At 31.3% G+C, this 144,179-nt stretch overlaps 1 protein-coding gene across 4 annotated transcripts; it reads right to left on the reverse strand.

The window, feature by feature from the left end:
* Positions 1–4,952: 4,952 nt before the first annotated feature.
* On the reverse strand, positions 4,953–111,374 carry LOC130893309 (uncharacterized). Of its 4 annotated transcripts, XM_057799299.1 has the most exons (6): positions 111,261–111,374; positions 95,484–95,531; positions 15,116–15,164; positions 9,575–9,725; positions 9,016–9,143; positions 4,953–8,428 (listed from the first exon to the last, which is right to left on the reverse strand). In XM_057799299.1, exons 1-6 carry the CDS (start codon positions 111,275–111,277, stop codon positions 8,105–8,107), a joined length of 717 nt encoding a protein of 238 aa, XP_057655282.1. In that variant the 5' UTR covers positions 111,278–111,374; the 3' UTR covers positions 4,953–8,104. The 4 variants fall into 4 exon arrangements, with proteins under 4 accessions (XP_057655282.1, XP_057655283.1, XP_057655285.1 ...); XM_057799300.1 differs by lacking the exon at positions 95,484–95,531 and having other exon boundaries at positions 111,261–111,364; XM_057799302.1 differs by lacking the exons at positions 95,484–95,531; positions 111,261–111,374 and adding an exon at positions 80,931–81,299.
* Positions 111,375–144,179: the final 32,805 nt, after the last annotated feature.

Consider the following 144,179-nt stretch of genomic DNA (forward strand, 5'->3'; position numbering starts at 1 on the left):
TAGAAATGATCTATGTTATTGTTTAGAACTTAACGTTTGCTTCTAAGCTCCTTCGGGGGTTTTATATGTCTATAATAAAGCTGTTAAAAAACTTTATTGGCTTACAAAGATAAGTTGAAAATATCTCGTAAATCAAGATGAACGTAGAAGAGTATTTGGTTATTTTTATAAATAGGGTTGTCTCAACAAATAAAATGCCACATTCGTTTGGTGACAAATGAGCTACAGGACCGTATAAAACTTTACTACTAATCATTGTCTATTAGTTCTACACTTTTTTCGAAAATAACAATATTTTCAGGTACCACTCTTTAATTTTTTCTTCTCCAATTAAATTTTCTACCTCTTTTGCATATTCTGGTTGTTATTTCCTCTTGAATACTTTTTATGAGATGCGGTATCTTCCAAACATTTCATCAGCATTTATTAATAATATTTCATATTTATATACGATATTAGAGAAAATATTTATAAAGCAAGGAGTAATAAAAATATGTACTTAGTATGTTATTATAAACAAAATATCAACAAGTTGCGTTGCGTATAAATACCCACCACGTTTATAAATCACTCGGAAAGTATATACCGACATAAAATGTGTTATTGTGGATTACAGTTGATGGGGATCGTATATTTGATATTTTATGTTGACTGTAACAGACAAGACCGCGCAGAAAGGGGATTGGGGGAGTGCGAAAAATCAGAAAATTATAAATGGAAGTTTCTCAACATACTTACTCACTTAGTAATCCACAACCTCTTCTACCATAGCTGTAGAGGTAATATTTCTTCTCCATTGAGCTCTTTATTTTGCTTCCTGTTAAGCACATCTCCTTTTTTCCAGTTTTTTGCTATTTCTCCATTCGATTTCCTTCTGGGCCTGCTTCTTCTCTTCTTTTTTCTTTTTGTTTCAAATCGCATTGTTCTTTTTCAATGGACCAAAACTAATAATCTCATGGTAATAAATCGGACTATATGGAGGGTATTCTATTGTTTCCCAATCTAATGGGTTCAATATTTCCAACGTAAATAGAGCTGGTAACTGGTAACTGTAATATTGCGTTCATTGAGAAAATCGGTTACTCCTCCCTTGTCCCAAAATACAGTACACAACCCCTTTCCGGATGAATCATTCTTATCCGGAATAAAGTCTCAGTCCAATAAATTTTCCATTTTCTATTCATAACACTACAGGAGACGCGTGCAAACTTCCCAGTGTGTAAATTTCTGAAAATTCGAAAGTCTTGGCAACCATTTGGCTGAAATTTTGCGACAACCAAGCTGGTCATGAACTATTTGTTCAACACTACCTATACTGATGCCCAATTCTTTAGCCATGTCGCGTAGAGTACTGCGTCGGTCTGCCAAAATAAGTTCATGTACATCGTTGATATTTTCATCAGTAATACAGTTCTGGGGCGCCACGTATTCAGCAAATTGTATGTGTAGCTTTTTAATTGCTTTTCCCTAGTCTAAATTTTGTTTCGAATGCTTGAATAAGCTAACGATCAATTCTGTTAAGCTTGTAAATATCATAATATATTTATTTAGAAATCGATCAGAAAAACAACAAACAAACTAATTTGAGACGAAATACATTTTTTAGATTAACGTTATCCCGGTACTTAGAGATAAGAAATATTATAAATTGATCATCATTTGACAGATTAATCCACCATTTCATAACGTAGGTATTCAATCTTGTTCTAATTATCACGAAAAATCTAAATATTATACAATAATTTTAGAAAGAGAAATAAATGAGGCGCCATCATTTGTTATCAAAAAATGTCATTCATAAATGACTATAAAAAAGATGATGAAATACTTTACTACACATTTTATGCAAAAAAGGAATTTCAATGATTCTTTCCATATATTTATTATTATTTGAAACTTATTTTGCTACCAAGCGTAGTTGTATGATATCCTATAAGATTTCCTTCACATAGAAACGTTGTTCTTGAGACATTTTTCTTTCAAATACTTATGGGATGAATTATATATGAAAAGAAAAGGATATTCCATTTCCACATCTCCTATTTCTTCAACTCATCCACCTCTATCGTTAGCAGAGAGCACTGGACGTGGCCCCTAGCAGCAACTCAGCAGTTATCGGCCTTGTCGGAAAGAAACGCAATTATTAAACTCATCAAAAGTACTTGCCGAGGATGCGATCAATATCTTTTTCTGCAATATTCCTCTTTTGTTTGTCCAGATGGTTGCAACAATGAGTTCCATAGACTTTGTTTGATCATCAATGTTTCATTAAGTTTTCTACAATTTTCAATGAACTGGAGTGCGTGAAGCCACACTTTAATACGATGTTTTGAGTCTCTATTATAGATGACATACTTTTAAAAGATACATTTAGAACGTCCTCTGTAGCAAAACCATTCTATGGGCTTAGATGCAAAACATTGTCCCAATGAATTTTCAAATTCTTTAGATTCAAAATTTTTCTCATGCTTGAATTTCGCCATGGAATTCAAGATAATCTATAGATTTTAAACGTGAAGAGTTAAGAGGACGAATTACGTCAAAATTTGTGGCTTTCCTGCAAAATAAAGCAAATACATTATTTTCAAATTTTTATTCCGAAAGTAACATACAGGGTAGCGCAAAAAAGCCCATGGATTTGTGTAGTATAGTGATTTACGTTTGATGATCTTGTTTGGCCAGCGCTTTCGTCAGATCTAGTACCGATCGACTTGTTCTTATGAGGTGGTTCGAAATTCGAAATTAATTGTCTTAAACTAGACGTTATTTGGGGCAATATTTATTTCAATATATATTTATACAGAAGAACCTTTTCGATAGTATTTTCAAATTGTTATTGCCCAACTAACAAATTGTCTTCTTCTCATTTAAAAAAAAAAACGTTGTCATGGTATTTTAGAATAGATGATTCACCGTGTACTCGTAACATACGATCTATATTTCACAGCAGCCCCGTTATATAAATATTATTAAATCTGTTGATATAAATCCCTTTAAAAAAAAGCTGCTCTACGTCGTTGTCAGTTTGACGATGGTAACGGATTACCGACACGACTTTCAAGAGTCACACTAGTGAACCTAAACAATAAGATGCCGTGGGGGGTCGCCTCCTGCGATCAGATTCAGCCTGTCACCTATTTCATCCTCACTCAATCCATAAAGACCTCTAGTGAAACCACGAAATATCCAGAAATTACGTTACGGCAGTATTCAGTCGGTATATACAGCTAAAACCGATGGGATTTGATAAGAGTTTATTTATATTTTATATTTATTTGCCCTTTCGTGGTATCCACATAAATCGCTGGATTTGTTCTGTATGGCGCCATCTATTTTTATGTATCATAATCCTGTACAATAGTCCCGGATTTAAAAACTATTTAGAGTACTTATCGTGACTATAAACTTATTTATTTCACTTATATTTATTCCAATATTATTTATCAACATATCTTATGATCCCATCATCAATAGATTTACCAATCGATAAAAATTTTGTAGTACAGGTTTTTTTTCAGATTGAAAAAATACCAAAATTGTTTTCAAGGCTATTATTGGAAGCTTTGTTTTATTTTTACAATGACAGTGAAACTATCAAGGAATATTTTCTAGAAATTTTGAAACTTGACATCAATGCTTGCTTGGGATAATCGGGAAATAGTAATCATTCTGGAACTTCATACTTCCAATGAAAATTCAATTCTATTCAAAATTCAATTGAGTAAAGTAGAGCGTCAATATTAAAATATAGAGAGTCCCAAAAATAATATCGGTTTCCAATGTTATTTCCCACGCAAGAAATTTCTCCATAGATGTGAATAAATAATAATCTAACGGTGCAAGGTTCAGACTAAATGCTGGATGTTGTAAGAGGTTAAAACCACCAAGTTCTTCGATCTTATTCCGCAGTAAATCTTGTTGTAATAAACGCGCTTTCGGTTAACTAAAATTTGATATTTCTCCAATAACACCCCATATATTTGCATCTGCTGTCCATTTCGAGGATGTACGATTATTAAGCTCACGCATTCTTAAATAAATTAGAGCCGCCTCACGGCTACATTTTGAAGTTATTTCGAAGATTTTTTCCTGGAATTAGTATTAATATTGGTGATTATTTAGTTTAGGTTGCATACGCCCGATTTCCTTAAAATTTTAGTATGTTGTGCAGAAAATTATGCTTATTATTTAATACTTTTTCGAGGTTGCAAATTTAGATAGATTAGGTTAGGTTAAGTTAGGTTAGGTTAGGTTAGGTTAGGTTAGGTTAGGTTAGGTTAGGTTAGGTTAGGTTAGGTTAGGTTAGGTTAGGTTAGGTTAAAAGATAGTCTAAATATTCAACATAGCCCTCTCCCGCCCCTAATCCTCTCCAACATAAAATATTCGGAAAATATCAACTATTCAAGATGTATGTGTACATTTTCCAATGTTCAAACCTTAAAAACTATGTGAAGGAATGTTTTCCGAGCCCAACATATATATATATATTCTTTTTCAGATTAAAAAACCGTATAATATACTAAAATTTCAAGGAAATCGGGCGTATGCAACCTAAACTAAATAATTACCGAAGTATTTTATACTGTATACTTTTCGAGTGATTTTTTTTCGTAAAAAATTGCTATTACTAGAGCTTAGGATTTTTGCATTTAATTCCTGTATAGCTGTGCGAAAACAAAAGATATTTTGAGCAATAGTAGGAAAGAATTAATTAGATTAACTCAAATGTAATTTTAAATACAGGTAGAAATATAATTTTACAGGTTGTCGATGTCAACATTGTGATAATGACCGCAACAGGTCGAAATGTAAAATTTTTCATAAATTGGGATTTTTGTTAATATTCACTGATTTATAACTGTAAAAAATGCACTCAAGTCTCTCGCCGTAAGAGTACAACGACTTTTTACTTGTTTATAATTATTGGAAGTAAAAAAAAAACGATACTTGAATATTTTCTTATACTTTTATTGTAAATGCATACAAGTTGGAATGTATAAATTAAAGACAATGCCTACAGATCTTATATAACAATTACGAGGCTAACATATAACAGCGGATAGACATTTATTTCAATTATCAAAATGTTTCTAAAATTCGGGGCCTCAGTTTTTATTTGGTATTCTGCAATTCTTACTTTCTTATTAGAAAACCATTAAAACATGGATCGTTTGAACAACTAAATGTGCAAAATTATGGTATTCATAAAAATAAATAATAATATACAAAAGTTAGGTATTGTTAAGGGTAAACCCCATAGGGGTCGAAATAAAAAATACTGTACATTCGACATTCATAACCTAAATGACAATAATTCACAAAATAATACAAAAATTAAATTATAGCAAAATAAATTAATATATAAAAGATTTTTAACATTTGTACATATACATACAGTATAATATAATATAGAATTTTCTAGATTAGTCAAAGCAGAATGATAATAAATTGATTAGATTCAATGCAGTGGCGGATCTTGGATTTTATTTTGCGGACAAGAGGGCTGAAACTAGATAAACGGAGCGGGCACAAAAATAAAAATACTCCATGTTGATTGTGTGCAGATAAAGTAAATTTAACTAAGACATTATAAAAAGTATTAAAATTGAAGTGGAATTACGTTATTCTTGAAAATGAATATATTCTAAAAGCTTCAGATTCATTATATTTGTAAAAAATCTTACAAAAAACATTTTAGATGTTTTTGAAGGGGGTTCAGTCCGACAGCCTCCCTTTGGATCCGCCACTGGTCAATTGGACATTGTTTGTTGTAGAAGGTATTAGATAATAATAATACTGATTCACTAGAAAAGCTCGACGTAATCATCTTTTAAGAGAACACACATCTCACTAAAACACCTGTAAATGTGTAAAAAATGTACTGTATTTTTAACTTTCATTGATAATTATTCTTCAATTTACTTTAGTTTTTCTAATAACCACTACAACAATATTTTTTCCCTCATAATTACTGCTTTAAATAATATATCAAAGCTTCCTGTTTGATTAAACTCGCTATAAAACTTTCACTCTGTCTCATATTAATACTTCTCAACCTTCCCATTTCAAACCTCCATTTCCTATATTAACATCAAACAACGATTACGTCTTGATTAAAGACAGAATAAAAGAAAAATTGAGTTGCTTCAATGCCCCCAATCAATTATGAATGTTTAAGAAGAAAGTCATATAAAGATGAGACTATTTTAATAAATACACATGTGTCTTTATTTCCAAATTATACGTAACTGGGTTCATCTCATGAATTAAACATACCTACGGAGAGAAAGTAGATTGGGATTAATTGGGGTTTTTGAAGGGTTACAAGCGATAATAAGCAGTATCGGTTGTTGATATTACGAATGAATTAAACAAGCGATACATTCTTCCAATCATTTTCTGAAAATAAATTTCTTTGGACACCAAACGAACTTCCACACGTATACCATCCGTAAAATATATTTTTTCAATAAATTTTCTTTCGAAATAGTCTGTTGTATTTTGATTAGGATTTTGCTTTCTATCAGTTTATCTCGGCACTGATCGAAAGTATACAGTTTCTGTTTTATTGGGTATTTTTTCGAATTAATATTGACTATGGAAGAGTGTGGGAATAAAAATTTAAGTTTAACAAGGGATTAAGGTTTTTCAATATACTGGAAATTAATCAGTCAACTATATCCCGGAAAGGGTTAGCTACACAGCATCAACAAGTGTCAGATGAAGCTCGAAATGTGAAATGATGGAACTTAGAGCCAAGGTAGCTCACACTGCATCTTAAATGACCAGAGATCATCGGGCAGTTAGATTAAGATTTACAAGAGAAGGGCAGCTTGTCCCTTTATAGGCGATAACTTTGTGTTAATACATAATAACGTGGTGTAATGAAGTGGCTACACGCAGCACGGGCTTAAACCTTATTGAGCATGTATGGGACAATATTTACAGAACACAGATTTGATACCATCTAAACATCAATAACTGAAAAGGGAGTTGAGGACTGAACCGAAAAATTTGGACCGAAATGAGCTCGACTAAGCAACACTTTCTATCTCATTGCATTGATTTGAATTTATAGCGACGTGATTGTTTTCTTTTTTGGCGAAGTTTACTTTCTATATTTAGAACTTTGATTGTTTTTCTGCTCGCTACCTCCATCTATTAGAGAAACATCTTAGCTAGTAACTATAATAGAATATCCTACTATTATTTCATCATTATTTCCAACAACGACATTTTGAGAAAGTTATTTGATGCAATTTCATCTTCTTTATCATGGTTCCTCGTGTTTTTTATATTTTAATTTAGACATTTAGACTACTAGTGTTTGTAAAGTTTAATAATTACAAAACAGAGTCAATATTTGTACAACGAAAATATAGATTATTAAATTCATTAACTAGAGTACTAAAATTATGAAAAATGATTGTTGAAGGGCAACAATTCGAATTTATGTCAGCAGAACATTGGAAATTAAACAGTTTGTTATTAAAAAATGTAAATATGTCAAAAAATTAATTTTATGAATATATTTAGATTTAACAAAGTTACACAATAGATTTTTGGTTAACCAAAATGAATGTGGAGTTGAATATTAGGATTTAGTACGCAATCTTTAGGTCTTTCGAGCCAGATAATAACGAAGGTATACGGTATTTTTTTTTATTTGTTTAATTATCCTATTTCCGTACTTCCAACAAATACTCTCATAAATTCAAGGACTATTTTGTTGTAATTTTTAATGATTTACCACTGTTTTTGTTATTTTTCAGCTTAACATTCCAATTTCGACATAGCAATTTATGATTGTTAGTCAAACTTTCATTTATTTACTGATCAAATAATTTTTTGGTAACTAGTTAAGATTTTATCTTTTTGGAATGGCTAAGCAAAACAATATAAGAAAAACTTTTTAACTTCACTTGCTGTTGACATTTAATAAATGTATTAGATCAAAATCTGAGCGGTTAATTAGATTTTACCTAATAAGCTGATTGATATATTACTATATATATATAAAAAAAATTCTTAATAATCCTGAATTTATAACTTATCTTTCTGCTATGACTTTTGTGTTAAAAAAAAAAACCAACTTTTCAATTTTCTACAAATCAAATGTTTCGTTACTTTGATTGCAAATATTTCCGAACACTTTCATTTTAGAAAATCTTGCCTTACAGAAATGATGCCTGGCTTCTGGACACTTACACCCGTCTTCGGAGCGTATATCTTCGTACACTTGTATTAAGAATATAGATTGTTGGGGACACTTAGTATGAGTTTTGGGTGCGCAATCATGGGAAGCGAATTTACCTTTGCGGTTAAATTTCATTTTTAAAGTGGTATTGAAAGCCGCTACCAAATTCACGTAGCCGCCCATCTCCTTTGCAACCATGTCCCGGAATTGGCAACTCTTACTGCTATGTTTCTGGAACAATAAAGAAATAACGTCAGGATGTAGGAATTAGGAATCTTCATTTGCTTTTCCAAATGAAACTTCGAAAAATAATACAAGAAGTTCAATTCTAACGACAAAAACACAAAATTTCTTTCACAAGATCCCAGGTTTTCTGAGTCAACCCACAAGAGGACACCCCCCGACTCAGTAACTCCGTACTTTACAAGCAAATATCGAGTTATAAATCAAGGATTGGACTACTAGGATTAGATCTTTTCTTGCCGAAGAAGATTGAAAAGGATTTACCCGAGACAGCGAAAACATACACACATTAAGACCCACCAAGGCCAAGAAGATAAAAGTTTATAACCAACAGGCTAACTCTTAACAAAAAGGTAAGACTTCCCAGAATCTGTGATGCGAACGAGGATGAGGACCTGTCAAAATGACAGGAGTGGTTGAATGATCAATATTATTATCAATTCTTGAAGAATTATTACATTTCGGCATCAATTTAAGATGATAACAACTGATTTTGACAGACCAAATAACCAAAAATATTTTTAGCATGTTAGCAACCTCTAATAATTTTTAAATCGAGTCAAGATTTTACTCACCTTAGCTATTAGAGACGTATGTGCCCTATGTCTTTTTTTAATTTGTGCTTTTTTCCAACAAATGAATTTTTCCGCTTTCATATCGTAGAGATAGAAATTCCTACCAGCTGAAATTTTGTATATGATACCTGAAACAAAAAAGGCGTCAATACAGTACAGTTTTTCAAATATTACAGTTAAAATGATCAAAAAATGAGCATCAAAATTTTATCTAAAGATATTCAGTCGTGTGAATCAATATGTTTTAACCAGAATTGAGAATAAAGCTTCCTCAACTTCGTTATTTCTACTATTATTGAATATTGGAACTGGCTGATAATTCAATATCATTTCTGTATAAATATTGTTGCTTCTTCTGAAGATAATACTATTTCAATTAAATTTAAACAGTTTTTTCGTTTTATATCAGAATTACTTTTTGTTTATAGTTTCTGTTGTTTTCATAGAAATTTAAAAGTGTTTCACCAAATTTTTCACCATGAAAATCGTAAATTCCCTATACTAATGACTGACTATTGGCCAGAAAATTTTTTTTAAAATATCTGGATAAAAAACTTACCGTCTTCTTCATCTGAAGTTGCTACGACATTGCTGCCATTGACGTGGAGGTACCCTTGTGATAGTTGATTGTAGATTTTAATTCTTATAACGGGTCCGAAACAATTCTGAAAACACCTATTGACTTCATGGGATTCCCTTACAATCAAAAACTGAAACAACAGAAAACGAAAGTCATTAAAAAGATATGAATTAATACAAAAATACGCATTAATTTGTTTTTTAATCAGGATACTAGTAGGTAAAAGTGACAGAAAATTATAACTCCAGGTACAGGATTCCATATAGCTTTCCAATAAAAAATAAGAATGTAGTTTAGAAGTCAAAAAAATTGGAAATAGAAAGCTGCTTCGATTGTATCCAATATGGTGGAGTTCCAATTCGTTAGACGTTAAGGTCTTGGTTATGATAAGTTTTTGTAAAGAAATTATGAAAAATCTCCGTAATCATGAAAAAACTATGTATTTCCAAAGATTTACAAACTTTAAATAAAAAAAATTGACAAAAAACTTGACTTTACTACCCCATAAATTTTGGATGGGATTTATATCAAGATTAATTATTCGCCGGCCACGGTAAAGTCTCAATATTGTTTCATCGAAACCATAGTTGAATTATGCGGGCAGGGTGGACAGGATAATGTCTAGAATTTTGAGATAAACTTCAGAGTTGAACCTTGTACCAATCCTCTAACAAACGCCAGGCTCATTCATACTTTTCCAAGCCCATACACCTCTTCAAATATGTGGTTATCTATAAACGCGAATACGTCCCTCACTTGTTTTTTCATATGTGAAGATAACTGGTTCCCAAAAGTCCAGATCACATATATAAGGGAAAAAATAATCAATACCGCATCTTATTTTCCTTCCTTCAGACTCAATCTTTTGGGCGCAAGGTCCTGTCTTACTTCCTTGGCCTGATTACGGTACTCACATTAAGACCTAGATGACTTATATTTTGATAGAACAATCATCTTAAAACTCTGATTCACGCAAAGAAAAAGCTTCTTCAGTGAAAATAGAAAGAACAATTAACTGGTCCATTCCTCACAAGCAATGTTTGGATCCAAATCGATGACCACGTCGCCTTATGCCTCCTGGCAGCTTCAGCATCGCTTCCTAGTCTAAAATGCATCATTTTTTATGTTTTCCTGATTGTATAGATCATTCTTACTTCAAATATTCGGTTAATAAAGATCTAAAATTTTAGAATAAAACGTTAGATCAGTTTCCAGCTCATCTAAAGTCTTCTATCTACTTTTAAAAGAATGTAGGGGCTGTGTAAGAGAAACAAATAAAGAAAATGATAGAAATCACACGAAAAGCAGAATTTTCCTCTCATAGTTTTTACTAAAAAGATTTTCAATGCTCGAAGAAAACGTTTATTCGGAGCCATCCACCTACGTTCTGTCAGACTTGTTCTTTGAGGTTATTTATTTCGGTTAACATACATTTGGACATTTTTTAAGATCGTAAACGCAACGTCAATTAAAAAGTCGCGCAAAAGTTACAAATCTTTAGAAGTTGGTCGTCGTAACGAGATCGGCGATTATATCTTTTGTTTATTGGGCGCCATGTTTAGAATAACCGACAAGTGACCTTATAAGTGAAACAATTATAATTACGATGGTGGAAACAGCGAATAGCAAACGGGAGAAAATGTACTCCGCCGTGGCTTACAGGTGAAAATGTATGGTTAATTGGGTGTTGCGGTCTTTGGGAGAAACTGAAAAAGGTGAGAGAGAGTCTGAAATGTTGTTGGTGGGAAGACAGAAGAATGGCGCCGACGTTATGTATCTAAAAAGACTACGGCGGTTATTATCATTAAATCATACAGAAATTGGTAACACAATAAAGATAAAGAGAAACGACAAATTTTATGTTTGCTAACATAAAGTGTAGACGATGCAATAAAAATTTGGTTTTTATTTACTAATATCACTTCTAGACAACGATGCAGTTATATTCTATGAAAACTTCATAAATAATTTATTGTTTTTTCACACAGGGTGATCCTTTTATAAAGGGTGTATCATAAATAATGTCGGTTTGCTATGTTCATTTTGTTTATTAATTAATTAGACAAAATGAAAGCCCTAAATATTGCCCATCGTATTCTATGGTTTCAGCCCAACGTTTACTTTGATATATTGGTAAAACTGTTGTTTGAATTTAGACGCAGAAAATTATCGCACTGCATTTTCAACATCTTTTGATTCAAATTTTTTCCCGCACAAGAATCTCGCCATGGATCTAAACAAATAGTAATCTGACATCGGGAGTTCTAAGCTCTTTATTAGATTAAGTAAATCTGTATATTTCTCGGATAAAACCTCATTAATAACTCGATTATCTGGAAAGATTTCGAAGTATATTAAACCTTCAAAATTCCACCACACACAACAAGACTCAGCTTTAATCGACCTCTCTTTGCTCTGGTAACTATCCATTGTCTTACCATTGATTTTTCATGTTTCGGGTTAATTAGATAAATCCATTTTTCATTATTTTATAGATCTCACCCAATGGTGGTGATGTATGATATCTTTATAAGGTCCAAAGGAGTCCGAAAATCGACAAGTGCTGGCTATAGGTTGATTTTTTACTGCTTTTGTTGTCTTGTTTTATCAATAAACAAAAAAAGAATGATTGAGGCGTTGGAGTTTTTACATATGAAAACCCTTTGTAGAAATCGCAAATTATAGACCAAAGAATTTGAATTTTTCTCATAGAAATATTAGTTTCCTCATCTACAATATAAAAATAAATCGCTAAACGTAAATATATAGAAAAAGCAGAATCGATTTCGCTATTTCTTTTTATATATTCCTTGAATTACGAGGATGGTTCTTACGAAACGAAACATTTAGAAAATTGTCCGAAAAAGTCTGTTTTGTATAATATAATCAAGTGTTAGTTAAGGATTAGGTTCAAAATTGCACGCAATTTCTTGCAAATTGCACGAAACGGTGCAAATTCTGCATTCCAACTGAAAAATTCATACATAAACTTCAATAAAGAAAGATTACTACATAGCTGTTGCATTCAAACCTAATTTCAACTAATTTTTATAGAAAAAAAGGTGTAAAAACTTCAACATCTGAATTAGATTTAAACCCAAAAATTACGAACAAGTTAAAAATGAATGAAAATTATCAATGGACTAAAGAGAAATAGCAAATGAGTAGTAGGGACTAAAATTGGCGACTACATATAACATGTGGACAAAAAAAGTCGTCAATAATAGACTTTGTAACAGAAAATGAATATCCTCTACCCACATATAACATTTAAACATGTCGGAACGAGTTTAAGTTATCATTTTTCGTCTTGACTTATAAGAATATGAGACATAGTTGAAATAGTTGCAGTGTGAATAATTGCTGCTATAAAAATTCATTCACGGTATTTTTATTACTGTTTTTCTGTAGTTTAATTTATGGTAATAACATTTTTTCCTCTATGGATTCAATAAATCATAGTTTTCGATGCTCTAGACCTAGTATTAATCAGTAATAATTTTTGTTAGATAACAGTGATAGTTTTTCGAAAACTATGAATCGAAAAATGTGAAACCAGATCTCACCCTATAAGATTTATTTCTATAAAGTCAATATCTCAAATAACAGGTCTGACAATCTCCTGACAACCTCCATGCGTCAATCTGGACAAGATCAAAACTGAGAAGTATTCTTGTAGAAAGTAATTGACAAAACATACCTTGATTATTCAAAAATTTCCATTAATGTTACAGTGCTTTTTCAAATAGTGGTTAGGTTAGATTACTGAATGAAGTAAGACTGAGTATATGGAGTTGGAAAGAAAAAAAATGGCCGACAGTATCCTATGGAAGAGAAACGATGAATGTAACCAAAGCTGATGAAAAAAAACTTAACACCTTCGAAATAAAAATGATAATAAGAACGCTGAAATCTTAATTGATGAGACTATCACCAATTATATAAAATCGCAGCGAATACGATGGCTAAGACACATAACACGGATAAAAAATAATGGTGAAGTTAGAAAAATAACATAATGGAAACCCTTAGGAAACCGGCCAAAAGGAAGACCAAAAATCCAATGGGAAAATCAAGTAACAAGTGATGTGAACAAAATTGGAATCCGAGGATGGTGGAGTAATACTGTAACATGTCTTTTGGCTTGTTACGTTTTTCTCCAAACATTTTGAATATTCTTTTGTTCACATATTACGGCACAGTCACTTCGGATTTATTTATTCTAACTTTCGAATCAGAGAAATTCAATAAAACCTCCAAATCGATTCTTCCTCTACATCTACACTTCAAACAAAAGTAAATTTTAATCTTTTTTTTATCGTGTTCACAAAAATTTCAGTTATCTTTATGGATATGAATTTGGTAAGCTCCTTTTTATTCAAATCTGCTCTACCTACTCGTTCCTTTTTTAGTAATTTCCATCTATGTTCCCGTTATATTTTTCCCCGCAGCTCTACAGCTGTCAGGTTGGGAGTTTCCACAATAACCACCAGACTAAAAACTCAACTTCAACTCCAACATCTGGGAATCCAGTTTAATATAGACAAGTCTGAGTTGTTTTTATAACTGCCTTTGTTCGTTGTGCTCTTTTGGATACGCAGAAAATGCGAATTTATTATTTTTTCAATAAATTCATTTGTTGCTGAGCTGAAACTTTTTTTTTATTATTTCTAGCAATAAATATTAATTTGGATAATCGTATCCGTGTTTAATTTTTGTTTCCAGCTTTTTCGCTTTATTTATTAATTTTTAACGTCGTTTGTTAAAAAGCTGATGGCATTCAATCTAATATTAATTGTTCACCCCTTGTGAGTACCAGTTTTTATATATTTTAACTGAGGCCGACTACCAATTCCTGAGGAGGAGTTTCCTGTCGGGAATTTAAGGTTACAAAACCTAGGACAGGAAAAAGTGGAGAGAAATAGCGGGAAAAAGCAAAACATGCAATGAATTTTACTTTAAACAAGAAAATGGTTAGAACGTGGATTGACTCACCACAATAAATGAGTCCTATTCCTATTGGAATGTATAACCGAATATATATCAGACTTTTTGGAATTTTGAACATATAATCGAGGTCAAGGTCGAGGAATTTCTTGATGCCGATGACTAATTTCACTTATTTTATAGAAATTTCTCAAATAAAGTTATCCAGCATAAAACTGTCGATAATTTTGGATATTTAATCAAATATATACATCAAAGGATTGAAAATGTAACTTAATTACCAAACTGAGAACTTTCCAATGATCATTCCAATAAAACCTTTTATCTTTTACCTTTGATTCGAGACATTGTTTCAAAAATTTGTATTAACAGGTACGTGTCCAATAATTATTAATTAATATTGATGAATTTTCCATTTTAGATATATCAAAGTACATTGAAACATTATGAAATTCCTTCAAAAATATGACAAGTGACAGACAGGTCACCGGAATTTAATAATTAACCAAAAAACATGATAATTGGAATTACTATAATGTGATAAATAAATAAATTAATGAATATTCTACTCACCATGATAGTTAATAAATAAAAAATTGCCTTTCCTGGTTGTTTTAATATCCTGCAACAAATAAAAACACATGTTAGTAATTGAAATGTAATATATTTATCATTTAAACACATGCGAGTTTGTTAAGTAGAGCAGTATTATGAAATTTATATAGACCAGTCATTGGGTGTTATAACTGTGCCTCGACAACAATGGTCAATTGCACAAAAACAAAAATGTACAAATTAAAATGATTTAAAACTATAAAAACACATAAATGTATTTTGTGGTAAAAACTATTAGCCGTGGGAAACTCTAAAATTGTAATCCTCATTATTGGGCGGTTCAAACCGTTCTCTAACAACACAATCGGAAGAAACGGAAGAAAACTTCAAAGAATACCATTTTTTGTACACCGACGCCTCCAAAACATATCGCTAGAGCAGATCAATACAATAGAACAGCCATTATTACAGATTCCATGATCTCAATACAAACCATTCAACAACTTTTTCCCAAACGCCCTATAGGTAGGTATCCTTATTAAAACCCAATTACACCTTATCCACCAATCTAAGGCAAACATATCAATCATCACATACAAGCATCGCAGGAAACGAAAAAGCAGACAAATGAGTTAAAGAAGTAACAGATAACAACGAAGCAATAATTGTACGGGAAGTGATAACAAACGACTTTAAAGAGACAATCAAAACAAAAAGTTCAGTGCTAGTGGCAAATCTATAAAACCATCCGTCCAACCATGAAAAAACAGTTTTAAAAATCGTATTTATTTAACCGAGAAAACTCACCAATATGTGAAACTTGTAACGTTAATATAAACGTGAAAAATTTATTGTAGAACTGTCAAAAGTACAAAAACTAGCAACTTTCCGTAATTTAGTCAATATCTAAAAGACACTCAATTACATCATAAATTGTGAACAACCGACATGTCGCTAATAACCTTTGAAGTTGATACGACAATAAACATAAAAAATAATTATTGGGCAGTTGATTGTTTTTTCCTTTCAGATAAAATCGTTGGTACGTGGTGAAATATTTTCTGGAATCGGTAAATATGACTATTTGTAGCTTCTTTCCTTTTTGAAAAATTCATGGAGAAGATGGATGTTATATCATAGATCGTTGATATGAAATTTGTAATCATTTACGAGATGGACTGTTTTCTCAAGTGTTGTTAGAAACTTCTCTGGTATAATGATCTAAAGTTTCGCATACAGTTCTAATATTAAGAAAAAATCAGATAAAAGAGACTTGGTAGATGTTTGGTTCCAATGGACTAAATGGAGGAGAATCAGTATATAAGGATGGTTCCTCAAGTTTCTGGTCCAACCAAGAAAGCAAAAGAATTTTTGGGAAAATAGTATCTTTATCCATTTAGCCATTATAACAAGTCTGGTACCAAAAAATAATCCGATGAGGCTAAATCTGGCAAATAGGGTGCATGAGGTAGCAATTCAAAATTAATTTTGGCCATTGCAATAACGGATGTGAGAGCTGGTGCATTGTTTTGATACAACAACACTTTCTTCTTAACCAAATGCGGCCGTTTTGGCATGATTCGTTGATAGTTTCTCTTTTTTCAAGAAAATTATCCCACGCGCATCCCAAAAAACCGACCTCATGGCCTTTCCTGCAGATGGAACGATCTCTGGAGCCGGTTCTCCCGTTTCAGTCCATTGTTTTGTTTGATCTTTTGTTTCGGGTGTGAAGTAATGGACCCACGTTTCATTCATGGTTATGAAACAGCACAAAAAGTCATTAGTATGGAGGATTACGTCAAATATTCATTTCAACATAAGCGAGGTTACAAAGAAAAGCACCAAGTCAGAGGCGAGAAACGATATTGTGAACGTGAGACATGGAAGTATATTAAGCAACCCAGAATCCCAATAAAAAAGTATTAGATTTAGCTTCATCACAGAGTTGCCTTTGGGTTTATATTGTTTCCAAAAGTTAAAGTGATAGTCATAGGTAAAAAGATCCATCTTGTAGCGTTTCACAATTCACAGGAAGGATTTGGTTTGATTCCTATACAAAGTCAAATCAAAAATTACAGTGGTGACAAATTAATTACAAATATTGGCTTTTCAATGTAAGTGTCTTTAGGTCTTACACTCTTTTCCAGCACCATGATGCATACTGTGATAATATTGATACTTGTAATTTGAATTTAGAAGAACTATGTTTTAAAATTGATTCAACTTTTAGAGTCTGTGTTATATGCTATCATAACTACGTACAACGTTTCCTATAAACATATTTTGATTAAGAAATATCGTTCTGGTCTATAAACTACGTTTGTCGGTGTCTATTTCCTAAATATCGAATATCAAAACAATTTTTAACCACACATCTCAAATTAACTTCTATTGGTGTAAGATAAAACTAGAAGGTTTCAGATAAAACTAATTGGAGATGGTGCTAATTTACACATTTGATACTAATTTAAATATTTGAAAACTAAAATCATTTTTTTTCTCGAACATTGAATATATTTGTTTATAATTGCTTTAACAGCCATTCAGAGATAAATTATAGCGTTTATCAGTAGTTCAATAAAATAAATGTATGACTATTAATATTTAAAATGGTATCTGATGTTTTTATAATGTATACAACATACTTCAACTATTCGTGCTTTCTGTTGTACATTTTTAATATTATACATATTATATATCATTAGATTAAACGTTGTAATGACCTGGTATTACAACTAATTATATACAAGGAGATCATTTAATGATATCGATATGTTTTTGATTAGTTTGAGACCGTTCGATCAACTCAAATTTTCTCATAATTTTTTATAATTACAGTAGAAACTTGATAAGATAAGGACAAAGAAAAACGTTAAATAATTTGAGTTATTTGACTGATCTGACCAAGAGACTTTACTCTTAATCTACAGGCATGTCAGAAGATCTAGGATCGATTATGGGTCCTCCATTAAAAAACAGATACTAAAATGTTTAGGTACCATAGATAATCCAGCATTCTAGCTAAAAATAGACAATACCTAACAATGTCATAAGCCAGAATTTTCACGCCACTAAGAAGGTTTTGAAAGATCATGAAAACGCGACGTACAGTTGGCGAGTGAAAAGCTTTCTTGGACTAAAACGTGAAAAAATATGCATCCACCAGGAGCTTTGGCGATAAAAACCTATTTCAAGACTTCAAAATGAAAAAATAGACTAGAGAACATAAAAATTGGACGCATGAAGAGTGGGAAAGAGTGATGAGTAAAACTTTGAGGTTAATGGATCTAAGAAAACACGGAGGAGGCTCGTCAATCATTCGAGGATTGTTTGGAGGCAGGGCAACTGGAAACCAGGTAAAAACGCTTACATTTCGGAAAAGAGTAAAGAAAAATGTAGTGAGTCTTGGCTAGCGTTTGATTTATTTTCCATCATGATAACGATCCCAAGTATTCCTTGAATAGAATGGAATTGAGTAGGAAGAATGAACCGAAAGTAGTTTCCCTAAAAAACGACTGAATAATAAAAGTTGAAGGAGGTTACATCTATGAATAAAAAATTTAAATATATAACAATTATACACTGTATTTTCTTAATTCTTATTTTTATTTGTTGTCTATAACGCAAACTATAGTATGGGCAAAAACTATTGATGTATAGTGTGTTTACAACAATTCCCAACGCCAGACAGTTAGACAAGTGGATTTGAATTGTTTATTTTTACGTTGAACAATGGTACAAATGGTTATATAGTATATGAAATAAATCAAATTATGACATATTTAAGAACAAACAAGTTTATGCATTGAACTTCTCATGTCTCATGGAAAAATCGATTCAAAATGAAAAAATAACACAGCAGTAAAACTTGTAATGGCACTTTTATGCTAATAAAAACTTATATAGTCAACAAATATACGCAAGCGATGAGTGTTAACAATTTATTTTAACGTCTAAGTGATGTGGGAAGGATTTTTGATAAGAAGCTTGTAACAGAAATTTTATATTTCATATTTAACATTCTTATACAATATTACGAAACTGTTTCCAAATAACCGCTGTTTAAATTTATACTCATCACGAATAGGTACCGAAAAATTACAATGATTACTTCTTATATCATCACTTTATTAAATACATATTTTGTTTTATGACTGATACTGTATGTTTGTTTTTTTTTATAATAAATGCTTGAAAATGATACTCGAGATGTGGAAATGGGCAATAAATTCATGATAACGCAGATATTATTCCAATTTCTGAAAAGTTCTAAGACACTTTGTGTGCTAAACTGTGAGATAACTGCTCAAAAAAATACTACAACTTACTTTTACACCATTATATTCCAAAATTAGAATAAAAATATAAGAGGGAATGAAAATAACAAAAGATACTGTAAAATATTTTAGTTGGAGATTTACTTGATGGAAAAGAAAGCTACGGCTGTACTGATTGGTTTACTAGAGGCACTGTATTCGTAAGAGAAGATTTAGTGCATTTAAGAGAACAGTTAAGTTGATGATATTCATACTGGACATGGTGTTTACACTAAAACTCACAATCACTCTATTTGTCGCGACCAAGTTATTGTCTTCAGTCTTCCGTCTCTAAAAGGTGATATCCTCTTACGAAATACAGTTTCCTTTGACAATTTTCATGTCTATCATTAAGTCTAATAGTAAATTCAAATTTTGTAGCTACCAGAGCTTTATCAGCTTCTTAAATTTATACTGCAAACGAAACTGTGCAGCGGTGGAAATCGCAATGGATGCAATAGGTTCCAATTATTTGTTTGTGGCTAATTAACGGTTTCGGAATTTTGATTTTGTTGCATAATGACCAGAAGAAACGTCCTCCGACTTGTCAATTGATTATTTATAAAAAAGAACTCACCAATGATAGGAACTAGTTGTCATTCCAAATATTCCACAGCACTGAAAAATTATCAAACACCTTTTCGATTTTGTCTAAAACCGCATGTCGATCGCTACGAGCTTTTGCAAAACTATGACCGATTAAAGACATTTTGAAATAAATAAGTACTCCGAAAAACGATACGCAAAGTACGTACAGACGCCAATGATATTCGAAGTCATCTATGGACCGCTGAAAAAAATTGTATAGACCTGACGCCGCCGGTATCGTTCAGGCGTCTCTTTCGCATATTTCAGGCGAGAGCGTCACGTTTCCAGAAGTATTTGAATCATACGATATTTCAACATTCAGATGGTAGATAATAATTTGTCTATAGTGTACGCGACAAAAACAACTTGCCGTCACTTCAAGTGCGGTTAGGCGACAATGGTACTCGCATTTTTTCATAGTCAATTTATAATTTAAATTGTTCCAAATTAAAATATTTCATCAGAAAAAAACATAACGGAAATACCATATCTTTCGCACGAATGATAATCTATTTATACAAGATATGAATTGTACCGAATAGCAATGATACGTGGGTGAGTTAGAGACATCATTAATTAAGAAACCAAGATCACATAATTAATTTTTTCTCCTACTCAGTACTACACGCAATATTGTAAATGTACATATACATTTTCAAAAGTACTACTAGCAAATCGGTTGTTATCTAGTATGAGAATGTTTGGGATTGATGTCCAGCGACATCATTCATAATAATTTGAAATTCCATGAATTAATAAGACCTCTAGCGATCAAATTAATAATATATAGTTATTTACTCTTCAATTAACTTCTTTATCATTATTTTTCTAAAATTTATTCGCTAACCAAACGGAACAATTGAAGAAATTGCTGGTTCTATTATACACATAGAGAACAAATTTTGAGTTTAAGGTTACAAAATTTGTCAAAACCTTAATGTTTATCAGGACATTCGTATGTTTGCTATTGAAAAATCAGGGTTTCTTGAGAAAACTGCAAGTTTTTCTTTTCTTTTTTATTTTAGTTGGGATATTTACTGATATAGACCTACTAATCTAGATCTTGCTGATCTAATCCTAATCGAATCTTTCGTTACCAAGGACTACTGTGCTTTGGTACGTTATATTTATTAAGTAGATCAAGGGAACAAAAGTAAAAGGACCTTGGTGGTGCGCGAAGGTTTTCAAAAGACATATGTTAATGAAAAAATTGTTTGTCCGGTAGGAAAATATTGAAAAGCATATAGATTCGAAAATAAAAGGTTTTATTATTGTTACGAACCTGTCCGGCACTGTCCAGCTTCAATGGAATTTTAAAATTAGGCATATTCGCGATGCGCCTTTCATCTGTTTTTTTATAAATGGCAGACGCGCCTTTTTATTATAGAAGGCGGTTATTCCTTTTGATTCTTTTTGTTCTAGATCTTTATTTAGGTATATAAATGATTTGTGTACACGCAATAAGTTAAGTTTTAAATAAACTAACTTTTACCCGCGGCTTCGTTCGCATCGAATCCATTAAATAAGTATCAGAAATCATTATAATAGAAAAGAACGAAGTCTGTAGCTATATTAGAACCTGAGATATAGATCTTTGAATGTAGAAAAATTGCCAAAAACCTACAAAAATCCACAACTCCACATTGAATGTCCGCGCCTAGCTCCTCTCCAACTCAACCGATTCAAGTGTTCAAAAACTCAAAAGAAAGAAGGTGTTTCAGCGAGTGTTCTTAAACCAAAACGAAGTCTCTATCTTGAATAGAACCTGAGATATTGAGGATAGAACGTATGTATGTGAAAAACCATAAGTAATGTACAGGGGGAAATCGCATTTGAGTACAACTTGAGAATGGTGAAAATTAGATGAAATCCGATGGTTGATGGCTGCTCTGTGCATCAATACCTTTCATTGAAAAAAAAAATTAAGCAAATCGGTTGGGTAGAACGCCTGAACGGACTCTGAATGGAAATCATCAATTTTTTCCATATATAAGATAGTCGTAGTGAAAAGATTAAATTTGCAAAAGTAATCGCAGAAATTATTTAAGTGATATTTATAAATTTTTATAAATAAATAAATCAAGAACTAAGAGACAATGTTTATTAATTCACCCCATGAATATAAAGAGTTTAAATAAATACGAAAAACGTTATACTATGTTGTTTTAATGATTAATTATTTCACAAAACCAATATTCGGCTTCATCTTCCATTAGGAGTATTGCTAATACAAATAGTCGTTCCTTGATATTGTTTCTTATTGTAAATTTGTGTGTTTTGGTCCGTTTAAGTACTGGACAAAGTACAACGGCTCGAAAGTAGCGTGGAGATATCATCAACACAACTTTTCTAGCCCTCTAATGGAACGATGGGGCATGTTGAGTGAAGGTAATGGTAAGAGAAGAATGATCGAAAACGCGTTTTTCTTTAGATAGAGATGTGAGAAAATCCGTCAAGACCCTGCGGATGCGATTACACAGATTAAAAAATCGGGTTTACTGCAATTTATATATGTTCAATTTAATTTTTTATATAATATTGCTTAAAGTAACACCAATATTCATTATACGCTAAAAATTATAGCAGATCTATTTGTTTAACTTGAAATATTACAAGCATACCAAACGGCGTTGTTAATAACGTAAATTTGTTATTCAAATTTCGTTAAAATCAATACTGACTACATTATAGTTGAAAATCAATATTTGTATGGGTTGGGGATAGTGTGAACATTTCAAAATTATTAATAATACATTGTTTCCAAATCAATAAGTCGGTTCCTACTTCTTAACATCACTTCCTTATTTAAACGGAAATTACAAACCATCCGAAATAATCATAGATGGAATATTTCGTAAATGATTAATTCAAATCGCAAATAGACAAAACTAAATACTGAAGGAATGAAAAAAAAAAACAGAAAAGAATAATTTTGCTGTGATGCGATAATTTTCGAGAGTGTGGTTTCTAAATTGTAATTTTGCTACTAAAATATCTAAAGCGCCGCTTTAAAAGCACCGCAAGTCGGATAAGCTAAATAATCAATCGCAAAATCATATCCCACGTCTTAATCACAAGAGTTATTGTAATTGGTGAAGAAATAGGATTCACAAATTTCAATGGACGCCCTATAGTGATAAATTATTTGTGATATATATTCTTTCAGATCCATACGTTTCAATATATACTTCTTACAACATTCCATACGAATCTTTCGGAGTTTGCAACCGTATTGAAAGCATTCTTCACATAGCTCATTTGGAAAACATGCAATTTAATGTTTTAGAGCCTCAAATTTTATTTTTTTTTATAGTTATCACTTTATAAAACAGATACGCTGAATGAACCTATGGAGAACCACGTCTTGTTGTCCTTTCAGAGTCGATGTTTTTGTTTTTCGTTACTTTTTATGTTTATAATTCCATTTGGAAGCTGATTTATATCAACTAAAACAATTTTATATTGATTTTTGATGATCCCCGTATACAACACGTAGTATATTAAACCAGTATTTATTGTATTTCGCAAGAGATAAATTTCTTTATTATAAGTGTGTTCGAATTATTAAAAGCGCAATTTTTAACGATGAAATCCAAAACCACCCATGCAGTCTTTTAAACTTTTACCCTATAATTATATTTGCCATTTATTCCCAACGTTAATAACCATAATTTAGGCTACCGCAATTAAATGTTGTGTTTTAGCACATAATGTGAGGTCGGTGGTTTTTCGAAATGGCTTTATTTAGGGATGAACAACCCAAATAACATAAAATTAATTAATACCTTCCAATTTTTCAAATTTCTTAATAAAGATTAATGGAAACATTTAACAAATTTTTACTAAATTAAGCTCAAAAAATGGTACGAGTCGAGAGACGTAAAATTTGAAAAACTTTGTGAATCCAACCGGGATGAAATAATATATTTCAAGAAGATTTATGATAAAACTCCTAGAAATTTCTATACTGCATAAAAAATTTACTTTAGACTGTTTAGACTGAATTTATTTAAACGCAAATTCCGAGTCCCGAGTCAATATTTTCTTTATCATATATATAATTTAAGGTTATGTAGTAGATACACAAGAAAATTTCATGTCATTCCAGTACATTTTCGTGTTTTTATACCATTTTTTTTATTACCAACCATAAGTTTATGATTCATTAAATTGATCTTTAGTTTCTGTATGCACACGCGAGAACATTTTCGAAACCTCATGCTGTGCTGTAAATATCATTTACTAATCTGTACTCTTCCATATAGGGTGCATCATTTTCGTCATATTTGATCCGGAGCAAAATGATAGACGAGCCAATTTTTAATCGCAAGTTGTGTCGAATTATGCAGAATAATTTTTAGAATAAAACCCTTTTTCGCAACTAGGCTCGTTATTCAATAGCCAGACCTCGTACATCTAAATGTCACAACCTGATGTTGTATTTTTCGATTCACGTGAATTTTCTTGTACGCTCACGTGTCAAAAAAAATTTTGACACAATTTCATTATTATTATTATTAATATCAACAGTTTCTATAGAAAAATATATACAAGGACTCGTAATTCAAAAGATAAATACATTACATATAAATTAATATATTTGTTTATAAAAATACTGCAAAAATTTTAATACGACTGGTAACCAAATCTGTCTTGAATCATATTATTCAAAACAAATCGCTGTCAATTATAGAACCGTGGATGAACCCAACAAAAAAATTGGTCTATCAACATTTTTGTTAAGACTCATCATTTCATTCACCGAATTTAAACAGTACATCTAAGGAGGTATTTGATTAACCTCGTAAATTTGACTAATGAGCGTGTGACAGGTCTAAATGCTGTTAAACCCGTATGTAATCAAGATTTGAGAAAGAGCAGGACCGGATAAATCTATTATTCAATTGAGGAAATATACAAAAAAAAACCATTAAATAAATAAATCAGCAGGTATATCAACATAGAAAATGTTGTTTGGTCACCTTCAACAACAAAAACTTGTCTTTAAAATGAATGTTTCTATTATCAAATTACAGTATTAAAAAAACTATTTTCAGTATGAAATCGCATGTATGAATATGAGCGAAAACTGTTCTTGGTGGGCTGAACCAATCCTGGTAAAGGTTGATCAATTTCAAACACTTCGTCATCTACTTTAAGTTGATGGGTGATGAACCACTGTGATGGCTTACCGCCAGCTGAGTGACAACAGAAATAAACGGCTATTGAGATTTGTATCATATCTTTTATTGATGATAATTAGAACTTCATTTATACCTCGTAACCACAATGAAAATAAGTCATCATTTGATATTGATATTGCGTTTTAAAATTTGAGCTCATAGTTTCTTTAATTATTTTGATCAACATCATTTGAATACCTTTATTTAGTTCGTTGTGCTAACTTCAGAAAATTAGTCTTCATCTGATATAAATTGGCGACCAGCACCGGTTAGTAATAATAGAAAACTTTCATAACATACTTTTGAGTAATAAAACATATTAAAATCATCGATTTGAAAACTGCAGTCGACTCAATAGATGTAAGAATGGTATGGAATAGTATGAGGAATAGATATCCTTGGAAAAATAGCAGAAATAACAAAAGGAATAAATGACAACTGAGGGAAAGTTCAAGAAAATGATCGACCGAGTTGAGGATAGAGATTGGAGTAAAACAAGGAGATAAACTTAGTCCTCTTGGAGACAATAATTGGTTACAGAAACCTAGAAAAGGTAAAAATAGACTTAGGATTAGTATATGCAGACGATATATTAATTGTAGCAGATACATTTAAGTGCATGAAAGAAATAGTAGACACGTGGATGAAGATAATAGACAATGAAAACAAAAGTTAAATGAGGAAGTGAAACAAAAAGGTACATAATAAGAAGTTGTCTTAGAGAAGGTCGAAAAGGAACGAAATAAAATATATTTAAACTGAAACGGGCACAGAAAAACAAGAACATCGCAAGATTAACAAGGAAAGTAACAGAAACAACGATATAAGAAACGAAGGAAAGGCAGACTCAGAAAAACTTCGGATGCAACAAGTAACACAGGAAGTGGGAAGACAAGAGAAAACAATACGGCAGATGAATGAAGCAGAAAACGATTAAGAGTGGATTAAAGTAAAATGAAAACTAAAATCTCAATATTCCAACGCTCGAAATGATATAAAGAGTTCTAGAGACGAAGATAAAGAAGAGGCTTGATCTTAAGCACTTGGTATATCATTTTTACTTGGATATTTATTTTTTTCAGTATCTTGATACAATCAGAATCTAGTTTGTGTATATTTTCGATATTCCTTGTTATAACTTTGACAAGAATCTCGTGAAACGAACAGGTTTTGATCCTCTCCAACCAAATTTGATTGAAATGGGACAGTTTCAAAAATATTTATTCCTTTGTTTAAGTATCTAAAATATTCTTTACAAATTTCTTTCTTTATAAATATTTTTGTCAAATTCAATTCAATTTATATAATTATGAAGAAGAAATTTCTGGGAAAAACCCTTCAAACCCTTTCTATATTCACGTCCATACAGAAACATTTGACAGATAACTGGAATTGTATCAAAGCTCAGACGTTTTTTCAATAATCTTATTATTGTCAGTTAGAAACTTTGATCCTTAAGCGTATAAAAGGATAAGGTAAATCATCATTATGTGAAGAACCTTTTGGTACGTCATTCACACGACCATTACTGTCGGACGATAAAAGGATTATACTTACTTTGTTTATTTAATGGATATTGAAGTGTCAGTACGGATATAGTAAACTATAATAGTTAAATAGGACTAATAGGATATTTCTTGATACACTAAATCATTTTTATAATAAAATATCGAGGTGTAAACATTGGGGTGGGTCTCTGAGAAGATTATATTTCATTCATAGTTTTGATTTCGTGATAATGCGCTTAAGAATTTAATATAAAAAAGGTTAAAATTGTTGTTTACTTTAGACTAAATTTAAAGTTAATAGTAACGACGAAAATATTCGAATTGACAGCAACAACTAACAAAATTTTTGCCAGTCAAAATTTAATATCTAAGGATGCAAAAGAATTGATTTCAGGGTTCAAAAATATTCATTTTCGCGTTGAAATGGTTAATTGATTTGGGTCGAAATCACTTTTTATAATCAAAATTGAGTAATAAACACAAACCGTATATCAATTTCAAACATTATTTTTTAAAAAATAGAAAAAAATACATTGGATTCACTCCCCCAGAAGTTTATATAAAAATAATAAAAGATAATGCCGAAAATATTTTCAAAAACATTTTCGGCAGCTTACTTAACATGAACTGTTGAAAATTTGAAACTCCATGGTGTATAATGATGAATATTTCCAGTAGTAATAACTTAAAGACATTGATAATTATTCGGAAAAATTTTTAAACAGATTTCGAAAGCTTATTGCCTGAAAACAGACCGAAGCCGTCGGCGGATGTCTGTTGCCTATAAACTACAAGCTCAACAAAGTTATTCGGATGGAAAATTTGCTAATTATAGAAAAAAACAATTTATTTAAAGGTGCAATTAACAAAATAACGATTAGAAAAGTTAAATAAAGATCCTGACGTGTCAGTTTCTATAACACCACTTTTGGTCAATCGACTAATCGCAGTCGATCTATTGAAGTCATTAGTAATTTTTTCCTTGGTATTCAAGCCAATCACTAACGAGGAATAATCTGTTGATTTTAATATTTGGACATCTTTTTGACATCAATTTTTTAAATAATCTGACAGGAAAAACTTTGCTGTCGTTGTTTTCTATTAAAAATTTTCTTTCAGTACACATTCTTGAACTACCTTGGCAAGTCTTGCTGAATACAGCGGAAACTTTTGAATAGATCGATAATAACTTTCATTCCATTATAATATTTTTCCACAGATTACATGGTTTTCACAGTAGTTTTCCTCAACCCTGTACCATATTTCCTTCTCATGTTCACTGCCCAATCCTTAAAATTATCGCCTAATCTTCCGCTGCCCGATTTCCATCTAATTGATACTTTATATCAATGCAAAAATCCATAAATGCTTTCCATACAATTTATTCACTGTAAACGGTTTTTTGTATGTTTTTTTTCTATAACTTCATTAATATTTTCGTCAGTATGACATGACATTTTGAAAGATTGAATATTTGAAACGTGGAAATCGAAATTAATCAATATGGTAACGTGATAAAGAAAAATTAGTTTATGGGATCTGTTTGGTGGTCTTTAATCAAATGACTTAAAATTAATTGAATCCATTCTACTGAAACGAAAAATTTTCTAAGCAACAATATGATTTCTATCTATTTCATCATTTCATTTCAATCTATTTCGTCGGATGATTAGAGGTTGAAAGTATATAGGAAAACGGAAAAATTCAATATCTATTTGAGTATATTCAAGTAATTCGTTGATGTTTTCAATCGTGACTAGTTTTTGATGATAAAAACCGCGGTTTCAAAACCTATGGAATAAAGTATATTATAGGATTGTAATTTTAGTCAATCATTGTCAAACGGTAAACTAGATTCAACTATCTATCAGTTTGAAAAACTATGATAATCCTGGAAATATTTTTTTGTCGATTATGACGTTACTAACGAGGATGAAACAACGTTTAAGTATATAAAATTTGGCAGGCTGTGAAAAGTAGAAATACTTAGTTTTTGATGTTAAAAATATTATGATTGTTGAGGAATCAATCAAATTAATATTTGTTAAAAACACTATCATTGTTATCAGTTTAAACCGAGCTAATCTTTGATAGACGGGGATTATGATATAAGTATTAATTTTTGTTTATTCTGTAGACGGTGTTGGACAAGTTCCAATTTTTTTTCGAGTACTTATTGTTTTCACATTAATAGTTTTAGAATTAAATGTTATCGTGATAAGGTGTGCAAACGATTATTTCTATTTTGAAAAGGATTTCAGTTAATATCTTGATGAAACATAACATTTTCATATACATAAAATAACTACAATAAAATATATTGATGGTCATGGTGAAACCTCTACATGTAAACACCAATCGTGTAATGTTTTGGGTATTGAAATTATTTTATATTAGAAATAGAACGAAATAATTTGTATTATAATCTATCAACGGTGTTCTCGATAGTTTTTTATTTGTTTTAGCTTCCCATTTCCTTGGTGAAATTCCAAGAAGTAGGCGTATTGAGGATTTGGAATCACTCAAATAGAGGGATGATTTGTTGCTTGTTGAGACCACGGAATCGGATCAAATCTTATCAATAAACGAATAACTATTTTATCTCCACTCTTCTCGTGATAATGGCTTCAAATTGGGAGCAGAAACATCGAAAATTTTCAAAATTCCAACTCTTGAACCTTCTTTTGTTCATAATCCAAACATTTCATTCCCAAATTATATATCGCTCAGATAGGGGTGGTTTTAAGCTTCGTAATCCCTGTTCTCATATTATCAGCATGCAAATCATGTGCATAAATCTAACAAATTTTCATATTTTGCTCTTAAAATGAAAAGTTTTTGATAAACTATCAATGGGAACGAAATAACCCACCTTCCTCTTCTTTGTAGTCATTAGAGATACCAACCATATCGGACTATTAATAACTTTGTATTCAATTTAAATCAAATCTAGAGTAACTCGAATTTAACTCAATCTAATCTTGTGAAGTCAAGTACAGATTACCACAAATAAATCCAGTTCTCTATATAAAACGTTAAATTTGGTCTGGTGCATGGATTTTATGGAAAAGATTTCAATATCTTATCGGAAATAGAAAATTTACCCTCGTAATACCAACAATAAGACAAATTTTACTGAAATTATTCATGCATGATATTTTTCGAATATAAATTGTTCTGGAATGTTATGAACGAAGACAGTTGTGACTCATTTAACTGTAACCACAATTTCATTCTTAAAAATCTGAATAAAATTCCGAGTATCAATAAATAACTTAGTTGGACTTACTCATCGTTTTATCACGTTCACGAATTACTCAAAATAGATTTGGCTTCAACGTGTTTTTGTCTCATAAGATATATTAAAGAATGATAAACACAATAATATTATATAATATCTAGTAAATGAAATATTGAACATTCCTTTTGTCCTCTTATTATAATATTTCTTCTAAACCTTTTTCACCTCAAGAACATGTCTTAGAAAGAAGAAAACCTAACCCAAGCTCTTTCGACCGCAGTACGATACGCGATTAGCTTGGAGCCGTTTTCAGAAGAAATTTTTTTTTTGCGTGGTGTCTTTGTAAATATATCTGATAATCGTGCGATGACTTTCGACTTGGATTAAACCAACAACAGAGTGCCAATCAACTCGCTGATGAAGCACCATCCCGAGTCACCGGATTCCGATGGTTTTCCGAATTCAATCGTAGCCGCTCTTCACTACAGGTCGTCCAAAATCGGCTGTTGTGCCAGAATGCATCCATGGATACCGCATAATTTGAATTTGAATTGGTGGAAAGAAATGCTGAAAAAATTTAATCGCGATTCTTCAAAAGACGTCTCTAAGATTGTGCTATGAATCATAGATCCATGCATATGAGCCTGAACCTAAACAACAATCGACTGTACGGGTCTTTCAAGACGAGCCAAATACAATAAAAGTTTTTCGCGCACGAAGCACTCCGAAGCAAATGGTCGCCTGTTTTTTCGAAATAACTCTCCCCAACGTACCATTAGAGCAACGTGGAACGGCCAATTTTGAATTCTACACCAGCATTTGTTTGCCAGAAGTGTTTGAAAAAATCAAGGACACCAATAGCAGAAGACGAATCATTTTTCACCACGACAATTCCAGCTCTCAAACAAAAACGTTTGTGCAGTCATAACATCGAATTAATAAGTCATCCGCCGCAAAAATCTGGAAATATATCAAAGGAAAGTTTTATTAGACTGGTGGGGTGAATGTTTTTTAAGTGTTAGTAAACGGCAACCAATCAATTCCTTCTTTCTTCAGTGGTTTCATGCATTCATTTCATACGCTGAATTTTTTGACTTAGTACCGGGTCGGGATCCACAAAGTTTTCAGTGGAAATGTCACAGTTTACGAACTCATTCTGGTAATAAGAAAAACTATATTAAATCTTAAAGGTTTTTAGGAACAATTTTCATATAAATGATAGAAAATTCAGTAGATTTAAGAGACCGAGATATGGTTACAAATAAATTGAAAAATCTGCTATAAGAAAGTAGAAAATCACTTTAAGCAACTGTGTTTGAAGTATTTAAGATGAAATGACGTCTTTAAACAATTGTATATGGAATAATCAAATTGAAATAACAGTTCAAACAACTGTATTTGAAACGAGTTTTGATGATTTTGATAATTGAATCTGTATATATCGAATTATTTCTTATTGAATCATATAATTCAATATTTTCATATTATTTTCGCTTATAAATTGTTAGAATGAGTTTTAACAACGTCGATACATAAATTAATTACCAAACTTGAACAAAAACATGTTTAAAAATGGAAATTTCAACTAGTTTCTCCGACATAACTTTCCATTATCAAATTACCTGAAAAAATTTTAATTAAATTCCACTACTTTAAATACCGTATCGGATTGGTTGTGTGTGTGTCCTCCATTCTAAAATTTATTCGTCTAATAATAAAAAACCGTTGAAAGCATTAATTGCTGTGATTTGAAAACAGAATGCTGTCTGGCGCCATCTAACACGATATGAGTATGTTTATGTAGTAATGGGGCTTATTGCTTAAAATAAAGCCGTAAGATTTCATAATTTGAATTTGATTCTCGTGAAATATTTGAAAATTCAACAAAAATATACTGATTCTTCGTTAGTTTCATTCAATATTTCTTTAGGAGATACTGTGAAATCTAAAATGGAAATTGTGTGTCCCCAACTGTTCCTGTTGATCCGAAGTTGGATAAAAAAAGTTATTTGTGAAAAGTATGGACAAATATAAGCACAACACATGTCACAAGGCCTTAATATTCTATAGTTATTTCTAGGTTATATTTACAGTTAAGTAACTGAAAGTGTCTAAAAAAATCAGGGCTGTAAATATCGTAAAATTCTTTTTTACAAATCAAAACAGATGCATTTCATGTAGGGGGGTTATAATCGTAATTTTTTAAAAAAATTGAGTACAGAAGATAATTGATATAAAGAAAATTAAAACAGCTAAAAAATTATAGTAAATAATTTCCTCTTATTTTAGAACAAAAATTGTACGGGGCGGTATATTCGAGATACCAGAATGATTTCAATTTCGCTGAGAAAAGGGGGTGGTTATATTCGAGGGAGGGGCTATTTTCGGGATTTTACGGTAGTTCGATTGATGGCGGAGGGCTCGTTGACGATCCAGCGAATAAACACGGTTCAACTTTCACGTACATCCTACTTAAACTTATATTCACCACTCATAAAGATATAAATAGTTATATACGAAAAAACTAATGACACGGAAGCTACTTACTGATGAAATTTTGAACAGATTATGTCTTTTTATATTTACTAAGAGTCTCACAGGGATGAGAATCCGTTGAGGCAAGTACGTGCTTTTACATGGACCTACAGAGCTAACGCGTTTAGGTTTTCTCAATTAATATGTATGTAAAATAGTTTTTTTGAAGCAAGAAAAGTTTTGGTGTACTGCATTTCTATTTTTATTAAATTACTTTCATATCAGTCGTCTTCTTGGTGTGAATAATAAAATAAAAAAATTGCCGCTCCTTGAAATAACCCGCCCTGGTGAATCCACAACTATTGTCATATTTTCCAAAGTAATATCTTGGATTATCAAAACTAATTTATCATTCTTTTGTTAAAAACTATACCTACGACCTATTATCTGGTATTATAAATAGCATACAAGCTGAAATTATCACAATTTCTCAAATACTTGGGATAACATAGAACTTGTTGCGTGGATAACCCGTTTGACACCCAATTTTTCCTTAATGACAATCTTAATTAATTAGAAACGCACCCATTGTCGTTAGTTTTCTAGTCGTCCTACCGCTTCCTTCTTCATTATTCAAATCGACTACTAAGAACATATACCATAAACATATAAATTCTAATGTTGTCACTTGCCGTTTAATAAGTGTTCCTACTGACTTTTATTTTAATTTGGTAACTTATAACCCAATCAAAATTGTTGGATATGCAGCGTAATGACTCCTCTTACATTCTAATAGATCGAAGAATTTGATAACTTCGAATATTTTTAGGTGTCAGAGAAACACTTGATGTTATAGAAAATAAGAAAAAATCCTCAACGCAATGAAAATGTGGAATCGAATTTATGTGCTGCCCCATTCATATTGATTTAAATTGAATATCTAATTGTTTTCTTTGAATTACAGCATTTGGCATTATAACCTAATGTTTTGAATAACTTTAGTCTTATTAATTGCAGAAAACTTGTTTCAATCTAATAAACTTTGTTGTTTTAACTATCAGAACGAAGTTTCAGAAGGTTATAGACATTTTTTTGTATTCATTCCATATAAAATCTTTTTCATATAGGCATTAAAATATAATTGACCAAAAATAAGCAGCTGAATTGGTTTATTATCACGAATCTAATACTGGTCCAGTTAACTCGATTGTTTATTAAGTTACTATAATTCAAAGCAAATTTCTTCCTTTAGTCTTTTCTGTGTTGCAATAACCTGCGTTTCTTGTTATTCCCAGCACACTTTGGGTCAACCTCTTGGCTGGTTTCCATTTTATTACCTTCCATATCAGGGGTTCTTCATATATGTCCAAATCATTTAAACATCAGGATCTTTATTACTGTCGGTGTATAACCTCTTAATCTCTAGAGTCATTATCCTTTTTAGGTATCCTCCATCGATTTCCTACTGGTTCCAGTATCTTTCTCAAGATGTTTCTTACCAAGAACTTCTTCGTCCTTCTCCTGCACATGGTTTCAATTTCATGAATGCTGTTCTGTATATTCTTAACGTTGCGTTCTTTACTTCTCAGCAATTTCTTTTGCTGCCAATAAGTACTATTGAGGGGTTACGAAATGTTAAACTCGGTCTAAAGTAACTTGGAAGAGTGTTTACAAGTCGTATGACCGTTTTGAGCGTGAATGGGCCTTTGAAAAGTTCTTCGACTTCATAAGCAGATGAAAATGGATATGTTGAGAAAGGAACCTGAAAAATGAGTTAATGTCTTTCTTCTTAATCAAAATTTTTTATTTAAAAAGCTTTCTCCTTATTTTCATTAACTTTTCTTACCAGATTTAGAGCTATGGATCTTCTGACGCTTCGGAGTAACGAAAAATTTGCTAAAAATAAATTACGTTGACAGTATTTGTGATATTGAGAAAGCAATAGCCGAAAATTATTATAAAAATGCTCCAAATCGTGAAATATTATGTAAAAAATGATTTTCGATTGCAACTTTTCCTTTTAAATCGGCCAAACATTTTCTATACACAGTTAGATCTCTTTTAAATATTATTCTATTCTAGACAGAATAGATGATATCTGAATTTGGGATACTTGCAATAAGTTTCTTACCTTAGTTGTGATAAATTGTTTTGATTTTCTTTGTTTAAGGTTGATTATTATCCTTGATTTTTTCTCAAGTATCAGTCGAGAGTTACTTTTAAATAATAAGTCATTTACATTCAATTTAGTACGAGGTAAAATTTGCATTGTATATTATTTTATTAATAAATTTTTTGTTGTTTACTTTGGATTTATCAATGAATTGCGTCCTTTATTCAATAAACGACAGACGGAAAAATAATTGCAACAATTCATATTTACTTTTAATATTTGCTTTCGTTACATAAGTTAAAGTGTAATACCAATTAAATGAATGATAAATTCTTGAAAGGTATACTATTTTTGTTCGTTGGCGACAAATATTTGATTTACTAAAAATGATAAAAAGTACAAATTACAAGTGGGTATTTAATTTCTGCTAGACTTTGATTAACATAAGTTTGTTCATTTATAGAAAAATTGTCAGTTTTCTAAGATAATCATTCAATTAGATTCTCGAAAATAAATATCGAAAACTAATAAGAAAAATCAGTTTTTAGTAAGTTTTATATGAAGCGAATTAGTAAAATTTTCATTTAGTTATTAAAAAATGAAGTCGCGAATAACGAAATAATCTGAAAAAAATCAGGAGGAGGAGCTAGCATAGGAAATAACGAAAATGTGGAAGTTATTATAAAGAAAGAACTAGTAGTAGAAGTTATTAGAAAGGGCGAGGATGAGAAAACACCCGGGAAAAATGAAATACAGAGGGTGTTTCACGAGTAAAGTCGATTTTCATGTATAAAAATTTCTATACATCAACTTAGAGATAGATATTTCCAAAGATACCAAACGTGGTCATTGAAAATCATTCGGTAAGATCTATGAAAGTTGTCGAAAACTGCTACAAGGATTCACTTAGAGTCAGCGCAATGTCAAGTTATAACATGGATCTATCTAATCAACAAATATGGAAAACTAGTGGACAATTACCAGAGCCCATGGCAAAGAGGGTCGGTCCGAAAGGAATATTGTTGTGCTTGCGATAGGTATATAGTGAACAGCTCGAAAATCGAAGAAATTAAGAAATTAACGGTATTTAACTCCTACCATATCCAGAATTTAGTCCTGAACTTGCACCATCACATTATAATTTTTACGTGAGGAAAATATTTAATTAAAGAAAAATGTTTTAAAAGCATTGATTCAATTTTTTGTATCTAATCACAACGAATAGAATACGATGAGCCTTACTTCGAATATGAAATCTTTCTTTGGACTTGATCGACGAGAAGATAGGATAGAGGAATGCTAGAAAAATTGACAGATTACTACATTACAGAAAAAAGAATATCAATAACAGTCCTAAAACTACAGAGAAATTACGGTTCCAAATATATCTTTCAAAATAATGTCATCTATAATACAAAGACGATTTTTAGCGAGTGAAGGCGACAGTAGTGCTAGCTATCCACACTCTCGATTTATCCTTACGTTCACTACATAATATATGTGATCCAAGTGACTTTATGTCAAAACGGAGAAGGTGGTGGATTGAATTCTACCAAAAAAAGTGTAAAGATTGTTTGAATGCACAGATCCTTAGTCCATTAGATTAAAAGTTCAAACACTTATGTAACATTCAATAGACAAATGAACCTCACTACGTCGCGTCTTTTGACTCATACCTGAAAACCGATACGAAACGTAGCGAGAGGTCACGACCTCACAATCCACACTCTCACACTCGCGTTCTCTCAAGTAGCTTCGTGTAGAATCTACAATGGCAAGAATGGAATAAAGATTATAAATGTTCTGAAAAACAGATCGAAGATTTTATTCAACAAAAATCACTGTTTACAACACGTGTTGTAAACAGTGAAGAAATTTTTTAAGTAAGCATTTTGAAGCTGATTTTCATGCATAGAAATTCGTGGTAATTTGAGATGATTTTCTCAGAAATTTCCCCATATTTCACGTTCTTCTATATATTTAATATGATATAAAAGAATCAGTTTTATATACGAAAACGTTTTTCCATATATTTTGATGAAGAATTCCAAATAAATATACCCGATTATGAGATCATATTTACATAACTGACTCACAGCGAAACACGAACAATATCCAACATTGTACTTCACAAAATTGCATTTCAACTGCACCAATCTTTATTTTTTGTATAGTCAATAATATGCGTTGAACTGTCTTAACTGTCATTCACCTTTCTTATCACTTTTGATATAACTCTCAAAAAAGTAGAACGGCGCGCATAGTTTCACATAACATTGCTTCTCATGCTGTTATCAAACGATAAACATAATCCGTTTATCTGTAAAGAAGAAAAAGATTTTATGATGAATTGTTGATAGGATTCGTTATACTTCGCAATACCTGAGCAGATAGGAAATTGCTCTCGTAGAATTATAAATTACTTTCAAACTAATAAAATCCAAAAGTATCGATATTACAATTATCAAACTAAACTTTAAAGATAATGATAAATACCATGCAGTACATCTAATTGAATTATCTTTTGTACGATGCAAGATATTATTAGTATTAAGTGAAACATAAAAGTTTTATTTACTTGGTAAATTTAACAAACAAATTATTAATAATAATGTAAAATAGTAGATCTCGCAAATACAGCTCTATGTTGGATTATGTTGGACGCTTGGAAAAGAATTCATCATTGACAGGGTCAATTCAGCGACCTTTCTTCTATTCTCTAAGTTTCTGGTCAACTCCGAATCGCCTATAAGTTGAATTGCTTTCTTCTATATTGAGTCGAGCATCCTCAGGGTATTACTCTAAATATAGACAAATCTGGACTTCGTTCGTATACAACTATTTGGTTTTTTGGTGAACAGCACTCAGCACCCAACAATCCTGATCTGCGGTGCTAGCCTTGTTTGTAAAAACGGCATCCTGGGTCTTTGCTGCGTTACACTCAATCAGCTTGATTCCACTTCACTTTAGAATGTTTTCAATATCGGTATTGATGGTAGTGTTGTCGAGTAGATCGTTGATGTGCATAAGAGAGGAAGTAAGTGACATAGTGCACACCTGTGCAGCACCAGCATTGACTTCAAACCTTTCTAAGGTGTGTCCATGGATACCGAGGTCTTTGAATCAGTCGATAAGTGAGGACGACAAACCTGCTTCTCCTTTTCTTCCGTGTATTAGTCGCCTGTTTTATCTTCGACATCCTTGCCTCCTATCCTGCTTCAAGGTTGTCGCTCCACCTGGTATTCCTTCAGCCCAATGAGGATTTAACACGCGCTATCTTGACCAGTCTGTTGTTATTCAAACGACTTATGTTTTCTTTCTGTCTTGATAGAACCCATTCGTTGACGTCATCCATTTTTCACAGTGTTCTGGCTATCCTACGCAGCAATTTCATCTCTGCTGTTTCCATCATTCTCTTGGTTTTCGCCGTTTCTGGCCGAGTCTCTGCGTTCTATGTCATAATGGGTCTTACCGTAGCCTTGTATATTCTCGATTTGGCTTAAGGCTTCATTTGTTTCCTCTCTTATATCGTTCTCTACGTCTCCAAATCCTGAAATCTCGATTCCCAGGTATTTGAATGTCTTTACTTGGTGAATTATCTGGTCGTCTACGACTAGCTTTTATCGAAGTTTTGGATGTGATCATATACTTTGTTTTTGACGTAGATATTATCATATTGAAAAATTTAGCTGTGCAGTTAAACACATGTAAAAGCTCCTCATTTTTTACGTCTAGAACAGCATCATCAACGTAACATAATATTATAACCGACAACGACAAACCGTACGATGTTAATTTATTTAGAAGGTTTGGCATGCCAGATCCTGTCAAAAGCCTTCGATATATCCAGTGTTATTGCTAGGGATTCTCCATATTTCTTTATAGCTTCAGTCCATACGTATTTGAAGACTTGCTACTAACGTTGTGCCTCAAATTGTTGGTTTTCTACAGGATATTCGATTGTAATTTGCTTCATATATATCTACAAATATCTGTATTCTGATGTTCTATATTTTAAACATCATTTCTGTTGTAATTGCATTGTTTTCGAGTGCTTTTATGGGTTTTTGGGTCAACATTTTCACTTATCTCATAATTTTCTCTTGTAATGTTTTTCCAAATATATCCTTTTTTCCTCTATTTTCTTTTCTGTTCTCTGTTTTATAGCTTTTGTTATATAATGATGAAAATTTAGTTAATTTAATCTTTAAATTGAATAGATTTAAAAGCGATTGTTCAATTGTGTGTTCATCATACTTCCATTTGACGCGTTCAATTGTAAATACAATTTTAGGTAGATATCCACTCAAAAAAATGATACTTTTAACCGTGAACATGAAAACTCATAATGAAACGAAATGTTATTTCTATAATTAGCGGGTGGTACTGGGATCGTTCATTTGTTGGTTCAACCGCTCAATTCAACGTCTACAAAAACGTTAATGTCTTCATTTTCTCCCATTCATACACGGTACCTGAAAAAATTTGTTTATGGTCCTGAGACATAAATTAAAACTAACCTTTGGACCACCAAGAATAGGTGAAAAATACTTGGAAATGAAAATTAAATTGTAGAGTTTATTGAGTAAATATATACAATGCTTTATATGGTTTGTGAGTTGGTTTCTACAAAAAAATTTATGATTTGGATGTCACCAGCATTGTTAATTTCACAATTGACACCTACATCATACCCAAAGAAGTCTTATTGAATTTAAATGGAATAGAATATTAGTTAACGTGTGTTGAAATAACCAATAACATAAAACTATAAATTTAAATCATCCAGAAAGAACTGTTTGATTTGGAACGATAAAAATTACAACTACGCATCTGGATTTAAATTATTATGGGATAAGATTAACTGGGTGTTAGTGAGTATTTATATTATACAATTTATCGTAAAGAAATTATATTTGTTACGCCAATGAATACCAAACTGCATTAAAAACAAGTTAGCGCCAATGAAGAGACAACGTGTGTGGCGTTGAAGACTGTATTTTAATTTCGAGATGCAATTTTTGTCTAAACGTGTTGCAATTTGCTGTTTTAATCGCTTTTAAATTACAACTCTATCAAGTGTTTCATAGCCGAAAATTGCTCAAAAGATATCAGTTTATCAAAAGATTCGTCTGCTATATAATCAACAAATTTTTTCTCATTAAAAATATTCTATACTTTGAATTCAATTGAACATGACATTTTGAAAATTATGAATTCTGTTTTCTCCAACATATTGTGATGTACCGAAGAAACTATATTGATGCATAGAACGGAATTTGTCTGAGAAACTTGTTGCCTGTTAACTAAGACTGTGATTTATTGATCGTTCTGTTACTAATAATAATGTAGGTGCAAAGGTGAATCCACCACGTCCTTTTTTACCTAATTCACGAGAGGAGAAATTAAAAGATCGTACGAAAGTGTGCGTGTTTACATGCCAAAGCGCCGTTCTTCATTTAACACCATAACGGAATAAATGACAATTAATGAAGTTGCACAAACATGCAGAGGCGCTGATTATCATCATTTCGACACGCACTTTCTTGATCATACAAACATCGCAATCCGTTACTAAAATGGCTTTATCTCGTCGAATATTATTTTAAACAAAATTGAGGTGACGTGAATGAGCAGCGGCTGATAAACTAAATTACGAAGACATTGACAAGACATATTAATTGTTCAACAATTCTAATGGAAATTCAGTACTTGTCTCCTTACAAGGAATCTTCTAACTATTAATCTTAATAATTGGTGTGATATGAGTTAGTTTAGAGCCAAGATTCAAGTTTTAAACTTGAATAAATACGGGGACAAAATTTCGTGTCTTAATTTAACGTTATCAAGATTACTTAATGCTGATATAAAGTTCGCACGCACATTTTTGGTATCTTTTAGGATAAAGTGAAACGACATTATAATGATTTGTTGACACATTTTAATGCTGAATTAAACAAAACGATTTTCTAATCAAAGTGTTTTGTTTTAATACGACAATGCGCTTGCTCATTCACCAACCATTGTTGCAAAAAATCTCGATTTATCGTCTCAATCCGAATGTTCTTCTGTAATCACTTTTTGCTCAAAAGTTTGTGCGTTAAGGCAACATTAAGTTATACCAATATATAGTTCTGATTTATCTCTTATTGACTTTAGCCTGCCAGGCGTGTTTGAAGAAAATAAATTTCCAAATAATGTATTTTCATAAATGATCTAAACCTGAAGATGACAACACTTTTTAATATAATTTGAGAAAAATATATTTACGCTTTCCTCACTGAAATTCCAGCCATTTTGGATAATTTTGGTTTCACAGTCGTGTGCGGATATTCTGCTCATTTTGGACCAAAAGCGTTTTCGTATAAACATTAATTAAAATAGTTGGATTTTTTACGACGATTCATAACTGTAGGTGAAATCTGGATCCACTATTATGCTACAGACATAAAGAAAGAGATATAATCAAGGGAATATGTTCATTCAATTAACATCAAAAAGGTGAAAAAGTATTATACATATTTGTTGGTAAGTTGGTAAGGTAAAGGAAGAAACTTGAAAATCTCGACCGTATTGGAAGAGACAGAAAGTGCTTTCATGAATTGTTTGATCAACCACGCTATTCACAAGATCTGACTCTCGGCGATTTTCCTGTTTCTTAGCTTCAGAGTTTCATAACCACCCTGTATGAAGAGGAAGACTGCATTCAGCATTTAAAAGTATCTCTTTTAGTATTTATAATAGAAAAAACTGTGAAATCCACTAGTAGGTAAGAAAGTCTCCCACTGAGGTGACAGGTGACCATTAATATTTTATTGTCTATTTGATCTTAGCCCTTACCCCCCTCCAGCCGTAAAAAATGCTGACAAGGTAAAAACCCGCAGGCCCTATTGGCGTGACTAGAAAGTGTGAAATTGAAAATTTAGAGGTTTATTATATCGCTAATATGAAACAAATATTTATTTTGGGAATATAATTATTTCAAAGAATCAATCTATAAACAGATAGCGTTACCACACTTATGAGCGTTGCCGCACTCATGCCGATTTTTCGAGATCGTTGTCTGATTTACGCCGACCTCTATATTCTTCGTGATAATGCAACTTTGTATTGAAAAATTCTATTTACTCAATTAAATCTGATACAATCTAAATCCCAATGCACCTAATTTAACATCGAAACGTTGACATAGCTGTTGATTGAATAAATTCCGACTATTTACGTCAATAATTTTCTTTTTGTCAGTTTAAATTTTATATTTATCAATATTCATAACGGTATTATATTTCAAATGATATAAATATGTTAAAAATTGTAATTAATCACATAAAACGAGTGCAAGAAAATTTCCAGCATTAATGAAATTTTAGAAAAATAATTAAAACTATATTTTAGTCACCACCTTTCAAGGGTGATATCTCGGAAAGGGGTGGGCTGGGGGAATTTTGTTATGGGAATGACCCAACTTAATTTCATATAAGCAATCACCTCCTGAATTTTTTCCTGTATATATTCATCCAATCCAATTAAAACAAAAGAAAAACTTTGATCAGGATTTGACTTATGAGAAATAATGATGTAGTATGTTGTTATAATGATTAATATGGAGTTCGTGTACTATTAACACGTTATTGGTTAAGTGAGGTTAGGTTAGGTTAGGTTAGGTTAGGTTAGGTTAGGTGTATCTTCAATCCCTTTATTTATCTTGAAATGCTTGTTAAAAGGCTTTTTTGTGGAAAATTCAAAATATATACTGATACTGAACAAAATTATTCGGTTATCTAAAAAGAATTTTTGGCCATTGTGTGGGCCACAAAATATTCTCGGTCGTACTTGTATGACGAATGTTTATAACTGACCATAAATAACTAAAATGGCTTCTTTACTAAAAGAAAAAAATACCAAATTCATTTAGCAGAAACTAGCATAAAAAAGGTTTAGTATCGAAGTTTTACTACATCCAAGATTTATTGAGATCCATGGCGAAATTCTTGTATGGGAAAAAAGAAAATGGAATGCGATAATTTTTTGCATTTAAGCCCAAAGAATAGTTTTGCCAAGATCTCGAATAACCTTACTAAATACAATAAACTATATTTCGAATAGGTATTAAGACTTTATCTTTGTCTTCTTCTTAATCCTCTTTCAATAGAACCAGGTCCTGTTCAATCCTGTACGTTTGGCCCTCTTCTTGGATCTTCCTGAGAAGCTGAACTCCAAAGAGGTGGTCTGCCTACAGGTCTGCGTTTCTCTCGAGTTTTAGCCCACTCTGCCCATCTGTCTTTTGGCATTCTTTCTACGTGATCCCTCCAGAATGTTTTTCGTGCCCTGACCCATCTCACCACATATCTGTACGTCCAATTCTTCTCTTTTGTCATCACTCCTTTATCGATCCCTGATGGTTCGCAGTATTTTCATCGCTTTGTTTCTCTACACTATATCTCTCAGACAGCCGCTGACTTTTGATGCTTTCATCGCTTGTGTTAGTGCCTCCTTCTTTCACTAGATATATTCACTCCCGGGTAACTGAATCTTGATACCTGCTGTATTATTCCGCTATCGACTGCCAATTTGCATCTAAAAGAATTTTTTTGATATTATCATTGATTGTGTCTTGTTGATCATATCAAATTTTCATCTTATATAGTAGACGTTGTACGTCGTCTTCATTTTCTGCTCCGGCAATACCTTTAGGGAGCGGTGATCCTGCATTGACATCCTCGATAATTTGATCTATTATGATGTTGAATAGGGCTAAGACTGTCTCCCTGCTGAACACCGGTATTAATTTGAACTTCTTCAGAGAGTCCTACCTTAGGTTTAATTCTTGTTCTGGTTCCGATGTGAAGCTCTTTGATGACTCGTTGGTACTTATAGTCTAAGTTGTTTTTCTCATTATTTATGAGACTTTATATTTTACGAAACGTACTAAAAAGACTGGTTAAATGATTGGTTTCTCGATTGATCATTCCGCCACGTTTATATTCACTTTGCAGTGCGTTTTTTTTAATAATATCAATAAAAAAAGAGCTATATAATAATTTTCCATATAAATTAGATATTTCGAGAACGTAATTGTAATTAAGGCGGTATAAAATTCAAAGATCTACACGTTATTCTGTATTTCACGCATGTACTACAAAAATTATCCATGTAATCTGGGATTTTATAATAATATTCGTTCCCGCTATCGGCACCTATTCCACAAGTAAAAGGTAAACGTGGTTTGGATTAAACGTTGCTGTCGCAGTATAGGCAATAAAAAATAATTTATAGATTTTTCGTAGCTTTAATAGTAGCAATATACTAGGAGAGGTTTTGTTTCGAAGATCGTCCATGTATTCCGAGTATTCATAATTCAATATTAACCGTGTCAAAACTTGCAGGTCGAAGTAATTTCTTCCAGCGACCAACAATGATAAATACAATAAACAATTGTCGTATTTTATATTATCTTAAATTGAATAAATTGAACTGAGTACGCATGAGTTCAAAAGTAAACGTTCCTCGTTAACAAACAAGGTTTTAAATACTAAGAATCAACGTAAATCACGTTGTTTATTGTTTCCAGATTCTTCAAAGTCCTTCATTGTATCTTTTTAACATCTACGGTTAAAACAATTGCTCGCAGTTTAAGAGGAATCAATAGAATGAATTAAATATTTATACTCATTTATTGGCGTGCTTTAAAAAAAAAACTGTTCCACTTCACAGTTGAATTTCGAGATTTTATCTCAAACAATGATGCAAAAAGGTCTAGGAATATACCTACATCAACGTTATGGGTGTCCGGTAAAGTGAAACTGTCTTCCGACAACAATTTATTGGTGTGATTTTTAAGAAAAGGCTATTTTAGGTGTTACTTAGATTATTTGCCGAAAGAAATATATATAATAAAGTCATCCGACTTTGACACTGTATCCGGTTACCTGAATCGTACCTGGTGATGGTTACTTAACAATTACGGCTCGAGGATGAATACCTACGTTAGGTACTATTTTCGTTCTTTATGGTTAAACGAAATAATAAATAAAGTGTGAAACTACAACTGTATACACTTGAAACGTTTCAATTTTGTATCTGAAAAAGTCACATTCCAAGTAAAACTTCAATTCATTTCAGATTAAATCATTTTTGTTTCCATGTATTTCTGTCTTTATCAAAATATTTGAAAATTAGATTCGTTCGTAGAAATTAGAATCCATCAAAGAATTCGAATCACACCATGGAAACTTTTAAAAGACAAAGATTTTCGCTGGAAAAAGCATTTAAGAAAGTTTATTTTAATCTAAATGAAACATGGATCAATAAGGGACTCAAACCAAATAAATTTTGGCAAGATGAAGATAAAGATGAAGATGAAGATGAAGTCGAAGATTGTCTACTGTTTAAATCCGCCAACAGAAAAGTGGCATAGACTGATGATAGTACGTATCGGCGGTTCAAATATTTTTTTTAAAGCTTTTGAATCTACTCTACTACCATGCGAACATGAATGCTGATGTTTTCAAAAAACGGTTCTAACAAATGATATATCTTCTCCCTTACAATTGCTGCAAGTATAATGAAACAGTTTACAAAACATTGCAATTTTTTACCTTCAGCTGTTTGAAAGTTATAAGAAGATTGTTATTAAGGTGAAAATAAATGTATACACCCAATATATTCATACGAAAAAAAACCAATTATATTTCAACGATCTGATACATACAATCACACACCTATGGATTACAAATGCTTCATTATTTTATTACTCTTTCACGATTAAAATAGACTAAAGTATACGAATTGTTCACTAATCCACCTAAATCTCCAGATCATGTCACGAGTGACAATTTTTTCTACAAATCTCATTATCAAAAAGTGTAGAAATGTTGAACAATCATATAGAGTTCAAAAAATATTGTTTTACATAAATTTTACTTCGATTTCTACATTTTATAACGAATTTCCGACTTTTTAGCCTATAATTAACAGACATATTTGAATTGTACCTTTAGGAATGTTCAGTATGGATTTTTTTATTGTTAGCCATAAATTTACTGTTAAAACTATTGATCGTAAATCAAAAATAGTAATTGCTCATATTATGACGGATTCTATAGTTAAAAGTTTGTAGTCTTTGCTGCAAAATTGTATAAGCGTGGAATGAATTTTTATTACTTTCATAAACTCACTTTTATACTAATTGAAATTATTGACGTCTTCAATACCTAAACATTGAGGATAGATATTGAGGTATATATACAAAAAAAACGAATATTAGTGATGAATTTTGAGCTTTTTTTGCTTGCGATTGATGACGAGTTATTCTCAGAACAAAATCTTATAACAAAATTAAATTAAAGAAGAAAAGATGATGACACAAAACACAACAATGAATTCTAAGAAAGAAATGATAAAATCAAGATTCCAGCACCGAAATCCCTACTAGAAACTTGAATTGTGGAAACTTGGTAGGTAATATGAAATGGAAATAACCATTTGGTGATAGAACTACCTCGTGAAATGGCGGAATTTTGAGAAAATTTGAAAAATTAATTATTTTTTAGACATATGCTCAAAAAAATTCACACAAGCATAGGAAAGCCGTTATTCAAAGTTCATTGGAATCAGGAAATCGCAGTTGATTTCTGGAAGAAAATAATTTGATTTTTTGTATTTTGGAAAATCCTATTAAGGAAACTTATTAATTTCTTCGCGGGCAAAGGTTTTATATTATTTGGGTCTATAGCCAATTGATTTATTTTTCAAATATGCAATGAGTTTTGAGTATTTACTGATGTCTTCGTCGTTGTTTACCATTAGGGAGCTTTTCAGTTTTGAATAAGTCCATCAAAGTGTTAAAGACTTCCACATTACCACTTCTTGGAGTTCTCAGGGAGAAGATTCATAGTCGCTGCAGACGACGATTCAACATCTTTATAATTGCGTTAAAAAATGACACGCTTTTTGACCGATTCAGAAATTACATTCTTTATGAACGCAAATGAATGAAGAAATACGTGAATATTATAACGGGTGTGGAAAAATGTTATTTGTTTGATTCGCGTGTGTTATAATGAGTGAAATACGCAAATCGCTGTGCAAATTTGATGTTGCATATTAAAGGCAAGCAACACATTTTACCAGTTGACTGCGGTTTGTCTATTAAAATATCAAGTTTACGTACCTTTCAGTCTTTCCGAACATATTGGTGATAAACATACATATTGATAATATGTAAGAATTTAACCTTTAAAATTCTAGAATCGTCTACGATTTAAATTATTCAAAATCGAAAATGTACAAGTGTATGTATGAAAGATTTGTGTCTAAAGTTATCTTAGGTATTTACGAATAAAATATTTATGAAAACATTAGTTGCCGCCTTATTTGGTTTTACAGTTGTTTATTTTCACTATTTACGAGATATTATAGTATTATGCTTGATAAAAAAAGATATTTTTTAGATTACTTTCTCTTGTATTTCCGTATTTATTTCATCTATTATTAATTCCATAGATATTTCTTTGTATACTGACCTTTATTTGTATCCCTTTGTATGTAAGTTAAATGTCAATTCGTTGGTTTTTCTGATAAAACATTCCATATTTATTATAATTCATTCCATCTTTCCTGTCCATTTTTTTCCTTTCTCCTACCGCATATTATCTCGTTTCACTTTCAGTTTCTTCTTGCTAATTTGCAGATTTTCTTGAATTGCCTCGTTTTTCTTAACCCTTCCCTATCTTATCATCCCTAATTCTTTATAGACAAATCTTAACTTTTCTTGTAATCCCTACATCCATAAACTAGAATTTTAAAATTTGGTGAATACGCATATGGCGATATTCGTTTGATGTTTAAATTTAAATAATTTTTCATAGCAAGCGGTTTATTCACATTTTTTTTAATAATTTCCATGAAGGTCTATTTATTCTTTTCGTTTCTTTTTTTTTTTCTAAATCTAAAGAAATCTTTTGGGATAGTTACATATGTACATAGTCGTAGTGAAAAGAACGAATTAGATTGCAGAAATTATTTAAGTGATATTTATAAGTGATGTTATATATAGGGTGTAAATAAATTAAGAACGTAAAAAACAATGTTTATTAATTCACCCCACGAATATAAAGAGTGTAAATAAATACAAAAACGTTACAATATAAATCGTCATTTCACTTACTTTCTGTAGAGAAATTTCTGGTCTCATTCCAAATGATCAAATGACTTAGAAGAAGAAAACAATTGGACCATTGCTCAGGGCTCTTTCTAGAGGGTTTCTTTAGAAATAACATCAATCCGTTTAGTTGTTCTCAACTTTTTCATTCTTTAAAGAGCCTGAATTCGCATGCTGTTAATTCTAATGAATAAGGCGATGAAGAAGGAAAAATTTTGGTCCATTTTTCAGGTCTTTCTCTTCACATATCATTCCGCAAATTCTCCAGGATTTTGATGTTGATGAGGATAACTGATATTCCATTGAAATCTCCAAATTTTTGCCTTGGGGCTAGATACATGAACTAGGATCTGATGATTTTCTAATTTTAGTAAACTATAGACATTTCGCAACTTTTCTTGTAGCTCCTTGTCTTTTTTAGTTTTTTACTGTATCTTGTAAGCATACTTTATATTTCCTAATCTTCTTCAAAGCAATGCACTTTGCCAGCAGTTCACGTATTAAAAAATTGAATCTAGGATTACATGAATTTCTTTCAACCTAACCTCAATCGTTTATCGATGGTTATTCTCGATGTGCATGGTGTACAAACGATTCTATTATACTAAATTTTTTATTCTCAATAGAATTCTGAAGCATATAGTGCGAAAATTACGAAGAATATGAAGAAGAAGAAGAAGAAACAGACTTTGTTAAATTGATTCAGATAACTTATTTTCCATTGAGAAAATACAGTTGTGGTGATAAGGTTTTATCACAGAAATATCCAGGTTTGGTTATCTAAAAGCGGGTTGTCTAAAACAAGACAATTCTGAAGCATATAGTGCGAAAATTACGAAGAATATGAAGAAGAAGAAGAAATAACAGACCTTTTTAAATTGATTCATATCATTTATTTCCCATTGAGAAAAGACAGTTGTGGTGATAAGGTTTTATCAGAAAAATATCCAGGTTTGGTTAACTGAAAGCGGGTGGTTCTCTAAAACAAGACAATACTGAAACATGTACTGCGAAAATTACGAAGAATATGAAGAAGAAGAAGAAGAAGAAACAGACCTTTTTAAATTGATTCAGATAACTTATTTTCCATTGAGAAAATACAGTTGTGGTGATAAGGTTTTATCACAGAAATATCCAGGTTTGGTTATCTAAAAGCGGGTTGTCTAAAACAAGACAATTCTGAAGCATATAGTGCGAAAATTACGAAGAATATGAAGAAGAAGAAGAAATAACAGACCTTTTTAAATTGATTCATATCATTTATTTCCCATTGAGAAAAGACAGTTGTGGTGATAAGGTTTTATCAGAAAAATATCCAGGTTTGGTTAACTGAAAGCGGGTGGTTCTCTAAAACAAGACAATACTGAAACATGTACTGCGAAAATTACGAAGAATATGAAGAAGAAGAAGAAGAAGAAACAGACCTTTTTAAATTGATTCAGATAACTTATTTCCCATTGAGAAAATACAGTTGTGGTGATAAGGTTTTATCAGAGAAATATCCAGGTTTGGTTATCTAAAAGCGGGTTGTCTAAAACAAGACAATTCTGAAGCATATAGTGCGAAAATTACGAAGAATATGAAGAAGAAGAAGAAATAACAGACCTTTTTAAATTGATTCATATCATTTATTTCCCATTGAGAAAAGACAGTTGTGGTGATAAGGTTTTATCAGAGAAATATCCAGGTTTGGTTATCTGAAAGCGGGTTCTCTACAACAAGACAAGATTGAAGGTTTTGATTACATTGAACATATATAGCATTTAATCCTTGCTCTTGCACCAACTGATCAACATTTATTTATATCCATGGCAAAATTTTTGAGTGGAAAAATTACGGTGGGTTATACTTTGAATATGGAGGCTTACGTTATTTATGATTATTTAATAAACAAATACAACATTGAAAACGAAATTTTTGATGAATAAATATTATTGAATTGAAACTTTTGACTTTTTTGTTACCACCGACCAAATCTACTGATACAATATTGTAAATCTATGATATAAACTGTATCCTACTAGTTAATGTTTGATTATTACATTCTGAAAATTGAAAAATATTGTTGTAATGAGAATAAACGTCTAGTGCGAGATGTTTTGTCATAATATCATCTTTCATCGCACTAGACGTGATCTTATCGCTACTAGTATAGACACAGAAGTAACGAAGTCTTGTGAGGTGTTGCAATTTTGATGAAGTAGGTACTCAATTCAAGTGACACATGTCATCGCCAACTTCATCCATTTGCATAAAATAGTTAATCTTTAATTAGAATTTCAAATGTAATATATATTATGTGAGTGATTAATTGATAGTTTTTTTTTTCAATTTACAATTGCAGTGTGTGTGTTCGGACTATAATTTTAAGTAAATTAATACGATGCTTTGTAACGCCCATCTTGAACAAATCATTGTTGCCAGGTGTATATTTACGAATTAATGAGTTCTCTTAATAATAATAGTAACAAATCTCTTAATTTCCCAACTGGTACCATTTCAGCTTTGTCTCGTGTTGAAATTATGACCGTTTACTTTGATTGAATCACTACTATAAATCTTACAGTAAAATATCTTGGGTTATATGTTTATTTCCTTATGATATTGTAGGTGTTGATTTAATTTGTGAACTTGTCGAAGTCCGTTGGGTATTAGATTTCTTCATAGAAGGTCAATTTGAGGTGCATATTACATATCTACCGCAAACGAAGAAATTTTTCTCGATCATAATATGAATCATGACATAATTTACAGTAAAAAAAATAGCGGTGACAGTATCAGATCAAGGAATTTAAATAAAAAAATGGCGTTTCATTTTGCATCCAAGTATTATACTAGAAAGATCGTACTATTAATTTTCCTAAGAATCAATCATTTCCACATGTTTACTGGACATAATTTTTGAATATTTTACATTACTTCTAACCTACAATATTTGTTAATGAATATTGTTTCATAAATAATCATAATCGCACTGCATTTGTATTAGCTCTCTTAAATTCATAGTAATCTAACGGTACAAAGTCAGGTCTAAATATTGGATGTGGTAGGAGTTCAATATCACCAAGTTCTACGCTCTTATCCCGCATAACTTGAGCATTGACTGTTTGTAAGAGAACCCGTTGATTAAACCTGGATATTTCTCCGATAAAATCTCGAGATTGATAGCTCGAAAATATAGAATGATTTGGAAGTACACTCGATCTTCATAATTCGGCCAAACTCTCCACTTGTGATAATTACCACTAACAGGTTCGGACTTGTTTACGAACCTATGTGCGTACAGTATCTAAACCCCAGATCCCAACGCATTTGTAAGCATGAAATTATTATTATTATTGAAAGGGTTAACTTCTTATAGGAATCGAAACATTACTTATAATACACTCCCCGTATTATGCAGGAGTATTGGACTGATTCGATTCATGTTTTACTCAAACTTGTCTCCAATGACATTATTTTATTAACAAGATTTTCTTATTCTCGGATATTTTGTTTTAGTGATTCAATAAAATAACCACAAAACCACCTGCTGATAATTTTACGTTATTAATGTCGTAGAGAAATTTAAAAATTGATAATGTTATTAGATACCAATAAACGCAAACTCATTGTACATAAATTGACTGAGTTTTAACTACTTAAGCAATAGGACGCGAATTAAACGTTTTCAGTTAACATATAACAGCGAACAATTAATAACAATAAAGGTATATCGTTGGTCAGTTATACAGTAACTAAATGCCGATGTTTTTAACAAACCCTACTGTTTTACATTCTACGAAATCAAATTTCCTGCTTATTATGTAAGTAAACCTGCTGAGTACATCGGTAAAATCGACTGCACTGCTGAGTTTGTTCGTAATTCCAGGATTATTACATATTATTCACGCACATCTCGACTTAATATCTTTTGTTTGCTTAGCATTGTCCTAATAACCTCAATTATTATCAAAATAATGACTACTGTTTAAATAGTAACATATACTTTTTAATGTTATAAGTATTAATTCGTTTTCGTACTTTTCCTATGATCAATAGATCAATAAATCAATTGCAAAAGTAATTACCCTTAAAGGCGAATTGACAAAGTTGACAAAGATAATTTAGTCAAACTATGCACAAAAATGTTGAAAATATAACAAAAAAACACACTCTCAACCCACGTCTTCAAAAACGAAATTTTGAAATATCGTATCAGTTTTCTGCACAAATTGTATTAATGATGAATCAATGAGCAACATAAAAACTGAAAGATCTTCGTGAAAATCATGCTGGTAACATCACAGTGGAAAATCTAGGAAGAAACATATATAACAAGTTAGAAAGAGGGTGTTGCAAGATTTTAATCTTTGATCCCAGATATGTAAAGCTGTTTACCCTTTCGAGATCGTCAAGCGTATCATTAGTTTATTGTTAAACCAAAAAGTATAAATCTAATAATACACTATTTGTAAATAAATAATAAGAATTGGGAAAATAATTTACTGTTAATGTTGGTAGAGCTTCAATGAGTTAACCAGCTTAGACTTACAGGCCAAAATGAAGTTGGATGTACAAGTTTTAATCACCGATTTCAATCAACTTGAAGCTATACGTATTAGAGAACCGGATATTACCAAAGAACGTATTCAGAAGATCCTTTTGACTGATGTTAAAGTTATGCTTAAAGAAATTGAAGAAAGCAATTCGAAGAGATAGATAAAACCTACATAGTCGACTGAAACTAAGGTAGCCTTTGGTGGAGTAAAAAATACCTCAACATGACTTATGGTTGGACTAATTTGGATCATAAGTGGATAAAGTGAATGAAATAAGTTGTGGAAGAGAACAGTGGATGGAAACAGTTGATGGATGTTGATGAATATTGATATACGAATTTCAATTACTTTGAGGAAAATCATAAAAACCAAGAAATCTCAGATGCGATAATCAACTGTATATTCGTGAAATAAAATACTGAAAATTAACTAGATCGGGCTATTAAATCCCACAAAATGATTTTTTCCAAAATTTTATTACACCAGAATAAAAAAACCCGAAAGAAATTTTGAAGCAATAAATTTTTGTTGACATTCTCGGGAAAATATTTATCTAAACTTTATATTATTATGAGGGTAACGATAATTTTTAACTAGGCCCGTTAAAAATGAAATTAAAACTAGAGATACGAGGATGGTACCAGAGGTACCTTGCTCGACCTAGAAATGGTAGTTGCTTGAAAAATGCTACTATATTAGAAAGTATGTTTCAAGTTTGAAGATTCCACGTTTTTTAGTTTTCCTTCTGCAAGCAAGATCATAGTGTTTGTTATTTGAGAGAAAAAGACAAAACTACCAACGGGGTGTTTAATACGAACTTACTGCAACGTTTGAGCGAAAAAATCAAGCAAAAAAACGATCGCATTTGGTTAAGAAAAAAGTGTTGTTTCATCAAGCTCACACATCCATCATTGCAATGGCCAAAATTAATGAATTGAATAAATGGCTCGGTTGTCAAAGATTTTCCAACAATGAAGAGATGATGCCGGCAGTCAATGACTATTTTGAGGAGCTTGACGGTTCTTATTATAAGAAATGTATTTAACTTTTGAACATCGCTGAGAAAAGTTTATGGTTTCTTTCTTCGGTCCGATACTTCCGGAACCACCCTCGTAGATTGGAATATAGAATATGTACAATACATTTTGAAGTAGTGAATCACTTTACTAAACGTTTTTGGGAATATAACGAGTAGAAAGGTATTTTTATTTTACCTTTCTTGAGATTGTTTTCACTATTGGTGTATTGTAAAATAATACGTCGTAATTTTTATCAAAAACGTCTTAATGTCTACAATATTTTGTAACTTTTGATGCTGTACAACACTATAATCTTTTTGTAAATAAAACTTTATCATCATTTAATGCTTATTAGGAAAATTTCATAATAATACATAATTATCTTAGCGAAGGTGTGTTTAATTAAACAAATGTTTATAAACATAAGGATTTTAAATAAAAGTGATATTAACTCGTCTTGGTTAAACGTTTTTCAAATCCGACTAAACCGAAACAAATTATTGTGATTAATTTATGAGATCATTTATGTTAAATTATACAAAAACTGAAAATATTTGTTCAGATTTTAATGCGTAGATTTGTGAAATTTAAAAAAAAATACAGAAATGAACAAAAACCAAAATCTATCATTAAATAGGTGTCTGAGAAATTTCATTTGTTAAAAAACTATGTAAGAAGTTACAAATATTAAATAACTGCCCTATATAGGATGTTTGCAATAATAAGTATCCAAGAAGACGCCTTGAAAATTTCCAATAGTTTCAAAAGTATCTAATACCGGAAAACATTCATCGTGTTTATAATGAATGAATAATTCCATGTTGATGATGGATCTCCACTGTCAAACAGAAGATACGCGCCAGCGATTTCCATCACCCCAAGAAGCTGATGAAGACTTTCAAAACCATGTTTCTACGATATCAGCTTGAGAGTAGAAGAAACCCAAGAAGTTTGCCCCCCAAAAAAACAGTTTGTGACGCAAGAGAAATGCGTCAAATCATTAGGCAAAAGTAAACTTTGAGGTAACGCTGGACCGCATACTTTTTGTGATCAGTTTCAAACAAAGCTTAAATGGAAAGAGACAGAGAAACTCTCGGTATATACTCCAAAAAAAGTTTCGATTCTATCTGAGGCATAATTCAAATTTTTAGAACGAATTTAACCTTTATAAAGATTGAGTTTTTTCAAAAATTGTTATTCTATTCTAGCTCTTTTGATTGTGTCGCCATCTATCGCAAAATGTCTCCTTTCTTCCACATTTGTTTGAAACGAATCGCAAAAACTTGGACCTTGGAGCACATACATTTCTACCAATTGATTTGACGCACTTCCAGTGCGTCTCAAACTGTTTTGGAACATATTTTTGCCAAATGATTTGATGCACTTTCAGTGTGTCGTAATTTGTTTTGATGGCGTCGCATTCTATCGCAAAATGTCTCCATTCATTCAACCATTGTTTGAAACGAATCGCAAAAACTTGGACCTTGGAGCACATACATTTCTACCAATTGATTTGACGCACTTCCAGTGCGTCTCAAACTGTTTTGGAACATACTTTTGCCAAATGATTTGATGCACTTTCAGTGTGTCGTAATTTGTTTTGATGGCGTCGCATTCTATCGCAAAATGTCTCCATTCATTCAACCATTGTTTGAAACGAATCGCAAAAACTTGGACCTTGGAGCACATACATTTCTACCAATTGATTTGGCGCACTTCCAGTGCGTCTCAAACTGTTTTGGAACATACTTTTGCCAAATGATTTGATGCACTTTCAGTATGTCGTAATTTGTTTTGATGGCGTCGCATTCTATCGCAAAATGTCTCCATTCATTCAACCATTGTTTGAAACGAATCGCAAAAACTTGGACCTTGGAGCACATACATTTCTACCAATTGATTTGACGCACTTCCAGTGCGTCTCAAACTGTTTTGGAACATACTTTTGCCAAATGATTTGATACACTTTCAGTGTGTCGTAATTTGTTTTGATGACGTCGCATTCTATCGCAAAATGTCTCCATTCATTCAACCATTGTTTGAAACGAATCGCAAAAACTTGGACCTTGGAGCACATACATTTCTACCAATTGATTTGGCGCACTTCCAGTGCGTCTCAAACTGTTTTGGAACATACTTTTGCCAAATGATTTGATACACTTTCAGTATGTCGTAATTTGTTTTGATGGCGTCGCATTCTATCGCAAAATGTCTCCATTCATTCAACCATTGTTTGAAACGAATCGCAAAAACTTGGACCTTGGAGCACATACATTTCTACCAATTGATTTGACGCACTTCCAGTGCGTCTCAAACTGTTTTGGAACATACTTTTGCCAAATGATTTGATACACTTTCAGTGTGTCGTAATTTGTTTTGATGACGTCGCATTCTATCGCAAAATGTCTCCATTCATTCAACCATTGTTTGAAACGAATCGCAAAAACTTGGACCTTGGAGCACATACATTTCTACCAATTGATTTGGCGCACTTCCAGTGCGTCTCAAACTGTTTTGGAACATACTTTTGCCAAATGATTTGATGCACTTTCAGTATGTCGTAATTTGTTTTGATGGCGTCGCATTCTATCGCAAAATGTCTCCATTCATTCAACCATTGTTTGAAACGAATCGCAAAAACTTGGACCTTGGAGCACATACATTTCTACCAATTGATTTGACGCACTTCCAGTGCGTCTCAAACTGTTTTGGAACATACTTTTGCCAAATGATTTGATGCACTTTCAGTGTGTCGTAATTTGTTTTGATGGCGTCGCATTCTATCGCAAAATGTCTCCATTCATTCAACCATTGTTTGAAACGAATCGCAAAAACTTGGACCTTGGAGCACATACATTTCTACCAATTGATTTGACGCACTTCCAGTGCGTCTCAAACTGTTTTGGAACATACTTTTGCCAAATGATTTGATGCACTTTCAGTGTGTCGTAATTTGTTTTGATGGCGTCGCATTCTATCGCAAAATGTCTCCATTCATTCAACCATTGTTTGAAACGGATCGCAAAAAGAGTGACGGCAGCGTCGCAAAATGATTTGATGATGTCGCATTCCATTGCAAAACGATCAGAAAGGATCGTAATTAAAATTTTCGAAATCGGAAGATGGCCAAGTAATAACAATTAAAGATAAAGTTGGTTGATGCGATGTTGAAGTCAAAATGTGAATCTTTTCGAAACGAAGAAATCTATGAAAATTAATAAATCGTAATTTTGGTATTTTTGGTTCGAGAATTTTACTTAGTAGCAAATGAAAATTGGTACTGAGATGTTAAGTTATTTAAAATACTTTGAATAACATAATAATGACTAACAACTATTAGTTTTTTCTTGGAATTAGAGATTATGTGTCGTAGTGTATTAAACTAGGAAAATAATAATTATAAAGGTCAAATTGATAACGTTGGCTTTAATATTGAATAGTAGAACAACATAATTAGAAATCATTGAAATATTTCAAATATTCTCAGTATTTTGGTATAATTAATCAGTGTAAATACACTATTGTTATAAATTTTTTACAATCTATCAGAAAATATGTGTATGACAATCACGAATAATTGGTTATTGTTTAAATAACTATATATTATAAACAAAGTGAGAAAAATTATTGCGTTCTATAGAAAATACTAGAGGTTTCAGTTTATCATTGGTACAATGAGAAAATACATTTTTCGTCAAAGATTTTCGAATAATTTCATAGATATGCGACAAAATTCAGGTTAACGCTCGTATGAAATTAAGAAGGATCTTTTCTACAACAGAATTTCCGAGATATGAACCTTAAAAATTAAAGTATGTGATGATAACATTTCACTTTACTAACCATAGGTTTGTAAGTTATTTTATTTTTGAAACCACATTAATAATGAGTTCATATAAATGATTTACAAGATTTATCAACTAATAAAATTCCACTTGGTTATATAAAAAACGTATAAAAACATATATTTTGTGAAAATCTACAACTACAACAATGTGGAAACCACTTTTCTTTCATATCGTCATCATCGTTGAAGTATTCACCACCAAGAAAATATTTTAAACATAAGGAGAAATGATAAGAGCTAAATCTGGGCTGTATGGAGAATTTCCAAACATGTCTATGACGTATTCCTGTATGAAATTTGTTAAATCAAGTTAATTTTATTAAAAACTGATGAATTTGCATATAAAATACAAAAAAGTGACTTAAAATCCATTCGGTGAAACTTTATTGAGACAATTTCGTCTTATTTAAACCATATTTGATTTGATTGGAAATATGAACGTAATTTCAAGCCTGTTTTCTTGCACAGCGGAGCCAAAACTTTGGCCAAAAAAGTTACAAAATATCTACAAGGACTAACGCGCACGATTATGCACGATTCTAGATTCTTTTCAATGGTTCTCAAAAATCAAAAAGCGCTTTCAATGTCTGAATAGTTCACTAGTTTTGTTAACAGATGATCTAACCAGAAAGCATCAATAATTGTTTATAAATACCATCGAGGTAATTCATTGATCTTAAATGGAATATGGTTTATAGAAGGACCACATCACTATAACAGGTTTTGTGGAAAATATAGTTGATTGGAATCTTCAATTGATACGTTAGTAACATTGAATTCTTGTAACTTGAGATCATATATCTTTTGAGTGGAATAGTTGTCACACATCGAAGTCGATATAACGGTTGTGATCATATCAATTGGAACTGTTCCTTTCTTCTTAATCTCACTTCTAAATTACACCGCTTACAAGTAACATTGAAATGTCCCCCTTTTTATCTTCAGTGTATAAAGACACAAAATTTCATTCGATCTTATCATTAAGATACCAGAATATTTCAACTATTACAAAGCTACCAAACTTATCTTAATTAATAGTGAAAATATTCCGAATAAGGCGTTTTATCAAATACCTCGATAAAAGGTACATCTTCTTGTGGGAATGACCAATAGATTAAATTGACAAGCCTAGTGAATTAATCTATTATTGTTATTATATTTATGTTTCAGATAGATACGATAACGTAACGTTTGAAGTGGTGCCAACCAAAAATCTGGAAGATGATAAAAAACTAGAAAGTAAATATCACTCGTGGATCGCGTACAGGTCTTCAATAACGTTATGTCTTCATACAATTAAAAAGATTAAAGCTGTCTATAGATCATGTTTTCAACACACTCTATCTGATAATTGTCACTTATAATTATTATTTATTTTTAGACGGGATAAGGTCGATTCATCAGATTTTTTTTATGATCGAGAGAAAACTAGTAGAAATATTTCGATTTGCATCAAATACTCCACGTCAAAGGTGTCAAATATACCGAAGTTTTAAAGTTGTTAGTAGTTTTTAGTCATTCTTTTGGAAAAATCGAATAATTTCCCAAATTATCTTAGATTTACGTGAAAATTTGAGCATCGTTTCGAAAATATGACCAAGTGGAAATACCTCTTTATACACAGGTATGATTTCTAGTAAAATATGACAAGAAAAATGCTTTAAACTGATTACGTTCATATTCAATTTTATACTATATTTTCCTACTACATGTAATGATCATAAATCCAAGGGAAAATCCAAGAGACGACCCACAAGCATCCAAACGTGCTTCCAGGTCATTCTTTCAAGTCTGAGGGGACTAAATCTGGTGAATGGTTGCAAGAGGTAGCAATTCCAACTTTGATTCAATGATTCAATCAGATCAATAGAGTGAATTACCAATTTTTTATTCACAATATATGCACATGTCCTCGTGTACACTCATATTAACTTCTATCATTATTCAAATAATCCTTTTTATTTTAAAAAAACGAACAATTATTTCGAACAACAAACGAACCGTTCATTACTCATCGGAATACTAGATCTGATTGGTCAATTTTCTTCCACAATCACCACTGCCATCTAGAGCAAGTTTATATTAGTCCGTGTGCACATTGAATCAGTGCACTTGTAGCTCGCGAATGTCGATATTTGTCTTATAACTTTCCGTATTGAGCAAGCTTAGTGATTTTAATTGATGAGGACTGAAAGAAATGATGTACATCAGAATAATCCATAGCGAAATTTGTTTGACTTTATTTAATTGATTAAAAAATGATTTATGATTTTATTATGGATGATTCGAAACTATTTCTACGGTACAAAATATAAGATATTGTAAAAGCGGCGGTTAAATCATTTTATTTGCTAATATGACACTATAACATGTCCATTATATAAACGACCTTCAAAAAAATGTATAAATTGATAGCTCAAAAATCTTGTTTTTTTAAATACCAATATATCACTATTCTTTTCTATCGAAATACGCCAGTTGACAAATTATGAAAACCATTTTATTCAAAAGATAATCAAAATATATTCTCCTACACAGTTTGCTAATTAAATATTTAAATGAAGACGTTGAAATAAATTTGAGTTCTTGATTCGAACGTCTGTTTCCCTGGCGCCTCCGTATTATACAAGGTGATAAAATTACTAAATGAGATCTTAAAGCGAATAAAACAGCAATTTTTAATCAATTTAGCATTAATCGTGTTCTGCTAACGTCTTTACAGCAATCCTCCAAGCTCTAAATTTTCTATCGCCTCACAATAAACAATCAGTTCTCTCTCAGATGAATATACTTTACATTGCAAACTCTGATGGTTCTATTAGCTCAAATAAAGAAGCAATTGCTGAAACTGGTGGCTGTTTTAAGACAAAATATTGTTAATAATCAACTGCTAATTTCCTTCTGTTGAAAATAAAATTGAAATTTCGATTTTTATCATTTCTTCATAAGTTTTAATACCAAGCTTAACAGTGAAGTGAAAACAAAAATTATTAGACATGATGTCACTTTATTACTCAAGTTAATTACTGACGTTTGTAAAAAATTATATTTAAAAAAATATAAATTATCTAGCTGCGTTCGAAATTAATCATAAATTTGTATAAACCGTGTATAAGTTCTGATTTTGACGTAATTCTTTAATTTTTTCTTTCGAGAGAACTAACCCATGTTTTATTACGTAAATATGAATTCTTATGCAAATGAAACATACTGAAATCAGAAATAAATCTTGAAATACAACAAATTAGTTGCGGGAGTTCAATGGTGTGCGCTCCTTTTTTTTTTCTATTTCTGACTTACCTAAATCATATTAATTCAGTTTTTGTCTATTAGCTTTCATGGAAACGTCAATTCAATATAAAATATTTTTGCTTCGGAAAATTAAATTATATAGAAACAAACTTAATTCAAAAAACTTATAGACATAATTTGTAACATAGAAAAAAAAAACTCTTTGTACTAATTAATTCATTGAGACACTTTTTTGTATAAGTTATCGATGGAAATTTGAGAAAAATCGTTAGAAAATACAAAAAAGAATGTGATCGTGGTTGTCATGAAGATTAGACAACTTGTGACGTAATATCGGGGTTTTAATTATGAAAAAAAAACAAAAATAAAATTTATATTTATAGTGTATTTCAGCAAAAAATATTTTACATTCTAAACATATAACAAGAAGTACTTTGGACAGTATTTAAAAGTGTCATCAATGTATAATGTATAACATTATCCTCGGCCAGTTTTTAAACTGAATTTTTCATAAAATTGTGAATTTAGGTTAGTTAACCTAATTTAACCTAAAGAATTTAAAAATCTAAGTTTTAATTTTTAAATTTTCCACCTTTATGAAGTGGATTATTACATTAGATCACATATTATTGCAAATTCCAAGTAATACTCTCAATCTGTCGATAGTTTTTTTATGTACTCGGATTACCTTTTCGTTTACCTGAAATATCGTCGTCCCGAGTTGGCGCATTCTTATCAATTTGAACTTTGCACACGTGTGAAATACCTGATTAGATTTGCCAGGATTCAAACATTTCTATTTGTATCCTTTGTATAAGAGTGCGGAAGATGGAGCTAACTAAGTAAACCCGCATTCTTAGACTTACAAAATCGAGATGCAACCATCAACATATCTGTACATATTAAAGACAAATACATTTTGTAGAAAAAAATATTATTAGTGCCGGCCTATTCTCAAATAAATTCGATAATTCAAATTTGAAATGTGATTATTTGCATTTACAGATTATTTATTAATAAAATATGTACTATTAGGAATTTTGTATGTATAAAAATCATGTCGAATCAGTAAATTCGAAGAATATATACTACAAGGTGTACCAATAAAACCATAAACTAATAAAGATTATTGAAATTATACACTCCTACATGGAATTGTAATTATACTACAGAATATTCGACTCCTACGTTAATATAACAATTCAATAGAAAAAATTTCACTTTAGCATGTGTTGAACAATAAAATGGGAGCAGTTTTATTGTAATTTGCATGATGCTCAATGCATTAATTTATAAATTAGTAGTACAAAAGTTATAGATAAAATAATAGACTTTGGATCACAGATTATTAAATATATAAGAGGTTAAGTTTTTATTTTATTTCTTGAACACATGTTTTTGACTATTTTAAAGAATAAAGTTTCTATATGTATATTTTGACTCGATTTCTGTCGTCATGAAATTATTAACTTGAATATCAAAATTCAATTTGTTTCTGTTTGTAAATCGTCTTGATTTTAGATCTTTTCTTTTTAAAAATTAGTTTTTTTTTTAATTTTCAAAAGACAGAGAAAAATTTGACGTGTCAACTACTAATATATTTTGATAAACACTGAAAGTGGTCGAAACGTCAATTTTTTATCTGTGTTTTAACTCACAGAAATAAAAAATTGGCTGGAGTTTCGAAAAACGTTTAAAATCACCTGCAATTTCGTACATTCACTCAAATATATGTCAAATAAATGTACGTGAAAGGATTTGTATCGTCTCGCAAGGGAAAGGGATGAAAAACATTTTTTAATAATTTTTTTATAGTTTTTAACCCACGATAAATATATATAAATGGATTGATATTGAAATTGATGATATCTATCTTTTCAACCCCTCTTCCACTTATTTCTTTTTCTCACCCCTACTATAATATAAAAATTTTTAATTTTTGACGTGGGTACACTTGAATGTAGCAAAATGGATGATGTTAATTTCAGTTTACTTCTCATTTTTAATTGTAATTTTTGTTTCCAATTATAACAATAAATTGAATAAAATAAATTTATTTGAGTTTATCATATTTTTTTCTCATCCCCTTTCCTTGCGAGATCCCAAAAATCCTTTTAGGTAAAATCATCTAATGTGTGATAAAGTATCTGGTGATAAATTGAGACCAATCAGTGCGTTTCCGTTTTTGAAACTTACTGTAGAAGGGCTTCAGGATTAAGTATAAATCGAAATAATCATATAAATAATTTTACAATAAGAAATATTAATCTATAGCACACGATATGATCACGCAAACAAGATTAAAACTAAATTTTGATTATGTCTGTGATTTGATCTCCAAACAAATATCTTTGTTGAAGGACGTGTGGTATAAAAAAAGGAAACAAATCAAATAACTGAATCTCTAAATGAATTTCACTTTAACGTTTTTGATCAAACACTACATATATTTATTATTTATTATTCAATATAGCTGGTATTTCAAATTACGAACAAAACACAATAAAAATATGAATAAAAGTGTAGGTTTTATTTTACATTAACGTTTATAGTATTTATTATGCAAATGAATTTCAAATATTTTCAGGATATTTTGAACGGTTTATTTGTCGAAGAATTGATTGTGTAATATAATTATCATTGGAAATCGACGGTACAAAAGGTGAAAAACCTGCATTGTCGCACATTAGATTTTAAACGACATTTTTTTCATATCTTCATCTGCACTAAAACTATTTTCTTTGGCAACTTGAACTTCGTATCAACGCACTTGTCGGCTACTTTTGATAAATAAATCAGTACTTGAGACAATTATTTTATTTTTGCAAATAACCGTTTAAAATTAAATTCGTCGTATCAGAAGTACATTGATAATATATTGGATAAATGGAAATATTGTTTACGAGGCTTCTCCATAATGGAAAAAATGTTTATAGGCATTGAATAATACATGTTTGTAAATCTTAGACTTCCCTCTACTTTTCGTCATAATCGCTGCTTTGATCAATTCAATTTTGCATGTGGTCTACCAACTTCTTTCAGCTCTTCGTTGGTTGTGAATCAATGCGTGAAATCCTAGCGTACCCAGCTCCTCGGAAACTTTATTTCGTGTACAACTTCATCTAGAATGTGCCCCAGGAAACGTATCACGTTGTTTGTTAAAGGGGACAAATTCTCAATTCCAATTAGTATTTGAATTTGAATTATTTACCGATTATTTATCCAATCAATAATCAATAAGCATGCACCTTGCAATATTGACAGTTTTGGGGAGGCGGAAAACCTTTTGTGGTACAAGTACTTACATCAAAGAAAAATATCATTTTATAAAACTTTCTGTTTTCTAAATTTAGCTCCCCTCAACTAAAATAGAACTAGACATTTCAGGATCTGCGTCTATTGAATTTACTGAAGTTCCTGCATCAGTTTTATCACAAGCTTTCGTATCTTTCTTTTTTAATGAAACGCTTCCTATTGTAAGAAAGCTCTTGATCAAACGCATTTGTGCTTTGCAGTATTAGGACTCTAAAGTTCATTTACACAAAATCGTATAAACTTTTTCCTCTAGGCTGTTGTTATAATTTTTTCCTTTTGTTGTCTAGTGGCAACTTTAGGTTCCGGCTAGCTTCCAGTAAAGACGGGTGTGGTTCACGAAAAATTATATGTTGAAAGACTTACTTGAGGGCGCTATCCGATTTTTTACAAAGAATAACTCTGTGTTTACTTTTCCTTGTAAAGAAGACAATAAAAAAAAAGATATACCTGCCTTAAAAAAATCTACTTTAATGAAACAAAACCTTCGTCGAGGGCTAGTTTGAATCTTAAAAAATGGTGTTTAATAGTTCATTTTAGGGGATTAAAAGTTTTTCTTTATTAGATAGTTTGGTATAAGGATCTAAATGTTGATTATTAACATCTTATTTTAACAAATTTTTGTCATATTTACTAGGCACTTGTGGAGAAAAACGTTTTTTGAATAATTCTATAGACTTGATTTTTACAAAATTGAAAATTAGTCTTCAACCAAACAGGGCTGGATTCTTACAAATTTACACCGAGAATTTTTTATCTTTTACGTCATTTAACCTATCCGGAACACAGTATTTTCCACGTTATAAAAAATAATTACATACTTCTAGTTTCGTATAAATTCTATTAATTCTCATGTGAAACCCCTTTATTTTTAATTATATTGAAAGCTATATAATAATTTATTATTCATAATTATCACTTAAAATTATTTGAAAACACCAACGAGTGTTATAAATAACGAAAAAGTAAAATTCAAAATCATATAAATCAAACTTTTCAATGAAATACAATGTATTATATAATTATTACATTATGTTATGTACAACAACTAGTTTCTACTTTGACACACAGAAGGCGCCACAAAAGGCAATTTCCTATACATTACAACTATTTTGAAAAATACGAGGTATATCAACAAAGTAATAAAGGAGGACTGAAAACAAATCAAAATACCATGGGAGTGATCTTGAAGGAAGATTTCGATATCTTTGGGCTCCAAGAAACGAGTAGCGAGTAGCTGGTAGGACGGATTACCAGAATTAACAGTAAAACAACGTCAGAAGAACAAATTCGTTCCTTCTAAGAAGCCCTACAAGAAGCGATATAATAAAGTACCACGACGATTCTAACAGCCAAATACGGCAGATTTGAAACATAAGCGAAGATCTGAAATATTTCATATGGGAAAAAATCAAAGAACAAAAAACCCTGTCGAAAAGATAAACGAATTAGACCCGCAACATATCGAAAGTTTTATAGAGGAAAGATAATCAATGCCGAGATAATCAAGATGGAAGTCAGCTTACAATGAATGGACATCTCGACGAAGATATAGATTTTTCAGACATGACAGAAGAAAATATATTTGTTTATATTTTCTCAATATTTCAATTTTCCGTGCACCTTATCTTGTTGTTTGCCTAAACCTGGACGAGGACTGAACATTATAAAAGGCATGCTAAGAACGAAGCACTTTCCATCGAAATCATGATAAGAAAACCCAGAAAAGATCGAATTTTTCCTCAAAACTACAGATCAATAAGTTTGGTAAGGGCCATACTAAAATCGCAGAGAGAGTGATACTGAAGAATCACAGCACCAAAAAGTGAATTTTGAAACTAGTAGAATACACTCGAGGATTTAATCAGAAAAAATTAATTTTTCAAACGACGCAATCTGAAAGTTGTCGTTCTGTATTCATTTACATAGCGAATGTTGCGTTTTGAGTGTTCCATGTAGTGAAAGTGACAGTTCCGTACTGCAAAACACTTTCGGAACGTTCTGAAGTAGATAACTTCAATGTTGACAGTTGACAGTTTCACTTCGAAGATTTTGTATAACCTTAAAGTTTATATGGATGACTCGATAACAGACAAGATTAAAATTGCTAACATAATACTTTCTTCCACCACAAATACGAATCAATCAATAAATTCTATAGAAGACACAAACACAAACATATTTGTCCTCTGCATCCAATCCAATAAATATTAATAATCGTCCTGTAGATACAATCAACAATACTTTTTGTAAATAATTAATAAATTATTATTGAAATTGCAAATATCATTTAGTACATTATATTGTTCAATAAATAAAATGTTTATAATTCTCTATTATTTATTTTCTTTCCTCAGTGTAATTGAAAAAGTTTTGGATCTTATGAGTCGTCTAAAAAATGTTGTGTACGCCTCGTCTCGCAATTTTCAGACTCATCCAACAAAGTACCACTTTCAGTGCTTGTTTTACTAGATCAAAGAGCCGGGAAGTTCCGTGTAAAGACCAAAAAAGAGAAGTATCTAAAGCTATGTAGAAAATAAGTTTAATAGTTCTAGATTTTTGTACAATAAATATTTTTTCTGTATCCGTTTTACACAACTAAACGGATATACCTCGTATATTTAGTTTAATGAATATGATACGTTATTCGAACAATTAATTTAAATACAATTAATGTAATAACACAATGCTTAATGATAACGATATAAAACTTTTAAGAGTAGACAAATTGATAACCAAAGAAACGGCAACCCTTTTCAATCACATCGCGATTTATGTAAATTCGAGCTTAGCACGCGTTCGCCAACCTCCATTCGCATGCAAGTCCATAGGCGTTCTTTTGGTAGATAAAGATCACATATTTGTAAATAAATTCTCAATTTTTAACACTACTAAACTAAAATCAACTAAAGTGATTAATTTAATTATAATAGTTGGAATATATCAAAGTAAATATGAGTATAAATAATAGTGGATCATTTACATATAATATAACTCAAAATGTATGGCAAACTGAAGACGATAACTTGGTTATCGAAACGCAAATAATAAAACTTTTATGAAAAAACAAATAATTTTGTTACATAACGTTCCCATTTCAGTTTTTTTTTCAATACTTTTGTCAATTACTAAGAGAACAATCAAAATTGAATCATTATAACGATAACATTTGTTTTTACAAATATTAAATGTGCCGTTTTGTGATCTTAAATCTTAAATCATATTCGTTTTGCGTACTAGATTGTTACTACGACAGTACGAGTGCTTTTGCAATCAACCAAAAAAAGCCAAAACACCGAAGGAACTGAATCAATTCCACCAATCATTCTAGCACCAACATTTTCACATAATTATTTTTTCTGTCTTTTTTTTAATGCATGATTTACAAGTTCTAGTGTAAAAAAAGACTTAGAATGATACTTCACCATTAGATTTAGAGAAAAGTAGAAAAAATCATCTTTGGAAGCAATGTTTAAATATGATTGTAGATGATTAATTTTGAAACTTACAATTAGATCTAAAGAGGAATGAAAATTAGAAGAAAAACACGTTCAAAATAACAAAATATATTTATGAAAAAGGAGGTTTTAGAATAAGATTTAGAGAAAAATCACGACGATTACATCCGTTGTTGAATATTTAGAAATTTAATTATGAAAACATGGAAATTCCACTGTTTTGTCGATTTGCATTAAACATACAAAATTCATAGACAATTTTCTGGTTATGCACAAACAAATTCATTATATAAATAAAAATGACTGAAATAAGTTGCTGTGGAATTTCTTAATTGATTTTTACAGTATTAAAATTACCAGTTGCGTATTGCAGAAAAAATTCGGTTGAAACTTTGAACGTTACTAGAAGTGATCAATAATAATTCAGATTTTATACACTCTGTGGGTGATTATCTTAAATTTGAAGTAAATCAAAAAAAAAACAAGTGAAAATACATTGAAAATGGAGAGTTGTAAATTCAACAATCAAATCTTACAAACTGGATCTTTATAATTATAATAAAATTGAAAAAAATAGATACTCTGATGTTTTCACAACACTACAGTATTCTAAATTTTCTTTCTTGTCCATAACATAAAAATATATTCAATAAATAAATAAAACCAAGAATGTATTTCGTACATTCTTCGAAATAAACAACTTCTGGCGCTTCAAAAATCTTATTAAATGAATAATACTATCAAAATACTGGCGAGGTTATGTTTTCTTAGGTTTTGAGGTTATGAATAATCTGTTACATAACCTCAAATATATTTTGAAACGTTTTAAATTTTTTAGCAAATTTTAATAATTGTTCTAGCGAATTATAAAAGAAACTAGCGAGGAAAATGTATTTCCTAAATTCTTCCATACAAAAAGTTGCTTTGTCAGAGCAAAAACGATTTTTTCAATGGTCGTTTACTGAATTTTTTCCTAAAAATTTCTCCAGTACATTTAATTAATCACTTCTCTATTAACTGTTCAATATCAGAATAAGGAATTTCAAGTATTGTGGATCAAGATCAACAAATAATAATCCATGTATAATACAGAAGCATTCTTTGAAGAAAGTGTTGATTACGTGATCTATGAATATAATACAACCTGATAAATGGTAACTGATAACGCGGAATAGCTAAATAGTATATTTTAGCTAATCATTTGACTTCATTCTCTTCATAAGGTAGCAATTAAGTGCTTCAAATACAAGTGCGAAGTCGCAAAAACGATTTTGGTCATTGAGCTGATGCTTGATGAAATAACACTTTTTTATTAGCCAAATGGGTCCTTGGTTTCTTGGCTCAAACGTTGGAATAAGTTCTCATAATATTCGACGTTGATTTGAAATCACCCCAGGCGCAGAAACCGACGCCATGACTTTGCCTGCAGATGGAACAGTCTTTGCCTTCTTTGGAGCCGATTCTCCCTTTTCAATCAATTGTCTTGATTGTTCTTTTGCTTCGGGTGTGAAGTGATGGATCCACGTTTCATCCATGGTTATGAAATGGTTTTATTTCTGTGAAACATTACCAAATAATAGAAGAAAACATCTTCTCGACGCTGTTTTTGTTCCATTGTGAACAAACGCGACACTCATCAGTAAATAAGCGACGTATCGCACTTTTTGAAATGCCTACTATGTCTGCTGGTTCACGTACTTTCAATCGACGATCATTCAGTACCAATTTGTGGATTTTCTTCAACATCTTTGGAGTTTTCACCTCATTTTGGTTGACCACTACGATGCTGGTCTTTGCAGGTCGTACAGGACCAATCTGACCCAGAGTAGAATCAAGGTCAGTATTTATATTGGTTTGGTTAAGGCCTTTTAAATAAAAGTATTGTACCAAATAACGATGACCAAGTTATTCCATGTTTACAAATTTACTGAAAACGTTCGCTATTGATGATTTCCAAACAACCGTCATCTCTAGGTCAGGCCAGGTACTTCTGGGAGCATCCTCGTAAAGGTTCCTTAGGAATCAATCTATTCGTAATGAACAAATATTTGTAAATCTCTTATTTTCTACTCATATACTAGACTATTAACAATAAAAAATTGTTTGGAAGGCAGTTTTAGTTGTTGTATTTGCCATATTGACGAGTATTATTTTATAACTGTCGATGACCTTTTGGTTCGACTTCAATTTACGTAACCAAAATTTCTCATAATTGAATTGCTAAATGAAAAAGCAAACAAATTTATATCTTTGATATTTTCAAACCTTCAAAAATTATTGGCGTTAATACAGTTATACGAAATTAATTTTTACGATCAAATTATCAACTAATAAATTAATATGGAAATCAAATACGAATTCTTGTACAACTTTCAGATATAAATAATGAAAAATGAAACTCTAAAAAGAATTGTATAACATTCACTTAATTTCCTTATCTTGAAATCCCTTTTTTGTGGTAGTCTTTTTTATTATCTAATTAAAACTGATATTAAAAATTCACCTTAAGTTTTCATCTGATAATGCTTTCGACTATCTGTCGAAACCTCATTTATTAATGTCCTTAAATGCACAGGATTATTGACCAATTACCTGCTTTTTACACAAAAGACTATAAAGTTTCATTCTTCGAAGATGAACTAAAAAACTTTTGTGTTTTCTAAACCTCTTGATATCATATTAATCTCACGAAGGCCATTATAACTGATTGAATTTGGACAAAACCTTTGAAAAATTCATAATAATAAGGAATAATTTGAAAATATCTCCAGTTAGAAATTGTTCCAAAGATGAAGTTCTCAGTTTATTTTGAACCGAACGACATAAATAAATCCAATCGAATCAGCTAGTAAAAAAACAATTATTCTTATTAATAAAATGATGTTTCGTTAATATCAATATGGACCTAATTGAATATCTATCATGCCGTATTATTTCCCAAAAATCATCAATCATTTGTACCGATAATGAAGCAAAATTTATTGCACTTTTCTTAAAATGCATAGTAATGCATTGTAAACAGCGTTCCAAGAAGTAATACTGATTAGAAAGTACAATTAAAAGCCAAAAATATGTTCAACGACTTTTTCAGTTGGACTATAGTTTTTATAGTTTACATCTTCAAGTTTGGTAATTTGATAAATATAAATCCATCCACGTTTGTATATCTTAAGATACTTTTAACATAATATTACTAAAGCTGTATTGATTTACCAATTAAGAAAGTTTCTTTATTGGACAATAACTAAAATAATACCTTGTTTACGTTAAAATTAATAACATTTACAATTATATTTTCATGGCATTTTTATGATACAAGAAATAAGAGAAAAACGTATCGTCAAACCGTCAAATTTATGTGATAGATTTCAGGTGTTTGACAAAAATAATCAATAACATTTTCAAAAACGTAGATAGCCAACATAATTGAGCTTCCTATGTTGCTTGTTGCCTCTATCTCTATTCCGTTAAAAATGAGACGATAATAATTTATAGATAAAAATATTTTTCCTTTCTTTAAAACTCGAATTGAACGTAAATTCTCATCATAGATATTCCAAGTAACTATCTGATTGTTGCTATATATAAATTTTTTCACGTGGTTTCCTCTCAATTATATATTATTGTTGATGTATTAATCTAAAAATTTGATCTTTCTGTCACTTAAAAACAAGTACTAATGGAATTTACATATCAGTTGTTGCTTAATCCTATTTGTACAGTCAGTCTGAAGTTCCAGTTCATCAAGTGGTTCACGTATATTTCTACAAAATATGATATTCTCCATATTTTGCGTAGTAAATTCTGTTTCCGTAATCAACAACTGTTGCCACTAAGATAAAGTTCGTTTTATATACCAAGTACTCTATTTAATCTCACCTATTGTTCCGTTTAGTTTGTTATCTCTAAAAACTTTTTTTGTTACGTAAGTTTTGAAAAGACGCGCGTGAAAGAAATAATAAAAACAACAACCATATTTCAGTCATCCTCCAGATTATACAAAAGCTTTCATGAAAGAATACTATAAATTGATGTGTTCTGACATTTGTCTTTATAAGCAAAACATGAACGATCTCACTACAAAGTTATTCAATTAGATAAAATCACGAAGACCAATAATAAATTGATGACAGTAACCAATAGATGTGGGTCTGTCTGTCCTAATGATTTTCTTTGGCAAATACAGGAATGAAATGCCACGGTAGACGGTAGTGGGGATTAGTACGGTCCCTCGAGCAGTTATACTTTACCACTATTGTCCAGTTCTATTGTGTCTGTTAGATAGTGAAGAGCTCTGCGTGGGAATATATATTTTATTCTGGGGTACAGAGTTTAGTACTTTGATTATTTACCGTACTAATTCACCAAGCGCATCCGAATACTTCTTAATTTCGTGCTTCTCGAACGTTTCTCGAAAGTCATTTGCCAAACTGTAATTTTATTGATAATTTGATCTCATTTTTATTTTTTAAAAATAGCTTTAGACGCCGTCACTGTTTTGTTTCCTCCAAATAAAAGGGTGAGGGTTAGATATTCCTTAAAAATAATTTGCATACTAGTAGGAATTCCCGAGTTGAATAGTAGCAAACAATCAGTAGGTAGGAAAGCTCCAACCCTCTTTTCTAGGGCGGAATGATCTGTTAATTGCAGTATACATCGTGGAGCAAATGGTATTTTGAAGCTGGCTTTGCATAAAATTAGTAGAGGGAGATCATTGATTCATAATATAAAGTTTCATTCACGAATAAAACTAAAAATTAAACGATATTAGTCAATTTAGAAGATGAAGTTTATGTATAGATATGTCTCCACAAAACTTATTTCTAAAGAAATATTTGATGATGATGATGCGAAAAAGTTTGAAAATCTATCTTATTCTAATCTTTTTGTGAGGAAAATTAACGAATAAAACTAAAAATTAAACGATATTAGTCAATTTAGAAGATGAAGTTTATGTATAGATATGTCTTCACAAAACTTATTTCTAAAGAAATATTTGATGATGATGATGCGAAAAAGTTTGAAAATCTATCTTATTCTAATCTTTTTGTGAGGAAAATTAACGAATAAAACTAAAAATTAAACGATATTAGTCAATTTAGAAGATGAAGTTTATGTATAGATATGTCTCCACAAAACTTATTTCTAAAGAAATATTTGATGATGATGATGCGAAAAAGTTTGAAAATCTATCTTATTCTAATCTTTTTGTGAGGAAAATTAACGAATAAAACTAAAAATTAAACGATATTAGTCAATTTAGAAGATGAAATTTATGTATAGAAATGTCTCCACAAAACTTATTTCTAAAGAAATATTTGATGATGATGATGCGAAAAAGTTTGAAAATCTATCTTATTCTAATCTTTTTGTGAGGAAAATTAACGAATAAAACTAAAAATTAAACGATATTAGTCAATTTAGAAGATGAAGTTTATGTATAGATATGTCTCCACAAAACTTATTTCTAAAGAAATATTTGATGATGATGATGCGAAAAAGTTTGAAAATCTATCTTATTCTAATCTTTTTGTGAGGAAAATTAACGAATAAAACTAAAAATTAAACGATATTAGTCAATTTAGAAGATGAAGTTTATGTATAGAAATGTCTTCACAAAACTTATTTCTAAAGAAATATTTGATGATGATGATGCGAAAAAGTTTGAAAATCTATCTTATTCTAATCTTTTTGTGAGGAAAATTAACGAATAAAACTAAAAATTAAACGATATTAGTCAATTTAGAAGATGAAGTTTATGTATAGATATGTCTCCACAAAACTTATTTCTAAAGAAATATTTGATGATGATGATGCGAAAAAGTTTGAAAATCTATCTTATTCTAATCTTTTTGTGCGGAAAATTAACGAATAAAACTAAAAATTAAACGATATTAGTCAATTTAGAAGATGAAGTTTATGTATAGAAATGTCTTCACAAAACTTATTTCTAAAGAAATATTTGATGATGATGATGCGAAAAAGTTTGAAAATCTATCTTATTCTAATCTTTTTGTGAGGAAAATTAACGAATAAAACTAAAAATTAAACGATATTAGTCAATTTAGAAGATGAAATTTATGTATAGAAATGTCTCCACAAAACTTATTTCTAAAGAAATATTTGATGATGATGATGCGAAAAAGTTTGAAAATCTATCTTATTCTAATCTTTTTGTGAGGAAAATTAACGAATAAAACTAAAAATTAAACGATATTAGTCAATTTAGAAGATGAAGTTTATGTATAGATATGTCTCCACAAAACTTATTTCTAAAGAAATATTTGATGATGATGATGCGAAAAAGTTTGAAAATCTATCTTATTCTAATCTTTTTGTGAGGAAAATTAACGAATAAAACTAAAAATTAAACGATATTAGTCAATTTAGAAGATGAAGTTTATGTATAGATATGTCTTCACAAAACTTATTTCTAAAGAAATATTTGATGATGATGATGCGAAAAAGTTTGAAAATCTATCTTATTCTAATCTTTTTTTGAGGAAAATTAACGAATAAAACTAAAAATTAAACGATATTAGTCAATTTAGAAGATGAAGTTTATGTATAGATATGTCTTCACAAAACTTATTTCTAAAGAAATATTTGATGATGATGATGCGAAAAAGTTTGAAAATCTATCTTATTCTAATCTTTTTGTGAGGAAAATTAACGAATAAAACTAAAAATTAAACGATATTAGTCAATTTAGAAGATGAAGTTTATGTATAGATATGTCTTCACAAAACTTATTTCTAAAGAAATATTTGATGATGATGATGCGAAAAAGTTTGAAAATCTATCTTATTCTAATCTTTTTGTGAGGAAAATTAACGAATAAAACTAAAAATTAAACGATATTAGTCAATTTAGAAGATGAAGTTTATGTATAGATATGTCTCCACAAAACTTATTTCTAAAGAAATATTTGATGATGATGATGCGAAAAAGTTTGAAAATCTATCTTATCCTAATCTTTTTGTGAGGAAAATTAACGAATAAAACTAAAAATTAAACGATATTAGTCAATTTAGAAGATGAAATTTATGTATAGAAATGTCTCCACAAAACTTATTTCTAAAGAAATATTTGATGATGATGATGCGAAAAAGTTTGAAAATCTATCTTATCCTAATCTTTTTGTGAGGAAAATTAACGAATAAAACTAAAAATTAAACGATATTAGTCAATTTAGAAGATGAAATTTATGTATAGAAATGTCTCCACAAAACTTATTTCTAAAGAAATATTTGATGATGATGATGCGAAAAAGTTTGAAAATCTATCTTATCCTAATCTTTTTGTGAGGAAAATTAACGAATAAAACTAAAAATTAAACGATATTAGTCAATTTAGAAGATGAAATTTATGTATAGAAATGTCTCCACAAAACTTATTTCTAAAGAAATATTTGATGATGATGATGCGAAAAAGTTTGAAAATCTATCTTATTCTAATCTTTTTGTGAGGAAAATTAACGAATAAAACTAAAAATTAAACGATATTAGTCAATTTAGAAGATGAAGTTTATGTATAGATATGTCTCCACAAAACTTATTTCTAAAGAAATATTTGATGATGATGATGCGAAAAAGTTTGAAAATCTATCTTATTCTAATCTTTTTGTGAGGAAAATTAACGAATAAAACTAAAAATTAAACGATATTAGTCAATTTAGAAGATGAAGTTTATGTATAGATATGTCTTCACAAAACTTATTTCTAAAGAAATATTTGATGATGATGATGCGAAAAAGTTTGAAAATCTATCTTATTCTAATCTTTTTTTGAGGAAAATTAACGAATAAAACTAAAAATTAAACGATATTAGTCAATTTAGAAGATGAAATTTATGTATAGAAATGTCTCCACAAAACTTATTTCTAAAGAAATATTTGATGATGATGATGCGAAAAAGTTTGAAAATCTATCTTATTCTAATCTTTTTGTGAGGAAAATTAACGAATAAAACTAAAAATTAAACGATATTAGTCAATTTAGAAGATGAAATTTATGTATAGAAATGTCTTCACAAAACTTATTTCTAAAGAAATATTTGATGATGATGATGCGAAAAAGTTTGAAAATCTATCTTATTCTAATCTTTTTGTGAGGAAAATTAACGAATAAAACTAAAAATTAAACGATATTAGTCAATTTAGAAGATGAAATTTATGTATAGAAATGTCTCCACAAAACTTATTTCTAAAGAAATATTTGATGATGATGATGCGAAAAAGTTTGAAAATCTATCTTATCCTAATCTTTTTGTGGAAAAAATTATTGTTTCTTCGAAAAATATGTTCCAAATTGGATTCATATTATTGAGAAACTTTAATCTTATTGTTACGTGATGATATAAAAATGTATTGCTCGAAATAACAGGAAACAAATGATTCAAAATGTTTATAATTTCGAGAAAAAATAAAATTCCGTCCAACTATCAACATTTTTAAATTGTAATAATTATAAACTGATATATATTTCATAATATATACATTACACAATTGACATTTGTCACTTTTAAACAACACCTTGACATTATTTTGAATTCTTAAATAGAACCAATACAAATCCAAATTAGCTATCTTGAGTACCTCGGTATTTTCGTAATTTTCTATCAGAATACTAGTTTTTAGTAAAAGTTTATACGTAAATTATATCCCTTAATTGAAAATCAATGGATGCTTTAAAAGCACATAAGACTTTTAATGATCGTATTAACTGAAAAATTATTTTGCAGTCATATTTTATTGATATATCTTTGGAGAATCTAAATACTGGGATTAATAGACTTGTTCTTGTAGAATCTGGTTTGTTTCAATTATTTACGAATCGTATTTTAAAGAGGAAATCGTACAAAGTAATTAAAATGATACGATTATGATAAACATGTCATTAATAATGAGAAATCAATTAATATTTGTGTAAGAAACAATTTCGAAATCTTTTTTTGATGTTTAAAATTGCTACCGAAACTTTGAAATACGAAATCTCTTATTTATAAACTAGAATTGTTATTTGAAAATTTGAAAATGTGTCGCAATGAGAATTCTCAATACCTACAAGATGCCTATTGAGTGTTTTTGAACTATATTCCACTCTCTATGTACTAGAACAAATGCCAGACGAGCCTTGAAATTAATCCTTCTCCAAACCATTTCGTAACGTTCCATACGTAAACAATAAATAATTTGAGCTTATTTAAAAACTATAACGAATTAAAAATGCATTTCGTATTTGTTATTAACGTATTCCTCCTTGTATGAAGGTTAAAACCGATCAGAAGTTCGTTCTTCGTTTTTGACCAGGTCTAAAGTCACTCCCAGTGCTAGCAAATCAAGTGGAAGAAAGCTTTAAAGACGTTGAGCTTCATTGTATCCTTCTTTGCAATGATTCTAAAACATCAAGATTCTGAAAAGGTTTTATTGTTTTGCGGTTGGTGATTCATACTAATGCAAAACTTGAAAATTTAGCAAACCTCATCTAAATCAAACTATATTGGAATTGATATGTCAAATATTTTCTTTATTTTATTACGAAACTTACGAAAGAACTCAAAATTTATCAAAGTACAGATATTGCGATAGTATGGACAAAACATGTCGAGAAAAGTACTAGATTCTAATTTTGAAGGTCGTAGGCCGATTAGAAGCCCTCGGAAATGGTGGCAGAAAGAAGACGCAATTAGTCTTCTAAAGATACGCAATTGGAAAAAGGAAGCAGACGTTAACAAATTGGGTAGTAAGGTCAAGCCTCGCGGCATCCTGTAGTACTATAGCAGAAGATGAAGGAACACGAGCTAGGATAATGGAACTGAATTAAATATAACAGCTTCGAGAAGATATCCTTCATAACAAGATCAGAACTGGCTACAATATGGGGAATTGAATGTCACATTTCATATTTAACCTTGACGTTTAAAATTGAGACAAAAATCGAGTGCCTACGTGATAGATTTCAGTTTACAAATCAAATGTTTATAATAATTATAGAAATATATATTTATTGTTGACGCTGACAATAGTAACATATGCATTTATTGCAATATTTCAAATATTCAATAAACTGTTCTGCAAATTAATCGTAGAAAAACTGTGAGTGTCACCACGAGGTTAACAGCAAATTAAATATACGACACAAATTTTCTTGTTCAGATTCTACGAAAAGCTCAGGTAACTTGTAAAATATAGTTGCTTGATTCAAATTTATAAAAAGCCATGAGAAACATTTCATATTTTGGATTACATATTTCCAATTTATTTTTTTTTAGCAAACATAACCAGTAGTCGAATCTAGCTTGTAAATACCACTGTTTCCGTCACTTTGTGGTAATTTTTATTCATCTTCATGTACTATCATTAAAAATATATAATAAATTTGTTTCAATCACATCCAGTTTTATTGTGATATCTACATATTCTTGGCATTTAAACGACCGAATTACTTTTGCATCCAATTCACTTACATTTTATACATCACTTAGTTAACTTGCCACAACACTGTTCTAACAACCCCAACAGTTTGGAGAATTGTTTGTGGAGAATTAACTTCCAGATATATGACATCTACTGGACTGAATCAACGGATCATTTAATTGCTTGTTATTTTTGTTCGACGCAAACAAAAGGCATAAGAACCAAATCCAAACGTACTATCTAGTATTTAAACTCGAGTCTTCGGCAATTAAATCCATTTTAGTAAGTGCCGATCTGCCTAATGCCAAAGCCTCCAAATCAATCAGAAAAAAATGTACTCTGGAGCTTGTTCTGAGTTAACACGGTAAGATATTTGAAGTTAGTTATTAACTGTCAACTTCTAAAGAACCGCAATTATTCATAGGCTCAATCCAGGCTATGAAAAAGTTAAAATTCAACCTTAAGTGAACCCTGGTGGTATTCTGTTACCAGCGCGGCCTGATAACAAAATTTGAAGAAAAACTAAATGAACAGGAAAAGATTGTCTAGAAATTTTTGGCAAATTACAATAATACATATACCAGATTTCCGTCTGGCAAATTTGGGTGCTGGTTGTGACTAACAAAGTGAGAGATTCCATCAGGACAATTTCCTTAATGGAAAGAAGCTATTAAAGGAAATTGGGCAACATTTTCTCTAAATGTTTGATGTTTTGATGTCTCAATGCGACCAAACATTTCATTATTATTTGGCGGCCCTGGTAGTTCTACTTTGAATATGAATAATTTGAAATTTAGCATACTTCCAATCAACTAATCTCAATCATCCCATACTTAATAGGTATTAAAGGTACCCTTAAGTTAACTAGTTTACCCAAAATCTCGAAAATATCATTCTCAATGCATTAAACTGACATAATCAATAAATAGAACAACTTGTTGGATCAAAATGTTAAAAAAAAATGTGCATCGCTTCGATTTTGTAAATGATAAACGTATATAAATGAATTGTTCCGATATCGTCGTTGAGAAAATGATTTAAAGCGGTAATAAAGATTTTTTTTTATCTAAAGATTTAAATTATACAGTTATAGTTTAAATTCAATTTATCCCTAACAATAGATAAGGTTGATACTGAAAGTGTGTTTTCTAAACTTATATCTGTCGTTTATTCAATTGAATTAAATATTTTTTAACTTGTATTACCATAAGTATGAAGCTTATTTAAATTTACCGCCATAAAGTAACGGTTAAGAGGTAAACACGGTCGAAAACGTGGAATTTAAAATTTCTTGCCGCTTGCTTCTATTATAAAATTAGAGTAAATTAGTTAATGAATATTCAGTGAGAAAAACATTTTTATAATAAGCAAGCAATGTGCAAATTGTGTTTTTTTTTTAATAATTGAGGGCATTGATTTAATTTTCATCTTCAATGACAATTGCCTCACTAAAAAACTCACAATAAAAAGAGAGAAATGCTTTATTGTCAAAAAATTGTTACAATTTGTAGATAAAAGCTTGTAAAAACTAAAAAACAAACATAAATATAATTAAAGATACAAATAAAATGAAATTTCAATACACAGAATAAAACCACAATGAGTAACAAAATTATAGGTAATAGTAGTAAGTATTAATTAGTAAATAAATCCATAGCAAAACTTAAACCAGTATACAGCATGTCCGGAATTGAATAGAAAGCACTTTCCAGTATATAACCTCAAATTATTGCGGAAGATGATATAGATTTCATTTCAATTGGCAAGTGATTGTGCATTTTTTTGCATTGTAAAATATTGAGCCCTTAACTGATTCTGAACGTTGAGGAGCGTGCTTACGACTTAGGCAAAAAGATTCAAAGATGAATAAGGAAGGAAGAGTCAGAATTTTTAATCTTTTAAAGAAGTCCCTGCAGTTTAGTTCGAGTAAATATCTAACAGCTCTTTTTTGTAGTTTGAAGATTGACTCAAATTGAGTCGCATCACACTTAGCACGGAAGGGAAGGGCATGTTGTAGATGCGATTCAAAAAAGACATAATAGACTGTTAAGGAGGTGGATAAATTCAGTTCTTTGGAAACTGATGTCAGCGTTGTTGTTTACGACGTTTGGAAAAAGTATGTCGTCGCTTTCTAAATACACTTTTTATTGAATTTTATGTGTCTAAAACACTATTTCTATTTTCAAAATCATTTATATACTCTTGAAAAAATGATACTAAAAAGTACAAACAGTGAAAATTAGGTTATTCATATTTTTTTTATATTTGTTTTTATTCACTTTCTCGACACTTACTCGTAGAAAATAAGATATCAAATAGTCGTTTTTATTTCCTTACATTACAAAAACAATTTTCTTGACATTTATATAGAAAACGATGAAATATGATCTTGAAAGAAATATAATAACTTGTAAAAATTGAAAAAACGATAATTTCAGTTTTCCAAACATTTCCAGAACGGTATTCTTTATTTCGATTTCATTTAGTCGAAGGAAAATAAAGCAAGAAAATTCTAATTATAGTTATATATAATAACGTTTCGTAATGTTCTTGATTTTAGATCTCAAAATTAGTTTTTTTAATCATTTTTAAAAGGTAAATAAATATTGACGTTTCGTATTAAGTCTCTTGAGATCATAGATCGCCATCATCATGAATAAGAATAAAATCAAAATAGAATTTTGATCTAATAAGAAAAATTAATTTTTCCTTAGTTTTCACATCTCAAATATGTATCAGTAATCGATTAAATTATTTGTAGTTATATATGATTATATATCAATGATAAATTTATTAACGCATCTGAATGTTCTTGATTTTAGGTCTCTTCTGTTTTAAAATTAGTTTTTTTCAATAATTTTTGGAAGAAAGATAAAATTTGAAAAGTCGTAACGTCGAAAAAACTAATTTTAAAACAGAAGAGATCTAAAATCAAGAACATTTCGAAGTATTAATAAATCAAAATGTCTAAGAAATTAGAAATTCATAAATTTATTTATTAAAAATTCGTTTTAATTTTTTTTAAAGTTACGTATTTACTAATATCTGCATGTAAATTTAATGTATGTCGATTTATTATTGAAATACAAAACAAGTACTAAAATTTTGATAAAAAATTTGAATTTCAACTTCTTTCAATTATTACATATTTAATGAAATGGAATAAGTAACTTAATGGAAAAAATTTTTTCTGGTGTATGTCCATTATGAATTTATAAACTTGCAATAGATAATTAAAAATAAAAGAAAACATATTAACAAATGAATATATATTTTTCTTTTGTGATTAATTTTTTTTTTTTTAATAATTTGCATTTTTTAAAAATATATCAAACCGAAAAAAATAAATAACTAGTTAGTTTATTTAAGGTTAATTGATTATTATGAAAAAAAATACTCACTTACACATAAGGTTGCATCCAGTAGATCAAGGGCGAGTGGTGCCAGTGGCAGCATCACCCAAGCACATCCTAAAAAGTCGCCAACAAAAGAAAAGCACACAGAAAAACACGTCCGGTAAATTGCGCTTCGCACTTTTAAACTAACCGTCGAATGGCGACGCCTGAGCGCGCTTTTTTACAAAACGAAAAACTCACCAAAAGACGCAACTTCAACATTTAAAAGCAGCGTCCGATCAACTCGGTCACTTGGAAAAGCTCGAGAGAAACAGTTGATGATCTGATAGAGCGTACAAAAAGTACGATGTAGCGTACACGTTCCAGCATAAACGGTGATAACACAATGCTGGCGGCCGTGGAACCAAACGGATCGTTCCCCACTCTAGTCGCTCATACATACATACTTACACACCTACCCTTACCTGTGTGCTTGCGGTAACAGCGCATGCCTACGTTTCGGAATCTTTTACACAAAGCTTATAAATTAAAGTTTTATCGGATAATCTAATTGAGTTTTTATTTTTGAATTTGGTTGCTGATTATCTGGAACTGATCAATCTGGAAGGTATTTTATCTTTTTTATCTTCTGGGGAAAGGCGCTGATATTAGAACGCTACCGTAGCCATTTACTCAAAACCCCAAAGGTATTATACACTTTCGTAACATTCTCGTAATCTACAGGGTATTCCGAAATGCTCTACCATAAAATCGAGATTTTATTATTAAATTAGGGAAAAATTAATTTTGAAAGTAAAATTCTAACAGAAATCTACCAAAGAAGGATGAAGATAATTGAAAATTTGGAAACATTTGGGGTTAAGTAAGTACGGACGAAGAAAATGTAATGAATACGAATACGTGGTCTGGCTATTAAATAACGAGACAGCGCGCCTAGAGGGCGCCCTAGACGGATGGGGTAAAAAACGAATAGTGCGTTGGGTATCTGGATATCTCTGTAACAACAAACCCAACAGCGTTTGATGCATAATCCCCTTTCTAGGAGAAAATACTTTCAACACATACACTTGACAACGCTGTAACTTATACACAGATCAAAATGGAGGCTCCATGGCGTCCGTTGGCATTTGGATGCGCACTCGTCTAAATCGAGCGGGAAAATTAAAATGAATTTTCGTTCATCCACTACAAAGTTAATTGAATGCGTTGAAATAAATGTTATCACGAGTATCCACTGGCATGTTAATGATTTGAATAATACGGAATACCCTTTAATAAGAATGTTTATCGAGATATTTTATAGATTGATGGTATGGGAACTTACGAAATGGATAAACAATTTATTATTGATCAACAATACAGCGCATTACTAGAAGATGGGACGTCTAATAATAATTCTTTGATCCATGAAGCATGGACACCTGAACAAATAAGCAACAAATTCGATATAATATCTTATAATAAAGGTAAGCGTTGTGTTTCAACATCTTTAGTAGTAAACTGTCCTTTATAACCCTAGGTTTTTGCCTAGACTGCTTTATTTATAATCTCTGTTTGATTTGAATTTCTTCAAACTTTGTTTATTAACTATAACTTCAACAAACATTTCAGTCTTGTATATGTAATAGGCAAATGGTTTCTGCAGTATAATCTCGATTTTTTGCTGAGGTATTTTTTGTTATAGGCGCATGTATAATACGGATGATTGAGAATCTTGTTGGCACAAACATTTTTCAGTCGGCTCTTCGTCAGTATATAAAAAATAAGTAAGTATTTTTATAAATACATTGTAATATCGTTCTGCTAGGTCTGGCTATTAAATAACGAGACTGCGCGTCTAGAGGGCGCCCTAGACGGGTAGGTTTGAGCATTGGGTGTCTCGATATCTCGTCCATGCACGTCCCAAAACACGTTTCCTTCATTATTATAGTATTTGTGCAGTAGCGGTTTGAAACGAACGTACTTTTCTCTCGTGTCGAAAAACAGGAGCAGCGTATCAATCTCAAATTTCTCATTATATTGAAAAAAAACACCGACTGAGTGCTATAAATTGTTGCGAGGGGCCTATGGGGACAATTCTCTATCTCGTACGCGTGATTTTGAGTGGTGTAAGTGCTTTAGTGAGGGCCGAGGGAGTACTGAAGATGACCAACACCCAGATCGCCCTTTGACTTTTTCAACTCCGGAAACAGCGCCCAAAATCAACCAAATTTTGCATGCAGCTCGTCGAATGAGCATCAGGATAATTACCGAAGCTGTAAACGCTGATAAAGAAACGGTTAGAAAAATTTTACACGAGGAGTTACACACGACAAAATTCTGCGCAAAGTTGGTGCCAAAAAATCTGACTCCTGGCCAAAAGCTCTTGCGTCAACGGGTCTGCTCGTATTTCCTTGAAAGGTTAGAAAAAGATCTGCTTTGAAAGGGACTCAATTTAAGATCAAGAAGACTTCCAAATTTCTTTTTCGTAACCAGTCGCACCATTTAATAGCCAGACCTCGTATGTATCGACATGGTTTCTTGATGGAAAAAATATTTGATAATATGCAGAATAAATAAATGTATATCAAGATTGATTTATATCATTTGGATTACCTAAATAATCACGGCAAATTTAACTACGTCTAGATGAATAAAAAATCATAAAGGAAAATTTAAATATTTTATATTTAGACAAATACTATCTAGAAATAACTGTTTATCAAGAAATGTTCATACATCGTTATCATACAATTGAATTCAAAGTTTCCCGGAAACTAAACAAAGCCTAAAAAAATTATCCTTTGATTGATATATATGTGTAATAATCTAGATAAATTAATTATTACTTAATGTGCCGTGCCGCCAGATTCGTCTGGACAAACCTTAAAATTATATCATCAGATATTTTAGAACAGATAAAATATTATTCCAAACCGAAAAATAGTTTTATCACAGAACTTGCTGAACGTTGGGTTAATATCATAAAATACTTCGAATCTTAACGCTCCCTTTTTGTTATTTTATAAACAAAATCGATATCTTCACTTTTCAGATCAATTTTTCCATTGTATTCGTCTGTGACTTCTATTGCTAGAATTTATTCACACACAGAAGACATAAAGGTCAGTTCAGAATATACTATTCAAGTATTAAGTTTTGACTGTCGTTTTATCAATGGTACATACGCCTTCCTCTCGAAATATGAGTTGTATGAACACACTGTTGACACCACCACTACATCAACACTAACAATTACACTGTCTGACGCGCGTTTCGATAACCAAGTTATCGTCTTCAGTGACTGAAGGTAAACTAATGTCTATTAACTTGACTGTTTTATACTAAATTTTCCCACCAATAAACCTTCTCCTGCAACTCGGATTACATCTTTTCTTGCTAAAGAGGGCTGGAAAGGGTTTACCTGAGCTAGCGAAAGCACACATATTGAGACGTCCAGACAACCAGGAAGACAAGAGCGTTTAGCCATCTGGCTAACTAAGATAAGACCTTCCAGAATCTTTCATCGAATTCCGGAAGGGAAAGGAGTCTACGCGCGAAACTGCTACGCAAACCTGTCTAAAAGATAGGGGGGGTTGACTGACTGTTGGCTTCTAAATTACAAAAGTGTGTTTGTAGGTGGTGTTTACTTTGAACATAAATAATATATTCTTCGCCGGTTGACTTTTACTCTTAATGGAAAATGTGTCTTCTAGAAAATATAACTTTTCATCAATCTACATTTAACTCACGTACATCAAAATTAAGATACCAGAACGAAATGTAAAGATATTGAGTTCGATTACTAAATTTTAATTTCGAAAATATTTATAACCACAGGTATATGTCGATTGCGTGCTTTAGTAGTTTGATAATGTATGAAATAATCGAAAAATTTTCTTTAAATAGCAAACGCAATTAAATAAAATTTAATACCAGTTGATAAACATTGAAAAAATCTATTTTAAAAAAATTTGCATCATGATGTGATTGCGATAAACTGATACAATCAATGCTCCTTGAGTCGAATTTAGATATTTTCGAAAATTTGGAATTTATAAAGTTAATTTTATATTATAATGATGCGAGAGAAATTTTCTGTGAAACAAAATTAGAGCAACGATCTAAAGTATTTAGGAGAATGTTGGTTTGTTATAAGCTCAATTTGAACTAATGCCCGGGGACGGGATACGATTGGAGACGGGATTTAATCACAATGGGTCCATGTGATAGTTTCTCAAAAAATCAATAATTGTCTTAGAATCTCAATGAATCGCTTAGGAATATCTTCAAATATAGAAATGAGCGAAGTAATTAGATCCTCAATGTCTCTGAGTATGCTGACAACGCAGTGATGAGTTTGGAAGCAGTTTTCGGGATTCTGTGTATAGCGAAAAAAATTAGACCAGGTTAGAAACCTTTAAAAATGATAAAACGTGGAAAGAAGTAATAGTATGATGAAAATTATTGGAAAAATATGATGAAATAAAAGGTAAAATAATTTACGGGCGATCTCAAGTCGAGAAGGGTAAGGGGGTGAGTTTTTGAGGGTAAATCTCGATTTTCTGCAAAACTAAAACTCCTATAGATATAAAAATATAAATAGCAGCGCTGTAGGTGACGAAAAGATCTACAACTTTTTTATTATAAACATACGTAACAAAATTTTTGTGAAAAATTGAAATGACCAAGTTTTAGGTTTTTATTTTTATATTTTATATTTTTTTTTTTCAAGAAATTTGGTGAAAACTTACTTTTTTGTGCCTCTAATACCGTGTAATTCATTTGATTTGGAATTTTCCACCTTATTTTGGCTTGATATCGAGAAAGAACTCTAATTTTCAATCGAAAATTCTCCCGTCAAACTAAAAAGTCGGTGAGTTTTTTGTTCGTTGAAATCTCTACTTTCTGATGGTATGAAAAAATATTACCATCACTATGGTGAATTTTCTCAAAAAAGCAAAAGAAAAACTCGCATCCAAAAAGTTTTTCAAACAATATATACAATTTTTATATAGATATTTATTGAAAAAAACTCTAATTACTTATGTTTATATCAATTTTACATGGAATTTCATAATTTTCGTGTAATTATAGTGGAAAATTTTGATAAATATCTGAAAATTGAACAAATAAAACTGTTTGTTTACGTTACAAAATACTCACTGCATATTTCAACTTATTCCTTAATTTTCGCAAAGAAAAATACAGATCAATGGATACGTACTCAGAAGGACATTTTCCCTTTTTAAAAAGAATCTAAAAAGAATATCTATCTATCCATTGTCCTTGTGCTCAATTTTTTAATCCCTCTAATCCTCTAGAAATCAACTAAATTTAGAAATCTAATTCCAATCCATAAAGTTATAAAACATCAGACAAATTTATGACAAGAACAATATATAAATATCACTACCGGGAATAGGTTAATAAAATTATAATGATACTAACAAATTTTGAGAATACAAGTTCAATAAAACAATTCCGATACAATATTTCTTGTAAATTATTTTTCACATCCAGGTTTATTAGTTGTAATTATCAATAATTCGCTGTCAAAATAATATTGAACATTTTACTATGTATGTATGGATTTGGGGATCTATTGCGTCCCCCTTTCTTGCTGCGATACTGGAGAACCCAGTATTTAGAGCCGATCCATCGATCGCACTCCTTTTAAAAAGTCTAGAATGTGGGATCTGCACGCCGCATAGCAAACCCAATGTTACTATTGCTAAAAAATGCTTTCGACACAAGAATCAGAATAAAAAATCAGGATATATGATTAAGCAGATGTGATTACACAATACCCAAAGCGATTTGACCAATGAATGAGAAAGATAATAGTAAAACAGATAATAATTGCAGAAATACTCAATCCAAAAGTAAAAAACTAGATTCTCGACTGGAAATTGTTAAAAAGAAGTTAGGAAAAGGAAAAAATGGAAGGGCGGTTAGTTCCCACATTGTAGAAAATGAACCTAACTATGGAATCGATCAATAACCTCTTTGTTTATTATTATTTTTGTGAAATTTCCAGCTAGCTGGAAGCATTCTGAATCCAGTAAACAAATCTCTGAGAATAATTTTCTATTTCCGATTACAAAAAGTATATTATCACACTGTATATTTTTCCAAATAACTATTAACAATAAATGGACACAATGTTCGTTCCAAACAATAATTATGTTCCAACATATAGAAAATTGAAAAATTATATTCAAAGTTAGATCGACAGCTGTCAGTCGATGGGTTGCCGTTTTACTGTCTAGTAACATCTTCTTCAAGGTGGTCCGTGATATGCTGCCACTTGACACATAGCTAAAGTAAAGGTAACCATCAGATTTATGGACGGGAATTTAAAAGTGAAGAGATTTTAACGTTTTCGAAGAAAGGATGCTAATTTTCTGTTATTTATTTCATTAAAAAATGAGATGGGTCTATCAACGAATTTAATAATGTGTTTTAGTTGCCACAGCTTTGTAAAATCATGGTACGTTAGTTAAAAATGGCGGTTTTTACAAATAGAATTTTCAATTCATTGATATCAGCAGCTCTTGATAAGTAAAATGATGATAGATTTAACAATAACGATAAATTTTTGAAGAATGCACATTCATTTAACGTCAAGTCTCAATAATATTGATAAAGTAATAGTTTTTTAAGCAGCTCTATTATCTTTGAAGAATATTCATTCTATTAATGGATTTTTAACACGTGAATATTTTTGGTAACCTTTCAGTATTCGAAATACCTTAGTATCTCGCCAGTGGAACTTTCGTATTTCAATATAGAAATAAATATATATATTAAAATAAATAAACAAGCATATCTATATTTTTAGTTCTTTGATTGATTGAGTTGAAATTTTGATGAATTCCATGTTCATACCGAGTTGTTTACTCTCATAATTACATTATCTTATGCATTATCTCGATACCAAATTCGTCTTCAGAGACTGAAGATAAACGGTCACAAATTTTGAATAAAAATCAAACTTATATATTCGAATGTATATAAAACATATAAAATTTTTACATAATTATATTTTTTATAAAATTATACCATATTTGTTAAATCCCACTCTATTTTATTTATTAATATAATCATTAATTTTAATTGTTTTATTTAAATATGAAGGATTACATACTTTATTTTTTATAATCAACTTAATTATACATCGCTAATAATGTAATTTAATGTAACATATACTTATAATTGTTCCTGTAATTTGATACACATTATACCTTCGTCCTTTCAACACCTTAACACTTCTCGAGAAAACGAAAAAGTCTCAAAAGCAAACTCAAATATTTCAAAAAAAGGGGGGAGATTCCCTTTTTAGTTTTTCGTTTTGTGTCCATATCGTTTCCCCCTTATAAATGTAACTATTTATTAAAATTATCAAATGTCTTTATCGAAACCACAGATATATACAACTGTCTCTAAATTTTTACGATTTTAAAACAAATTACGAGTACTTTGATTCAAGGTTTTTCAAAATTCACATATTATACCATCACATAATTTGTATAACAAATTCTGTAAAAACACTGATTGTTTTTTACGACAAAACAAAACCATTATGGTATTTTTATGATTTTAAGGTTATATTTGATATTTAACTTCAAAATTCTATAAAAAGAACATATCATATTCTAATAAGTTAGTCTTCATCATTGTTAGAGCTAAATCATTACTTTCAGTACATTCTTCTTTTCAAATTATCCCAAATACTCTTTTTAGACGACGCCATCTGAAAGTTGTTCGTTCTGTATTCATTTACATACCGAAAGTCGCGTTTTGAGTGTTCCATGTTGTGAAAGTGACAGTTCCGTACTGTAAAACACTTTCGGGACGCTCTGGAGTGACTCTAGCCACTTCAATGTTGGCAGTTGACAGTTTTACTTCGATGATTTTGCATAACCTTAAATTTTTAATTTTCTGAAATTATTTGTTTTATCCGTCGTCTAAAAAATGTTGTGTACGCCGCGACTGAAATATTACTTTGTAGCACTTTCAATCCTTGGCATACAAATAACTATTTCGCAGTTTCCAGGAATGCTTGGGATCGTTCTCATACTGGAAGATGAAATTTCTGCCGAACATACTACATTTATTTAAATGTTTTATAGCCTTTTTTCTTCAAAATCGCTTACTCCAAATCATCACCTAGCCTTCGCCATGTACCACAATGGGTATTACCCATGGATCTAATATCCGTTATTCCTTTGACATGCCCACAATCACTCTTAGTCTCAAAAACCTTAATTTGATTCCCCCCTTTGATTCATCGTTCCATAAAAGTCTTATCCACTCTTGATGTGTCAAATTTTTGTAATTATCTAGCAACCTCTTAATTTTATTTTGTCTGTTTTTACTGTATAAGTAGTCAAAGCAGATCCTTAGCTTCATTGATCTAAACTACTAACTCTGGACTTGTGAGTCGTCGAACACGTTTACACAATACGTTTATCTTCAGGTTGTGGTATTTCGAGGACGCCATGATCGCCGAAACTCCTGGTGGATGCATATTTTTTCACGTTGTAGTCCTTTTTAATTCGGTGTCAACTGATAGTTCCTTAGTTTCACCAATTTTAAGTTTGAGTCTGAATTGGTAAGAACGAAAACAATTCGAATACGGACTTTACAAAAAGATGTCTTGGTGCAAAAAGTAGGAATCCCAGCACATTGTGGATTGCAAGATTTTTATAAATTTTGGTTTGTAACAGTTAATGTTTTCTTTTAAAGTGTAATTTTCTAAAAAATGCTGAATATTTGACAGTCAAAATTGTTGTATTCATTGACTTATACAAAATAGAATTTCAATATGATTTATCCGTCGAATTACTTCTTTGATCAACTGATAAATTAATTGATTTACTACGAAATATTGAAAAATAATTGAAAAACAAAATTCACCAAATTGTTGAAATTTCTGTTTGCAGTAGTTCTAAAAATAGAAAATAAGGACATAAAGGTGCAAATGTTCGATAGAAAGCAAAGCATGGTAAATCTATAATTGGCTAGGGTCCAGAAAAGGTGGCCCTAAGCGGGTCGAGGCCACATTAACATTACAAAGGGCAAGGCACGAGTGACTTTTATAGAAATTGTGAAATAAATATATATAAAGCCAAAAATTACCTTTTACCAATTGTACTCTTATGTATTATATAGGATATTCTGTATCAATCCATTATTTTTCGTTGACATGGGATACAATGAAAGATAAATTTGGACCATTTAAGCTCATATTTGATGTAGGGATTTATACAGAAAATTGAGGTACAATAACACATTTCGGGATTAGGGAAAATGTGAATTGAATTATTACTTAACAAACCTTAGCAAGAATGTCAAAATATGAGAGAACAATAAAATTATAGCACAATTCGTAAATATGTTTCGAAATATCAAAATAAAACGTATCTAAACCGAAGAATGATAATTATTTAATACTTTTTGTGACCATATCAAGTAGTCTTCCAGATCATTAGTTGTAAAAATTATTACCAAACACTGATAATATATTTTATTGAAGAATAAATGAAGAAAAATGGAACTACTCAACAAAAATTGGCACCAAATATTAAATCTATATGAGATTGAAGTTTTTTTATACAACCATATTGATAATTGAAGTTTTACCTACACTTATGAACCGTATAAAATAAGACCTCATTAAGTAGTTGATTAATCAATAATATTATTAAGAAATTGGAGATAATTGACGATTTCTTTGTTGATATTCCTTATGGCCGCTTGAAATGATGCAATACAACGTGCAATGCAATACAAAACGCAATATTTCTGGATCAAAAACATGCGCAAATGAGTTTATAATCTACCAATATTACATTTTATTTTCATCGGGAGTTTTCCAAATGTTTCTTCATTCATACTCAACTAATTTTTCTAGGTTTTCTCGTCTAATTCTCTAGCTAATCTAGACAGACTCCAAAAGCAGAGACAGATCTAATTATTACCAGTGATGCACTGGTCATTTTTTTCTTGCTTACTTCAACTAGCTCTGTTATTTTCAATTTTAAACTGCCCACAAAATATTGAATTAAGTTTGAGGTTAGGAAATAGTTTATTTCTACTTTTGGTATTTAGATTAGTGGCAACCATGATGCATAGGTAAGAGATTTGCATAATGTAAAACGACATGCAATATTCGTCTATGTAATATATTGGTATTTCAAAGAATTGCATGCAATTTCTTGCACGTTGTCTTGCACTATGTCAAGCGACATTTAAGGCAATATGACGTGCAAGAAATTGCATGCAAATCTCTGTAAACAGTAAAAGTAAACAAATTCCTAACCTCAAATACTTTGTGTGAAGCTGAGTTTTACGAAAGTCAGCTTTAACCAAAAGTAATTAGATTACAACTTGCATGCAATAAAAACGGCACAAAACCGATAATGTCAAGATCATGCATGAAACAATCGGCTGAACTTCATCTGCGCATGCTTTTGATCAAGATATATCGCGTCTTGCATTGAATTGCACGTTGTATTGCATCATTTCCAGCGGCCTTGACGATTATATAAATAATTTTCGCTCTATACAAAATGCATTTTCAGCGTATTCACAGAATTTAGAGCTCGTCACTTATTTATAAACTAGAAACTTAGTTAGGTTGATGAGATTACTATTGCAACTAAGCTTGTAGTTGTCATAAGTTTCAGAGTGCCATAATGAGATTTAGAATGAGTTTCTGGTAAGGAATAATCAGACACGTATACCACAGCTAAGTATCTCCAACTACAACCTCTTTCAAAATCTAATTATTGAAAAATTTGTAGAAGTTTATCCTCTTGATTTAATTAATTAATAATAAACATTCTTGTGTGGAAAAAATTCTGTATAAAACACTCATACAGTTGATAACTATTATCCAATCGAAACTAGCCGAGAAACAAATTTCCAGACTACAATAATTATTGTAAACAAATTATTTTTGCTGTTCAAATGTATCGAAGGTCAATTCTGCGTCATAAAATATATCAAAAGTAATAACAATGCACATTGAATTTAAATCACGTGAATCCAATCAATTAATAAACTCCTCCTTTTCTTGATGCAGAACGACCAATCCATACTACATGTTTATATCAGGACCGGAATCAAATTTTGAAAATGATTTTAATATGAAGAATATAGAAAACACGATGGAAATGCATCATAATTTTTTGATATTGCATATATAAATTTACAAATTTATTTTCAGAAAATGAAAAAGAAGCAGTTAAGTTAATCATTTTGACAAACTTGCTAAGATATAACCTCTTTTTGCAGTAACCACAGCCTAGCTTCTGTTAGATTTGCTGAAACTGATGTTTTAGATCTCCTTTTGGTTTGTGGTGATACAAAAAATAAAAATACAATAAAAAATCTATTGACTCGTGTATAATGCTCCTTACTGAAGCAAAAATCTTCGTTCCATCGAATCCCAAAGATCGAATCCTGTACACCTGCTGTACAGCGTCAAGACATTCCAAACTTCCAGATAATCTCCACGCACGCACTCTACTCGTATAAGGATAAAAACTAAAGTGATAAGCGTTGTAAAGGTCCTTAGTTTAAGTTTTCGTAAGCCCCATTACACTCTAAGTCAATCGAGTGGTGCCTGCCACGTAGATATTGATCTTGAGCTTCTGTTGTTTGACGTGTTCGGGAAAGTCTTCCATTTCTCCAAAGAAAGGATTCCCAATAAATTAAAGTCACATCTGCCTGTCGAGTAGGTCTCGCAAATACTGCTCTAGGTGGGATCATGTTGGTCTAAAAGAACATCTTCCTATTAGTATAGATATCTGGTCAACTCTTTGTCGCCTATGAGTCGAATTACTCTTTTTTGTATGGATTCGAGCATCCTAAGGGTATGATTATGATAGCCATAACTTTACGGGTGAAGGGTATCATCTTAAATATCTTTATCGGTGTTATTTTGTTCATGAGGACGTAATGAGAAAGCCATACTTCACGCTGAGTAATAGTTGAAGTCGGAATATTAACGCTGAAGTCAGACTACCCACATTGAAATATCGCGGCATGCCATAGACATCAATGTAGTATCTAATTTGAAGAAGATTTCAAAGTATAATATATTTTTTCCATAAAATGGCTTGCTATTTCAATATTTCTGAACCTTCTGATAACTATTACGTCTCAGCTATATGACAAGTAGCATTCGAATAAAACCAAGTCTTCTGTGGATGATATAACTCCAACAATATCTACCAAATGAAGAAGAAAAATATGGAATGTTTTACCAGGACATTTCTTATCATAAGATTTTCTTTGTCACTCAAAAATTGTATTTTTACCAATGAAATTGTTTGCGACGTATTAAAAACGTTGCGTGTATCCTTTTTGCGGAATATCTTAGACAATTGACAATGCTCAAAGTGCAAATGAGAAGTTGTAAACAGGAGTGGCGGTGAGACAAATGTAAAGTGATTCTTCACCAAGGTAAAGAAGTCTGAGTACTATGAAACGTACTTAATAGTAGTAATAATGTCAAGTTGGAATTATTAACACGTTATCAAGTCGTCCACCATGCGAAATGTAATGGCCGCCTTTGGCAAAACACTCCCTAATGAATGCAATACATTCGACCAGAGACGGATCCCATTAAATAGGTAGCACTCACAATATATTTCGAACAGAAATAATTTTAGATCATGACGTTCTGCTTCGATAAAAAGTATTTAACTCTAATTTTATTATCCTCGTATTCCTGGTCAAGATAATGGTGTAACAAAATTATTATATTGTCATTGGTCTTTAATGAGTAAATCGTTAATCCTGATTATCCTGATTGAGATAATTGGAAAAATTTATCAAATTATTGTATCCTTATGGGTACTTGGAAAATGTGCGACTTTTTTTAACTTTATGATTATTGCTATAAAAAATCTGGAGATTATTTTAAATTAAGTCAGTTTAACCCACCAGACGAATATATTCATAATTACGACTGATTTACGAGCATATTACCCTCTTAACCTTGCCATTATATTTACTTCGTTTTAAAATGATACTTAACCTTAAGCAGTAATGGGAAATGAAGCATACATTTTAATTGCAGCTCGTTTCGTTATAAGTTTGTTTGTCAAAGGGGATACGTACACGAAAATATAAAAAATAATTATGTTGATATGTAAATAATACGCAGATATTGTTGTAAATACTTATGGAACATCAACATCGCAAAGAGTTTTTTCCTATCTATCAAATATACTTGCATTATGTCGCCGAAATTTACATTCAATGCGACCTTCTTGTTTGCTTTGTTTTGCGGGCCCTATCATGTATAACTACGATCTGAACGTGATCAGGTTTCAGATCATGATCGGTTCAACCCGATCAAAGTTTCCGAAAAGTCCTCAGAATCATAGAGAATCATCTTACTTTAGTATTAAGTTAAAAGTAGTCTCTATATCTATAGAGGAGGATGTCCTGACTGACTGATTCATTCCCTCATCAACGCCCAGCCAAGGCTATTGAAGATAGAGACATGAAATTTTGAGGATATGTTTGCAAATTCGATTTTTTCGTTTTTCTCGGCCGCTTATTGAGATATCGACTTCGTTTTTGTACTAAAACATTCTCCGTACAAATACCTAAAAATCAATTTCTGCGATTTTCAAAATTCGACTTGGAAAGGGTTCAAAGAGTTGAACAAAAATTTTTATTACGGAACCATATATTTAGCAATTCTTCATGACGAAATAAGATATCAAAGCGATTCTTTTTTACAAATGGGTTCCGTGTGAATATCTAAAAACTAATTTATCCGTTTTTGGAAATTTCTTTTTGATTTCTTTAAACAGGATTTGATGGAGAATGTATGGAGTTTCGATCTACAGATTCTGTGTTACAAGTTGATAATGCTGTGCAATACCCATCAGAGTTCCTAAACACGCTCGATCCTCCAGGTTTCTTAACACGTAGACTTATTCTAAAGGTTGGAACACCAAAAAATGTTGTTACGAAATCTCAATTCTCCTAAACTGTGCAACAGTAAGAGACTACGTGTGAACGCTCTTCAAAAAAACGTAGTCGAGGCTACAATTATAACCGGATGTGCCAAAGGGGAATCAGTCTTTATACCACGCGTACCCCTTGTACCTTCAGACTACCCTTTTCAATTTAAAAGAATGCAATTCCCTATTAGAGTCTGTTTTGCTATGACAATCAATAAATCTCAAGGTCAATCTTTGAAAGTGGCAGGAATCGATTCGTATAATACATTTCTCATTGAATTATCCCTATATTATGCGAGGTTCAATAAATCGCGGGAAAAAGGATCCTCTGTGTATGGCTACACTTAGAGCTCACAATCTCGAATAGAGGATCTGCATTTGAGGAGTAAATTTAATCGAAAGGTCGACCAAAGCTTGAGGAAACTTGGATCTGCCTCGACGTATATCATGGGATCAACAGTTCTCACATTGAACACATGTAGGCTTTTATGATTCGTTAAATTTGTTATTTTCATCGATATATGATTTGCAACAGCAAATTTAATGTGAAAATACTGTTTTTTTTTTCTAGAAGCACTCAACTTTTGGAATCAACAACGAAACAGTATCTCTAAAAACTTCTTACCTTCTAAAAAGTTTGCAAAATCTGAGGCCCAGACCATCTATATGAGATCTAGAAAAAAATTAAAACATTATAGATATAATAACAAATATCGTGAAAAAAATGATAGTTTCTCTAATCATTTCATCAATCACATGAAGACTCTTTCAAAAAGTGCAAAATAAATCCATGGGTTCTTGGCCTAATATAGTGACAAGTCTCAACAAGCTTCACACAAAGTTTTGACTTAGATCCATTGTATTATAGTACAGTTCTAACAAACCACTCAGCCAATTTGTTTCGAAAAATATCTCAAATTAAGAATTAACACAAATCAAAAACAGAATGGAGGCTCTTAGTGGATTAAAAGTAGTTTCTCTGGGGACAAGAAACATTAGAGACGGTGATGAGAAGACGACGTATGTGCAGGAGTTTGTCAATGTCAATGTCAATGTCAATGTCAATGTCAATGTCAATGTCAATGCTTCTGATTTAATTCATAGGTGCAGTGATTGATCTCATAAGTAACTAATATCCTTTCACTGACTAGCATGGTAAAGATTTTATATTGATATTACTAAGAATATAAAGACCTTATTGGTGTTGATTACATGGTAAAAACCTCAACTGCACTCGTTATAACCAATGAAGACTTTCCAGCATTGGCTAATCCTCCAGGCGTCACTAAGAAATATCTTAAACATGAGATGCAATGGAAGACGCAGATAAAATTCAGCTAATCGATTCATGGAACTTTATTGGTTTCGTTTAGTTGACAACCAACCTGTCCATCAGATTCTAAAAGTAACGCAGTAGTTGATATAATTAATACAAAAAATCTACCGACGACGTTTTTGTTGTTTTCTTAGATTTGTTATTTTCATTTTTAAGTAGTCACAAAATTCACAGTCACAATTTACAGTGGCAAGAGACTTGCATATTTCCAAGCAACGCGCAACATTCATCTATGCAATATTTAGACTTTGGAATAAATTGCATGAAGTTTGTTGCACCATGTCAAGCTACCTTAACTGTGTTCAGCGTACGGTCTGACTAGATCAAATCGAGTTTTTCCCTTCCCTATATTTAGCTGCAGTATTTTCCTATCTTGAGGTGTTTATCTCACTATGAAGGCTTTTGAATATCTGACTTGTCATATGCTTTTTGATTTTTCTCTCTTTCCCACATATAAGATGTTCTTTAGACTAGTGGTTTTCGTTATTATCGCCCAGAGAACGTGGAATCATAAATAAAACTGGAGATACGGAAAATCCACCCTTCAAATATGTAAGACCAAAAAAAATTGGATGATAAATATTTATACTTAAATTATTCTTAGAAACTGAATTAATTCTCATACGTTTGTGAACTTTTCGACTAATTCATAACACCAACCTGTTAATAAATAAAAGTAACAAATAAGTCTAAATGAATTTGGAACAAGTCACTAGTGAAAATAACTTACATACATGTCTAGGATTATCAATTGATTCGGTCTCATAAATTACGTTTCAATAATGTTAGATGAATGATATGTATTGTAGATTCCACAAAAAAAATCTATAGACGAATACTTTTAACGATATGAAGACGTACACCACAATATCTAGCTACGAATATTCATAAAACCCAGACAAAACACCAGGAAATTTAGATTATAAAGCTAGTGGAGGGACCTGGTGCTAGTAGGACAGTTGTACTTACAAAAGAAATTGAAAATCCAGAGGATATTGTCAAAAAAACAGACTTCATAATAAAAACTGGTTTCACTATGTGATTTAGTAAAATTTGATCCACGAGGTGTTTGAGGTTTTTCCAAACAAGTCCTCATTTATTTATTAACGAATCTATTCTATTTGGCAAATCCACACAGTATACAAAGCCAGAGTAAGACATCTTATTTAGAATTACGAGGGTCGCTACTTAAGTTTTGAGATATGGCAACACTGATGTGAATATGTCAAATCTGACATTGACATCCATAAAGTTTGACATTTTTAATGCTGTCATACGAGTGCTATTTGAGTTGTTTACATATACTTGGAATATTCATCTTGATTAAAAATTGATCAACTCGCTTGGACTTTTGGTGATGAAGCACCATCTCGAGACACTGGTTTTCCTAATACAATCGTAATCGGACTTCCGTACAGGATGATTTAATGAAGATCATCCACAAATAGCTGTTGCGCCAGATAACATCGATACGGTTATTGCAAGATCATCATCTGCCTTATACAATTTTAAATATTTATATAGTAGCTTCAGAGTATTAGGCACACTTTTTGGCCTCTTCTCGGTTCTTTACTGATTGATTCATCTCTTGTATCGTTTTTCATTTACCTCCTTTCATTGCTGGATGTTCTAGCGTAGTTTTCTTGGATCTTTCCAGTTAATTGGCGCAAGAATAGAATGTATTCCGCGAATTCAGTTCGATTAATAAAGTTTATTTACTCCAAAAATCTAATCTTATAATCTGTTATTAGCTTTATTAGCGAATAAGTTGGACGTGCAGGGTTTTTACAACTCTATTATTAGTTATATTCGACTAATAAGTTCAATAAATTTAACAATCTTATTATTATTATTTCTTTTTATAACTATCAGTTAACACATATATGCGAATAAGATCCGTATCTTTTTTCGCATATCAGTATTTGAAACTTCTTGGCGCCTGATATATCCTTGAGAAGTTTCATATGCGAAAATTAACAATAATAGAATTTAATTTATTATATTTTCAACAGATACAGTAGGAGTTTTGATATTTTTCAAGTATCAGTATTCGAATTAATTAATTATTCAAAGCTTTTCATTTTTATTTTTTACGGAATATATCGAATATAAGCTTATTTGTATTTTCCATTAAACCATTACAACGTCAATGGGAATCTTGAATATATCCTTGTGGAAATTCCTATCTGAATTAGTTAACACATTTAACAAAAACATGGATCCGTGTTGTAAATCAAATATTGAAATAAATTCATTTTTCACTCGGACATTCACATTCTCTCATGCTAAAACAAATTTTACTGTACAAATATTTTAAATTCATATATCAAATGTAGAACATGGCGCCAATGAAACTCGAATGTCAAATATTTTCATATAATTTATTTATTTACATTTTATTCATAGGAATCGTTTAATCTTATTCATGAATAAATTTTCACAAATATCAAATTATTAAAATATCCGATGAAATGTTTGATATTCAAAAATTTGTGAATATAAAGACAGTTATTAATCATCTGAGGTGAATACAACAATTGGAAATAAAATATTCAGAAAAACCAGATTCAAACATTCTAGAGCTTCTGTTTAACATCGTCATCCATGTTTATATCAACCAAAAAACTTACCAAACTTATAAGAAATAGAAAATGAATATCTAAATCAAGATTTTATTCCAATGCAAACGATGTGGTGTTGGTTATAGACTACGACGATGATCTCCAAAAACCAGCTTAATTGAAGAGTTCATAGTTAAGAAAATGTGTAATCAAGAACTTCTGATGGACATCGTACCTCATTTAAAACTTCCAAAGACTCTTAGAAAATTAGATCAAACATCTTCACTCAATCCTTCCAACGTTACTGGGCAAGTTGTTTAAGCAGAATAGTTGATTGTTGAGAAGCATCATCTTCGAGACTGCAGACTACTAAAAGATATTCTAACTACAATTTTGACCATGTCAAGAATAAGTCATGGATCCAATGGTAGTTTTGGTGATCCCTGATGTCAAAAAGGCCTGCATTCAGAACATTTCAAGTTTTGTGCAAAGTTGGACGATTTCACAATCGACGAAGAGCTGAAAGAAGAGGTTTTAAGCTAAGACGGTAAATCCATAGAAGGCTCTAAGCTTCCCAAACATGTATTATTAAATACCAAAGTATTTAGTTTTGATGTTGTTTGAAGTTTGAAATATCTTTTGCATATTATATGAATTTATAACCGATTAAGAGAAGCGAAAAATATATTTTGGGGATCGGTAGAGACGTATCGTTGTAGTTAATGATCCCAACATGTTACAGACAATTGCTTACAGTAAAAAAATATTTTACGTCACGAGAGATCGATCCTGTGATGGAAAACAGGACAAGATGCAATCATGAATTTTATCAATTGCCGCTTTCTGCACCTTGTAGCAACAAATTAGATTCTGCTGTTATATTTGACTAGAAAACCAGAATAAATACTTAAAGGTCGTAAAAAAAAATTATCAGGTTAAAGTAAATAAGTTTGTCAGTGATTGGAATAAATTGTAGGCCGGTGAAAATAAACAAAATTAATGACAGTATTCACTTTAACGTTGCCGTAATTTTTTTTGTAAGTATATCTGATAACAATCAACAAACGAACGAACGACAGCATACTTCAACTCATCATTGATGAACTGAGGAATTTCTGTAATGTATAAATCAAACATACAAGGTAGTCAGTGTTTACGTCCTTTTTTCTCAGATAAAGTTGCTTAAAAGGAAGTTTCTTATCAAGTTCAGCTGCTATTCAAGATTGAATTTTTATCAACTAACTATTTTAAACAATTTCATACGGTTTTTAGAATATACCAACTCTTCTATATGTTTTGAAACTATTACTAAAGAATTTCCATTCAATTTGAAAATAACTATACGAGGTGTGGCTATTAAATAACGAAACTAGCACTGCTGTAGAAAAAGTAGGCATGCGCTAAATATTAGTCACTGTCATCTGTCAGTATGAAGCCTACTCTTTCGAATACGACGTCTACCATGTCTATAGACAAACCAACGTAGCCGTGTTTTGAAATTTCACATGTAACTTGGAAAAAATGCAACTGCAACTTACAATTTCAGTTATTGTCAAGTGTTTGGCAATTTTTTTCGCGTCTACGTGTTTTGGAGTGATTTAAACGTTTCCAAGATGGCGTAGAAGGTGTTCCAGTCACCCTTTCGCGTCAAAAGTAGATGGAAATATCGAAAACGTCGGAAATCTTGTTCGTTCTGACAGTGTGCTAAATATTCGTACGATAAGTATGTGTGATTTCTACAATACAACATCACTATGTTAAACCACTCCTCTTATTCGCCAGATATTACACCGTGCGACTTCTACCTCTTTCTTAAGATCTAAAACTGCATTGAAAAGAACAAGATTTGAATCTATTGAAGCGGTGAAAGAAAAAGTAGCGCTCGTTCTAAAGGTATTTACAGAAAAATACTTCCTGTACTGTTTCGAACAATGGAAGATTGGAATGAAACTTTTAGGGATGGATGAGGGGTACATATTGAAGACGATAATAAATAAATACATTTAATACCCACTCCTCGTATTAGTACCCTGAATAAAGGTAAAAATTACCTATAAGCTCGGATTTCGAAAAAACCTCCATCGATTTACACGAAATTTTTCCCCTAAATTTAAAAAGTAAAGTTCGAAAAATCCATCCCTTATGTTAAAAATGGGGAAAATTCATTCTAGCATAGGTAATCGTCATTAATTAGATGAAATAAACATTTTCCAACATTTATATCCATGATTTATAAATTTAATTAATTTTTAAGACCTTTTAGCAGCCACCCCTTGAGTTGAAAATGATGGAAAATCAGTTTGCTTAATCTTTATGACATAATTTTTCAATCACTGTGAAATTACAACCCTTAAAAACACTCCCTTAATGCAGTGTCAGTGGAAAAATGAATTTTGTGAAACTTTAATCATTTTAATGATACATGAAATGTTTTTATAAGCTATAATAGTTTCAATTATTTAGATATTTATTATTAGCCATGATAAACTTTATTCATACATTTCAAACCTTATCAATATTATTCTTTCCACTTTCCCTAAATTACTCCTTGACGAAAAAGCATAATTAAACGTTGGAAATAATTTTTTAAATGATTATGTAACTTTTATAATAAAATTTATTAATTCAGAGGAAAATATGTTGGAATAAACAATAAAATATACGAAAAATTTATTCATTTTTTTTTATTTAAATAATGTTTTATAGTAGAATAATTACATTTAATTTTTCACCCTTCATCACACTCTCTTCATTATTCATCAAAATACCTTTTTGGAGTTGCAAAAAATCATTTTTAACTGAATACCGATTCAATTCACGTGTCCGCCATTTTGAATGTTCAAAATTTGCAAATATCCATCCACATTTCCATGAAATATCAATTTGATTCTGTTATTTTCACCTCAAATGAAGCATAAACCAACAATTTTGTTGAAATCTAGTTCTACAATGCAATTTTTTACAAATTTACCCCTTAAAGCCGTCTCTGTAAAATAGGACATTGTGGCATATTAAAAAATTGGTGAACGCGCGACTAATTCGAATAGTGCATTAAAAATATAAATTAAACTATATTAGTAAAATGAGTATATAAATTATATGTAAAAAGACGTGCCCCGTGTTTAAATTTATTGGGGGTATTTATTCATAAGTTTTGCTCAAATGTTTCAGATCTTTTTATCATAAAATAGGTTTCTACGTGTGTGAAACATTTCTAGAAATTTCCTGTTTCTTGTGTATGCTTGAAAACCTTTTAAATTTTCACAGTTAATTGTATGTTTTTTTATAGTTCATCATCATCATAAAATACATTTATTAGAATTGATGAGTCTTTAATCTATTTTCCAAATATCGAGATGTTTGTCCTATATAAACAGCATCACAATTACAAAGAACCTCATAGTGAATGCTTAAGTCTAAAATTTTTACCAATATCTTTACATAGAAAAAACTCAAAGCCGCTTATGTCGAAGACGAAATTGTGAATGAAAAAAAAAATTACAATTACGAAATTTTAGAATTTTAAATTCCGTTTGCATAAAAAACCTTCTAGTCCATTACTTCGAAACGATTTCTTGATATCATCGTTGGAAAGTTTTAATGTCACATTCTGTAATATTTTTCGCTTATTTCCAAATTATTTGTTACAAGGTAAATTAACAGGAATTCGATATAAATTATGGGGAGAAATAGTAGACGACTCTCTATTACTGGGAAATCAAAACGTCTATTGCAATAATTCGAAATGAATAAAATATTGCCTTGAGCGACTCAATTAAGTAACTTTGAATTTATTTTTGTTTTAATAATAAATAAATAAACATATAATTCTCTTCATTGATTCACAACCCTGCGAAGAAATTAAAATATGATATCGTAAAGAAAACTTTGGGGAAAATAAAAAATGCTAACAATAAAGTTTGTGTTTTATTTAAAAATTTTGTTTTCCACATGAGTGCCAGGCTTAAACCACACAGCTACTCCTATAGGACTGACGGCAACTAGTTAGTATTTTTTATTTGATTTCTTAAAACAGGATTTGAATTTTCCAAAAATCGATGTCTATTTGATGCATTAACAGATAAATTTCGTTTTCTCCAGGGTGTTTGCCATTTCCTTTTCGTAATTTCATAGACAAATATGTGAAATAACTTTTTATTCTTACCATTAATTGCTTATTACATTGTCGATATCAATTTTTTCGAGTTTTCTTGAAACTTATTTCATTTATTAGTTCTAAACTCTCTCCCACGACTCTCATGGTTTTATTTCGCCCGAAAGCTGGTTTTTTAAGGTGACAATTTTTTTTATTCACACGTAACGTACCACCCGGTATAACGAGTGGTGCCGGATGATAAGGAATGCTGAAGGCAAACATAATGGTGGTTGAGTACACAACTAACACCGGTTGACCACTAGACTTGGCTTCTAAACCGCTAAAAGTGTTTGTCTACGCTTTCGTATTAGAAGCTTACTGCTACAGGCCATTCTCAGAAAAAATGTTAGTGGCGTTGTTTGAAAAGACAAATTTATTTATACACGCACTTATTGGACGATAAAAATATTTATTTGCTTTTGTGAGGACATCGAAGTTTTTTTGTTGAATCAAGCAGATTGCATATTCATTCATAATAATGGTAGGTAGACGTGCGTACCGGGATGCATCAAAATCAGTTAAATAAGCAATGAGAAGCGATATGTATATTGGAAAGTAAAGCAATACTTTCACAACTTTTAGAACACTTAAATCTTGTGATTACTTGGAACGTATACAGAGTGAGTTTTATGTATGGAACGCCTCAATTATCTCGGAAACGGCTTGTACGATTTTTATAAATTTTTCTCCTCCAGAGTCTTGTGATACCGCTTTATTATCTACTTTATTTTATTTTCACTTTATTATTTCAAATGGATCACTCTGTATATTTTTCGCTTCTCGAAATCCTTAAGCAATAATCATTATTTTTAAGTGGCTATGACTTCTATAATAACAAATTTGACGTTTCAATAAATTATTATTGTTAAAAGTCACAATGGATCGTTTATCTGAAAAAAAATTGTTGTTTTAATGACATTCGGATATTAATAATCTATATCCTAACCGAAATTCCTCAACAAGATCTACAAGATTTATCCAAATCAGGGTGCAGAATAACTGAAAACAAATCTTTAGATATTTGTTAGAAGACGATCCACACTTGAGTTCTAGACAAATATCCAGGGAATTCCATCCATAAAAAGTAACGTTGCTTCGAGAATTGTCAGATGAAGATTTTTAAAGACGCGAAGAGGTTGCAGATGGAAAAATGTTACAATCGAAACGACCCAAGTAATGTTATGTTTATAATTGACCAGATACTAGTCACGTATCAATCCTCATGAATTTGTTTTTATGTTTCCACCAGAAAAGGTTTAAATGCCGAGTCTTCATGTTAAATGGGTGCTAATTAAGCAGTTTTTGGAATTATTCCAAAATTATGGGGATTGTTTTAGATATATGTGTTCCAACGTTCCGAAATTGTCTGAAGCAAAGTTAAAAGAAGGGGTTTCCACTGGCCTCGACATGACTTTGATGATGGAAGAAATCGATTCGGGAAATATTCTTCAGATGATATGGAAATTTCACTTCTAGCAATCCCATATTGAATATTTTCCTCAAAACTTGGGTGTCTACAATGAAGAACAAAGTCAAAATTTTCACCAGGATGGAAGCTTAAGTGAAAAACCATAAACGAGTTGGGAGAAACATCAAAGAAAAGAAGTTGTATTAAAAAGTTAAATGAAAAATATGATTGTTGATGAATTCTAATAAATATTATGTGTGTGTTTGTTTTCTCATTAATGTGTTTTTAATTTGTAAAAAATGTATACGTCACGGAGAATAATGGAAGTTCTCTTCTTTTATACAGACCTGTGTAATCCGTTGTAACTTCAAGCATTAAGTGATAGTGCTTATTTCAATTAATGTAACTAATATCATTTTGTTTTTATTTGTGTGAAACTAAATAATGTATAAGTTGAGCTATTTCAACAGTAAGTATTCGTAGTTTCGACTCATATCACATACACCAATCTTAGGTAAATATTTAATTAACTGTTGGTACTTCTTTTATTGTTTAAATTGGTAACGACTTGTTGAAAGTTAAACATGTTTCATAACCGCTGAAATGTGTTGTGGGATAAGATGACTTTTAGTCTCTAGTGTATCGAATATGGCCGTCGTATTTTAATACTTGAAGTGACTAGTAGATCGAAGGTAGGACAAAACCTAACTAAATCAAAGCTTTTCATTTAAAAATTTCAGCATTTGGAATTGTCATGGATCACAACCAATTTCCTGGTTTGTTTTGTATCGTTCTCAGTAAGTAACTTATGAGTGTCTTATCGTACAATGCACTCATCCAGCAATTAGTAGTCCTCGAGGTTATAGAAAACGAATACCACTTGGCATCGATCATATAAATTTGAATATATAAAGTATTTACTTGGTTTTTTCATTAATAAAATTTTTGTAATGCAACGTCAATTTTTACTATTACTAACTACAAATTTTAACAGTATTGTACGATTAGTAGCCACTACGTAGTTGGAAAATTCATTAAAGATCCGTTTTCTATTCACAAAAACATTCGGATAGGTCAATAGTAAACAGCTGAATAATGCTTCATTTTAGAAATTCAATTCTCTTTACAAATATCTGTATACATTTCGTTTTTAAAATCTTCAACTTTGAGATTGAAAACAAGAAATGAAAGAATAAAGTAACAAGCACCAAAGAAAAATGGAGAGCAGATCTGTTTTCATAATAAAAGCAAATAGACTTACAAGAAAAATTAAAGAAGCAAGTACTATCAAGAGAGGAAGAGGTAGGCCGAAAAGAAAGTAAATAGACCTCCTAAATTTTTCTTCTTCGGCACCTACAAGGTCTTTTATATATGTATTAGTACTCACGGTTTGTTTTCTTATGTCTTTAATATCTAAACTTTAAAAATTATCCTGTTTAACGAATGATTCACAAGCAGAACGAAGCGACAGTCGGCTTTTCCCTCTTTATATTCAAAAAATAATTTGTTCGCCGACCAACCCATCGCACTATGCTATAATTAAAGTATTTAAAACATCGTATAATCACGAGTTTATGAGTTTATATGAAAATTATATCAAGTATTAATACAATATCAATCAAGTTAAATGGTATAGGCGTAATTTAACAACCGTAATCAAAAAGGTCGGCTAAAATATGGGCAGATTTCTGTCAATCAGCTTCATAAGTATTAGTACCAACTTGAGAATAATTTTTCATGTCGTGCTTCGTGTAATTTCAAGATAGATCAGCTCGTGAAATTGAAGGATTAATTAATAATTCGTTGAACGAATAAATCATCCACTGAAACTTACTATATAAAAAAAGTTGAGAAGATTTATGTCACGAGAATCAATTCAAACCGGGCTAATACTAAAATTTTACGTAAACTAGAGATTATAAATCTGCCAAAGTGTCAACAGTCAACTACGAAAAACGCTTATTATATTTTTAGAAACAACAAATCGTTGAAAATGTCAACGTCATCCGTAACAACCTTAATCTTACCTAACCTATAAAAATTCAAACTGAACATAAATGCTTGCAAACCAAAGTATAATAAGAGTTAAAAACTAATTTTCCAATAACCCAATAACCAAGTCAAAAATTCCATCATTGACTATGTTCCACCAAGATGTGGCAAAACCTCTCAAGTACTTTGACTTCAATAAAGCCACTGATCCCCATGGAATACAAACAAACGTGTTGAAAAGATAGACAACTGCCCTAACAAGTCCGATAATTCGGATTTAAAGAACAAATCAGAAAACAAATATAAAATAATCACATAACCTCACTTTGTACTCAAATGGATGAAGTTGAAATTTTATTAGATAACATTGTTCTAGTTTTTACTGCCCCCCAAGTTTTCTCACATTATTCAATTATAATTTGATCATTCGAGTATTTTATTGATGATGGCATTTTCAAGTTGTGTCGCGACAAATTGCCTGATTCTATGGAAATGTCATTACTATTCGATTGACAAGTTGACTGTTATCATTTGTCAGTAGATATAGGTTATGTAATAGCTATTAATTGTATGTTTATCGTAAAAGAGATTTTATACCAATAAAAATAAAAATTGGATACGATTTATAATTTATTATTATTCTCTTATGAATAATTGAACTCCAAATAATATTTTTCTAAAATTTTTATAGCCGTTTACTTCATTATCTATTCAAGAATTTCTGTTGAATTGAGATTGATCTAATATGTGTAGCAACTATTCCATTTCTGTCGTATTTACAAAAAATCCCAGAGGTGAGTAACCCTACTAGCGGCATTAACAGGAATCGATTTCAGGAGGTCTGTGTTGACGTTCTGAAACACGTTTCAGTCATTCCAATAAGTGGCAGGCAGTTGTTTATATATATATCGATCGTAATTAGGAACAGCTGTCAATAGCTCTTCGATGGAGCTATCAATTCACATCATATCAAATCGTTTCGATCAGATCGGGCCGCCGGCTCCGAATTTACATACGTACGGTGATTCATTTGTTTTTGTTATGTTGGAAACAATAAGGTGCGCTGCCAGTATGGTAGTGGGTAGGATTTGACGAAAATATTAATCACTAGTCACTTTTATTTTGTTTATTTTTTTTTTGTTGTCTCCTGTACGGCTACGAATAAGCATTGTTTAATTTAAATACGGGCTAGGCCAAAACATGATACAAAACAGACTCTTCAAGTTAACAACATATTTTACACTTCAATTTTACCTTTCATATTTTAGTCCAGGAACCGGAGCGAAAAGCTTATTGATGGAAGACACGAATAGCGATTACTAGTCGGGAAAAAAACGACACTCGAAAGGTCGACAAGACTCGTTCAAGCATATCGTTAAAAAGTTTAGTTAGTACGTAAATCATATCAGAAGACTCGTTGATGGCAAAACGACTAGTACGTGAAGAAAATGGAAATTAGAAAAAGATAAATTGGGAAAATTAAATTTCGTTGGCGATGTATTCTAGCGACAGATAACGTTCTTTTTTAACACGCTCACATTATTATCTTCACCTGTATATGGGTTTGTTTATTTGTAATTCTCCTTTGGACTCCTTACACGTCCGAGAGAGGATTCGAACCTCCGATTTCCGTGTTGGAAAAAAAGCACTTCCACAACTCTACCAACTACACCGTTATGGTTCGATACAAGTTTCGACGAGATGTAGGTATATAAGCAGCGAAATCATTATACAAGTGTGCATTAATGCATTTTCCCTTTTTATTTGTTTGCCTTTAGTTTTTACTTTTTTACATAACGAATTATGATACGTTTTTCACTCGTGTGGAGCTGACAAAGTTAATTTTACCGTGTAGGTATATTTATATAATCAAAAAGACGATATATTCCCATGTATAGTGAAAATTCGAATAAAAAAACATATATATTGCTAAGAGATTCTGACGTGAAAGATCTGGATCAACCCTAATTTTATTCTCGGTTCTTTTACTTCAAACCGACTAAGAAATTAAATTTTTTGAAATGAATGGCAGAATTTAATTATCAATGCTTTTAAAAGGTTAAAAGTGAGTGAAGGATTATTGTGAGAAATATCATTTATCATATAACAACATATCGTGAAGCGAGGGTGTCAAGAGGCGCTCACACCTCATCAGTTACGTTCCTAGTTGATACAACTTTTTTATTTACATTTTTTTTTAACTGGTAATCGTTAGCGGAACCTATTTTTGCATATTATTAGTACGTAACGAATTTTTTACAAAATATGTATTTCTAAACGTTAAAAAGCGGTTTATAAATTGAGTCGATAAGTTAGTAAATAAATAAATAGATTGTAGACAACAAACGTAAACGTGTACAACATTTGCGGGTATGTTTCGACGAGTTTTTGCATTTGTCGTAACCATGGATCAAATGTTGATTCATCACTGTGGGCCAAATACCAAACATCACAAGAACATCCACGATAAATAATATCAACGTGGATTTATCCACCTATATGATCATAACGTTATTGCGTGATCTATTTCATTACATTATTTAGATTCAAAAAGCTACAAACCATCAATGGTGAATAGTATGGCAATTTATTCAGTCGATTCGATGAAAATTTCAAAGAAAAATGCTTGCTTGTTCAAAAAAAGTATGAATGCAATTCAAAGGTGTAGATTCCATGTCAAAAACCCATGAATTCTGTTACTAGGCTCTTCTATTGTCCGGCTTCAGCACTTAGTAACTAGTACTTATTACCAAACCAGAAGATATGACTCGTCGGATCCAAATTTGATCCTACGTATGAAGGCATGTCATGAACAAATAGTTATTCCGATGGTGACGCACCCTACATTGTGATTTTAGTTACTTTTCCTTAATTTTACTCTTATTTGATAAACTCTACAACTATGGGAATTATCTCAAAAAATAATCGAAATATGACGCAGCAAAATCAGTAGAGGTTTGCGCTTGCTTCATGGCAAAGCTCCAGTCCCCGCCGCTTTACTTTCCAAAGCTACTGTACACGAATGTGGATTCAGAGAGATAGAAAACCCACCATATAACCCTGATTCGGCCCTGTCCGACTATTATTTGTTGATGGTAGAGTTAAGGGGTGAAACATTTTCATGGAATATGGTTATTATTTATTTTTAATAACAAGAAATCTACTGAACATATTTTCAAAGCACATTATACTTTCAAAGAGTTTCGTCTTTCTTCCTGATGGTTAATTTCGATTTAAAATATAGTGTAGAAATATTTAGAAGATGAAACACATGTAATAAATACTATTAAAAATATAGTATATTGTGTTCAGATTTCTGAAATGGAACAATTATTTTAGAAAGCTGTTCTTAACATACTAATAGCAATACTAGAAGAATTGATCGTGGAAATACTGAAAATATTTGTATCATACCCTGTACAGAAACAATTTTTCGAAATATCTTAACGATTTATTCAATTTTTTACCAAATCGTCGAGTACTTTCTTTAACAAGTATCTACTTCTAATAACAATGAAAATATTGAAAATTGTTGCGTATGTGTTTTGAATTGGTACCGTATTTTAACTATACATAGCATTGGAATGCAAATTGATAATAAGTATTGATATATACGCGTAAGAGCAATCGACTATCTCTGTTAACAATTAATCGAAACGTATTGCCTTCGACACAATACAAATGCAGATTGATAGATCTGCTTCTTGCTACCTACTAGAAGCTGAAGTTGCTACGTCGCTATCAATAAACAAAGTAAATAGGCCAGATGGAGTGAATAAATTGAAATAAAATAGTGTGAAAAGCAACGAAGAGAAATTAAGGATAAAACAATAATGGAAATAATCCATCCGAAATTATATATTTCCAAGTATGATTAAAACAATCATTTCTTCCGGTACTTGGTATGGTTTTCAAAATTGGGTTCTTTAGGTTTTATAAATCAATTTTTGTTCATTTATGATTAAGTTTTGTCATAAAGATCAAGAAACGTCAAGCTTCAAAATAAGCATTCTAATTATAGGTTAGGTTAAATTAGATCCATCGTGTTTCTCTTTATTTTTCACTATTTGAAAACTTTGTTAACTAGCTTACTACCCTCATATATTCACTTAATCCTGAAGCCTTACGAATCATTACGTCGGCTCCTTTTTCCACAACAGTTTCCATTTTTTTTCTACCTTGAGTCTTTTGTTTAAATTCCTGCCATCTTATTCCTCGATTTTCCTTATGTCCAGATCCTCCTTGGTCTTCTTTTCTTTTTTTTTTTCTGTAAGCTCGTGCTTCATACATTCTCCTTATTAAGGGTAACATGGCCAAACCCTCTCAATGGACCTTCTTCCACCAATTTAGTTTTGAATTGGTTTTAAATTAGTCTTTTGTTGGTATTTCCTTTTTGTCTAGAAACCACCCTCCTACACTTTCCCTATTATTTTGAGAGAACTTTTCACTTCCTCTAATTCTAATTCTAATTCTGCAATATCTTCGAGACATCGAGAAATCTTCTATTACCAAAAATTAAACTGGTTGGTTTTGATTCCGAACTGGACTAAAACTTCACGGATAATAAACAAGTGAAGTGATCTACAAGTATTTTATAATTGAATATTAAAAAGCATTGGCGTAAGTTGACATAAAGTATGTGTTCTGCTATTTCGATCTTAAACGATAAAAGATAATTCATCGGTTGTGAAAGAGCAAAAACGCATTAGTTGTAACAGGTGCGAGTTAAATAGATTCATTCATTTAGGAGCGGACAAAACTAAATAAAATTTCTACTGTTCAATTAAGTATGTATGTAGGAAGGAACTTTGTGAAAAAACCTTTACTACCCGAAAGAGTTCAAAAAGTAAAATCAAAAACTGTAAGTTTGAAATTTGACAAAAACTTTTGGAAAAATATAATAACATCAATAATTATTTTCGCAATCGCATATTAACGGTTAAATTTACCTTTTATTTTGGTTCATGTGTCTATGGAGGCCTCATTTGGTCGGAGCCGCGTGGTCGAATTTTTTTCGACCGGAACAAGAAGCGAGTCGGTCGATAAGCGTCGGCACACTGACTGACCCGTTACAATAACGACGTCGTCGACGACGACGTCGGATCTCAACGACGGCGACGCGATGCCTTCTTGTTTCATACTTCTCCCACATACAGAGTCATACTTTCGTAAATTTTCAAATTTTCTATAAAGCATCGTCTCTCCATTCCTATTGTTTCCACTTGAATAGATATATTTGATACCCTAACATGCCACCTTTTCTTCCGATGATACTGGAGATATTTAATGATAGAGATCTTCGTCTTCCAATTCATACGCTTCTAGGTGTAGTGGTGTGAAGTTCCGTAGTGTCTCTAGCTCCAAGAGAATGTATATAGAAGTTTAGTCCTGCAATCTTTGTAAATCTAACGACTTCAAGTACCCATTAAGGCGACAGCACCTCGACAGGACTCTTCTATGGTTATAGCTTTCCGAAAGTGTCTACCCCTATCTACATTCTTTTCCAATGCTTCCTCTATGGTTCTGTAATTGATACCACAAATGGATTCAGGCCCTGTGGAGGGTTTATCTGCCCCTACTATAGCGAGTCTTTCAACTATTTTGTTCTCCTCCACTCCAGTGGAAGGGAAATTGCAGAGCTCGTAACTTGTCTAGGCTTAGAGCTCTAATTGCTGCTTGGCTATCGGACAGGATGATGATCTCCTATCTCCCATTCTATGGCTTCAGAGTGTTTGGTTCTAATGTTGTACACTCCTATTTCAGTTTCGTATACAATTTGATCCCAATTGCAGCTGGAACTTAGTATTGCGGTAGATTTTTTCTCGGCGCTCCGCACTGAGGCATATCCCAGATTTGATCAATTTTATTGGACGATTTTACCTTATTAATTCCTTCTCTGAGTGATGTTTTTCCCAACAGACTTACTTCTTGTAATAGAGCTGTTGGGTATTATCTCACGGTCTCGGTTGTAAATATGGATTGTTTAATCTCACTTATCATCTTCTTTTTTGTTATTTATCTGTCGTCTTAGTTAAATTCTTGTTCTATCACAATTTTCGCTTTCCTATTTGTTTTAATACCTAACCTCACTTAACCAATTACACTTTGCTCCTCATTTTAATAGTAATTAGAAGTAGAAACGTACTTTACGAATAAATTACAGACACTTTTTTTTATATTATTATTATTATAGACAAAAAGATCTACTCTGTAAGAACATTTCTTTTTAAATTTTGGTGATATCAATAAAAATGAACATTTAAAAATGTACGTTCGAGATATACCTATAGACAGCCCTGTACTTTTCAAAGTTTCGAAAGAACTTTTTAACTGAGACGTTAGTTATCCGCATTTACAGTTCAAAACTTTATGTGGGACGGAATATATCTATTGTTTGTCGGTATACAGATAAAAAGTTTCCTAGACTGACTAGTTTATAACCTGCTGGAGAATAACAGGGTTGAATAACACCTACGTTTGACAACGAAAATTCGCGTTCGATGCTCCCATTTATTTGATAGTAGTCCCATTTTTTGGTCGTAGTATTGTCTACGAAACCAACATGCTAATTAATATTACATTTTACCTTCTAAATAAGATTTAGCGCGATGAAATTGAGAAAATTTCTATACCAAAACGCCACTGACGAATGCCCCAATAGTTTTAGTACAAAATGAAGACTAGATGTTGATGGATTCGAGTAACTCTTCATCGTTGATATTTTCTTTTTCATCATCATTCATTGTAATTCATTAATTTGGACAAAACTTCGGATGAAACAAATAATTTCAGAAAGTTAAAAATCTAAGGTTACGCAAAATCATCGAAATGAAACTGTCAACTGTCAACAGGAAGTTAAAATTTTCTACTCCAGAACGTCCCCAAAGTGTTTTGCAATACGGAACTGTCACTTTCACTACATGGAACACTCAAAACACAGCTTTCGGTATGTAAATGAATACAGAACGAACAACTTAATGACATTGCTAATGTCAGATGTCATAAGGAATTTCTAAATCTACCCATATTTGATTTTTTACATTGAATGTTTCTGCATAAAATACTATGATTTTACAAAATGCTAACTATGTCAAGTAAATAAACAATTTTCTGTTCAAAAAATTACATTAGAGATTCTAGAGTGTCTATTAATTTTCATTTTAACCTTTGACAATTTGATAAAAAACCTTTAGAATATTAGTGTTTTTAGAAGATCTCCACCAAATCAGACAGATTTGTCGTCTTGCAAAGGTTCTTGATTCGAGAACATATCCCAACGACAACAATTTTTTTTTGTTTCTATACAGGGTGTTTCGGAACACACTGAATAAGTTATTATACAGTTTTTATGTTTCGTGTTATCAATAAGAAAATAAATAAAAATCCAAAAAATAAGATGGTTGAAGCATACTGAAAGTATACAGAGAAATGGATTTGAAAAATGAGGCATTGAGAGAAGGTAAGACGGTACAAGAAGGAGATGGAGACCAAAGAAAAAAAATGACTGGATGCAGATTTGAAGGATAGAAACTGTGGAGAAAATTGTGAAATTAGACCGATGAGAAACGGATTAGTTTAAACACAAATCTTCAAGTTGTGATAAGTTATATAAAAAAAGCAGAATTTTGTCAAGAAGAATGCAACGGATTTTGAGGAGCTTGGTTTAAAGGACATTGCGATTTCTATGCACAGGTAAATCATATTCATACTCCAAGTTAAAATCAGTCTTTTTGGTAAGACGTGGTTTATTTAACAAATTACATCCAATTCATAATAATTTTATCAATAATAAGACTTCTTTACCAATCTAATCAATAGAAACATGCCTTTCATCTTAAATATGTCCGTATTCGTTGTTTAGTAAATCTATTTTGAAGTTCTTTAGTCCTTGTTGAAGAACAAACTCAAATGGAAATACAAACTCACCACCTACATTGTGAATTAAGAACAGATCTTTGCATTGCCGATGTTTACACACCAGGTAAAAATTCAATACTTTGATACACTAGTTTAAGTATTCCGTCGTAGAGATGGAAATTTAATTCCAATACCAATGGAAACTTCCGGCGTTTATTTAACTGTCATCAGTCTTTAAAAGTGTCCAAAATTTCAAATTGATTCCACGATTTGAAGTATTTCAAAATAGAGTTGAAAGATTCCGTTGCAAATATATGAAGATAATAAGAATTTTAACCACTTTTTGAGATTAAATACGTTTATTTCATATAATTTTTCAAAATCTCGTTGCTACTAATGTATTTTTCAAGAGTTTGGACATATCTTCAATCATTTCTAAAGGAAACTACCGAAAACGCGAGTAGTCACTACCAAACTATTATATCAAAACAACGATAACGTTTTTCTACAAGAGAGCCACTTCAATGAAAAATACTGTTAGTAGTTATGGCATTAATTCACTTTAAACTGTCCAGTTATTTGGAATGAACAAGTATTGAATTTCATTAGCTATGTTGCCAAGTTATGATAATGACTTTGCATTGTTAAGTTTGCTCGTCTGAAAAATTAATGGGATATAATTTCCAGAGAACTTCAGTTAAGTTGCATGGAATCGAATTTAATAAAACTTGAAATCGAAACAAAAACCTTATACAGGATAATTCGATTAAGACGAGCTTATTTAATGAACCATCCTGTATATTTTCATATTTTCACAAGCTTCTTACTAGCAATTTTTAATGAATTGTATCTTATCAATCGCTAGATGTCTCTAAAATTGATTCAATGTGCTGAATATTTTTGTTTTTGAGATAAGATGTTGCCGAATCCCACTGGAACTTCAAACTTATATTTGGCACATTAGAATCTATTACTTTGACGTATAGGTTAACAAATTCAGAAAGAACTTACTCAATAATACAAGTTAAATGCTCAATAACAAGGAAACTGAGCACTGATTGCAATGATAGGTTGCCACAACGAGTAATGGAAAAGAAACCTAGTAGCTAAAGACGTAAAGGATAACCAACTCTAAGATGGGAGATACGGATGGATAGAGACTATTGAAAAAAGAAACGCTCCTTAATAAACTTCTATTGATTACGTGACTCAATGAAAGTATTTCCGGGAATGTCTTACTATAATGACCAAGGAATATCTTGCTGGAAATTGTGGTAAAGAGTCAGATGAGGTTCTAGAATTTCTCGACTACATTGTTATGGGTTCTATTACCCCCAATGGTGTAAACATAACTGGTAGTCATTACCAAAAACCTTAGCGTTCCATTTCAAATTTCGCAATTGTTATTTTTGACATTAGATGTTCTGGATTAAAAAAATTCAAACACAGACATCCTTACCTGTCTATAAACTCTTTGTAAGGATTCTGTAAACCACTGAGTTGTTATTTTTTTGTTTATCAATGAGAAATATTCTCATAATCTTGCCACTCTGTTATCCTGTGCTTTGGTATCTTCATGTTGGATCTGCCTGGTACAACTTGTGTCAAATCATCAGAAACATATTTTTATATAACGTTTTTTATTCAAATTAGACTATAAATCAAGAAAAGTTATCTATTAAAATATAAATAAAAAGGAAATGAATATAAATAAAAAAAACGAACAGTCAAGTTACATAAAAATCATAAGAAAGTCCTTGACCCACTTATACCAGCTTATTGGTTATTAGAAATTATAATTATTGAAAACAATCTACATTTTTGATTACCTGTGCAGTGACAATGTATAAAAAGCCGATCATTGGCCTTTTGTAATCTATCCGACAGGTTGTTGAAAAGCCGTATATCGAAATAACCAATAACTTAAGAATGCATTAGGCACATTAGGATACAATGTTGTCACATCATTGTAACTTTCTTTCAAATTTAAAAATAAAACTACACCATAACGATTGCTCTCAAATAAAATCGTTTACATGAAATGTATTAGGTTCAATAGGAAGTGGAATCATTCTACATATTCACAAGACACATATAGTACGATCCATGCCATCTAGTCGACCATATTGAAGAAATCACGTCGATAAAATGAAGTTCGATGGGTTAAATGGGCGAAGAATTAAAAACCAACCTCCAAACACGAAAATTAGAAATCTACTTCTTAAGAGGCTGATTAGAAATAACAGGAAGAAGAAGACAGAGCAAAAGATATCTCAAACCTTGAAAGGATCATCAAACATTCCATCTTCCCATTCAGCAATATAATTAGGGCACTCAACATTTAGAAGACTCAACTCGTCAGAAGGAAATTCATCAACTCTCCGAGAAGAATCCCCTGGTTTTCCGCGGGGCTAACTATCCAGAAAAAAAAATAAGTATTATCTCAAAAATACTCTCTAACTATTGCGCTACATTGGGTTTCTTGCATAAAATTAACATGCCCCTGTGGTGAAAAACAAGACTTATCTCAAACTTTTAATAACTGTCCATTCAATATCTCTAACAGTTACTTTCTCCACAGTTCTCTGAGGTCTACGATTAAAGCTTACTGTTCATTTTCAGTGGAAGACATGGTGTTTAAATTTCTATGCTTTGAGACCTAAATATTCTGTGATTTTTTCGACAATTTGCTTTGTTCTTTCTAAAATTATAATTTGAAGCGAATGTATATAATATTCATCTAACTGAAAATTAACTGGAAAAATATTTATTCTTAATATTTGTAAATACAAAATCAACTAGGACCACGTTTTTTCATTTACAACTACGTATAAATCACAGCTTAGAGGTTAGTCCGTAGTACGCAAGTCCGAGGATACATTCGATGTATTCAGAATTCGTTCGGAATTAGAAATCGCGAACGCATAATTTCAAACTGCGCATGAATCTTATGATAGAACATGTTTAGAATCTCTAGCGCGTTCATTGTAATTCATCAGTTCAGATTATTATTAAAACTATTTTATTTTCTTTGAAATAATTTGTAAATAGCCTATTTCAGACCCCAAAACACGCTGCTCTAGAATTCTTATCCGTTCCTATGCAATAAAATTTCCTTATTCGGGAAAAAGGACACAAATAAAAATTTCGATTTCTTTGGTTTTTACTTGTTTAACAAAACACATATTTTGGAATATTTTATATTATCAATATCTTCTCTTACTTTTATATTCATAACAACCTTTGAGCATTTTTTTCCGTGGGGATAATCCATTATTTGATATTACATTGTAAGTACAGTTAAATTTTGACTTAAGCTTATCTTTCTCAGACAGGAATATCTTTCTCTTTGGAATGTCTCTATCCCTTATTCATCGTTTCTTATCTTTATATCTTTATTTGTAAACTGATTAGTTGTTTTCGGAGTCCAAGGATTTCTGAACAATCACCTATAGTTTGAATTTTTTCATCCACAAATTCCAGAATTTGTCATTTCTGATGGTATCCAGCATCCCTTGGGTCTTATAATGAGTATTTGTTTTATTATATTAAAATTTCCAATCGAACTAACAATGGACTTTTCTAAACTCGGTTTTACCCAAAGACTTTTTGAGTACGTTCCGTAGATTTGAGAAAGCTTAAAGGCGCCGGAATAAAGTTCGAATTTAAGTGGCTATTAATTATGTTTAAAAGCTACCCTTCTCGTCCCGTAACAACCAACATGGAAAAGAATAAGAGAAGAAGCCAAATTATGCGGCGACACTACACAAAGGTAGATTTTGCCAGCTTGTTAACTAAATTGCTTTACTTTATTTTCGAGCTAGCTCTTGATGTTTTCACTGATAACATAAATTAATAGTAACAGAGGCAGTTTAATGTTGCAAAGCAGTAGCGCAGTAGAAGGAATATCTCTATAATAGGGTAAAAACCGAGATATATATTATTTAAAAAAAGTAAAACCAAATATAACTGTATGTTAAGATTTGTTTTGTTTTAAGGGATAATCAATGAAAAGGGTCAGTCTGTGGCTCTATGAAATATGAGCCTAAACAAAACTTGTTGACTGATATTTCATAAAATTAGTTTGTTTTAAATTTTCGAAATAAAGAAAACTATCATTTTATAATTTCTTTACTAAATATGAAATAAGCAAGTAATTTATTATAGATTGACGAATTTTTCTTTTCATCCACCAGTACATTCTCTTGTATTTCTCTTGTATCCCAGATAGTTTGTTGTATCAGCATATCAAAGAAAATAAACGAAAGACACTAAATATCATGGAGGAAGTAATTGCGATTCGAGAAATAACTCTTGCAATAAATTGCCTGAGAAAAGGAAAAGCTGGAGGCGATGAAGGTATTCAAGCAGAATTAATACAGGCAGATACACCATCTTTCAACAAAAAGATTTCATCCACTCCTCAATAAAAACTGGAATAATGGAAGAATCTTAAAACAAGAGAGAACAATAGGCTAGTTGACAAAATTTGGAAATCAGTTTAAAACTATAGCTTAGCATCTATTTCACCCCAAAAATATATTATTTTAAGAAAAATAGGTTTTTCAGTTTCAGTTTTTATGGTACTCAGATGAGTATTCGGATGAGTAAATATGCAATCCTAACGTTATTATAATAAATTATGATAGTCTATAAGTATCCAATCAAAATCTTGTACTTTTTTGATGTTCTCATCAATTTTGATTGTGAAATATTTTAATGATGCATGCAACTTATAATAATTTTATGTCGTAACAAGATTTATAAAAAAATCCGATTCATCAGTGTATCACTTTCGCCACCATTATTATTAATGATAATATTCTTTCTTTATTATACCGACACATAATTTATCTTTTGATATGCTCTATACGTTATTTCATCAACAGAAACATTGTTTTTTTCGCTCAACACTTTATTTTTTGAAAAATTATATTAGAAGCTAATAGAAATCTTATCCAAATTACTTTTGATCTCTTGTACCAAGTGTTGCATTCGTTGGCTAACATTGTAGACCGCCTTTTTGTTGTAATATAAAATTTCATCTAGAATTACACTTAATTTGAAATAAAAATCGTTGAAATTTCATCGGATATCTTATATATTAAAAAAATTGATGATTTCCATTCCGAGTCCGTTCAGGCGTTCTACCCAACCGATTTGCTTAATTTTTTTTTTTCAATGAAAGCTATTGACGCACAGATCAGCCATCAACCATCGGATTTTATCTAATTTTCACCATTCTCGAGTTATACTCAAATGCGATTTCCCCCTGTACATTACTTATGGGAGTTTTTCACATACACACGTTCTATCCTCAATATCTCAGGTTCTAATATAGCTACAGACTTCGTTTTGATTTAAGAACACTCGCTAAAACACCCTCTTTCTTTTGAGTTTTTGAACACTTAAATCGGTTGAGTTGGAGAGGAGGTAGGCGCGGACATTCAATGTGGAGTTATGGATTTTTCTAGGTTTTTGGCAATTTTTCTACATTCAAAGATCTATATCTCAGGTTCTAATATAGCTACAGACTTCGTTTTGATTTAAGAACACTCGCTAAAACACCCTCTTTCTTTTGAGTTTTTGAACACTTAAATCGGTTGAGTTGGAGAGGAGGTAGGCGCGGACATTCAATGTGGAGTTATGGATTTTTCTAGGTTTTTGGCAATTTTTCTACATTCAAAGATCTATATCTCAGGTTCTAATATAGCTACAGACTTCGATTTGATTTAAGAACACTCGCTAAAACACCCTCTTTCTTTTGAGTTTTTGAACACTTAAATCGGTTGAGTTGGAGAGGAGCTAGGCGCGGACATTCAATGTGGAGTTATGGATTTTTCTAGGTTTTTGGTAATTTTTCTACATTCAAAGATCTATATCTCAGGTTCTAATATAGCTATAGAGTTCGTTCTTTTCTATTATAATGATTTCTGATACTTATTTAATGGGTTCGATGCAAGCGAAGCCGCGGGTAAAAACTAGTAATAATTACATACAAACACATTTAAATTTTATAATGGTACGTAAAAAACTACGTATTAACTAAAAAAATATCGGTTCGGTTACTACAATATAACAAATTAGACATGAAATTCGTCAGATATAATATCAGTGCTTAAATATAATCATTTTAGTGGTTAGTATGCATGAGTTTTTACAGATTGTACAACCGGAAGCTACAGAACGGTCCTAGAAATACTTGACCTGACGTAGAGATGGCGGCAGTTGCTTGAAAAATGTTTAACGCCACGTTTTTTATTATTTGTTTGACAGCCATCAATAGTGAAGGTATCCAGTAAATTTGTAAACATGGAACAAATTGGTCATCTTTATGTGATACTTTTATTGGAAAGGCGTTAGCCCATCCAATGTAAATACTGACCTTGATTCTAATCTGGATTAGACTGGTCTTTAAAACCGTAAAATAATAGGTAGCAGAGTTTAAACGAACCTACGATTACCAGCATCGCAATTGTCAACCAAAGAAGTGACGACACCAGAAATGTTGAAGAAAATCCACACACTGGTACTGAATGATAGCTACCAGACATAGTAGGCAATTCAAAAAGTGCGGTACATCGCATATTTACTGAAAGTTTAGACATTAGAAAGCTGTGCGCATTGTTTTGTCCAGAATTCATTAAGAATTCGTGAAAAAACTATTTTCCTATCATGTTATATAAAACAGTTCGCTCAATCTCTAGATAAAGTCGCGGAAACAAATTTCCTCAACTCAATATTGAAAGGATTATATCCGGTGTTTTTAATGGCCTCAATTAGAAATTTTTTGGATGAGTTAGAACTAAAGGCAAAGGACAGCTGTTTTATTACGATTTTTTCAAACATTTTGTTTAAGTTTATGCATCGAAACCGAAGTTATAGATACCAAATGGCATGCTACAATATGGAAGAATGCTACCAGAGTTTCTGAGTTACGAATATGATGTCTGACTATTATTAGTCTTTAGTCTTTGGTCAATCATTTTCCAAAGTCTACACAGTTTTTCAGAACTCGATAGTTAATTTTTTTATTTTATACTTACATAGTTTAAACTGAGAAACTAGAATTGATGATTATTTATATCTTTTCGATTGAATCAAAGGGTATATCGTCTCCAAATAAACCTAAATATATTATAGTTAACTGCATTAGCAGATATAAAACTTTTAGATCTCAATAATTTGTTATATTTTAGTTTATCTTCTTTTACCATTTTATTGAAGAAATATATTTTCGTAGGCGCCTCTTGACTTCCATGGCAATAATGGGTCTCTTCTACTATTTGTTATAAATATGTTTATTTGGGAACTGGTAATTTCTGATGGTAGCTAGTCGGGTGTATTCGATTACAATCAATGTATCAAAACGAATCAGAGACATTTTAAATCTAAACTACCTACTACAAAATAGGCTTCCGTTACAGGAGTCATTAAGTATCCCTAACAGTTTCGTATAGAAAACATAAAACTCTTCTTTGGAAAAGGCAAAACGATTTATCGGTAGTGATGACGAGATAAGGCGTGAAACAGTGATTTTAACAACTTACCAGTGTCAAGAGCCGTGGCGCCTTCCAATGCACCTCGTAAAAAATAATTGAAATGAGAATTTTTTTTCTCGGAAACCCTTAATGATTTTTTCAAAATTTGTTGGGCGGTAGGGTGTGCGCGTTAATGAATTTTCATGAATAATGAGTCATTTTGTTAGTTTAAAGCGCAATTAAAAATATACTGCTGCCAATAAAAACACACCACATGTTTGTATTCATCATTAAGCTATTTTAATTACTAGAAAAATAATAATACAAAACAACCTCTCCTATTACTCACTTACACGAACCCAGGCGGAACGTTTTGGATCGAAACAGACACACTTCGTCAGGACAGTGGAGTGAGCAGTTTTTAATCGCCTAGTCGCACATAGTGGAGCTACGCTGCTCCTAGTGATTTGACACGCGCGATTAAGTTCGATTTTACTACAATTTTGAACCTTTTTCGACTCATAGATCGGTAATTCGCTTTGTATATCGTCAAAATAAACAAACAATAAGCGAACAGAAATACGTCACATTGAAATATTCTTTATTTATAACATAGACACCAACTTATCAAAGTATACTCTGATTCCACAGAAACAGATCAATAATTGTATTTCCTTTATTACATGAAAATAGGAGGAAAGCTAGAACAGAGAGCAAACCAACTGAAAACTAGCAAATACAATTTTGGAACAGTATCGACCTTTAACTATCTAGTACCTAATAATGTTGGGACAAACAACCAGAGAGAGGATAAAGGATAGGATACAAAAGGGCTATCAAGCCTATGGAAGAAGCAAAAACCTTCTAAAAAACAAAAACATAACCAAAACAAAACAAAATAAAGATGTACAAAACCCTGATAAGACTAGTAATCACGTATGCGATGGAAACAACGATAATAAATAACAGAGAAGAAGAAGAACGAAAGAAAGATAATGGGAACTATAACAGGTCCAAAGAAAAGCGAAGAAAAACGAAGAAATAGAGAGAGAACTCGGGAAAGAGAATATAGTGAGACACATAAAAACACAAAGGCTCAACTGGGCCGAGAAGAAAACCAATTGAAATGATCAGAAGAATAACGCAATGGAATCCATTGTGGACAAGGAGAAGCCGAGAAAAAATTTGGAGAAACAAAATAGAGGAGGAAGGAAAAGAGCAAAATGCCGGAACCGAAAAGAATGGAAAATAATAACAAAAACAGCCAAAACAAACGACAAACTATGAAGAAAATAAAAATTAGAAAACGAGGAGTAATCTACCTCAAAAAAAAAAGGATTTAAAGCGCCAAAAGCGATAGCCATAATCCACATAGGATTGGAAGGCTTAATGATGATGATACTTCAAAATGAACAATCCCGTATATACCACCAATCACACAGATGCACCTTGTTGGTGATCCGTGTGGAGAGATCCACTGCCTTTTGAGTTTTGGATTATCATATATGAAGCAAAAACCTTCTCTTAATTATACGTAGATCTTTTCCATCAACACCAGTATCTCTGAATAAAATTAAAAAGCTTTCCGTGTTGAATTCTGTCGTAAACCTTTTCACAATCAATAAAGTACGCGAAAACATGCTTACGTTGGTCGGGACACTTTTGGAGGAGAATATTAAAATCAAATATAGCTTCTCTGATATCAAGGACATTTCTAAAACCAAACTGCGTCTCGTCTAAATAATTTCCGAATTTGTTTCGTATTTGAATATGGATGATATTAAGAAACACGTTTAAGCTTGTTTTTTCTCGTAGTTTTACTGTAATGTCAACAGGTCCCTATCTTTTTTTTAGTTTTTGCAGATTTTATACTAAATATGACTTCAGATTTCCAAATTATAACAACCATATTATGTATTGATTCAACGCATTGCGTTACCACCCTTACAAAACTTAGAAACTATACAATCCCGGTACGCCTTTCTAGTATTTGACTCACCATTCAACCCCAAATTGCCAAAAATGTCTTATATTTATTATTTAAAAGACACCAATTATCGTTATTGAATCGATGTAAACAATAAGCTCAGAATTAAGTTGGAATTTCTGGAACTGAAGGTAAACAGTTTACCTTCAGTCTCTGAAGACGATAGCTTAGTTATGGAAACGCGCCTCAGACAGTGTAAGTGTAAACAGTGTATTCAGAATGAGCTCAGAAATAATAATCAAATATCAAAATGCGTTGAAACGACATTTTTATCCAATCCTCATATACATCATCATATTTTTAACTATTTTGAAATTGATGTTACTATTCGACTGGTCTTTTTAAGTCTTCGTATCTCATTGGTACCCTAGATATTGACCCACTTACGCATATTTATTGATTACTTATAACTGACAACTAGATATAGACTTTGTTATTAATTTTTAAATGTGAACCTCTTCATATTTGATATTTATATTCGGGCGTTTAAAAATTTAAGCTTCCCGTGGGGATTTTGTGTCGTAAATAAAAAAGAAATATAAAATCGATGTATACCATCAGAGGTTGCGTTTTTAGCTTTCGTGTATTTTATTGTCTGAAGCTTTGTTTTATTTCCCATTTTCTTCATATCTTTATTAAAAATAGTACGAGAAAATTTGTGTTAACTTTATATAAAACTTTTAATTAACAATTCGTAGCTAAAAATTAGTTAAAATAATGTGGATAACTTGTGGAGAAGATTATTTGATCCGAAATTCTTGAGTCACGCCACATTTTTGTGACAAGTAAAATTATCGTTTTGAAAAAGTATTTTTGTCCAAAATAGTCTGCAAGCATTGCTGGTTTCCATTTTCTTTGGTAGTGCTTTTAAATTGTAGGAATATCTTGATGAAAGCGCCTTCCATGTATGTCACTAGAAGCGCCCATATTTTTCGGAAAAAAATTTAGGTGGGAATGTAAAAAGTTTTCAGTAACTTTGACAAACACCATCCAAGCTTTCCTTTCTTTCTCATTTAAGGTGGTGATGATTGCCGGTTCTTTAATTAATTTTTTTGACGTCGAGTCCAAAAAATACCTTTCTTTATTTTAGCGTTACTCAAAGAAGGAAATTTTTGTTTTTAGCCAAGTTTTTAGTCCTAAAACCAAAGCAACAACTTTCAATTCTGCACAGATTAACTATTGGTGTTTGCTGTTCTCTATATTTCCTAACACTACTTCCATAATGTCTTTCAAATGAGCTCTGTAAACTAAAAGTAGTGATGGAAATTTATTTCCATCGTGGAGTAGCACAGCCTTTAGCATTGACTTTGAGGAATCAATGAGGAGTCTCTATTCCTCTGACAAACGTTCATAACCCAGTTTTAACATCAAGACTTCAATGTCATTACTATTCACTTATGAAAACATTAAGCTCCGATTGGTTAACCAAATACAGTGCTTAAGAACTGACAAGAACTGTTTCGATTTCTTCATTTTCGGAACTGCTTGAACTCTTCAACACCATAATCTGTAGAAAGGAAATTATTTCAAATGAAGGATTGTTTGGTTACAGAAGACACTTGGTATTGGGAACAATCGCTTATGTGATTGGTATCCACATAACTAGTGAAATTTCTGATATGATGGCACCCAATATTTATCATGACTGTGATTCTCCAGATTGAAATAGGGGTGTAAAAGCCTTTTTCGACTTTCTGTTTTATTTTTTCGTTTTAATTTTGATTTTAATTGCCTCAATTGATTTATTTTACGTTTCTTCTTCATGCTTTATTCAATTTACGGATAACTTTATAGAGTTATACGCTTGTTACAGAACTACAATTATTATATAAAATATTAACTGCTAGTCTTGTTTGAGAGCTTGACCTACAGCAAACAAAACGGAATTGCGCAACGTATACGGATCCTGAATCAACAGTAGAAGAGAGATGGTGTAAAATAAAACCCTAATTGCACTGTTGATTTTTTTCGACGGAGTCAGTTATTTTATGCCAATGCAGTGATTTCAAAGAAAGTTAACACCATGCCGTAAGGAATGACACGTACGGCGACGACATTAACAATACCGCTTAAATTAAAAACACTTTGGTATTGTTAAGTCTACAATTGATTTTATGTAGTAACCGGAAAAAAATGTAAATTCCTTCGAGAATTGTTTAGAACCAACTAGCCAACAATGACGATTTTATACTGTTAGGTAAAAGTGGATTTGTCGTACATGCTCTTTAAATACTTTTTATAAATCAAAACATCTTCCTTTAATTATAAACTAATCTAATATAAATGTAACTAATTCAGATGTTTACTAATTTTTTTCGCAATCTATATCAAATTCGATTAGATCCAAAAGTCGTAAATTTTTTACTATTTAGGCTGGATCCACACTATTTGTTCGCGATCCGATCTCTCGGTCTGGTGAATTCCAATCACATTCACATTCGACAATTTGACTCACGATTTAGTTTTGAACCGTCAATAATCGAAGTCTGATGTATAAAGTATTTGATATCATTAGTCCTTCTTCCTGATTTAAAATTAGTTTTTCTTAATAATTTTTCATCAATCTCTCAAAAATTATTTAAAAAAACTTATTTTAAAATAGAAGAGACCTAAAATCAAGAAAATTTATAACATTTTTTCAATTTCCAACTGTGTCCTCGAAGCCGATTATCAGTGTCCACATTAAATATGTTTCTTAAGGTACCATCATTGAAATTCAAAATGCGATAGTTGATTATCATATCCCCACGAAGACGCCGTTGTTCAAAGGTCGGTAAATCCATTATATTTAGTCTTTCTGTATAACTAGGTCCGAGGGATAATCTGGTTGATCGACGCTGAACCTTTTCGAGAAGATCTTTATCCCGAACATCACACAGTTCCACAATACTCCATAATTGAGTATAAGTTGTATATAAACGAGTTGAATTATGTAATGATGTCCCTCCAAAAGACTTGAGGAGGAGATACAGCTTACTTTTTGCTTTGTTGGCAATACGTATAACATGTTCGGACCAACTCAAATCCGTAGTAATTGTAACACCGAGATCGTTATAAGAATTATCACAGTTATCTGCATTAAGAGACCACCACTTAGAGATCGAATCCAAGTCCTCTTGAAGATTTATATGAAGCGATGAATCAGCGAATATTATCGAATCGTCAGCATAGAAAACTCTGTTGCATTGAACATGAAATTGGAGGTCACTTGCATATATTATAAATAAGAGAGGATCTGGTACCGATCCCTGCGGAACACCGCTTATTACGGGTTTCTCAGCTGAAAAACAATGTCCCACTTTCACACAGAACTTTCTATTTGTTAAGAACGAGTCAATCCACTCCAGTAGATCACCTCGTGTTCCAAGATTTAAACAGTAATCTTCGTTGTGGCACTCGGTCGAACGCTTTCGCAAAATCTAGGTAGATGATGTCCGTCGGGATTTTCTTGTCTAAAGATTTTGTCCATTCATTAACACACCAAAGTAGATTTGTCATTGATGAACGTCCTTGTTGTTCAGGTATTATTTTTTCGATCAAAACAAATTCACTGACATATTCTGAAATTATTGAACCTTACAGATGATTGGTGTGACGCAATGTGACAAGTTCGATCTCGCTAAGACAAAAATTTCTAATCGCGATTGGAATTGGATTCGACTTTTACGGATGTAGTGAATGTACGCATTGTTTTTCATCTAATAATAGTTCACCAGACCGCAAACGAACCGTAATCGACCTTACAGTGTGAATCCAGCCTTACTGGGAAGGCATTTTGCATGTCTACATAAAATTCACTCGATTTGAAAATATGGTATATTTGGTATTAATTTTTGTATCATTTGTTTGTAATTTTAATATGATGGGACAGTCGTATTTGTGAATTGAATTAATCTAGTTCGATTTTACTACGACTACTACCTTACAAATACACTAATAAATTTTTTTAAGGATTCTATACTATTTATATTTGTGTACATACATCTCGCAATTTTTTTCACATATTTAATACAGTTTCTCCAGTTTTCCTTGGTTACATTTTTAACTTCGATCTATTATTTTCAGCATGTAAAACTCAATTAGATTAAAAACACAATAATATGATGTAAATATATGTCACGTTCGAACAAAAAGTCCAGTATTTCACTTTTTCTATTACAGGAACCTAGTTACATTGTACAAGTGGGTTGTTTCAATCAACAGGACACGTAGGAAGTAGTACCATTTCTATTTCTTCTTAACCACAATTATACAGAAATTATTGAGTTGGGTATTGGGGTTTATGATATGCTAATTACTAAATTTATGAGTCTTTTCAAGTCTAACAGTTCTAAAATGTATTAAGTAACTCACATGTATAATGTCTACTTAGCCTTCGCCGATTGGTGGTACCATTAGGCAGTGGCGGATAAATGGGAACTAAGAGGGATAAGCGGGATATAGCCTCCCCTATCGGGACACTGGATAACGGAAAAAATTTTATAGATATGTCATAAATTGAATTGAAATTTGATAACTGAATCTCAAAACTTAAAAATAGTTGAAGATGTTCATGGAACCAAGTACTGCTAGATTATGACAAAACTTTCGATATCAATAAAAAAGCTTATAGAGTTTCTCATATTTGTAGAGCTCAAATCAATGACCAGTCTTGCCATAAATTCGACATAAACCAAAAAATATCCAGACTATAGTTACATGGTCTGTGATAAAATCACTTTGAGTAAATTCAGCAAGATCTTGGACCGAGTATAGTCGAGGATCTTGCGATCAGCTTAAGCGCACCAGATTTTTCTTATTGTTTTTTATTAATCATCTTCATTAGTTGTAGTAGCTTTAATTAGTCCAAGTGATAGTAACTTTGAATGAGTCAACCAGTGATTTGTTTTTATAAAAATTATTATATATAATTGCCGGCACGCCTTCAGATAAGTAACGTCGCCAAACCGTTGAAAATTATTTCAAGTGAGCTGGATCAAGTCCATTTATAACAACTCGAACCGTACAGTGTGCAAGCCTCAATTTCTCAACAACAACCTCTAACACACGCATGTTTCCAGTGATTACTTGAACGTGTGTATCACAAAATACAGTGACATTTCGGAAGTGAGAGATTCCATTGGGAGTGTTGGAACGGTTTCCACATTTCTATCAGCCTGTGCTTACCTTGTCGATGAGCTAAAGAGAATGGATTGCAAAGTTTCTAAATCACCGAAACTGTAAATACTACGTCCTATTATTGAAAAAGTAAATTTGTTAGATGTATTCTACGCTCTAAACACCTCTCATTGGCTGGTAAACTCTTTATAATCCTGCAAGTAAGAATAGATAAAATTCAGCAACCTAAAGAGTTTTAATTCCAGTTTAGTAAAAAACTGTGAAAGTTTTTATTTCTTATTGCCATGGGTTCGATTACCATTTTGCCCAGGGATCATATAAATAAATCACGTAATGCTTTATCTGATACGCTAAACTCCTTTAAATTTGCATACAAGTTGTACATAAATAAAATCTTTCATCAACATTTTATAGGATTTATTAAAGTGTCGTTATCCTTCTACACGACATATTTTATTTAACACCATTCGACAAGATCTTCCTCGTTAAAAATATATAATTACAAACGATTATTTCGTTTCTGAATTATTTATAAAAATGTTTCCACTAATTTTATTATCATCTGTTTGGAAAAAATGAATTTGATGAATAAAACTTGGTTTTTAATAACTCTTGTTTATTTAAACACACTTATCCTGCGATTTGATAAGTTTACAATGTTCAAAAAATTTCAAAAGTGCATTAATGTTTTTTTTGAATCGCGTTGTGTCGTAAATTACCTTGTTTTAAATCGCGGTTTATTAAACACAAAGAAGCAGCAATATGCGGCTTGTCGAGTTATCATACGCCTCGGACAAGCGCATTACCATATCTAATCATGAACAGAGAAAGCCAGGAGGAGCCGAACAACCGACAGGACATGGACATTTCTTGAACAACAACCACGGACGTCAACAGTCGTACGGATTTAGGGTACGATCATCATTACCAATATAAATACGTTCAATCAAAATGAACTGGTTTTGCATAAATTATACACTTAGTATTAAAACATAACCTTCTCAACTTCATTGAAATGATAATTTTTCATAATATATCTCAAAGACTCGGTTTGGGCAACATCTGTTAGTTTTTGTCTTCACTTTTACAGACTCAAAAATGTTAAGCCGAACTTTCTCGGTCAGAGAGTTTTCTTTCCATATTAGTTTTCGATTTTTTTTTATAAATATGGTACTTATAGATGTTTCGATACATTTCCTCTACTATTTTCTGTATTTTGCTATCTTTTCTCGAAAGTTTATGCCAGTTTCTTTATTTTTTCAATACAATTATCTCTTCGTATTTTCAAATTCAGCCGTTTCTTATTTAACTTTTCTATTATAAGTTTTCATTTTATCACTTTTCTTAGTATTGTTTGCTATAAAAATTATTGTTCCAAAATTTCATTTTTTCGATCAATCTGTCCTTTTGGTTTCCATCAATCATTTAAAACTTATTATAATTTTTAATCATCCCGCATATTAAACATTAGTTTCCAAATTTTGTAGTTAGAAGTTAATATAAACTCCAAACTTGAACTCCAACCTGACAGCTATAGAACTGCAGAAAAAATAAAATGAGGAAGGAAACGAAAGCACAGATGGAAATTACTAAAAAAGAAACGAGTAGGTAGAACAGATTTGAATAAAAAGGAGCTTACCAAACGGAAATATGTTCTATTCTATTCGATCGGTACCCCAAATAAATAGAAAATAGGAATTTACACGAAAACTATAATACAAACTTTGATTAAAACAGAAGGAAATTAATAATGATAACTGAAATTTTGTGAGCACTATATATAAAGCAAAAGAATATAAGAAAAATCGAATATAAAGAATAATATCACCACAAATTTTATTTAATTTACTTTGATTTAAACGCCTTTTGAGTGTAGATAGATAGAGGACGATTCAGTAACGAAACTCGAGTTTTATTGGATGTTGTACATGGCTTCTTCCATTTTATCCCCTGTAATATATTGTTAATTTTTTTCTGTGTCTCAAGAGTATTTCCCAAATCAAAAAATTGTTCATTTATATGGGTTGTAAAATTATTTTTTCATTCATAATGTACAGTTTAGAGTTTGGACGTTCTTATAGAAAAACGCATACATAATTAATAATAAATAGTATAAACAATCGATGAAATTTGATTTTTTGGACGCCTCTGAAAGAGTGCCGACTCTTTACAAGGAATGTCGTCGATTGGAGTACCATCATTATTTAATTGGTGTGAGAACGATTCTCCTGGGACAATATTGACGTACAAGTTTGAACACAGTAAATATATTTGACATTATCTAAAGAACAATTTGTTTATTTATGTAACCCTTTAAAGTTGGCATGCAATTTAGCGGATAAAGAATAGTTTATTTTATGGTACTTTGATTATAACAAATACTATATACGTGTGATTTATAGTCGTTTTATTATACCCGAAAATATCAATTTATGTAAGAATGAAAAAGACAAAAAGTTTGACACCTTATTGTTTTAGTTTCCATATGAGAAAGAAGAGGTAAAAGCAATTTATTAAGTTCCATTTTTTTATCAATATGAACGTTTCAATCCAAATTCAATTCAAATGTCAAACTTTGTGGATGTCAATGTCAGATTTGACATATTCACATCGGTGTTGCCATATTTCAAAACTTAAGTAGCAACCCTCGTACACTACAAGCTCAATAAATTGTATGGTAGTATGATGTGAGATTGCATTTGTCTTTGTCTAGATACACGTCAAATGTTAACTGACTGTGAATAATGTTTAAATCTCACCTTGTGTACAAATTATTTAAATAAATTTACAGGACCGAAGTTGAGCCAGTGGTTCGAAATTTCTTCAGTACAATTTTGTTTTCAACGAAATCCACTCAAGGCGTCACTGAATTTAATCAATTATTATGTCATTTCGAGAAAGAAATCAATCTAATCATGAATCGACTATTTGATTTAAAGGCTTCGGATTTCCTCAATATTATACACCTGCAATTTACCTTATTAGAATATCCGAAACTATGAATGAAAAAATAGAGACATGAGTGGGAATATTTGCGGAATTTACGCGATTTTCGATCGAGCTATGTACAATATTCCTCCTACGATCCTCATAATGCAAAATTCACATATTTTCAAATTAATTTTATATCATTTACATACCCACCGTAATTCTTTTCATTTGCAACTGTTTTTCGATTAATTCTAGTTTGTAATATAATTCTTCTGATTCCATTAAAGCCCTAGAAGACACGTTTACAGTACGTGAGTCTCAAAATTGTCTAGAAGTAACTAAAATGTAAAGTAAAATTCTTCTGGACATATTCTCTTTAATTTTCTCTTTGCTAGTGATCGTTTGAATAGATTATTTGTTAATTCATTGTTAGTTGTGGTCATTGGATTGATTTTTCTATCTTTTGGAATAGTTTTTTATGAATTGCTTGGTTAGTAACGTACTAGTAGACTCAACTTAACATTTTTGAATTGAAATGTTTGGAGAATGTTTGCTGCAGCCCCAGTTCTATTTTCATTCTAAATCTAGTTAAGTTTTTAAAATTTAATCGGAATTATACGATCGTATCTAGTTGATAATTCTAAAAAGATTTGACCAAACAATTTGTCGATTTTACAATTAAAAACTTGATGTGATAAAATGATTGTGTAATTTAAGAGATGCTGGTTGTGTTGAGACGACTCTGTAGAATGTTCAATAACTCACTCTTCTCCATTAATTCAAAATTTATCTGATGGCGAACAGAAGGCTTTGCGTGCGAATTTTAATATCACCAGTCATGATTATGTCTCGATTTCTGCAATACTTAATACTACGCTGTAAATAAATGTCAAAAAGTTATTTGCTTTCAGTATAATTTACGAGATGAAGAACGAAATTTCGAATTTTTCTTCTATTATATCATCAGATGGTTCATTTTGACCGAAACGTTTTTCTTCTATTTTGATGAAAGGCATCATCCAATCCCGCTCAATATTTAAAGAAACATTTCTCACTAAATTATAAGACAGCCTGTATATATTCTCTATATAGTTCCAGGCGTATAATTTTCGAATTTGGCTCTAAATACTGAAAAGTTAAAAAGTGTCGGGTTAGGTAAAAGAAGCAGCCATTATAAACTGTAGATTTTTCAATTTTCCCACTATTTCCAAGATTAATGAAAATGAATGAAATTTTATGCATTTTTGATAATTCAGAATCAATTTTCCATCAATTTAAAAGGGAATTTTAGTTTATTTAACTGACGTATGAAAATAAAAGAATGTTTATTATAAAATATTGATCCGATACAGAAAGTAGTTTTTCAAATTTTAATAGCTAAACAATTCATTATTATTATTATTATTATTATACAGGTGGTCTAAATTTCAATCTTAAAAACTCAATCGGATAACAGAACACGACAACGAAATTAAGTACTTATAAGAAAATATTTGTTTGTTAATACTAACCAACTAATAAAAAATTACTCAAAAAAAGATCTCTTCCTATTTTGGAATTAGATGATAAATGGTTTAGACCATTAAAGCCGATTTAAATCGACAGACAAATTTATCATGTTTTATTGGCCAACAACAAGAAGTTTCATTTATTTCAATAATAAATACACTGAAAAAAATTCAATACAGATAAAGTCACGACGCCAAACTTTGCAAGTAGTGTAAAATACAGAAAAACTGTGAATGAAATCAAATGAAATAATAAAATGATCTCAATTTTCTAAAAATCACTTTTTTTCAAGATTATATTATAAAAGTTTACGAATCTTTCTTTGTCGAGCGTTTTTTATTCTCAATTTATTACATTGTAACCATAGACAAATTTTCTAAGCTTCTTTAACAATTTTTTTAATTGTAAACCAAGATTGGACTACTTAGTAAGTATTAGACATAATTGTCCCACACAAACTGACAGCTCACGCTATTTTAGCCTTCAGAGCTCGGTTGGGAAGTGATGCCACACAAATGACGATGACCTTCAATCGCACCGGTCCAGTTTTTTGCTGATAAGGACCGGAAATTTGATGAGCGCGGAATTATAAAGCTGAGAGAAAGATGGCAAAAGGTCATTGAGCAAAATGAAAAATATATAATTGTTCAAAAACGATTCTTTGTTTATTTAATACTACAAAACTGAAATTATTTTATCGCCATCATTGAAAATACTTCTTTAATTTGTGAACAATAAAAACAATTATTGTATTTAGTCTGTTTATAAATTGTTGAATCGGTATTTGGCAACGTGGACAGTAAGTTCCCAACTCTGAGAAATATTAAACTTGATAGGGCTTTCAGATAATTAAAGAGTAGACAGATAAGTAAGTGTTTAGTCCTAGTCCGCCTACGTGAAATTCTTGGTACGTCGACTGAAGAAATGCAGTTAATATTCGAGAAATTTTCAATCCAAGAAGGTCAGTACCACTACTAATCAATAATATTTGTGGATGTTGGGTTGACGTTACGGAACAGCTCGAGATATATATATATATTTTTTTTATTTAGTAATATCTATACGCCGCACTATAACTTTAGATTAGAATTAGAAAGTTGATTTCTTTAATGTTTGGAAAATTTCAAAACATTTAACGTTATATCGTATCTATAAAGCTACTTCCATGCTAAATCATATTAAAGAAACATCTTTGATAATATGATACCACGATAGATATACTATCGAATGATAAAACCCCGGTTACATACATAGATGTCACCGCTAATCAAATTTTCATAGTTAGGAAAACAATTATGTATGTTTATTAAGCATTCTTGCCGTTGAGGCAAAGACGAACGCAAAAATCAGTTTTAAACAAAAAATAATACAAATACCTTTCAAATATATCATAAAAACCATACAAGGAAGCAACAGAAGTATTTGACGTAACATACAACACTAAAACTGAGAAATTTTCCTATAATTACACCTCAAATAGTGTCATAACTCAAAAAATTAGAAAATCTTTTATTGTATTATTGGTACCGGGAAATTACCTCAAAAAAACGTCATGTAAATAGTTTTTATTGCAGTAACTTTGTCAGTTTTTGAGTCATCATCAGAAAAATTACAATAAAAGCCGCTTGACATGGTGCAAGACAACGTGCAAGGTCAAAATATTGCCTAGATGAATATTGCACGTTGCTTGACATTACGCAAGGCTACGCGACAAATTCCTAACCTTAAATTTTATTTAATATTCTATAACTAGTTAAAAAGAACTATAATAAAGCTGATTAAACAAGAAAAAAGTTGCCAGTGGATCATATTATATCTGCTGCCGCCTTGGTTCTGAAGCCTGATGGACAGACTGGTTGTTAAGCCAAAAATAACTAGATTTCTCCCTAGAACTGCAGCTTGCACGCAATAGAAATGGCACCAAGTCGATAATGTTGCATTTGCGAGGTCTTTCTTGTATAAAACAATCAGCTGAACTTTATCTGCGCTTAATCAAGAAATATTGCATCTTGCGGTGCATCGCACGTTGTATCGCATCATGTCCTTAAAGTTTTTAACTTTATACATCTATCTCACACAAACACGATTCACTGTCTTAATAATAAAGAGACAGAATGTATTCCATTGAGGTTTTGCACACTTTAGAACGGAATGATTGAGTATTTGTTTAGTTTAGGTTTGTGGATTGTTATTACTTGTAGATATTTATATTTGGGGATGACATTTGGAATGAGAAATTAAGATGTTTCCGGATTTTTATATCGGAATACTTCAAAAAGAAATAAATTAGAAGATGAAAAACTTTGAGATAATAGAATTATGTGTGTGTAAATATTTCTGAATAGTTTAACCTTGAAACTTTCTTTTTTTTTCACAAGAAATTATTTTAAAATGTTCAAGGCTATGGAAAACGATGGTCGTATTAAGTACTAAAAAATAAAAATGAGATATATTCAGAGTAGATTACACACATGCCTCTCATGTAGTATTTGCTATAAATGCTCAGTTTTTTTTGATACTGAGATTTTTATAGCTGTAAAAAGATTTATTAAAAATTCTTCGTCAACTGGTTTTAACAGATAACTCGTTTTATTGCTACTTTAATCAATTATTTGCTTTTTATTGTAGCAATTTTATTTAAACCTATAAATTTTCAATGGTATCTTTATGGGTTGATATTACCATTTAGAAATAATACCTACTAATTAATGAATAAGAAAATTGAAAATTCGTAACCAATATATCAATACTTATCGTCTTGACTTTAAGTTTTTTCTGTTTTAAAATTAGTTTTTTTTATAATTTTTGAAAGGCGTAAGAATTTGTCGTTCCGACTACTTCAGTCTTCATCAAAATATGATTTGACACTGACAATTTGCTTATTTATACTAATCAATAGATCGCTAGCATCATGAATATCAAAATAAAAATAAAATCGAAATAGAAATCTGTTTCAACAGAAAATAAATAAGTTTTCCTTAGTTTTTACATCTCAAAACGATTTAGAAACATAAACATGTATGAAAGGTTTAAGAAATAAAGACTTTACGACTAGAAGGTCCAGCTCCATTTTTCATTTCAATTCATCTTATATCCTCTATCTGTTTCTACACCAACATTCACAATTACACTGTCTGACGCGCGTTTCGATAACCAAGTTATCGTCTTCAGAGACTGAAGGTAAACTGTTTACCTTTAGTATCTGAAGACGATAACTTGGTTATCGAAACGCGCGTCAGACAGTGTAATTCCAACTAAGAATTTGAGGAAGTAGAAAAATATGCACAGTGTCTGGTTAACCCGGTTCGGTTTAAAGGGAAATTTAGAATTAACTCCAAAAAGTTTCAGTCCTTAGTATTTAAAACGAGATGACAAATGTTTGGGGTTTATAAAAGGTGCCTTCCATCCCTCCATTTTCCTGGTAAGCTATTTTTTTATTTTTGGTGATGATTTGAATTTGAAATATGTCGCCAAAAGCAGAAATAAAACCGTTGTTTCGATTAACATTTAGTACTGTTAATGATTCAAGAGATGGCGCTTAAATGAAAACTCGATTTGGCTATCTGAAGGTTGACATTTGACATTTGACATTTTTACACGTCCATTTTAGAATCAAAACAACTCTGTACATGAATAGAATGAAAACGTTTCTGTACAACTAAACAGGTGGCACAATGAAGTTTACAAATTATTGGTAGGCCTCCACAATATTATTTCAACGCTGTTCCGTGATTTGCTAGGAACCTTAGTTTTACCTAGCGTCATATTTATAAATTGACGTATTAGTTGGGCTAATGTACGCAGAGAGCGCGCTACGTTTGGCTACACGGCTGTGGAAACTGCAAATGTGGAGTTAAAAATCTTTACGAGCATCTTTAATCGCGATTCACGCGTGAAATCGGATCACTTCTTATATAATATCTTCAATAACTACTTGTTTGTGACCTAAGATTGGGAAAAATAACAAATATTCGAAACTCATGGCGACAAATAGAACAATTAATGAAAAATACAAAACAATCTTCGACGTCTCTTCTTTGTCGGTCTTCAATTCCCTGCTACTGCAAACTTATTTATTCCATATTCAATATCCGATATATTATGTTTTTAATCATCATGTACAACGCAGCAGCGGTCCGCATCTATTTCAACTGTGTTGCCGTAGTCCAGATCAATTACGTAAAAGCAATTGATTCTCCGCGTGTAACTAGTTATAACGGTAAATAGACACTGAAGAGGTAATAAATGTGTTGAGTTACTGACAAGTAACTCGGAACCCCGTCGAGATATCTACAATCGGACTGAATATCAACTAGCTATCAAACAATCGATTGTAGACGCATCTCGACAATTGTCCGCCACCCACAAAACACTGACGAACTAATGAATGTTTTGGATTAATTGATATATTCTTCAGGTGATAGTTGATATCGTTAGATAATGAAGAATCATAAAAATATTTGTCGGTTGAGCTTCAAATAACGTATTAATTATGTATCAGTTGAATGAGGGAGATCCAAGTATCCAAATATTTTATTTCTTGGCACGGTTATTGGTTATTGGAAGCGTGTAAATGATATTTTCTGCTGAATCTTGGTTGGTTTGTAGCAAGTACTGCTACATGAACCGTGAATAGCCGGAGGTTGCGCAGAAAATATCTATAAACGCTTCCAATAACCGTTCCAAGTACCGTCCCGACTAGCAGGTTGGAACAAACCTCAAGTATCGAAAATACAGTCCTAGAAAAGGTTCACAAACGATATCTGTTGGAATTCGTAATCTCTATTGCGCAGAATTGTCACCGTACCAAGAACGGTTTTTTGATGGCTTGGAACAAACCTAAATAAACGTGAGTAATCGGCTGATTATTATTTTCATTCCTTTCTTCAATTTGCTTCGTCGTCTGTTTGTGAGTGAATCAAAAATCACTCCAAATCTCTTTCCATGATAATTTTATCCAATTGAAATAAGCACGATAATTTTCACGTGAAAATACATATTTCTGAGGCTTGATATTGAACATTTCAAATTTAACAATTAATTTATATCGTATGTTTATGATTTATTCGACTTGCCACGGAATAATGAAGCTTTTTCAAGACTGAATTTTGAAATTGCTATCAGTTATTGCTGGAAATTTAAATATACTCTGCGGTGGTTATTATTGGATGTAAATTTAGTTTCTACCAAACAACAATGTTCGCTCAGTACTTGAGAAGGTGCTAATCCGTTCTAGGATGGCGTCAATAACGAAGCAGAGTGATTTATACAACTATACTATTCTCTACATTGACAATCGATGTTACCGTCTTTGGAGACGGAAGAAAAATTTATTTTTCACTAAATTCACTGGTGGATGGGGAAATCTTAGTAGATTGTAGCCTTGGACGGCAGATTTCAAGCGGCAGCGAAATGTGTCCAGCAATTTTCAATCACAAAATTGAAAAAACGGTCGTGACGTCCTTTGACATTGATAGGTAGAGGTCACATCTTGTTTTGATTTAACCTATTTTTACCAACAAAAAAAATTATTGACGAACTCATATACCCTCAATAATGAATTATAACAAGATTTGACTTGATTGGGGATCATATCGTTTTCAAAAATATTCACATTAATGAAATCTGGAGGAAACATCCACTACAGTGTCTAAATCCAACTCTTCTTCTTTTTTAGTATATCTAGTGCCATTTTTTCATTCCCTACGTGTAACTTTTTGTATTGGTTCAGCTCTCTAGATAAAAGAGCTCTGGAAAAGATAGAATTGAAGACAAAAGTGAATTGAAACAAAGGTTTCAGTACTGTAACGTTTATGAAACAATGTGTAAATAAAACGGCTAGAATAATATACCAACAGCTTCCTTCTTCATTAGTATAAAGCGTCGCTATAACCTTTTTTATTTCTAAAACATATTATGTGAATATTATTTTAATCAAGCTTACAGTTCTGTGAGGATCGAAACGCAGAATCGGTGACGTTTTATTAATTTTTTTACAAATTATTTGACATGGAACCCACAATTTGTCTGGAGTCATAGACGTAGAAAGCTTTTGAGTCTGCAACTGTGTGGTAAAAGCATAGAACAATGATAAAAAATTGACAATTGACAATTGACAACATGCAACATCTTCTGGGATATATGCAATCATTCTGTATCGAAGATTTTATAATTTTTATAGAAATAAAACAATTTATGAATACTTCTTTCATTGTTATACAATACAAAATATGTTTTAGTTTACACAAAACATTTGAAATAATCGACTAGGTCAAAACATTCAAAAATATACAACTAATAAATAGTTATGAGCTTTCAGGAAATTAGAGCTACCTACAGAGAGCAAAACATACTCTTGGAATTGAAATATGAAAATTCCAAGGGTACCCAGGTCCTCAAATAAAGGTTAACTTCAAAGCGACGTGACTAGATATTGTTTTACCTCTAGTGATGTAACGTCACGTCTAACGGGGTGTTATTATTTTAAACGCCACCTCAATTTACATCAATATTTTGTTGTAAATTAAATCTCTTGTTTAATTTAAATCAAAGTTGTAAGAATTTGGTTGTCCACAATTTGTCTGGAGTCTGCAACTGTGTGGTAAAAGCATAGAACAACGATAAAAAATTGATAATTGACAATTGACAATTGACAATTGACAATTGACAATTGACAATTGACAATTGACAATTGACAATTGACAATTGACAATTGACAATTGAGCTAAGATTTTCGACTTCTTCTGGATGTACAATATCTATGACTAGATTCTGAAAAGCGTGATGCTATAGAAAATGAACAGGCAACACCTTCTTGGATATATGCGATAATTTTTATGGAATTAAAACAATTTATGAATACTTCTTTCATTGTTATACAATACAAAATATGTTTAAGTTTACACAAAACATAGGAAATAATCGACTAGGTCAAAACATTCAAAAATATACAACAAATAAATAGTTATGAGCTTTCAGTGAATTAGAGCTACCTACAGAGAGCAAAACATACTCTTGGAATTGAAATTTGAAAATTCCAAGGGTACCCAGGTCCTCAAATAAGGGTTAACTTCGAAGCGACGTAACTAGATATTGTTTTACCTCTAGTGATGTAGCGTCACGTCTAACGGGGTGTTATTATTTTAAACACCACCTCAATTTACATCAATATTTTGTTGTTGTAAATTGAATCTCTTGTTTAATTTATATCAAAGTTGTAAGAATTTGGTTGTAACAAACTTTTTATAAGAGTGAGCCCAACTACGAAATATCAACCTCTCCTATTTAAGCAGCCAAGTACAGTGAACTTCTATAAGTGCATAAGCAAACATTCAAAACAAAAAAGATGTTTGACTGAATAAATAGTGCACCTTGTACTTTGGTAAATACAGGTAAAGATCATTGAAACCTTCCTATTTTTATCTTCGTATATGGGGATAACTGGAGCAAAAGTTTGTGCACTATAATACATCCACAAGATGAAAAATGTTGAATTATAAGTTAGAATTTTTATTTATACACATGCCTACTAAATAATAGAAATCTTGTTTGCAAAAGTACTCGATGGTCTCTATCACTAAATAGACAATTAAGTTTGAACTCTATAACTTAAACCGTAACCTAACCTAACTCAATAGGACTAAATTTTGATCGTTCTTGAACTCATTTTTGAATACTAAGTTTTAACTAGATTATTTCTTTTTAGGAATCTTTTTTTGAAATTCCTTCAGACAAGATCTAGGAATCCAATTTATTCATCATATCTATCGAGCATTGTAAAACAAAACCAACAAAGTATGAAAACAGAAAATAATATTACGACAATTAGATTTTGAAAACATTCCTTTCTATGTTGAGTTAACTGAGTTAACTCAGTGTAATTTAAAAACGCAGACCTCCCTGTAGGACCTAACTTAGCACAAGTATCGAAAATAAAGGTCTCTACATCATCTTCTTCTTCGAGCAAAGCACGATTAAAAGATAAGATCAAAATTCAATATTTTATAATATACTGACGTAATAATAAATAACAGTATATAAGTATGTGTTTCTAAGAATTTTAATTCAATGTCTCCAACTTCTTCGGCTGGTCTGAATGTTTTTTAGTTTATATAAATGATAGTAGATGGCGTTAAAGATATATTAGACATTTGTTCTAATTACAAAAAGCCTTAATTAGTTTTTATTAGATTAGATATTAAGTCACTTTTTGTGTCGTATCGAAATAATAAAAAAATTTTTTTTAAATGTTTCAACAGCTATGTTTTCTTAATTCATCTCTTATTCAATAAAACTTGTTCTTAACTGAAAAAATACGGCTTTAAACCTATTAACAATCCATAACGAGCTCGGTTGATGTAAAGGTGAAGCAATCATATTGTTGAATCGGCTTAATTTACATGATACGTAATTAATCCTAATTAATCCTGCCAAAATAATTGCATTCGTATTATACGACTCGATCATTTAACATCTCATCCAAAACCGAATAATTACACCCCACAGACTGTGCACACTGTTAGACCAGTTCGTGATATTATCATACAAATAAATGACAGAAAATTTTTATCTTCAAAATTGAAATAATTTATGAACGGTGGAAAAGCGTTTGATTGTGTGTCTATTCATCGAAGAAAAATAGTTAACTAAAACATAATCACGCCTAGTACACGTCATCAGGGTTAAATATGCCAAAACCGAGAATGTAACAGGACCGCACTCCGCAATTAAGAAATAATTTGCGGTCCCATACAGCAGATTAATCATATAATGAATAATTATACACAATTATTATTATAAAAATATGAAATACAAACGTTGAAGTTTGGAATAGATATAAAGTGAACGGCCAAAATATTCGTTTAAAAATTTAAAAATATGGTTTCAACCTTTTCCTGGACATGTGGAATATATTTTCTTCTTGAAAAATATTTTTTGAGTTCACAATGGTTCGTAAAATATACCTGCTTTCCTTGTTGCCATTATTGGACTTTCCTCAAGTTTCCTCATGTGATACAAAGAATTATCTAATACGAAAACTCTCTTTAAATCTCGGTAGAGTTTTCGAAAACCAATTTTCGGAAGTGACCCCGTCCAAATACCCAAAACTCTTGATTTGCACCAAATATAGAAACAAAAATATGAAACAATCTTTTTAGAGACAAGGTTTTATTTAAATGAAATTTTAGAGGGCCCGCAATGTGACTTCAGAAATGGTAGAAACTCAAATATAAATCATTTATGATTTGTAGGTAGCCTTTGGTCAAAAACTAAGAAAGTCTGGCCACGTCATTAGAATTGGAAGAGATTAATACAGAAGATACGTAGAGCACGAACTTACGAAAACAAAGAAGAAGAAATTGAATAGAAAAAATAAATATAGCAGGAACAGGAGATAAAAAAAGAGATAGGATGGAAAAAAACGGAAACAGATTTGGAGACAGAATCCCATGCAATTTTTCATCTACAATAATCTTATCTGAAAAGATAGAAAAGAATCACGATCAAGCTAAGCTAAATAATAGTCCACTCAAATTAGATATTAGAGAAAATTTGTCGGGAATTTTGTGTACTACAACTTTGCCGTTTGAAATCTGCGCGCTCTCTAGCGGCTTAACTATGCAACGTACTACAAAATGTCTAATGGCAAAGTTGGAGTAAATTTGATTATCTACAACTCGTCTCGGTTAAGTTTTTCGCTGGGACGCATAGTTTTCTCGCAAAATAGTGAAATAAGTGCAAAATCAGCGATTTTTGGTTAATATCTCCGCTCCATTTTCGAGATTGCGGTAACTCGAATTCGGTTTCATACGTCCATTTGAGTGGATTATAAAAGAATAATTTTTGAAATTAAGTTAAACGCCCCAAATTTCTATAATTACTATTTTTTCTTTATTTAATATTCAATCCTTTTCCAATTTCCTCAAATTTCCTCCGTTTACGGTATTTGTAATATTTCTAAAAATCTTTTTGATAGGTCTATACTATTACCCGAATTAATACGCCATATTAGCAGTCTCTTTTGACTTCGAGGCATTAGCGTGGGATGGTGAAAGATACAACATGTGCTCATCTTTGACGCTGGCAGACTTGTCTTGCCAAATACGGCGTACTCGCTCAGCGCCAGGGATCTCCTCTTGCAACAACATTAAATTATATTTATTACCTATGGTTAAAAATTCAATGACAGATATGCAAAGTACCGCATATACGATCGAAAAAAATTTCATAAATTGCACCGAGGATTTCTTAATAGCAACGGAGAAATTAAAGAAAAAACATAGAACCATATTTGGTAACACACAATATGTGCCTGCCTTAAACGTTCAAATATTTCGCACTCATTATTTTCAAAATACTTATAGCTACTAACAGCACTTAGCCATTATCTAAACCAACTTAAATTAGTTCATAAAACTGTCAATAAACCACCTCTTTTCCTTATTCTTACTCTTGGCGTCCACCCCTTTTGTATAGAGGAAATTCTATTTTCCGCATGAATACTTCGGTAGCTGATTTTCCTTTTTTCTATCATATAACTCACAACCATCCTCACTTAACCCTTCTTGTAATAATTTCAAACCCCCAAGCTAATAAAAACGAATCTCTTGATTACGCTTATTAAGGAGACATTTCTGGAAAGCTGGGAAATTCATTTGATCACAAGTGCTACTCGGTTTTTCTTTCCATCGTGTATATAAACTGAAGAGGAGTTTAGTTTTCTTCTTCACGTGAATACGTCGCTGTATGAACTGACTTCCTCTTCTCCATCAATTCTTCCATATCTAAACCCACTAGCTCAAAATATACACGATAAACATACTCCTTGTCATGCTCTACATACCATAATATAACTTATTTGGTTCCTATCATATCAAAGAAGCCTCCTTCGTTACCACAATATAAATTCATTAATTCTCATTCAACCCCTTTGTAAAATTTCTTCCATCTTTGGCCAGTTACTAATTTTTAAGATACACAATATT

Source organism: Diorhabda carinulata, chromosome 4, assembly GCF_026250575.1.
Source record: "Diorhabda carinulata isolate Delta chromosome 4, icDioCari1.1, whole genome shotgun sequence".
NCBI lineage: Eukaryota > Metazoa > Arthropoda > Insecta > Coleoptera > Chrysomelidae > Diorhabda > Diorhabda carinulata.

What these genes read in the sequence shown, in the direction of transcription:
- LOC130893309 (XM_057799299.1), bottom strand. An exon ending in TTTATTTATTAACTATCATG is followed by an intron (nt 9,726 to 15,115) that starts GTGAGTAGAATA and finishes CTGTTGTTTCAG; the next exon opens with TTTTTGATTGTAAGGGAATC. An exon ending in ATACGTCTCTAATAGCTAAG is followed by an intron (nt 8,429 to 9,015) that starts GTGAGTAAAATC and finishes TTATTGTTCCAG; the next exon opens with AAACATAGCAGTAAGAGTTG.